The sequence below is a fragment of the Crocodylus siamensis genome, chromosome 4 (genome assembly GCF_052110815.1).
Source record: "Crocodylus siamensis isolate JL-2025a chromosome 4, ASM5211081v1, whole genome shotgun sequence".
Classification (NCBI taxonomy): Eukaryota; Metazoa; Chordata; order Crocodylia; family Crocodylidae; genus Crocodylus; species Crocodylus siamensis.
The window spans coordinates 69,671,872-69,816,050 of NC_143398.1; the positions used below are offsets into that span (position 1 = coordinate 69,671,872).

Sequence of the window (144,179 nt, forward strand, 5' to 3'; positions counted from 1 at the left end):
GCTCTACCTATTTGCTGTTGATCTTTCCTGATGAGTTTGTAGGGCAGCCACCAGGTCTTCCCTCAGCCTCTTGCTGAGGCTGAACAGGTTCAGGTCCTCAGTCTCTCCTCATATGGCCTGTCCTGCTGCCCTGTCACCAAGCAGGTGGCCCTCCTCTGAACCCTCTCCAGGCTGGCCACGTCCCTTTTGAAGTGTGGCGCTCGGTACTGGACTCAGTACTCCAACTGCAGCCTGACCAGTGTCGCATAGAGGGGAAGTATCACTTCTGGACTGGCTTGAGATGCACCTTTGGATGCATGACAAAGTATGGCTGGCCTTGCTGGCTGCGGTCTGGCATTGGTGGCTCATGTTCATCTTGGGGTCAATAATGACTCCAAGATCCCGTTCTGCCTCAGTTCTTTCAAGAGGGAACTCCCCAGCCTGTATGTATGCTGTGGATTCCTTCTCCCAAGGTGCAGCACCCTGCATTTGTCTACGCTGAACCCCATCCTATTCTCATCTGCCCACTTTTGTAGTCTGTCTAAATCTAGTTGCAGCCTCTCTCTCCCTTCAAGTGTGTCCACCTCGCCCCACATCTTAGTGTCATCAGCAAACTTGGACAGCGTGTTTTCCACCCCCTCATCCAAGTCGCTGATGAAGATGTTAAACAGTGCGGGCCCGAGGACCAAGCCCTTGGGTACCCCACTGCTCACATCTCGCCAGTTTGAGTACAACCCGTCTACGACTACACTCTGGGTGCACCCCATCAGCCAATTGTTTACCCAACCAACTGTGCAGGCATCAATGCCACAGTTGGTTAATTTACTGATGAGGATGGGGTGAGAATGTCAAAGGCCTTCTTAAAATCCAGAAAGACCATTGTTGACAATGTCCTTTAGGACTCCATTAGGTGTTTAATATTTGTTTGAGAAGATTAGAATAATGTGTCCACTATAAGTACGTTGGAAGTCTAGAGTTGCATCCAGTTTGAATTCCTTATTTCTATGAAACATGAAGATGCTATTTTATAAACAAATCCGTAATTTTCTTATCCAGTTCAACTCATTGGCCTTTTAGTTCTTATAGTGATATAGTCAGTGATTTTTTTTTCTTTGTTCTTTTTGGGGTGTTGAAGATAGAAAGACCTACCAAATGAATGACAAAATACTGCTTGGCAGCTGGGAATCAGATAGATAAGATATCTTCCTTGCAAGTTCACTCATTAGTAGGTCCGTCTTTCTCTTCTGTAGACAGTTTCATTTTGTGATACAAGTGAGGAGGAAAAAAACCTGGTTTTTTCTTCTTTTTTAAAGGATGCATTGATCTAATGTGAGACTACAAACTCTATAAAAGGCTGTCACTATCCTCACTTATGGCAGTTGAACGCCACTGGTTTAGGAAAAGTTATGGTGTTGGAACATGCTTTTAGTACAAGGCAGCTGAATTCTGAATATCTACATTTTGTAATGCCTTCCTATTTTGGGGATAATCATCTCTTCCCTGCCCCCCTTTAAGATTTTGTTACATGCACCACTCCAAAGGCATTTTAAAACAGATATTGAGAATAAATACATTTTTCTCTAAGATAAAATCTTGTATATCTGATTCTATCCATATTATGCAGTATTTCCATTGCATCTGCCCAGATAAAAATTTATATATATATAAATTTATATATACAACAAAACATTAAGAGAATAGACATCTAGATATAGATAGATAGATGTCTGTTCTTTAAATGTTTTTGTTGTTTGTGTTGTTTTACTTTGCCTTGGACAAGAGGGGAGCTGCAGGGAGTACAAGAAAAAATAGAAGCTTTTTGAAAATTTGGACATAGTCAAGTGTTCTTAAAATACACGTGGTTGACGGCAAAGCAAAGGTCGATTATGAGGAAGGGTACCAAGCCATATTTATCTGTCCACAGTAAAAATTATAAAGTCTGTTAAATGCAACCGGAATGAAGATGATTTGTGCCTGTCATAAACATTTTAAAGAGATTGTATTCAAATCCATAGGGGTGTTGGAGTTGTGGAGTAAATGTATTGGTTTAGCATAGTTTACATCTTGGCATCTGAGCGTATAATGAAATATGTCGCTGCAAAAGCTCATTCCTCTTTGAACCAATTAGGCAGCAATGTGGAAACTACCTTCTGCCCATCTGTTAACAGAATAGCTACATCTTTGTTATTACAAAAATGTTATGGTTGCTTTAAGAACCATAATATGGAATATCTGATTTATCTTCTATTAGCATTTTTTCACTGAACTCTTAGGATGATGAGTATAGGAAGAAGGCTAAACAAAGTGCCTCTTGTTTTTGACTTTGCCTATGGACAGAAAGGTCTTCCTTATCTACAACTGATATTTTTCAGTCAACAAATGTAATCACTAATATTGTATCATTGGTTCTGATCTAATTCTGTTTGTATTGTACTCTTGCATTTCTTTTCATACTTTGTCTTGAACCCCAAGTAAGTAAAGTATTTGAGTATCCCTTTTGTTGAGGCCTAGATGTGTGTTCTTAATTGCTGAGTTAGGGCTCTAGTGCTGGAGTCTCACTCTAAAAGCAGTCACTCTTGTATAATTCTAACAAAGGTTTCATTTCAATTAAGTTTGGGCAAAGATTTCCCCCCCCTACTTTTTCTAACCAGTTTAACTTTAGCAAGGTGTCTTCCCAGCTGCTTTTATTGTAAAGTGTCTTGCCATTCTCAACTAGAGAAACAGCTTTGGCCCAACTAACTGAAAAAGTTCTGCAGATTCAGAGCAACTCATGCTTGTTCCAGCATAGTGCAAGTGAGACTCCAAGTTAGTGACTGAACTTTTCTTTCAAGAGAAAGAAATACTGTTTTACAGGTAAGAGAATTTCTCCCCACCCATCTTCTCCCCTCCTCTTATCTCACACACTGCTCCTTGTCAGCTTCCAGAATTTCACTTTTAAAATGGAAAACAGTATCAATGCAAAAATACATAAGAGCTTGTCTGCAAAAATAAATTGACTGGAAAAACTAATCTGCAGTAGCTCTGTATGGACAGTGGTCCAGATTTAAAATGGCTCTGTTACAATATTATTGCAGCATTTGAGAAATGCACTCCTTTATTCCAAAACAAAATGACTCTTATCCTGGAACAGTATCTAATAGGGTGCCATTCAGGGCTAACTATTCTGCTCCATTTCCCCAAGTAGATGAGACACTGACATTCCCCAGGTGTGGGCTGTGGTACACGGTGTTTAATTCATCTGCTCATTTGCATTACATAATCTTAAAATACATTTAAGTATTTTCCTTATTGTGTCTCATGTAAACCATGGTTGTATCGGTCCCTTAGCTCTATCCATGGATGGCAGAGGTCAGTGCAGTTAAAATGGGAGAGAGGCTGTACCATAATGAATGGGATGAGAGAGAGATGGTCTGGTAGAACCTATGTTTAAAATGGGAAGTCCTGATTGACCATGAAGTCATATTTTGTTAAACAGGAGACTGACTTTATGTATATATAATTATGTAGTTGCTTTTTGATAAATACTATGATTGCACATGCAAACTGAGTGATAGGCTGTACAGATAGCCTAACTGAGTATATAAAGACAGTTGTAGGCACAATCACTTATTCCTTTGGTTAAGACCTGAAGATACGTGAAATACATATTTACCAGGGAGTTTAAAAAAAAAAGGAGTTATTACTCAGAACATGTTTTCTAAGATTGACTTGGTAATAATGTGTTTAATGTTTTCAGGCACACTGTATTATGCTGGTACTGGCCACATTTCAGTGTTAAGATTGAGATGCACCTTGGAATGAAAGCAAGGATTCATCATCTTTGTTTTGAGAAATACAGCACATACCCACCAAAACTATACCTTTTGCTCTTTTGTACAAACTTTTTTTGAGGATTTATGAGCTAATCTGTTAATTGGTTGAGTTAAAGTTAATTGCAAACTGAATCACAAGAAATTTAGTATCTGTATCGCTCTTTTTGTCTCAAATGACCTTTACAATGGAACAAAACAGACTCTTCAAACCTTCCATACAGTGGAAGTTAATTGAAATCTTTTACATGGACTGTTTGAAGGAAGTGGGTGGTAATTAAATTCATTGTTATATGTAATTGCTCTGTTTGCATGGGCTACAGACAGTCTCAAATTAACAGATCAGGTAACTCAGGCTGTGCTTTCATTAGGAAAACAGGTTTGTTTTCAGCTAACTAAAGTCCTATATAAAGCAGCATAGTTTTCACACCAGTGAGCAGGATAAGGGAATGACTGCTTTTTTGCTTGACTTCCTAATGTGTGAAAACTAGGAACTGGCATCTTCACTAGTGAGCTCTCTCAAAGTAATAATTTTTCCTTGTGGAGGGAATGCCTGCAGGGGTCTGCTGAGAAATCCAAAGTAAACATGTTCCATCCTCTGCAGCCAACTTGCATGCAACTGTTCTGTTGTTTGTAATGTTTTGTCTTAAGTGTTCTCCTTGGTGAATGAATTGGCCCGCTTGTTCTTTAATGAACCCACAACTATGTGCCAGCTTGAGAATCAGTCTTGAAAGATCTCACATGGCACATGGAGACGGAGGGTGCAAGGAAATCCTTAAATCACTTAAACTGGGATTTAGACTAGGTTTACCCTGCCTCTACTTTAAGGAGCCACTGGTCTTCTTGACACTCCTCCCTAAGCCTATGTATCAGTTGCAGCTGAAAGGTCATGTTCAGGGTATGCTTCAGTGATCTGAAAGCTGTAAACTCATGTTAAATTTGCTGATGCTTTCTAGCTATGGTGACTTACCAACGAAATCTGTCCTTGCATATTGTTATCAAATATAACAAATCTGAGGTTCATACTGTACCACAGCCAAAACCTTAGAAATGTACAATGATGGTAGGCTATCACATCTGAGTTCTAAGATCAAATATGTTAAGGCATAGTTAAGGTAGTGTTAACAAATTTTTCTTATATGCAAGCTCAGGATAAGAACTTCAGAGCTGAAGAATCTGCGCAACATGAACACTACCTTATGATGTAACAATGGGGGAAATTATATGAAAAAAATAAAATACATTCCTTTTTATTTTAGGACCATTAAAAATAACTTGCCCTTTAATTATACTCGGTGTCAAGATTTTCTTATTCTGAGCACAAGCAACATTTTCCAGAGTGTGAAAAGTATGTCCAAAAGTGGCTAATGCAAAAATACTATTCTAGAATAATTACTCCTGAATACTTTTCCAGTACATTTCCAATTAGTAAACTATCCCTTTTGCATAATTTTAGGTCTGAGTATTTATATTAAGAACATTTACTGGAAGATTTTCATTTGTGCCTATAGTACTATAAACTGAAGGTAAGCAGTTTTGTCTAAGCTTTGAATTACTTCTATAACATAAGTAGTGGTGTTCCTAGAACACTAGGTACAGTGAGAAATGAAATAAGCTTTTCTTATTCCGGTAAATGTTTCTGTCCCTCATCATGTTATGGAAGAGCACAACTGTTAAAATGAAACGCACAGCAGAACTATTTGCTTTAGAGCATGAGGTATTCTCTGTATGATTTTTAGGGATAGAATTATTAAAGCAGTTGAATAGTTTGATAACCTCCTCATTCCTAAATGTTTTATTGGATGTACTCACACAGTACATCTTTATGCACTTCGCTTTCATCAGTTGTGCTAAAAGGGGGTGACAAGCCTGAAGGGAAAATGCTTTCTGGTGCATGCCAATTACTAAGCTGAGCTGTGATACATTAGCAGTGCTATTGCACTGGGATAATAAGGCCATCTTAGACTTGCGTGCTGTCCTGCCTGGAAAACTATAATCCAACGGCAGACATAGCTCTCCCCTGTCATTCCAAGAAAAGAAAAGGCTGTACAGCAGAGGTTGTTTTAGTCACCAGAGTATTTCGGACAGTGTCAGGCAATCTTACTCACATAAATCATGCATCTTCAGGAAATTTATCAATATGTCTCAGATATAGCAGTGTGATATATCAAGGCCTGGAGAAATTGACTCATGTTCTCTCTATGAGCAATAATGAATAATGTCCAAGTGAATATCTTTGAGTAATCCTGAAGTAAAAACATATTTGTAAATGCAGGCAGGCTCCCCTGCCCAGAATGAGAAGGTAGGAGCAATACAATAAAACATAATACCAAAATCTATCTTAATATTGTTTTTTAATCTGAAATGATGCATTTATATGCCAAATTATATTAGGAACCAATTGTGCTAGGCCCTTTATGTATAGCAAGTGATTGTTCCCAGATATTTATCTAAATAAACAAGCAGCTGATGGATAGGAGGAAGGTACTGCCCTACTCTACAGGTCTGGAACTGAGGCACATGAAGGTTAAATTACTTGTTCAAGGTCACAGAAGAAGCCTATGGCAGACTTGAAAATTAAACCCCAGTATCCCAAATCACAGTCCATACCCTTAAATTAATCATTTCTCTTTTGAACCCAGCTGCCAAAGGAGTGTCCTAACCACTAGGTTGTAGGGCATTCAGATGTAGGATTTCCTATTCCCTTTTGTTTAAGCAAAAAATATTAATTTGGAAGAGAGATGTTCATATAGATCTCATTAATTGCACACAAGTATTCCAAGCACTAGGATACAGAATTATTTTTTTTCCCTCTGGCCCAATAATTATTTATTTTTGCTTTGGAGGGAGAACTGGGTCATTCCACACCACAGGTGGAAATATTTTGGTGTCCAATTCTGGAATATATGTACAGAAAAGACCTGTCATATTGTTACAGAAGAATTTGCTCTCACAGAAGCAAATAAGATGGAAAAATGGTTCATAGTTTTTTTTTTGTTTAAGACTGGAAGAGAACATGATTATTTCCTCTGACTTCTTCCTTTTACCAGAAAACCAAAACTTGTACCCAATAATCAAGTACTTATGGTTGAGCTGTAGTGAATATTTTAGGAAGATATCTAATTGTGGTTTAAAGGTCTGAACATTCACTTTACACACTGATAAATTGTTCCACTGATTTTTGAATGCCTTCACTGTTGGGGGATGGAAGGGGGAAACAAAAACACCTCTTCTAGTTTGATTCGCTCTAGTTTAGACTTTTAACCACTGGACCTTGTTGTATTTTTGTCAGGTAGATTAAGGAGTCCAGTACAATTAGGTATTCTTTTTTTCAGTGGGGGTACTTATCGAGTATGATCAACTCCTTTGAAAGAGTAAATTAAGTCTTTCATGGGAGGAAAAATGGTTTTCTGTCCTTTTGGCTCTCCTTCAAACCCTCTTAATTTTTCACACAAGAATAAACTATGTAAACTGCTAGTTGTGCCTACCTCCTCCCCCAACCTGCATCTAGATTCCTAGCATAGAAATGGTCTCTGTAGAAAATAATTTTTATTCACAAAAGCTCCATGTGTAAGAATTTGTCTACATGGATCTTGTCTTAAAAGATGTTTTCCACATGAGGAGCTTGATAGTATGGTTTTGTTTTTCACTGTCTTCGGGAGCATTCTCAGATGGTTTAATAACTCCAGGATTATTCCTTGTGGAATTCAGAAACTACATTGACTTTGCAAGTTAATTTAATTGGAACTATTTAGCTTTCATGGAATTTACTCATTTTTCTGGATATATTTGCACAGTTTGTAGTCATTGAAATGTAGTTTTTGGCATGTAGACTTTGTAAGAATCATCAAGGGTGTTAACTATGTATTTGTAAGGTAGGATTCAAATTGCTTTAGTATGTATCTTAACTTAAGCAGGGAAACCTAACTTTTGAGTAAATGCCTCAGGAGAGAGATTCAGAATGATGCAGTGAGGCAGCATTCCCACAGAATCAATGGTTAAACACCTAAGAGTAGTCATGTTTATTGCCTGTGTCCTATACAGAAAATGGGAGTGACATGCACCTCCAAAGGGCAGTTAAAAAGACCCCATAGATGCTGTGGGAGCCAGTGGAAAATACTACAGTATGGATTTATTTCTGAACTCCTAATCCTCACAAGTTATTCCTTATGCTTCTCCCCTCAATTGTCAATGAGTACTTGCCACATTGAAACACTACGAGTTTCTGAAGACAGGCAATTCAGAAGATGGCAGAGCTTCCTAGAACTGTTTATGCACTTTGCATTTGGTAGTCATTAGTTAAATAAATGTAACAAGGACTAGTAAAAGATCTTCTACTTCAGGCATCTCCTCTTCCTGAAAGTATCTTAACCTAACTTCTGGTGGCTGGTATTCAGCATAAAGTCAGATTCCTTCTTTTGTTTTTTCTTTTTGGCCCCATGACTTCTATGCTTGCCTGTCTAGTGGCCCAGCTCAGTATGAAAACAAATAACTGCCCTCATGTAGATTATTTAATAATCTAGTAGTTAAAGTATTCTTCTGGGAAATGAGAGATCTGAGTTTAAATTTCAGGGTGACAAGGCAGAGCACCCAACTCTTTGGGTGAATGCTGTAACCTTTATGCTATTAGTGGACACAGTTTTGAGATGACTTTTGTGCTGTATGTGTGGGTTAATTGTGATTTTTCTTTACTTACCCTTGTCACTGTCTCCAGGGAGTTTATCAAAACTTAGTCGTCTCCTCTGGCCAACTTGAGCCACTTCAGAGCTTGGGGACAGTTATCTGCTGAAACATATGCTTCACATCAGGTCAGCACAGGTGCACATAAAATCTCCTGCTGTCCCAAATGGAAATGTTTAATGAGTTTTTAAAGTGCTGACACCACTACCACCAATTTGAATTGCTCCTTAGGAGCTAACTCTCAGCAAAGTCCTAGTTAAACAGCTACTGAGGCAATCTGACTCAATAGCTTTCAAGTGCCTTAGGATGATCTCATAAACTTTGAATATATCCAGTATTTATAAAAACCTTTTTACCTCCCTATTCCAGGCCTATGGATCTTGAAGGATCTCTAGTAGTAAACACTGTAGCTGTAGAGAGTAAGACTGACATCATTGTATGGATGGGCTGCATCCAAGGATCTTTTAAGTTCTGCAAGGAACAGCCCAGGGATTTTGAAAATACCTTTATAGATGTTCAGAGGCTGTCAGGATAAGCTTTTGGTGTGGTTGTGTGAAAGCTCCCTAACATTAATTAATTGGAATGAATAGCTGTGCATTGGCTGTAGAATGTACCAGCATTAAACTGTCTGACAAATCACACTCACTCATGCTCTCTTTGTCTCTCTCTAAAGGGTCTGACAGCTTTCCGAGCCCTCACCTTCATGTTTATTATTAGATAAGCTTATAATTCATCTCATTTCCTACTTGATATATAAAAATATAGATATCTCTCCAGATTATAAAGAAATAGAATGAGTTATAAGATAATATATTATCTTGGATGTTAGAACTGGGAAAGTTATGTCAGACCCTCCAGTACCTGTGTCTGTCTGTCTATTGTGAGTAGGAAATAAGATGACTATCCCTTTTGTCTGCAGGTAATGCAGAAATGCCAATGCTGGCATGAACAGAGGGGAAAACAAAATAAATGATGAGCATAGGAAATCCTTTTCCAAATTCAGGTGTGTTGCTGTTTTCTTTAAAAGATCCTCCCTTGCACTCTGAATGCAAGATGAACTATCAGACTGAATAGCTAATAGTCTGGTTTCTTTTCACTTTGGTTCCAAAAAAAGGTGATGTGTTTTGGCATGATAGATACTGGCACAACTCGGAGAATGGGAAAAAGTAGTGTTTTGTGGGTGTGTCTGTGAAGTGCAAAGAACACAAGCAGAAAGAGTATGGGGGGAGTGCTGCCTGTGAGCATCTTGCTTTGCACTATCAACTTTGGAAGGAGTGAAGAGATGCTTGCCTCTACTTGACAGGCAGCCTGTGAGCATCTTGCTCTCAGGCAGCCTGTCAAGTAGAAGCAGTGGTCTCTTTAGAAAGAGCCAAGTTACAAGGCACACAGCTCCTGTCTGGATGTCCCTATATCACATGGGAAACAACACGGCCTGGTAACCCCACCAGCTCTAAAGGTCGAGGCTTTACCATAAAAAGCCAAGCATTTAATCTGCGATATAAAGCCTGGAGTAAGTCTAGGCTCGTTTCTCTCTTAAGGCTGGAGCTTGCACTAGCGCTTTTTTGTCCCTCGGGGGAGATCTCCTCTCTGCCCTCCCCCAAAAGTATTTCCTAACTAAATCTGAAAACCCAGCTCTTTGTCTCAGGCTGCCTCCTTCCGCGGGCAGCGGGCTCAGGGCGAGCTCTCTCCTCTGCTGCAATCCAGGGGCTGACTCTTCCTGTGGTGGCTGATTTGTCTTTCTTTTTTTTTAATTTCTCCCCCCCCATTTTCATTTCCACTGAAACAACTCCCGATAGAGATAACCTGCGCATGCAGGGCTTCAATCTGCCCGTGGCCATGGTGAGGCAGAAACGAGTGTCCCCTAATCAGCCTTTCATCTGTCTCCAGGCACGCGTATAAAATGAGCCCCGAGAGGGGACGAGCCGGCAGGGCTCTGTCTTCAGCACTCGCGCCGTGGACAGCGCCCCGGGCAGGCCGCCCCGCCGCCGGTCCCTGCAGCCGAGGAAGGCCCGACATGCAGCCCGCGATGATGATGTTCTCCAGTAAGTACTGGGCAAGAAGGGGGCTCTCCCTGGACTCGGCCGTGCCTGATGAGCACCTGGTCAGCAATTTAACTGTAAGTACCCAGGACTCTCCTTAAATGTTCATAAACAGAACATTTATGTGCACAGGGACTGAACGACCCGGTCAGGAACGTTGCATTAGCACATCTCCTTTTGCAGGCACAAACATTGCAGCTTCTTTTCATTTGGAGTGTGTATCTGAGCACCCTCTCCTCGGAGAGGAGCTGTGTCAGAGCATAACACCCTGTCAAAGAAGGATTTTTTGATACCACTTCGGCTGCAAGGTCCCAGTCTCTCCTGCAGTTCGTGTGTGCAACTGTTTTGGTGTTTGTGGGTAAAAGTGAATATTTATTTTCCATTTTAAAATGCTTATGTTTCCATACTGACAACACGATGTGTCCATTCTTGAAGCACGCATGTTTTATTAAAAGATGAGATAAAAATGTACAGGAACAATATTGCCTGACTCTTGGAATGTGCACTGTGTGCTGCTGCTAGCATCCTTACAGCCCCATTGAATTTGTTTCTGTGTTTAGGGCTTCTGAGCTCTACTACTTAAATACAAAATGTGGGGTCAAATATTGTTCCTGCTTCTATTATGCCATTTCCAAAGCAAGCAACAGAAGTGAATGACAACTCCATTAAAGCAGAATTGCTGCTTTTTCTTTTTGTTGTTCTTTCAATGTTTCACTTCAGGAATGATAATGGCTAAAATCCTACACAGCAATAGCAGCACAAGTAATAAAGAAAGCAAACGTGGAAAGAAATAGTACCACCCCAGAGAGGACAAGCAGATCATATTCTTCTTTGAATATTATCTAAACAAAATGATTTTGTTTTCATAGGTTTAATGCTATAAATAGTTTACTAACCCATGGAATCCAGTGCAGGCTACTTTCTCCCTCTTTTTTTTCTAATAATTTCAGTATTTATTTATTTTTCAATATTATTTAAAAAAATCCAGATACAAGTAGTTTGCTTTGGTACTAGGTTTGATAACTCCCTTTTAGTTCTAAATGCACTAGCACTTTCTTCTCTTTTTATAACATACAACTACCCTGTTACACTGACATGCAAGGTTCACCATAAATACTTTTATAATTAACATTAAATTAGTTTTTTAAGTGTGCACCTACTTTTGACCTTGTTAATACTTCTGTTAAAGGTAGCTGGACAACTCGCAGGTTCAGTTTTAGTTATTTAAGTATCTGGCTGAATCAGATTGAAAAAAGAAAGTTATTGATATCAGTGGATGATCTTAAAAAAGACTTCGTTTGGCTAAATGGGATGAATTTGCTTTATTATCCATGTGTAACTTTCTTCATTGGTGGTCTACTTTAGCTCTTTCTGATTTTTTGAGTATCTGCCCTTGCTCCAGACAATCAGTCATTATTATCATTAGGAAAGCGGCCATTATTTAATCATAAACTCTGGTAGCCTGCCTGACTAGTAAGTCTAACAACTTCCTCAAACATTTGGTTATTTTCCTAGGTGATCTAGTTTTCATACGCAGTATAGTGGCTTTCAGATATCTCTTACAATATTATCTACTTGAAACGATCAGAGACCTCCACAGGATTTGTTCCTGGAGGATGTGAAGAGTGCCTCTTCATACTGAAGCCAATGGAGGCTGAGCACTTTGTACATATAATTAAAATGCTTCTCTGGACTTGGCTATGAAAACTATGCGTGTTCTGACAAGTGCAGAGGGTATGCTGTAAGATTAAAAATAGCACTGTTGTTCTTGTGTAGATCCTTGATGTGTATGAAAGCTAGAAAGGGCTATCCCAAATAGTATTTCTTAAAAAAATATTCTAAATATTATAAAAAATACACCCTCCCTCCCCCTGAAGTCTTAATTCAGTAAAACATGTTTAGTTAGGCATGCGCTCAAATGCTTTCCAGATTGGTGCCATATTGGATGATTCCTAGTCAATGGGGTGATTTACTGCTTAAGTGCAGACCCTCCTAGACATCGACTATACAAGGATTTTTACCATGATTGAAAAATGAATCTGAACTCAGGATATACTTGGTTCCAGATACCACTGAATTCAAGCATATGAAGATCAGCCAGGATGGGGGCAAACTGGTCTAAGATCATTAGAACATACATACCACTGGCAACTCAAAGACATGTACTTTGAGCTATTTGTCCCGTTCTATGCAGTTTGGGATAAATTGGATTCAAACAAGGTATTACCAGTCTACACCTGCTTTCTTACTAACCAACGCATAGCATTGGTACTCCTGTTCTTACTGGCCCTCAGGCAAGGTCTCACCAATGAAATTAAATGGTTGATCCCTTAGGATGCTGTCCACATATACAAACCCAGCCAGTTGGCTTAGCAAAGGTAGAACAGACTGCAGAGTTGATAGATAGTTTCATAGTTGGTAAGATCGGAAGGGACCTGAGCAGATCATCGAGTCTGACCCCCTGCCATGGCAGGAAAGAGTACTGGGGTCAAATGACCCCAGAAAGGTGATTGTCTAGCTTTGTTTTAAAGATGCCCAGGGTAGGAGCCAGCACCACTTTGCTTGGAAGTTGGTTCCAGATCCTAGCCACCCTGACCATCAAGAAGCGCCTCCTGATATCTAGCCTAAACCTACCCTCTGCCAGCTTGTGACCGTTATTCCTGGTCACTCCTGGCAGTGCTCAGGGGAACAGGGACTTCCCCGATGCCTGCCGGTCCCCTCTGACTGGTTTGTAACAGGCCACTAGATCCTCCCTCAACCTTCTCCTGTGGAGGCTGAATAAGTTCAGGTCCCTTAGCCTCTCCTCATAGGGTCTGCCCTGCTGCCGTCTGATCATGAGAGTGGCCCTCCTCTGGACCCTCTCCATGTTGTCCACATCCCTCCTGAAGTGCAGCACCCAGAACTGGACATAGTACTTCAGCTGCAGCCTGACCAGTGCCACGTAGAGGGGGAGGATCACCTCCCTGGACCTGCTTGAGATGCATCTGTGGATGCATGACAAGGTACAGTTGGCCTTCCTGACTGCCTCCCCACACTGCCGGCCCATGTTCATCTTGGCATCAATGATGACTCCAAGATCCTTTTCTGCATCTGGACTGATGAGAAGGGAGTTCCCCGGCCTGTAGGTATGCTGCTGGTTCTTCCGCCCCAGGTGCATCACCTTGCACTTGTCAGTGTTGAATCCCATCCTATTCTCATCCACCCACCCATGTAACCTGTCTACGTCTGATTGTAGCCTATTCCTTCCTTATAGCATGCCCATGTCCCCCCACATCTTAGTGCCATCAGCAAATTTGAACAGGGTGCTTTTTACCCCCTCGTCCAAGTCGCTGATGAAGATGTTGAACAGTGTGGACCGGAGGACCAAGCCCTGTGGGACCCCACTGCCCACATCCCTCCAGGTCAAAAATGACCCATCCACCACCGCCCTCTGGTCCCATCCACAGTCCCCCAGTTTTTTAATGAGAACAGGGTGAGAGACAGTGTCAAAGGTCTTCTGAAAAAGTTAAAGTTTAACTTTTTTGTCAATTTACTTAGAAAGCTGAAAATGCTTCAACTAGTTGTCTTTTTATTTTCTTACCATGTACTGCAGCCATAAAAACACACCAGAATGAAAAGCTTCCAAGAGTTGACCTGAGGCCTATGAGCTATTTGCACAGGGATAAAACGCAAACCAGTATGACACATTTAGTGTGGATCCATAAAAACGGGATCCACTGAAAGCACTCATAGCCTTCAGCAAAGGGATTTTGTTTAAGAAAAGGTCTATTTAAACTGATCCAATTTAAAGGTATCAGCTTCATTCCTTGCCTTGTCAGCACTGACAACTTCTTATTAAGTCTGGTTAGAAATGGTGTAGATACTTAGCTAGCAGAAATTGTCATAGATCTAGTCACAGGGTCAGCTGGAAATGATGTAATCTGCCCAAAGGTCCCTGCCTATTCTCAAGAAATAACTCCCTAGGACAATTTTAATGTGGGTTTTTGTCTGGCAATAACCAGGCAAACATTTTAAACTTTGTTAAACTTTTTTTTGTTAAACTTTTTAAAACTGTTAATTGGTTGCTTGTCCATTTTCACCGTTTTTGTCAGTGAACAATGAGACCAAGTGGTTTTGACTGTTGAACTGAGACATGCATATATAAGCCTGATTCTTAGAATGTGCAGTTTTCTGAGAATCCTACTGCTTTTTGCATTGGATACTGAAATATGCTAGCCATTTTGGGAAATCTTGACCCGCATTACTAAAACTACTTGTATGTGTGGATAGCTTACTGACAGCTCAAATAGGTTTCCACTGATAATACTGCACTCCTTGAAAAGAGCAAATGGAACTTTAGCACAAATGAAAACTTGCTGGAAAGTTTAGAGAAACTCAGAAGTAGGCAGCTTTCAAGACTCCAAGACTTATTTGGAAAAAAATCAGATTCCTTTCACGCTAGATGGCAACTAAACGTCCTTCTTATTGTCTAATCAACAAATAAACTTTAATTCATTAGAAGCAATGAAATCTATGTGGTTACATTAAATCTCCTGCACTGAAGCTGATGAGTGTTCTGCTCATGATTTTATAGACAATTAAAAAAATACTGGCCAGATTGTTGGCTCGTGTTAATCAGCATAGGTCCATTGCAATTAATGGAACCACAGTGATTTATATCAGATGAGGATGTGTTTTAACCAGGTTATAATAACATTACTTTAATGTGTCAGGAAATTTATGTCCTACTTCTTCGTGATAGCCTTGTGTTCTTCTCTTAATAATCTTTGACACTTAGCTTTTAAACTGTGATTCTGATTTGCAATGTATGTTGCTTACCTTTTAGAGGAAAAATCTGGATCAGTTTCCTTTGGGGATTTTTTGTCATAAGCTATCTGTGAGAAATGAATGTTTTACATTTTTGAAAAATGCACAGTCACATCTGAAATTGTTGTGTCCTATATCCACTTGAAGCTAAACAGATCCACTTCTGGGAAAAATGATGAAAAGAAAGGAAATAAAGGAAATGGCAAAAGTGAATCAATTTCTGAGAGTGGAAAGACAGCTGTAGTGTTTTCCTTGAAAAACGAAGTTGGTGGATTGATAAAAGCTCTCAGACTTTTCCAGGTAAGTATTACAAATCATGACAATAAAGAGTGGGGACCTTTGGATTAGATTCTCAGCTGATGTAAACTGATATGACCATTGAAGGCAAAGGTACTGCCTTTGTGGGGAGCCTCAACAGCTACAACTGCAGTGGAGGCTGCTCGCACCACTGAAACTGGCCCTACAGCAACTAGTGCTGCCTTGGATGTTGCACAGCTTCATAGATTTCATAGACATTAGGGCTAGAAGGGACCTCAGAAGATCATTGAGTCCAGCACCCCGAAGGGCAGGAAGTCAGCTGGGGTCATAGGATCCCAGCAAGATAAGCATCCAATTTACTCTTGAAGGTGTTCAGTGTAGGCGCTTGGACCACCTCCGATGGCAGGCTGTTCCAGACCTTGGGGGCTCAGACAGTAAAGACATTCTTTCTTATGTCCAGCCTGAAATGGTCTTGCAGCAGTTTATGACTGTTCAACCTCATCATCCCTTGTGGCGCTCTGGTGAACAAAAGTTCCCCCAGATCCTGGTGGTCGCCCCTGATAAACTTATAGGTGGCCATCAGATCACCCCTGAGCCTGTACTTTTCCAGGCTAAAAAGCCCTAAGGCTCTCAGCCTGTTGTCATCAGGTCTGTTTTCCTGACCTCTGATCACATGCATGGTTAGCTAGACCTCTGGTGGCTAGGCTTCCCAGATAGGATATAAGGCTAGATAGGTACCTTTGAATGGTCATTAAACCCATACACTGAAGAGGCTCCTGCTTAGAAGCAGCCAATAGAAAATTCTGAGCACAGTGGTATATCTGAAATCCCACCCCTCTCTACAGGTTAGATGCTCAAACCAGGGCTTATATCTGTGTGTCCACTCATTCATGAATGAGCCAGAGCATGGCAGCCTGCTCAAGAACAGGCACCTACTATTGTTGTTACCCAAACAGTTTGCTTAAGGCATAGTCAGGGTTGAGACATACAAGGAGAGGCAAAAGTTCCACACTGTAAAGCATGTTTATTAAGGGAAAACACAACATATTAACAAGATGTTTTAGATAAAATACTGTTTTATATAATACAAGTTGCTTTATATAAGAAACAGTGCTAGGAGTGAGAACCCAGGGATCCCCCATTTTATGTGAGAATCTGAACCAATATACTACAGAACCATGTTTCCTCCTCTCTTTCTGCCCCCTCCTTCCCTCTTCCCCCTGTATCTTGGGTTCCTTTTTTGCACCATGGCAAGCTGCCATAGAAGGGTCTTCCACAGAAGTGCCCACGGCTGGAATAGCCTATATGCAGGTAGTGCAGGAACCTTCTGGGAGCTGGGAGATGTGGGTTTTCATCCTGTTGACTAAGGAAGGAATTAAACCTAGGTCTCCTGCTTGCTGGATGGGTGCTTTAGCCACTAGGCTGTATATAATAATTCCAGTGCTACCATCTATGTCTAAAAGGAAAATAGGTACAATTGAATTTTGTCTCAGGTAGTATTGCATGCAATGTTATAATTGTATCCAGTCCCATGTAGGAAGTATGCTCCGAGCAAATCCAGTACAGTGGACTTCAGATAATATAAGGATGGCTTTGCCTGGTTTCTGCATCTCAAAAACCCCTTCTACATGTTACACTTAAGGTGTGATGAACCAGTTAATCATGCCTTAAGTTGTGATCCAGCTTCACATTCAACTGAGTAATGGCATGCTAGAATAAGCAATCAGCTACAAAGTTATTCCACCAATAATGTGGAAAAACTTTGTAGCTTGTTCTGATCATCATAATTTGAATGCATGGTCAAGTGCTCTTCTGGGCTGGGAGCCTTATCAACTGAGGAGCTCTCAGCTACAGGGTTGCACCATCCACCATCAGGCCCACAGCTGATGAGACTTGCAGTGGCAGTAGCATTCCCAGTGCTGCACCCACTGTGGGCCTTATCATCTTGGGGGGCTTGCAGTGGGGAGAATTCTGCCTCCCACTGCAAACCTTGTAAGGTGGGGAGTTCACAGCAAAGTGCCAGAAGTGCTGTTGCCACTGCAAACCTTGTTGGCTGCGGGGCCAACACTTCTTCAGGGCTTGCACAGGGGTAATGGGGAGAATGCTGCTGCAGCTGCAAGACTCATCATCTATGGGGCTCACAGCAGCAGCAGTGTGCCTGGCAGGTTGCATGATTGTGTGACTCATACATTAGATCCCATTGAGCCTTTACACACTCATGTAGAGAAGCCCTAAGGGACTTAGGCAGAGGGTAGGTGCCCCATTGCTCATGCTGGTCATTTCTGCACAGTCATGGAAGAAAACCTGCAGATGCATAAAGAACTTTCAGATCAAAACAGTAAGTTTAAAATACTAGCAAGTGTAGGCACCTGAAGAGCTAGGTGGCCATAGACCATGGACTTTGTTGGATCTGTTTTGGGCTTAGGTGCCAAAGTTCATCCAAGTTCTGTTCTAGGTGCTGAAGTTCTGTCTTTGACTGCATCCCCCAGTGTCAAGGGTGAATACAAGAGTTGTCATCATTCATGAACTGCAATATCTTACTGAGTTGGTAATTCAGAGAGGATTTGGAACAAACTTATGAGAATGATGAAAGTACTGGAAAACATACATTGTAGTGAAAGATATAAACTGCTCAATATTTGTGTAACTTGAAGAAAAAAGCTAAGAGGCAACTTAACCACGTTCTTTAAGTACATGCCTGGGGAATGGAAATTTGCCAAGAGAGGTGTTTTCAGTGTAGCACACAAGTACAAGAAAATCCAATGGCTGGAAACTGTAACTAGAGAATACATATTAGGTGTGTAAAGCACACATTTTTAACCAGAGGGAAAGTTATTAATCAGAACAATTTAGCAGGAGCTCTGATTGATTCCCCATCATTGGACATTTTAAAATCAAGATAGAATGTTTTTTATAAAACAGAAGTTCTGTTTCATCTTCAATTAATGCAGGGAAGGTCTATGGCCTATATTATATAGGAAGTCCAATGAGATGACCATCATGTTCCCTTCAGGCTTCACAACTGGTGAATGACTGAAAAAACAAATATTTAGAATGGAAATGTGCTAACTCTCTAGTCTAAGTAAAACAAATAGTTCAACTAATGGTGAAAATACTTCTCTGAAATGACAGCTAAGGGCAGGACTATGCTCAATATGGGACTCACCAGGTACAGCATCAGAATCTCATGCTGACTGTCTGCCCTGGGTTGAATTTTGCCAATATGAAAATACATATGAGACTTCATGACCAAACATAGACATGGGCATAGATCACTCCCCATTTGGAAAACCAATGATTTTTTTCCCTTGACCTCTTAATAGATAGAGAAGCAGGGATGATGGGGTAAGGCATTTCTTGATAGGTTGCTCTTAGTACAAAAGTTGAAATCATCATTGATGCTTTACAGCTGCCATCTTGCATGTACTAACTGATTAGAGGCTGCACTGGAAAAGAAGGCAGCACTGGTGTCAGGGCCATTTGCACATCCCTTTTCATTGTAGGATTTAGATGTTTAGATGTTTATTATGGGTGGGGGGGAGGTCAGTGGGTCTGGCCTTTCACTTTGTCAAACTTATCACTGCAGGTCATTTATAATTACTGCAAGAAAGACAGATGAGGAATGGAATATAATTATCTTCACAAATGAATGTTTTCTCTGTCAGCTTGTCAAGAGAGATTGAATAAGTGCAGCTTCTTGTAGTAACTTTGTTATTAGGTGAGAATACTAAAAGGCTCTGCAATTAACACTATTGATATGGGCACTAAATATTTTATATCTACTTTTGCTATGTAGTTAACATGGCATTATCATCATTTCAATTACTAAAATAATATCTTTTCTAAGTTATTGTCTTTCTAAATCACATTTAAATCCCCTGTAAATATTATGATTATCTTTTGTCATATAATAAAAAGGATAAAGTGTGCGTTGTTTGAAGCCTTTCTTTTTAATACACAATATAAATCACTAATTATGTACTTAGCCACAGGCTGAATGTTTCTATGACTTCTAAAATATATTCCACTGGAACAGATGCCAACAATTGTGTTATTTTACATGTTTACATATAGAGACCAATATTTCATTTTCCACAGGAGAAGCATGTGAGTATGGTTCACATTGAATCAAGAAAATCCAAGAGGAGGAACTCGGAGGTAGAGATTTTTGTGGACTGTGACTGCAGTAAGAAAGAATTTAATGAACTCATCCAGTTGCTAAAGTTTCAGACTAACATCGTATCTCTTAATCCACCAGAAAGTATCTGGACTGATGAGGAAGGCAAGATTACATTTTTCATTTGTCACTTTATTTAGCTATTGGCCAGCTGCTCATTTAGAAAACACAACATGCTTAAACTCCAGTCTTTTCAACTCATGCCATTCTCCCCCACAGAACTTGACAGCGTTCCTTGGTTCCCTAGGAAGATCTCTGAATTAGACAAATGCTCACAGAGAGTTCTGATGTACGGCTCTGAGCTAGATGCAGATCACCCTGTAAGTATGAAATACAGCAACTATTGATCGTGCTTGTATTTTAATTCTGAATTGCAGGGCTGCAACACAACTTAAAATAACTCTGTAAATAGTCATTTGTATGATTTAGCCACACAAATAATGAGTTCTATGGCAAAGATTTTAAATCAATTTTTGGCACTCTTAAGGAGCATAATTTTTAGAAAATGTGTGTCCAGCACTTTTATGAAATTCTCATCTCTCTAATAGTCTTATTGACTAGAATTGCCTGTTTCTCTAGTTCAACCACTAAAAATTGAAGCATTCCATACTTGCTAGTCATTGCTGGTCATCTTAGTCCTCTTAATGAAGCCAGGGTGGCCCAGGATTAGGGGAGCACACCCAAAACCCTTATTTCTGCTGTGCGCTTTTTGACCATAGCTTGTAGTTTCATAAAATCCAAAATTTATTGAATCAACTTCAGCTACAAACAATAACTTCAGTTCAAATAGAGGAATTTCACTTTTGATGAGGCAGTTTTAAACTGAAGCTGATGATTGTGATGGGCACTTAATATTATTTTATGTTTTGAGCTGGGTGCTTTCATTAAATACTTGAATGATCTGGAGAAAACCTGCCTTTAGTTTTATAGACAATGAAAAAAGACATTTGCATTACATGAATATATATTTTACACTTGGGGGAGCCCTTTTAAGCATAATTTGTACCACATTTGTGATCGTTCAAAGCTCAGAATAAGAGATGGAAAAAACTGACTGCTGATTCTGATCTCTGCTCCATCCCCTGTATGTATGTGGGGGTGCTATCAGAGTTATGAAGGGCCTGTGCTGAGACAGCGTAGGGGTACTGTGAGCTCTAAGATCATTCCAGTATAAAGCCCACTGCATAATGGTCAATACTTTCATCCCAAAGTTTGCTACGTGACAAACTGTTTAGTTATGACAAACAGTTATTCTATCTTCTTTGCTGCCTTGGTGTGCAAAAATCATTTGTCTCTGTCATAAGAAGAGTAAGACTACTCCAGTCCACTTACTCACCCATTAATACAATGTTGGCAACTTTTTAATTCAATGTCTGTGCCACAAAGGTATTTAAACAATCAAGATAGCTGCACCAAGGATCAATAGCTTTGTAAGAAACCTTTTCCAGTTAAGCACCGCATATTATCTGACATTGTCATCCTAAACTATTATTTTTCATGAGTGATTCAATCAAAGCCTTATAAAGCCATATAAACAGAAGAACAAAAGGGAGGTGTGGGGGCTACCATTTGGAGAATCTGTGACCTGTAAGGACCTAAAGAGATTCCAGCACTAGCTTTCCTGCAGGAGAAGTAGCTGGAGTCATGCTAACAAAACAAAGTGAGGATGTGTTCTCCAAGTATCTGAACAGTGTTATAAGGCCCCTGCTGCCCTGAACACTGCTTGAGAGTGGGAAGTTTGAAGGTTTTCTAAAGTACTTTGTATTCTCCTCTACTCTACCCTCAACAGTTCAACACATACTTCTACATTTTTGCTGCTGCATGCCACTGAGGCTTTTGTGGACACCCACGCAAGTCTCATGGGCTAATAGTAATTTTCCACCATTTTTTTATTCTGCCTTTCAGTTGTGTTTGTTCCTGTGCATGCACAGTGAAAACTATTTTTTCTATCTATTCTACTGTGTAGTGGAGTGATAGGAGCTGCAACACCCTTTCTGGGATGCTGTGAAATTAAATTAAGCTCACCTCAATGATTTCCTATTCTCTGTCTCCCAAGTGATGGCAATCTTGCCTTGATATTGAGATAGCCTTCTTAATCTGAAAAGTAAAGTATATCAAAATGTTTTCTGCATAAAAAGATGTTACAGTGTTTTGAATAACTGAAAGTAGAGTAACTCCCTGGGGAGTATGTGTTAGAGGGCTCCTGTGTGCTTGACCTAGAAAGGGCAAGATTCTTTCACATCCTCAGTATAGCCTTCCCTCTTTAACTCATGTTGCAGCCATTCATGGGTTTAGCTCTGGAGGTGCTGGTGTAGCTCCCTAGTGTGTTGGGCAAGATGCTAGTTGTCATAGTATCATCTTTGTAACAGGCTTTTTATGGATTGTGAGGCACTTTGATCTTCAAACCACAAAGCAGGTATTGACCATGAGTCAAGGATTCTAATTTCTTACCTGCATGTGCCATTCCAGGCAAGTCAGGAAGGTGGTGGCAGGGTTGAAGTGGCAAGGACACAGTTTCCCCTCATTAAGGTTTTAATTGCACAGTAGTGTTTTTGCCTTTTTCCTTAGACTACTGGTAGGGAACCACCCCCTTACTGGCTCTACATGCATGTGCCAAACCTGGAAATAGGTTGTGGAGATGCTGCAGGGTCATCCTGGGGGCCACACTCAATCTTGGCAGACACTAAGTTTTTGAGAACTGCTGCTGGTGATGACCTTTGGAGCATCTTTGCTGGTTTGGCTTTTCTGCACCTGCTATATAAGAAGGGACAGAGAGATCGGGCATACTTGTAGCCATCCAGTTGGGGCACACTGCTGCTGTGATGCCCTTGGTGAGAAACTGGCACTAGATTATTTTTCCCACTGTGAAAAACATGAAGGTAATGACAGTATGATACAATTAAGCCCTAAATAAAAACTTTATTGATTTTTTTAAAAAATGTCTTAAACTAATTTTCTTTCCCCTTGTTCTAAATGAATGTCTCCTTCCTTTCTTAAGGGATTTAAGGACAATGTCTATCGACAGAGAAGAAAGTATTTTGTGGATGTTGCCATGAGTTATAAATAGTAAGTACTGGTATAATTCTTTCCTGTGCCGCTGACTAGTTAGAATTCATGTTCCACTTAATTCTGTTAGGATGAAGTTTTGTAGTAGACAAAAGTGAGCCATTAAACTTTGACCATTTTAGTGTAGGCTATAAATGACAAACCTGAAGCAGAAGCTTGAAATCATATCATAATTGCAGTGTAATAGCAGGCAAGTGTGGATTTTTGCGGCTAAGTGCTACACTTTCACTGCGATGTTCATACCTTACACAAAGTAAGAAGCTATTTTTCAAAGTATTTACATACTGTATAATGTATTTCTGTGTTGCAGACATCCTTGGGTTAGAAACCTGGCCTTTTAATACCAAAACTTGTCTTTACTGCTTGAGCCAAAGAAGATTGTCTTTTAAACAGAATGTTTATACATGTTCTGGAACATGCTGCATCATTAATGGTGAATGCATTATATGTTTTCTCTGCCCATTTTTGACAAATCTCATCCCTATTACAAGAGTTCAAATTCTCTAATTCATTCAGCTTATTGGCTGCAAAAAACATGTAAATTATTGAGTGACTTGTACACTGTTTATAGTTCTAGGGAGACTCATTGCCCAAAATGCTTCTTACTATGAGCAAGAGCCAACAGAGGTATCCTTAGCTGGTGGTAGAAGTAGCTGATGCTGTAGTGCTGGCACACAGTTGTTGGAGGAAAAAGTAAGAACTGAAGGAAAACCTGACGTTGCACCTGTAACCAGTTAATGAGTCCTATATAGTCTGCTATAATTGGAGGAATTGGGGCCTCAGGGGTGAACTGAGGAAATGAGGACATAAAGGTTGGGTGGGTGGGTGCAGGGGGTGTATGGGTATGAAACAGTATCCACAAATTCCTTTAAAAAACAGTAAGGTATGATTCCAGAGAGGTGAAACCCAATTGATCTGGTAATGAACTTAGAGAAAACTAATATGCAGACCAGTGAGGGCCGACTTTTCTGACACATGTGCCACAACTAAGCCCCACACATTTCTGGAGTGCTGCACGGTTCCACTTCCCCTGTTTAATCTGCTGCTCTGCTTTCTGCTCCCTGACCTTTTTGCTGCTGTTCTCCCTGCTCCCTCCCAGATCTGCTGCATGCCATACACACAGGCTGCCCATGCCATTTGTGGCACATGTACTGTGGGGTTGCCACTCCTGATGCAAAAGTTATACTACATTTTTACAGGTTAAAGTCCAAATAATCTGGGTAAAGGAAAAGTATGTGGCTGCTCACAGTATCATAAGGTACATCAGAAGTATTTACAGTGCACATGAAAACTCTATACAACTGTGCATCTGAGACAGTCAAGCCCTTTATGACTTTTCCCTAGTAGGTGATAAGTAACAGGAGCATCTGTCACTTCTTCAAAAAAAATATTGTAGAGCCACAGAATTTTGGTTCATGAAGAAATGTTTTTGTTGGCTTAATCCTGCTCCTAATGAAGGTGATGAGTGTTTGTCATGAACCTCAATGGAAAGAAGAAGAATTGGGCTTAGCTGTATACATGTACCTTTCATTCTGTGTTGTAATAGATCATTTTAAAATGTTGCATTTTCCTTTTCACTTGCTGTTTTTTCCTTTGTACATTTTGGTGGTGTTTCTACTCCTCATTCTCTAGTACTGAAGCTAATGAGACAATACTAGCCATAACCATAGATGTTTTTAGCTTCTCAAACACTCAACATGTATCTTTTCTGTTCTGGATGTTGCTCAATTAGCTTTTTGCAAATACTTTATTGCTGTGTCAACTTTGGGAAGGTGATGTATTCGATAAGCAATTCCTCACCAACATGACATTTCTGAACAGATAAAATGCTTTGGATCTGTTAGAATTAAGTGTCTGTGATTAATATTTAGGTCACTAGCTAAGTTCCTGCAGGGATTCCCAAACTGTGGTTCGGGATGGCTAGTCACATGATGCTGATGCTCTTTCTTATTTGTAGTGGCCACATCCAATCTAAAGAAGTCAATAATCCATGAGCTGCTCTCATAATGTTTCTTTTCCATGGGGATATTGCCATAAGGGGAGAGTAGGCTGATCTATGCAGTCCTGAATTGACTGGGTCGACAGAGCCAGTCTTTCAGTTATTAGGATGTTTTGTGCACTATACAGGACTTTGAGCCCATGATCACCTGTGTAACACAGCTATTTTTATAATTGTCCTTGGCTCTGAATTGGAGCACATTTGTGAATTAAGGATAAGATATCCAAAGAGGCCAAACAGTGGTTAGTACCCAAATCTCTTTGATTTTTTTTTTTTTTTTTACTGGTCATTAATTTCTAAGAGCATGTCCACACATGTAGGGATGTGACTGTACATGTGCAGCAGCAAGTCTGTGCTGGTACTTTTTACTGCTGTGCAAACCCCTATTCATATGCTTTGGTGAGGGGCAGAATGTCCCATTTTGGGGAAACTGCTGTTTCCGCATTCCTTCAGGTTCCCGGTATGCTGAAGGAGCCAGGGAAGAACTAGAGGAGCGGAGACACTTGCGCTGGCAGCCAGAATGTCTCCTGGGAGGACCAAGCCTCTGTGTCTGCTGGTGCATGCTCCTGTGCCATGTGTCGCACCGTTTTTTTTGCTGGGCTTTTTTTTTGTGGTGTTTTTATTTTGTCAGGGTTTCCTGATAGCAAATTTTGCCCCCATGCTGCAAATTTACAGCACAGGGCACATTTTAATGTGCCAGGTGTGCAGTTTGTGGTGCCACAAAGAGGTTTGCAATGCCACAAACTGCATATGCCTGCAGGTCTGGATCCAGCCTAAAGTGTTAATAGTTTTCCAGATTTACCACTCAGTTTGCTAAAGGCTGAAGGTCTAAATTTTTTTCTTTGGGAATAGGAAAGTTGGCTAGCAAGGTTCACATTTACTATCAATATTCCTTTCTTGGATGTTGTGGAGCTTTTTCCTTCTTTTTCTACCCTGAAGATTGCAAAGTGCCTTTATCAGTCTTACTAACACACCTCTAAGCTTGTGGCTTTCTCAGGAGTTAATGGGATCTGTTCCTTCACATACAAATACTCTTTCTTAATTTTGTCTTTCCAGATCCAGGCAGTGTCTTGAATTCATTATCATCCCCAGGAGTTAGTAAATTTTCTGCACTATCTACAAATACCTGCTGGGTTGTAATTTTCTTGTCTCTCAGGTTTCTAAGTCAAACTAATTTCAATTGCATTCAAATTTTATTAGTAATAGGCCTAAGTCCTGGCACTTATGGGAAGGCATATACTAATTTCATATTCTTTATAATTTTATGCATCCTTTTATGGATTTCCATTTTTCTTGTTTGTGGTTTATATTTTTTGTTTAAAAAAAATTAGCAGACCAACATGTTTCTTTTCTTTTTTAATTTTCTGCATAGAAAGACCAACATGGCAGAAAAAGAAACACTTTAAAACGATCAATATTTTTTTGTAGAAAATAATAACTGGACAGTAAGATGGTGAGAGAAATTATATATTATGATTATAGAATTGATTTCTCTCCTTCTTTCTCTCTTTCATTATTGCTTATTCACATTTTTACATGACCTACTGAATGATCTAAAATTGTGGTCTGAACTAATTGTCTGAAAGGCTGCCTCCTTTCTGTGCCCAGTTCTTGCAGTTGTTATTGGCTGGACTGTATTTGAAGTCAATGTTTGTGGAAAACATTATAATATTTCTCACCTATCTAGGCAGATGTCTAGGCCTCTGCAAGAGTGTGTTGCTGGGGTAGTTCACTGGCTTTGGAATGAACTCCTACTCCCAATTCTGTTCTTGGACATTTTCAGGATGCAGTGTACAGCATACCCTTTTCATTTATCTTTCTACTGATTGTGGTTGCAGGTTACTTGATACTGAATTAGTTTATCTTTATTAGTGTCTGTTTTAATTCTATAATGTTATCCAGGGACTAAATGGATGAGGACAGGATAAATGTTGTAGTAATTCTCCCTTAATATTTCAGCAAGCCTATGGCCAAGTCCATTTGGCCATGACCTCATAATATCCTTGGCGCACACTCCAGCCCCATATTTGCCAGCTGCTAAATTGTTGCAAACTTGTTTGTTTTTGGTTTTTTCCAGCTGTCGAATTTCTGGAGAAAACTAAGCAGTTTGTTTTTCTGGTTCTTTGGTCTTTTATCACTACAATTTGAATACCAACAAAAACTCATCTTCAAGGAAGCACTCAGTGTGATCCTATGGGTTCAGGTGGCAAAGAGAATAAAGGAGGGCAGATTTTTGCCTAATGAGATTTTTGAAGGCTGAATAACCAAAATTCCTCAGGCACACTCACTCCAATCAATATAAGGTGTCTTTGGAGCTCTGCCCAGTATCAGATTTTGCATCTCATTGCATTTTGCTTCAAAAGCAAGCCAAAATCTTTCCAAACTTTTCACATGGAGGGACGCATAAAATAACTAATAGCCCAGTGGTTACTTACCTGGGATGTTGGAGAGCCACACTGAATTCTCTACATAACCTGAATCAGAATAATGACTTGAGTCTGATCTCCCACGTTCCTGGTGAGTGCCATAGGCACCAGTCTCTCGTGATCTTTCACTAAATTAATATTTAATCATTTATACCTGGTAGAACAACTTCAGAAGGAGAGATTCAGGGAACACTTTGAAGGCCACACCATAACTTGGTGTTTAGGACATTCACCTGGAAGTGAGTCAAGCAATACAAAAATCAGGTAATGCAGGTACTTGTAACCAAGTACCTATATCTCAGGTGAATGCCCTAATCATTGGGTCAGTGGCTTTTCTCTCTTGAGTCTCTCCCTGTTTTTGACCAGATAGTCCATACTTTTTTTCATTGAAAATGATGCTAAGAGCTTTTGGCTTCTAGTAACTGGCATTTTTCTGACAAGAAATATTATGTTGAAAAAAATTCCACCTTGTTCTACATCTAGGAAATCCTGTTCTCTTGCACATGTAGTCTTTGAGCAGCTCTCAACAAGAATGAGATCAAGGTACTGAAAAATGATTTCAGGACAGTTCAGAGTTAGCTTCTCAAATCAAGATAGATAAATCTAAAAAAAATTTAAAAAGCTTAGCAATCAGTCAGAGAAGAAATCCTACCCTGAGAAGGGAAGTGAAAGTTCAGCAGTATGGCATTCAGGTTAGGTCTATGCTGTTTACAGAACAGCTTGCTGATTCATACTACATCTCCATACATGGGCGACTGGTGTCACCTTAGTCGGGGGGGGGGCAGATGCCCCACCCCAGCTACCAGTCAGCGACTGGGGGCGGGGGGGGGCATCCCCACAAGGCCAATCTCACCAACCAGGGTGGTGTCCCCTCACGGCCGATCACATTGACCAAAAAGCAATCACAGTGTTCCCAGAAGTGGCCATGGTGCTACATCCGGTGCTCCCACTCCCTGCCTGGTGCTCACAGGGAGGGTACCGCTGCTCCCACCTGTCCCCTGCCCATCACCTAAGCGGGGAGCATGGCCTGTCGGGGTGCACCAGTGCTCTCAAGGGGTGCATGTGCACCCCTGTGCACCCTCTATCTCCACCCACCGCTGTCTCCACATGGAGCAGGGTCAGAGTAGCCCTAGCTGGCATGGGGCCCTGGGGAGCAGCCAGCCCAGGGCTGCTCCCCAACCCTAGCTCAATGTGCTATGGAGGGGCTGGCTTCAGTGTGGGCAGCCCATACACCGAAGCACCCTCATTCCCCAGCCAGCTAGGGCAACATCGACTTGTGCTTCGCTGCTGGGTAAAAAAACTCCACAGCAGGATGGTACTTATATTTAAATGGCTAATTAATCTATTACACAGTAAATATCTTGTGTAGGCATGCCCAGTGAGACTTAATTCAGAACCAACTCAATTGTTCAGAACAGTAATTCTGTTATAAAATACCCAGATGAACATATCTCTTATTTTTGGCCCTCTATGCACCTTTTCAGAGATACAAATAAGTTCACTCTTGAAAAATCCTGGATGTCAAGGACATAATAAAAGACAGTAAGAAGCCCTTATATGATCTGGTTTGGTAGCATCTGGTCTTCTCTGTAATATGGAGGTACGGGTGATGTGGATCAAAAATAAATAGACTGTCTGAGTTGTGATGCTTTGGGAATGAGCTTAATCCCTTCTACAGGATATTTCTGATAGCATGCTTATGAACCTGAGGACTTAAAATATGTCTGCATGTTAAAGTGGGAATAATGAGCACCAAACTAGAGAGATTTTTAGCTAGGGGGTGGGGGATCTGTATTTCTAGATATCACATCTGTTTTGTAAAATGAATGATTCAACAATGTTATATAAATAAATAATATTCTATATGTACAAGAATATATAGATAGCCTGGTTACTTTATTAATAATGCAGACATGTTATTATTCACACAACCAAGTGGAAAGTGATAAATGCTGTCAAATTCTGAAATACACAGTTTATATAGTTTTGATACCATAAAATAATTATCATTACTACTCTTGAAGAAAAAATAGTTCTGGAAGCATACCAGTAAAATTTGTATTGCACTTTGATAAAAGGTTTATTATCGGTTTTTATTCTAGATTTAAATAGGAATATAAATGCACATAGTGATTTGTAAATAAATCCAATGACAAATGGAAATGTCTGCTCTGAAGAATTTACTAGATGAAATTTATCCAGAAACTGTCTTTAAGAATATTTCTTGTTGTTGTTGTTTTTTGTAGTGGTCAGCCCATTCCCAGGGTGGAGTACACAACTGAAGAAATTAAAACTTGGGGAGTTGTGTTCAGGGAACTCACTAAACTCTATCCCACTCATGCTTGCCGTGAATATTTAAAAAATTTCCCTTTACTCACCAAGTACTGTGGTTATAGAGAAGATAATGTGCCTCAGCTGGAAGATGTTTCTATTTTTCTTAAAGGTAAGGTTCCTCTTTGGTTCTTTTACAGCCATGGTATTACAAGAACATTGTTTCCTCTTAACACCTGAATGAAAGCATATTGAATGGAACAATACCCATGAATGTCAATAGCATTTAGATCAGGCAAATCAAATTAACCACTCTTGGAAATGTTTTCCCTGGGAGAAAAATTGCTGGAGTTAATTAGTTGTTTGAATCCTCATGTATAAAGTTAAGAGGGATGATTTGGTACCACCCCTGAATGAGTCTGCCTTCCACACACTGAAGGAAACGTATCCTGGAATGGAGCGAGGTCTTGTAGTATGATAGCGAGTGGAGAGCACGGCCAGCCACACCACTGTAATGATCTCAGTATGGGAACTCCATGGTTTTCCTGTAACTCCTCTAAGAGCGGGGGAAGAATAAAATGTTGAGACAATATTGTTTAAAGACAGCTTCAGGCTTAGTAATCTCTGATCTTTACGTTCAGTTCTTGCCTCTGTTAAGCATGAGGCCTTCTTAAAGACCTTATGAAGAATCCAACATGTAGTTACAAAGGCTAAACACAAGAGGGATGTAAGCGCACTTTGTCAAAGTGAAATAGTAACCAGAGAGAGAAATATGCAAACCAACCACCTGCCTCGGTTTTATTTGGAGCATGACCCCAGCTTGTCGTTCATCATGTTGCTTCTATCCACGCAAAAGCTTACCAATAGTTGAAATGCACATATCCAGGTTTGTTTGCATATTCTCAAATGATCTTTTGCAGTATTTCCATACAATCTTGACCTTCCTGTTTTGGAGTTTCAGACCCATCTTATGTACACTTCCCAAGACCCCAGTCATCCAGTGAGCTCCAGGTGGATGGGACAATAGGACTCCACAGGTGTAAAGGGGATCTCCCTGATGTTCAGCAAAGGATCAGTGCCTATATGATTATCTGATTTTGAAATAGTCCATCACAAATACTTTGCATGCCCTTGTCTGTTGGCTTACGAGCAGCCAGTCACTGCATTTTCTCTTAATGTTCGTTCTTCTCAAAAGTCCCTTGAGATTTTCAGGTACATTAGCTTCTTGTGCTCTCTTGTCAAATCCTAGGAGCCCAAATTAGAATGTCACGAGAACATTAGGAAAAGGAATTTGTTTTGGTGCTTCAATTCCCAACAGGGGAAAACATTAAGAAAGTTGTCCTCGGTGTATAAGGGAGAGTTTTAACTACAAGAAATGTGTTTGTTATGAAAGATTAACTTACCCTATTCCCTTTTGCTCTGCTTCATCCTCACTTCTTGTTTATGATCACCTGCATTCAGCAATCATTAGCTTATCATTCTGAATTGGTCATACCTTTCTAAGTTGCTCATATATTGTAGTCTTGGTCTCTGAGGAATGATGTGAAGGTATTGGGGTTCTTTTCTAACTAGAAGTTTAAAAAGGATGATAACAACAAAAAAGTCTGGATGGCTTCATAAATATATCTTCAGACCAAAGAATGGAAGCTAAACGTGGAACATTTTTCTATAAACACCTTGGAAACAGCAACTAATAAGGAAAGAGAAAATGTAGTAAAGAACTGTCCTTTTCAAAGTTACTGCATGTTTGAAATGATTCCCCACTGGGACTGATCTGACAAGGGGATGCTTTGTTAAATGCATAAACAAACCTCTGTATTTTAATCCTACCGCATGTATGTTAAAAAATTCATAACTTTTTTATATGTGAAAATAATCCCACATTTATTTTAGGTCCAGTAAAGGTGATGTGCATCATCTTACATAGAACTCAGCTTCTGTGTTGGACTCTTTTATCTTGTCCTTGTTTGGTATTGTAGATAAAAACAGATACTTCGTGATGGTTTCACACACTGTAACCTTGACTACTTTTCTAGTAGATTTTTAATTGAACTGCAAATTATTTCAAGCTGCTTTTATTAAGAGTATCTAAGCAGGGCAAAATAATTATCTTTGCCCAGTGGACACAAATAGCATACAGCGATCCTCAGTCCATCTTTTTAGTACTTGTTTTTGGTAGAATCAACAACTATAAAGCCGTACATGCCCTAAAGGACTGACATAGTGAAATACAATGTGGCCTTTTCATTATCTTCTCTACTACAGAAAGGTCTGGCTTTACAGTGAGACCAGTTGCTGGATACCTGTCTCCCCGAGATTTTTTAGCAGGATTAGCTTACAGAGTTTTTCACTGTACTCAGTATATACGACATGGCTCAGATCCTCTCTACACACCAGAACCGTAAGTTCCCCACTTGTTCTTCTTCAATATTCACAACAATTGCAACTTTAAAAATGAAGGCAATTATGATGTTTGGGTCCTTTTAAGATTCAGTAATCCATTGGAGTATCCTTGCACAAAGGGTGAAATCCTGACTTCACTACTGTTAATTGGTAAAACTGTTATTGATTTAAGTGGGGCTAGAATTTCACTCAGAAGCCTTTATTATAGATTTGTGTAGAATCCAAAGGTTTGACATGTGTCATTTTGTAACACTGCTAAGAAAAAACTTTTTGTCAATGGAAGATCCAGTTTTCAACTGTACAGTTCTTTTCATAATAAGTGTCTTTGGGGGCAAAATATTTTCTTTGGTCAGTATTTGGAATTTTTAGGGGGTAAACACTGATATATGAAATATTTTAATAGGGTATGTCACTATGGCACCTCTCAGGAGTCATATCCCCATTATTTTCATCATTTGAGCCCAGTTTTTTCTCCTGCTCTGGCAGGAGGTTGGACTTGAAGATCTATATGGTCCCTTCCGACCCTACTTTTATGATTCTATGACTTTTGTTGAGTTAGGCTCCACAACCACATTTATTTTTTACCATACAATACAGCCATGAGAAGCCCAGGAGGAACTGTCCCCTCAATGAGAGAGGAGATTGCATTATGGGATACATAGTCTGACTAGAGGCTTGGACTGTGGAGGAGAGTGGGAACATGACGAGCTGAAAATGTGGTGGACATGAGGCAGCATGGCAGCATTTCCAAACTGAAATATTTTGGGATGAAATGTTTCTGGGTTTGATTTCTTGATGAGAAGCCAACAGTTTTGGGGGAAGGAGTGGGGTGGGAACCAACACTCCAGCTGGTTCTACCTATTCTGTGTTGTGCTCTGTGCAGTTTGCAATAGAACAGGGCCTGCCAGGCATTTTTCACACTGGATAGTCTATCAAGGGTGCTACTGATTTCATAAACCACAAAAGCTTCAATAACAGACTAGTCAAGAGATGACTAGAATGAACTGCTAGATTTGGTCTTATTTTTGCTATTTTGGTATACTTTTTAAACAAAACTTGCAGAAATGGTTTTATATATCTGTCTGTGATCTTTGAAACCATGCAGGACAGAACCACCGATGGCATAAGAAAACCTTTTAGGATGTTAATCTAATAACTGACCAACATCATTTTCATCTTGGTTAGGTGCTTTATCTAAAATATACAGTTATGGCAGATTTCTAGAAGAACTTTTTCTTCATATGCAAGCAGTGTGAACTGTTGGAAGAAATGGTTCAGTATTAGTTTGGCAATATATTTTCTTTTTGACAAAGCTGTGGCAAACATCAAAGTCACTTGTTCTCTGCTTTCAGCTCAGTAGTTGGAGCCAGTTCTTGAGCCAGCATTGCTGCAAATGCTTTGTTTGAGGCTCTTGAAAAATGATTTTGCCTGACTATGGTTTGACCACTTCTCTTCCAAAACAAGTGTATGTGGTATAAATATGAGTGATATAAGAAAAAATCCAGACTGATTTCCTCTTGTGAGAAGCCAGGCTGCTGGGTTCCAGCATCCACTAACAGTCAGCAGAGAAGTAATCATGGCTATGAAGTTAATAATCGTAAAAAAATATAGGAGCATTATGTTATATAAAACAAAAAAAATGTATGTTGTGTACAATCCCAGTAAGTGCAAAGGTCCTGATCTATCATGCCCCTCAGTCAGCTACATAGCTAAGGAGGTGGGGGGTGGGGGAGCGGAGAGGGAGTGAGCAGGGCACCAGCTTATAGAGGAGTGCAAAATTGCACAGCTATGCCTCTGCCTTCTGCATGTACGTACCTTGCATCATCAGTTGTCCCTTTGGTTTCTATGTTTCTAGTCTCTTTGTCTTTAGTTTGATACTGTTGATACTCAGAACTGCGCACTAGATCACCAGAATTATGTCATAGTATGCAATAACTGAAATTCTGCTGATAAACTACCCATTCATGGTGTCATGAGAGTCACTGTGATAACTCTAGGGAAATTAGAATTACAACTTTTGTTTCTATACTGGGCTGAACTTAATTGGCAATCCTAGTTATTGTCTTTACAGCTCCCAGAGTTAGAGTTATATGAATTATATAGATAGCCATGTGGAAAAAAAACCCTGCTGGGTTAATTTTTAAAAAGAACCTTATTCTTTTTGTGCAGACCTAGCTATTCTCAAATCATGCATAAGAAACAATGTGGGGGCTAATTACAGAGAATACGTAGCAAACATTTTGATTTTCATAAAATTTTGCATGTAGTGGATATTATCAGCAACATCATTAAAATCAGTGGTGGAACTCCTTTTGACTTCAGTGGGGGCAGGACTTTCCCCTTAATATTTGCCTCATTGCAGTGCTCTCGTAGCTACTGTAATCTGGTATCTCCTATATGATATATGAAAGCATAATAAGGTTTGCTGCAGCTGCCTTGTGCTGTGAATGTTGCATTTCAGTGCTATAAACCTGATGAAAAGGCTTCCATTGACTTCAGTGGGCTTTGGATCAGACTTTACAACCATACTATTGAGCTAGATACAAATTAGGGAATTCACTTGACTTGATGTCTATCACCACTATATGCATTTTAAAGTATGCTCATTCTGTTTCATTCTGTTGCTACTACATTCAGAGAATTACATAGATTTCCTCTCCTGACTAATTTACTCCTAGAAAAATCCTTTACTGTGAAAATTGTATTACTAAAATCTTATTTTCTCTGAGTGGTGCCTGTGAATAAATTAAAGCCACTTAATTATTTTCTGAATGCAAGAAAACAAAAGAATCAAGCTGGTCATTAGGGAGAGTTATACTATTTCAGCTATCTATAAAGGACCAGACTTCTGGGAGGGCTATGAGACTAATATGACAATTCCAAACACTGGGACATGATTCTGATGGCGAGGTATTTTTCTTTCAAGTGATCTTCCTATTCCCGCATGTACAAACGTTGGTATTTGTAGGTGGGAGATCATGGAACAATATGAAAAACAGACAGATAAAAGCTACCTTTTTCCCTACCTCTCACTGCTAATTTAGTAATATTAATATAATTAGATTGTGTCTGCCCTTGGAGAGGGGTGGAAGATCTGTAAACTGCCTCTGCCTTGACTCTACTAGGGCTGGTAACCGTCTCTGAGGCTGCCTGTCCTCTGCCATGAGGGTGTGTGACTGCAGCACGAATAGAAGGCAGGGTAGTGATGCACCTTATAGACTAACTAAATTAGAGATGCATAAGCTTCTATGAGCCTGAAGTCCTTTCATCAGATGTTGTGAAAGGACAAGCACAGAGCAGTCTATCAATAGAAAGAGTGATCTGAATTCAAAAGAGAGAGGTAGTTAGCCATGTCAGGAAGGAGACAGCTTTGTTTTCTACCTTATAGACCAGGGACGGGCAATTATTTAGGCTGGAAAGTCACTTAAGGAGTTTTGGTGAGCTGTTTAGGGTTGGGGGGTGGGAGGCGTGAAAAGGGTGCTGACACAGCTTTGGCACCCTGCCACAGTTGTTTACACAGGGAAGGGAGGGGGCAGCAGGGAGATGCCAAGTGAACCTATGCAGCCCCAGGGCCATCTGCCCCACACCCCCTGAAACTGCTGCACACAGAACCAATGCCCATCACTGGGACAGGCAGGGAGCAAATCGCAGTTCTGCCTTGGGCCCTGGTACTATCGTGTGGTCTTTCTTTTTGTCATACTATACAACTTAATCATGCACAGGTATATGGAGACCTTGATGCTTTTTTCCACTGTGTAAAAGAAAGGAAATATATGAAAGAAAAAGAGCCTTTTAATTATTAACCTACCACAGACCAGGCCCATACACAGCACAAGAAGAATACCTTTTGGACTCCACCTGAGGACTGCAGCCCCACTTTGGACATGCATATAAACTATTTTTGCCTTTGTCCCCACTCTGTGATTACTCAAGAAAACTAACAAGGCTTACATCACAACCTCAGTCCTGAGAAATGGAGAATCATTCTCAGCCTTAATAACAACTCCGATATTATCATATGACAGTGCTACTGTTCTCATGGACAGTACAACGTACTTGCAGGAAGACAAGGAACAACTCCTGTCAGAATCCCATGAAACAATACCAGGAGGAATTAAACAATGTCTTAATGACACTGCTTCTGGAAATACAGGAGAAAATTAATGCTTCCACCTCCCAGGAACCAAGACCAAGCAACCCAGCATGCCCATCTGGCATTGACACCACCATGGGGGAAGTGTGACTAGAGTGACTCCGTCCTGTTCCCATATGCCTCTGAAGCTGGGGGCTGTTTGAAAGACACAACAGATTTCTTAAAGAAATGGCTTCATTGACAAGCTTCCAGCAAACACCATATTAGCTACCATGAATTTCCCATCTCCATACACCACACATCCCCCATGAGGGTGTACTGCAAGCCATCCAAATATTATCCCCAATAAAGACACTACTTCTTTTTTCATCACATTTTCCTTCTGTGTCCTCACACACAAGTATTTTGGATGTGGGGACTCCCAAATAGCATTGCTATGGACAGATTTGCAGTCCATTTCCTCTGCAGCTGCTCGCTCATCCTCTGATCTACCTAAGCTACATCAAGGACATCTTCATCATAGGGACACCTAGGAAGGAATCTCTAAAGAAATTTCACCAGGGCTTTAACAACTTCCACTCCTCAGTCAAACTAACTTTGGAATACTCCACCCAGCAAATTCATTTCCTAAACACCACAGTCCTGATTTACAGACAGCTCCCCAGGCTCAAACAGTATCTCTCAAGCAACAGGCTACCTAACTCCTTTTCCCACTGTGAAACCAAGCCTTAAAATTAGACCCAGGTGCTAGCTGTGCCCCTTCATCAATACAGGTCACATCATCACTGGATCAAATAACATGGATTATAACATCCAAGGTTCATCCACCTGGTCCTCTACCAACATCATATATGGCAACATTTGCTTACAGTGCCCCTCTGATGTCTGCATTGGACAGACGGGGCACGTTCAACATATAAGAATGAACTGATCTGATATCAGTTTCAGAAAGATGCATGTCTGTGGTAGAATGCTTTAACCTCATTATACATCCCATTGATGACCACGGGGTAGCTTTTTCTTGACATCAAATCTTTAAAAAACAACTTTAATTGGAAACTGAAGAATAAGAATTCATTCCCAGACTGAATTGTGTTAAGTGTGCTTTAAACAGGGACAATGGTTTCTTATCCCATTACCTGGATTTGCTTTTGTGACCCACTTGTGAGTTTCTCCTGCAGCATCACCCCCTCCTCTCTCCGCTCTTTCTCTCCCTTCCTTCCTTGTCTTTTGTATTCAAATCACATTTTCTCTTTGATAAACTACCCTGTGTATGTCCTTTCATGGCATCTGGTGACCCAAGGAAGGTGTCAGGTTGGCTCATCTGCACTTCAGTCATCAGTATTGGCTTTTGGTCATCGGTGTGCACCTTGGCTGTTTGGTGAAGCCCTCAAGCTCTCAGCATTGGTTTTGGTGTGGCCCTTGATGCATTGCAGTCTCAAAGCAGGCACTATTTGGTTCTAATGTATCAATTTTTCAGTGCCTCAGAGCCTTCTTGTTCTACTGGAGCAGCCTTGCTACATTAGCATTACTCTTAGTAATTTCTTGTTACTTTAGTGTCTTAAGGTAGTGTATTAGGCAGGCCCTTAATCTAGTTAGGCAGGCCCAATAGCACTAATGAGGTTGAATGTTTAGTATCTTAGAGATGACTGAGATGAGCCAACCCTCATTTGGGTCTTAAAATGTTGGGTTGTTTGAATCTTTAAAATTGGTGCCATAGGCCCCCAACACACGGAGCCTCCACACATGGCTATCTTGGAGCAAGGAAGTCATTAAAGGGCTCTAGATGACAGTAGTTTGCTGAGTCTCATTACATTGTGGATTTAACACTGCTTTTGACATCTTAGTATCTCTGAGAGGCCTTCAGTTCATTCAGACCTTGAGGCATTACACACTCGGCATGTCATTACCATGGATTGGTGCTCTGTGTACAGTATGGCACTGCACACCCTTTGAATCTTGGCACTTCAGGGGCAGGCCAGGACAGAATAGCCCTAGCATCTCATTAAGCCTCATTGTGTTCACACTGGGGGTTATTACAGATGCTTACACTGCCCTGCTGCAGCTCAATTCATCTATTGTACTTTAGCAAAACGTCAGCTTGGCCCCAGGACACCAGTGACAGGCCGGTGTATCACATCTTCAGCATGACTTGGAAGTTCCTTGGACCCGCAGTGGGGTGGCACCTCAGGAAGATTATAGAGACTTGATGCTTTCATGAAGGCATGGTTCTTTGGCATCTTGTGATGGACTTAGCTCAGCCTAGACTCTGGGACATGAGGCTTCAGCAGATGGCTGTATCAAGTGTATGGATTTGAATCTGTGCATCTTTAAAAATCAGGTTTCCCAGCTGCTGCGGGGTGGCTAGGAGATTAGCCTATAAATCCTTTTCTTAGAGAAAGGTTGTGGTGGGATATTGTCTGCCTCAGAGAATTTGATTCCTCAGTGCTGTCTTTTGGACATTGTGTTTTGGAGATTCTTGTTGGGCATTAGCCCCTCTGGTCGCTTATCACCCCCATCAGGTTTTCTTCGGGGTCTAAATGAGGTGAGGGCATATATTACATACCCATCCCCCCCACCCCATTAGCTTGTACATACTGCAGCTATTATCTGGAAAATGCATTGGTCAAACTTTGTTGCTTTTGCTATGCTGGTCTGAAGTACTCAAATGCTATGTATGCTGGACAGACTTACTATTTCAGGCAGTAATGCCCTCAAACATTCTGTGCTGCTGTGTACGAGCTGTCTCATAAACCAGAAAATTCATAGAATCAGGGGATTGGAAGGGACCTCAAAGGCCGTTTTGCCCCCACTTTGCACAGATGCACAATCTGCTGTTGCTTAACCATGGAAGATAGATGCCTATTGAAAACTTCCCTAAGCAGCTTGTTAGTATGCTCTAGTTGTAACAATTAGGAAAGTTTTCCTGAGACTTGATCTATATATGCTTTGCTGTAAATTAAACCTATTGCTCCTCATTTTGCCTTTTGTGCCAAGGGAGAACAATTTTTCTCTTCCTTTGTATTTGAAAACCACATTTCTAGTCTCTTTTTTTCAAGTCAGCCTCCTAAGTATTTATAATAGATGACAGGAGACTTTCTTGCACCTGATACTGGGTTAATAAAGAAGGATTGTTCAATTTGGATGGTTGTTCATTCAAACAAAGCAATTATCTCTTAGGTTTGAACTTGGGGGAAGGAAGGGGTGGAAATGAAGCTATGGCTTACTTTTGCAAGGCTGGTCAGAATATTGACTGACAAAGGAGGTTGGAGGTCATACTCATAACTGAGGCAGGAATATGTATGCAGGTATTCTTTGTCTTGTTTAGTCTTCAGCTTTGTGTTTAATGTACTCACTGATGTGAACAACAGTTGTCTTTCAGTATTGTTCAGTGCACACAGGGCACACAGTCCTAGGGGACAAGGTCTGCTTAGATTACTGAGTTGTTTTAAGGTCTTTGGTCCTCCCAGGAGAGAGGCCTGGGCCAGCTGGGCTGCAAAGATATCACTTCCATAAAAGCGTAACTGTCATTGAATCCTAGAGTCATAGAAAATTAGGGTTAGAAGGGACATCAGGAGGTCATCCAACTCTGCCCCCTCTCAAAGCAGACCATCCTCAACTATATCATCCCAGCCAAGATTTTTTTTACCCGGGTCTTAAAAACCTCCAAGGATGGAGATTCCGCAGCTCCTTTGGGTAACCTTTTTCAGTGCTTTACTATCTTCCTCATGAGAAAGTTTGATCTAATATCAAACTTCCTTTGCTGTAACTTGAGACCATTGCTGCTTGTTCTATCATCTCCCACCACTGAGAACAGTCTAGCTCCATCCTCTTTGGTGCCCTCATTCAGGTAGCTGAAAATTGCTATTAAATCCATTTCCTTTTCTCCAGACTAAACCAGCCCAGTTCCCTCAACCTTTCCTCATAAATCATGTTCTCCAGCCGCCGAACTATTTTTGTTGCTCTCTACTGGACTCTCTCCAACATGTCCACATTCTTTCTGTAGTGTGTGTGTGTGGGGGAGGGGGGCGGGGGGTGTCCAAAATGGGACACACTACTCCATACGTGGCCTCACCAGTGCCAAATAAAGGGGAAGAATCATTTCCCTCAATCTGCTGGCAGGCACCATTTCTAGTAATGCAGCTCAGTATGTTATTAGCCTTCTTTACAACAAGGGCACCTCTTGGTACATATTCAGCTTATTGTCCACTATAACCCTCAGGGCCTTTTCTGCAGAGTAGCTGCTTAGTCAGTCCCCAGCCTGTATGGGTGCACTGGATTGTTCTGTTCCTAATCCATGCCCACAAACCATGACAGAGAAGCCAAAGAAAAAGGATATTTCTGTAGAAGGGAACTTACGGATGTAGCTTAGTGGGACTAAAACTCCTCATCTTACTGAATGGGCAGTTTGATCAGGGCCTTGACAACCTCATTTTAAATTAGGATACTGATCTAATGTTTCACTGGTTTTGGCCAGCTGTAGCTATCAGGTACTATCTGGTTGTTGAGTATAGACCAAGTTCTCTACACAGATGACCTCCAGACATGCTAAAGCATGGAAATCAGCTTGCGTCACAATCAGGGTGCTGGGAACACTGAGTTCATACTCATTTCCCCAGTGTCTAGTTTGTTCTATAGAAATCACTGCATTGCTAAGAGGAAAGGAATATTTCAAATCAACACCCCTTACACAACTTTCCTGCAGGAGAAGAATCAGGATATCATTGCCTTGGCAGGGAGATCTCGCTGGTCTGTGGACAGGTTTTAGAAGAAGCAATAAGTGATGGCTCAGGCTATGGATATTGTTTGATATTAAGGGTACAAAAAGATTCATAATACCCATGGTATTATAGCATATGTTATTGCAAAACATATGCAAATAAAATGTGAGAAAAATCAATATATTCTTTTGTATAAATATTTTGCCATATATATCTGTAGTACTAGATACAACAGTTGGCGATGATTGATTGTCATAGTATGAAAGAACAGTGAGCGAGCCAATGTCAATGTAACTTCACCAACTAAGATTATGGTGTTGTATCTGAGGATGTCTGGGATAATAATAGGGATATGTTTCTAACCCCTGGAAAATGCAGCTGGGTTTCATGAGTTTTTGAGGGGAAAGTGACAAAAATTTCAACAATTTTCATGAAAACGAAGTATGATTTACTGACGGGCGGTTGACACATGTTTCTTTGTGAAGAGTAGTGAGAATAGGAGACTTTAAATTATATGAAGGGTTTTTTGTGATTTATCTGGGTTCTGTCATTTGGAACAAAAATATTTTATAAAAGACAAATGGGATGATTTCTGATGGAAATAAAAAAAAACTTGATGTTTTCTCACTTCCTTTAAAACATTTCTTTACAGCTCAAATAAAAAAGAAATGTCTTTGAGGGAGACAAAAGCAAAGGAAATGTCAGATTAGATTTTAAGGTGAATTTTACTATCAAGTCCATTATTTTTTGGAAGAAAATATACTAAACGTTTTCAGAATTGTTTAAGAGCTTTTTTAGATGTTGTATGTGCACTCTCTGTAACTTATATTTGCACTTTGTGATAACTAATAATGCATTTCCAGTTGTGGACTGAAAAGAAGTCATGATCAGTAAGATACCAGGCCCTTTTGAAACAGGTCAGAATCTCCCCTTGGCTAAACTCTGCCTGATGCATAATCAGACTGGGGTACAAAAGTAACTGTCGACTCCTAATCCTGCACTGTATCGCTGTACTTCATAAAGTAGACCAGCCTGGAGCCATTTCAGCAGCTGGAACAAAATACCTTCCCTCTCTTTGGAAGGTGGAGTAGGAAGAACTGATATGGACTTTCTAGACTTTGCTGTCGATTCTCTAGGACGGAGGAGTCCTCAAGAACCAGTAAACATAGGGTTGTCTGCTTTGTATCACTTTGGTCCCATAGCACCCTGGGGTGCCACAAGATCCTCTTAAGGGTGTTGTGGTGTCCAGCCTCTATGTAAGGACATATGTTCTCCCTCACTGTCTGGCACCTCATACCCATCCTAGCTACTCCAGCAGTGCCTGTGGCTGCTTTGCTGGGGACTGCCACCACTGCTGCCATCCTCTGCCATACAGCCTCTGTGCTCTGAGCAACACATTGCATTCTGCTGCAGAAGGACAGGTGGAGGTCACCAGGGTTGGCAGAGGGGGTGGTGAGGGCAGATGGCTCTGATTCCTGGCATATGAGACCCTAGAGGAGCTGCTTTGACAGTGGGGACTGCCCTTTCCCTCTTGGTTATTAGCTGGAGGCAGGGAGAGGGTAACTGGTGTGGAGAGATCATGTGGGGTGAGGTCCTGTCTCCCCTGTCTTCACCTGACAGTAGTTAGTTCAGTGGGTCTCAAAAGTTTTAGCCTCAAAACACTCCTCCATAACTTTTCTGTATTTAGACTCAAATGCTAAGATTCTCAACCGGGGTAATACTAAATTCAGAAAAGTTATGGAGGGGTACCTCAAAGCTAAAAAAGTTGAGAACCACTGCTCTTGTGGCATAAAGCAGACACTGAATTTGGCTCCTGATGAGTGATATCCTGCATTTTAGCATAGCTTCTTTATTCTTGTACATGTAACCATTTGGGCCCACCAAGATGATTCATACGGAAAGTGGGCAACTTTACTGCTGTGTACTTCAACCCTAAACAACAGCATGCAAGGCTGTAGTGCTGAATCCAAGGGAGTTGAGGGGTTTTATTTTTGTAGAACCTGATTCACCTGGTGAGGTGTGTACAAAAGAGTTTGATTTCTTTTCCTTGGGATGTTCCTTTGTACTCTTTCAAAAGGACACCAAGACTCTCACCTACAGAGCCAACTGGGTAGCAGTGATCAAATTAAGGGGTAGATAGGGATATTTAAGACAATCTGTTTAAAGGGCATGCATTTAGTCTTGGTCAAATATATATATTTATATGGGTTAATACATTTGAATGTATGTATATTGTTAATTAGTAAGAATATTAATTCAGTAGCATTGTGTAAAATGACTTTTATCAGAGTTTTTAATTGATGTAATAGCAGTGCTACTTCTAGGTATGTAACTTTCACTTCTCATTTCTATTCCTGTCAGAGATACGTGCCATGAACTCCTGGGGCATGTGCCTTTACTTGCTGATCCCAAGTTTGCCCAGTTTTCACAAGAGATAGGACTAGCCTCACTTGGAGCATCTGATGAAGATGTTCAGAAACTAGCAACTGTGAGTCAATAATCTTTTCAATGCACATTTTCTCTGACTCTAGAGTTCCTCCTTTGTTAAAACCTTGAAGGATATTGTATAAACACTTCTAAAATGCATTCTTCAGTTTGCAGATGACTGTGCTGTAACAGTTGCATGACCTTATTCTGGTCTTACTGAAGCATTTTTGGATGCTTTTCTACTGTGTTTAAAGGGAACAGAATCAAGCATTACACACTCAATCCCTGGATGCTCTGTAAGACGCTCACAACTCTGTGTTGTGCCATCCTATCTCAAAGTTTAGTTATGGTTAATTATTCAGTTTAAGGATGCAGGAAGCAAAACAATTGAGCATTACTTCCTTTGTGTGTGTTTTCAGATCCAAGTTCTTTTAAACATGAGCCGTGTATATGTGTAGAGGCTGGCATGGCTCCTAGCATCACCGCTGTCTATCTCTGTTCTGTTTTGAAGGTGCTCAGTGTGGTATACTATATGATAGACTAATGCATTTTTTATATCATAGCTGACGCTCCCAGGTGGGTGGGAACAGATATAACATCTGAAGTAGTTCAGATTACAGTTCCACTTTAAAAAATGCAGCGTTTCAGATGTGGACTTAGTATAGCCTCTGCAATGCAGCCTCCAGCTGGGGTACTTCAAAATCACCTCCGATGTATGCAGTGGTGAACTCTATGGCTTGGAGGTGGGAGAAAGCAGAGCAAACTTAGTGCAGCTCTATAACCTCTGATCTCCCAGGGGCTCCTCCCTCACTTCTAAGCTGGGGGGGGGGGAACTAATGCCCGTGGGTGCTCTCCTGCCTGCCTCCACTGTCTCAAAGTGCCCCCAGCTCTCCCTGATGGAACCAGAAGACCACATGCCTTTTGTCCCCTTGCTGGACAGCAGAGTCAGAGAGAATAGGAGACTGCTCATAGACACAAAGCCACTGCCAAGTGTAGAGCAGGGGAAGAGAGGAACACTGGGATACTGGAGGTCCCAGAGCTCCCCTATTACACTCCACAGAGCAAACATGTAAGAGGAAGTGCTGCACTCTCAAACATTTCTAAATAGTTAGTACCTGCTTCCTTCAGGGTTAGTGTATGGAGCACTTCAAAAGGTGTGTACATCTATTCAGCTCGCCCTTTGAAGCGCTTCAAAGGCATTTGAAATGCTTCAGATATTATGTCTGTCTCCAACTTTAGAATGTCTAATATCTAGGTGATTTGATACGTTAAAAAAACCTCAATGTTGAAGACAATATCGTAGAAAATTAGGCCTGGAAAAAGCCTCAGGAGGCTGTCTAGTCCAACTGCTTGCTATACACAAGCCCTGAACCTGCCAGACAAATGTTTGTCTAATCTACACTTAAAAACTTCTGAGAGTGGAGAGTCCACAACCTTGTTTCAATGCTTAACCACTCTCGGAGTTTATAATTTAAAAATCCTGGCATGATTGAACTACAGTTTTCATACATCCGGGCTTTCCTGGATGTGCCCTCTCTTTTGGACACTTGTGCTGTGTCCAGGGTAGTTTTTAAAATAACAGCAAATGTCCAGACTTTCTGCTCTCCCCAGCTGGCTGCTTCAAGCTGGGAGCAGTGGGCAAGGTGATTGGCTGTCGGGGGTCACATGGTCCCCACACGGGCTCCAACAAGCCAAGTACAGAGAGAAAGAGGGCAGGGGGCTGCAGGTCGGGAGTGAGGGGTGCAGGGGACAGGAGGTGTGACTGTGATGGTCTGCAGGGCGCTGGCAGTGCTAGGGGTCTGCGGGTCAGGAGTGAGGGGCACTGGCAGGGCTGGGGGAGCAGAGGCTGTGGGTCCAGCGTGAGGGACACTAGCAGCATTGGGGGGCAGGGGCTGCAGGTTGGGAGTGAGGGGCACCACCAGGGCTGGGAGAGGGGCAGGGGGCTGCGGATCAGGGGTGAAGGGCAGAGAGGACGGGACAGGTGATTGTGGGTTGGGTGTGCACTGCACTGGCAGTGCCAGGGGGCTGCGGGTTGGGAGTGAGGGGCACCAGCAATGGGTGGGAGGCAGGGTACTGCTGTTTGGGAGTGAGGGGCAGCAGCAGGGCTGTGGGGTGTGTAGCTCGTCTGTGAGGGGCAACAGAATGGGCAGGGGCAAGGCACTGGCATGTCACTGCTCCCCTGTCGCCATCATATTCCCCCTGCCCTCTCCCCCACCCTAGTGATAGTTATCTTCTTTGTTGGACCTGGAAATATGGTAACCCTATTGGACCTGAAGGAGGAGTTAAGCAAAATATGCCCACATTAGAATTTAGTCAGGACATTGGGATTAGCGCACACACTCATCATTTTAAGGGTCACAGATGATCAATATTATTGGCTTTCATTCTTTTCCAAAATGTGACTCGCTGAACAGCAAAGTATGTCTTGACAATTGAGTCAATACTGGCGCTACTGAATAACCAGTTCCACATTCTCATTACCTTAATTTTTTTCCTGGTGGCCTCCTATCAAAGGAAACGCCTCTCTTGTACCCTTTCCCCCCCGCATTCTCTACAAACACACTCCAAATGAAGGTAGACTCAGCAGGGTGACAGAAAGCGTGGGCAAATTTTATTCCGGGACAGAAAAGTCCTGATGCATGTTACCTTCTCCACCTGATGAGATTGTTTCTGTTTTGAGCAGCCTATTGTCCTGTTCTGTACATATACAGCCCTTGCAATGCCCATGCCCCAGTAGGAAGTGCTTTAAAATTACCATACTTTATAGCAATTAAAAAAAAATAACACAGAGTGCAGACAGAAGTGCAGCTCCCTGCTGTAATGGAGAATGCTTTGCAGGCAGTGTTCTTAGTTACAAGGACCCCCCGACCAAATAGAGGTTCACTGTTGCTTTCAGGGGAGAGGGGAACCTAGCTGCTGGATGCCAGCCTGCAGCTGGTTTCCCCTGGCAATGGCCCCTTCTCCCTCCCAGCCTGTCCCTGTTTTCAGAATGAGAGTGGGGGAAGGGAGCAGCAGGAGCTTATTCTAGGGGTTCCCAAGCCAGGGCTGGAGGGTGGGGTTGGTGAAATGGAGCCCTCACCCCCCCAACCTAGGTGGGGCTCCATTACACCCTCCCTACTCTCCAGCTGGGGCTGAAAAAACCCCCAGACTGAACTCCTTCCATTTCCTTTCTCCCCTCCCATTCTGAAACCAGCTCGGAGGCTGGCAGATTGCAGAAGGTACTCTGCTTGAAACATCTTCATTTGAACCTGATCAGCCATCTCTGAAGCAGTCTTGTGCCATGCACTTGTGCTGGGTCACAATTATAGGCCACTTTCTGTGACCAGATCAGGTGAAAATTGTCACTTCTGTTTGTCTCCTCGTTGTTTTAGTTTTTAAACACACTTATGGCAATAAGTTGGCTGCACTTATACCAACTTACCTTACTGCTGGCATTTATCAGACACAATCTATCATCTGGAAGCAGGGCATGAATATTTGGCATGCAAGAGGATCTAAAATGCTAAAAACCGAGCTGATTTTCATGCATGCTGAACATTCCTACTGACCCCTTGTTAGACACTAACTTCCATACCAATAGTACTTATACTATAGGAAGTACCAAACCCACCTGGGCTTTGCCAGTGATATCCTGGAACTCTTCCCCTGATCTTGCAGGAACTGGAGGACAGAGCATCAGCCCAGATGGAAAGAGATTGAGTAGCAATTCCTGACAACTGAGTATATCAATCTTTTCTCCTGGCATCAGCAGTGAAGGGGAGAAAATATCTTAGATCTAGCACAATTTGTTCTGAAGTTAATCACATCATCATATTTTTTGTAACAGGTCTCTGAAAAGGGAGTGAATATTCTTGTTTGAACTGAGGCTATTGACCGATAAAACTGCAAACCGCTTTAAATGGGTAGAAGCTGGCACTGAAGAGCATGGGTCAGCTGTAACTATTAGGTCCCTGTAGTCTTACAGCAATACAAATGAGCTAAACTGCTGTAATTTTAACCCTGAATGCAACAGGGCTAAGGCTGCACTGGTTTTGTTAGACGTGTATGTGGCTAAGGCATCAAATCTATCACAGAAATTGCAACACCGTATATCAATACCATTTGGTCCTGATACTTTGTTAAGTCTGTTTATGCCAGGGGTGGACAATTATTTGGGTCTGTGGGCCACATAGGGAGCTTTGAGTTGTTGTGGGTTGGGTCACCACCCCACCCCACGACACCTCACCAAAACACCCTGTGTGGTCCCTCTGCATGGCCAGGTGGCTGGGATGGGGCTGTAGGGATGGTGTTTGGGAGCAGGATGGCTGTATCCCACTTGCCATGATCGTAGATGCCAGTGAGCTCAGAGCTATTTGATGTCACAAGCTGCTTCTCATGGGATCTGTCCTGCTTTGACATGGCTCTGGAGCCCACGTGGTGAGCACCGCTGCCATTCCTCCTTCTACTCCCCCACCCCTTCCAGCAGCTGAATTCAGCAGCAAGGGAAAGGAGGCATGAGGAAAGAGGGGACAAGCAGTGGCAGCACTCAGTTCCTGCTTTGACACAGGTCCAGGGCTCAGGGGCTAAGTGGCACAATTGCTCATCCCCTCTTCTTCCCTGCTTATGAATTCAGGGAGAGGGAGGGATGAGGAAGAAAGGCAAACAGCAGGAGCACTTTTCCCCCCACCCCCCTCCCTTCTACCCCCGGGCTCTGGAGCTGTGTGAAAGCAGGGGCTCTGCCAGAGTGCATGCTGACCAGTTGGTGAGCTAAGAGAGCTCACAGCACATGTAGAGCTGGCACACTGGTGAGCTCTGAGCTTGCTGCATGTGCAAAAGGGTGGGGGCTGGAGGGATGACCATACTGCTACACATGCTGGATGCAGATGAAAGAAACGGGTACTATCTACAACATTATCTACATTTTACTGCTGCAATTAGGAACCCCAGTTTTGGACCAGCACCTTATTGCTCTGAGGGTTTTATAACACTGGACAAAGAGGGTCCCTATCCTAAAGGGTTTATAAACTATAGAGAGCCAACAGGAGAGCATGTGAAAAGAACAGGGCCTTCAGCCATTTCTCAGCAATCAGCCTGGGGAGCCATAGGCGAGTGAATTTTATCCATGAAATGCCATCCAAGTTGCTCGTAATTGACTTTTACAACAATGTTCTGTCCCATTTTCACCCTTGATTAGCATGATGGAAACAAAATGAGCTGAAAAATGTCAGCCAAAAAGTCCAAGATAGAAAACAAACTGGGATTCCAACTAGGTGACTTCAAAGTAAATATTGAAACAAACGAACTGCCGAAGAGCATGTATTTTAATGAGCCCAGAACAAAATACCCAAGCAAGTGACCCAGTAATGGAACCTGTTTAAAAAATGATAGTGAGATTAACTCTGAGCCACCACTGGAAGGGTTTAAGAAAAGAGGGAAAATCCCTTAGGAATTTCAAGTACAAGTGGAGGAGTGGTTATTTCCCATTCTTTTTAAATGAACTTAAATTGTAACTGTGTTCTGAGAAGCAGTTGTAAATCATGCAGAAGATCTGCTCTTTCTGTGTATTCAAATCTCTGGTGGCAAAAATACATTAGCTGATGTTTTATTCCTACTAGGCCTGCAGAGCTCTCACAGCTGAACAAGAGCACACCTGAGCCTATTCTCTGTCTCAGGAGAATTGTTTATTAGTTATACCTGTGAAAACCCAGTACCGGCTCGTGTGTGACTGGGGGAATATTTTAGAGATGATGGTATTGTATCGGTGTACATGAGAAAGTGCTTTTGTGTTGAGCCTTTATTATGGATGGTGGTGATATAAGAAGGGAAGGACCCCTTTTACCACTCAGATATCCATTTGAATTTGAAGCTATGATGCTAGGGGGAAAAAAGCATCTTTCTAATATATAAGCTGAGCATATTAGTATTAGGAATTCTTGAGAGAAAATAAATATTGAAAGAGTCCCAAAGGCCATTTTTACAGTCATTTTTTTAAGAATAGAGGTGCTCTTTAGGTGGTTCTAGGGAGGAGAGAGACCCATACTTTTCCAAAAATAGAGCAAAAAATATCGGAAACAAGTGGCTAAGATGTAAACCACTGTAAAAAGGCAAAACAATAAAATAGCCAATTTGACTGTTTTGATGTTAGAGTAAGGATCATAGTGTGTGTGTGCGCGCGCGCGCGTGTGCGTGTGTGTGAGAGAGAGAACTGCTAGTGCTTTGGGAAGGAGAAGGTAGGAAGATGCACACAGGTATTCTGTAGCTTCCCTCCTCTTTTTGCCAGGCTCAGTTTGCAACAAAGCTATCCAGTCAAGACTGTGGTCATTACTGACTGAGACTAATTATAGATATTATGGGTGCCTATACACGTGCAGCAAGGCTGCTCCGCCATTCTTTAATTACAAAGCATCAGAGCAGACTCGATTAACCACAGCTGCTGGAGTGTGGTAATTACTGTGCTCCAGCAGACTCCAGTGTTGCATGTATCAGTGTGCCTGCTCTGAAAAATGGCAACAGGGGTACTTTAAGTAAAGCTCATTCGATGAGCTTTAGAAAAAGCTCCTCTGCTGCCATTTTTCAGCACAGAGACACTGATGCATGTGATGCTCTGGATGCTTTAATTAGATTTAACACGAATGCTCGAAGTATGGGGAAGAAGCAGGAGGAACTCGCCCTCCTCCTAGCTGTCACCAGCCCTGACATAGTAGGGATCACAGAAACGTGGTGGGACTCATCGCATGACTGGGCGGTGAGTGTCAAGGGCTATAGGCTATATAGGAAGGACAGGATAGGAAGGAAAGGTGGAGGAGTAGCACTCTACATCAAGGAGGAATATACTTCCTCGTTAATTAGCAAGGGGGTAGAGGGGGGGCACTCTGAGGTGCTCTGGGTTAGAGTAAAAGGCAGTCCAGGGGAGAGAGACTTAACGGTGGGAGTCTACTATAGACCTCCCAACCAGGGAGAAGAGCTCGACCAGGAATTCTTAGGTCAGCTTACAGAGGCAGTGAGGGCTAAGGATGTGGTCATCATGGGGGACCTGAACTTCCCAGACATCTGCTGGAAGGAGCAGTCAGCCAAGTCTGATCGCTCACGTCGGTTCTTAGCCAGACTGCAGGACCTCCATCTAACCCAGGAGGTGCACAGTCCCACCAGGGGAGACGCCTTGTTGGACCTGGTGCTGGCCACGGGTGATGACCTGGTGAGGGGGCTGCGGGTGATGGGCTACCTGGGAGACAGTGATCATCGCTTGCTGGAATTCACCATCCAGCGTAAGGTGGCAAAGGGCTGCAGCAAGGCAACAGCCCTAGACTTTAGGAGGGCTGACTTCAACAAGCTAAGGAGGATCATTGGGGAAGCGCTGAGGACCCAGAGGGGAAGGGAATCAGATGTCGAAGGTGAGTGGTTGCTCCTTAAGGAGACGATCCTCCATGCCCAAAGGGAGGTAATCCCAACAAGGGTCAAAGGGAGCAGGAGGGCACATAAACCCCCATGGCTCACTAAGAGCATCCGGGAATGTCTCCTTGCTAAAAGGGAGGCATATACCCAATGGAGAGATGGGGTCATCGCCAAGAAGGACTATGTTATAGTCGCCCGAGGATGTAGGGGGGCAGTCAGGAGGGCCAAGGCAGAGTTGGAGATAGGACTAGCTTCCCGGATTAAGGACAATAAGAAGTCCTTCTTCAAATACATAGGGGGTAAAAAGAGGGTCCCGGGTAATGTGGGGCCCCTGCAGGACACGATGGGCAACTTAGTCATCACGCCAGATGACCAAGCTAACATATTTAACGATTTCTTTGCCTCTGTCTTCCTAAGTAGGGACCAGTTCAGCCACCTCCCTGCTGGGCCCCCCTCGGGCCCCGAGAGAGACACGCCTGGGCCAAGGGTTAGCGAGGAGTTAGTTAGGGTACTTCTGGAGAGGCTGGACGTGTTCAAGTCCGCTGGTCCGGACGATCTTCACCCTAGGGTTCTACAGGAACTGGCTGAGGTCATTGCGGGACCCCTGGCACGGCTCTATGAGCACTCGTGGTGCTCTGGCGAGGTGCCGGAGGACTGGAAGAGGGCCAATGTGGTCCCTATCTTCAAAAAGGGAAAAAAAGAGGACCCGGGAAATTACAGGCCAGTTAGTCTGACCTCAATCCCGGGTAAGCTCTTTGAAAAAATTATCCTGGCACACATCCAGGAGGGCCTTGCGGGGGAATGCATGCTCAGGGGCAACCAACATGGGTTCATCAGTGGCAGGTCTTGTCAGACCAACCTGGTGGCCTTTTACGATCAGGTCACCAAATCATTAGACGCAGGGGTTGCTGTGGATGTAGTCTTTTTGGACTTCCGGAAGGCTTTCGACACTGTCTCTCACCCTGTCCTCATCAAAAAGCTGGGAGACTGTGGTGTCGATGCCCACACGGTCAAATGGGTCGCCAACTGGTTGGAGGGCCGCACCCAGAGGGTGGTAGTGGATGGGTTCTTCTCGACCTGGAAGGATGTGGGCAGTGGGGTTCCGCAGGGCTCGGTCCTCGGGCCTGCACTGTTCAACATCTTCATCAGTGACTTGGATGAGGGGGTAGAAAGCACCCTGTTCAAGTTTGCTGATGACACTAAGATGTGGGGGGATGTGGGTGCACTAGAAGGGTGCAATAGGCTACAAACTGACCTTGACAGGTTGCAACGGTGGGCGGATGAGAATAGGATGGGGTTTAACACTGATAAGTGCAAGGTGTTGCACATGGGGAGGAAGAACCGGCACCACACTTACAGGTTGGGGAACTCCCCTCTTGCCAGCACAGAGACGGAAAAGGATCTTGGAGTCGTCATTGACTCCACGATGAACATGGGCCGGCAGTGTGGGGAGGCAGTCAAGAAGGCCAATCGTACCCTGTCATGCATCCACAGATGCATCTCGAGCAGGTCCAGGGAGGTGATCCTCCCCCTCTATGCGGCACTGGTCAGGCCGCAGCTGGAGTACTGCGTCCAGTTCTGGGCGCCACACTTCAAGAGGGATGTGGACAATATGGAAAGAGTTCAGAGGAGGGCCACTCGTATGATCAGGGGTCAGCAGGGCAGGCCTTATGAGGATAGGCTACGGGACCTGAACCTGTTTAGCCTCCACAAGAGAAGGTTAAGGGGGGACCTTGTGGCCTGCTACAAACTGGTCAGGGGGGATCAGCAGGTATTGGGGGAGTCCCTGTTCCCCCGTGCGCTGCCAGGAGTGACCAGGAATAACGGTCACAAACTGGCGGAGGGTAAGTTTAGATTAGATATTAGGAGGCGCTACTTCACAGTCAGGGCGGCTAGGGCCTGGAACCAGCTTCCAGGGGAAGTGGTGCAGGCTCCTAGCCTGGGGATTTTTAAAAGGAAGTTAGATGAGCACCTTGCCGGGGTCATCTGACCCCGGTGCTCTTTCCTGCTAAGGCAGGGGGTCGGACTAGATGATCTACCTAGGTCCCTTCCGACTCTAGCTACTATGAAACTATGAAACTAAGAGTGCTTCCCCCCCCCCCCCCCGCTTGTGGAGCACCTGTATAAATGCCCTAAAAAAGTCCCCAGCAGAAGTACTCTAAGTATTGCACTTCAACTAAAGTGCTGTATATTAGAGCTGGAATTAACTGAATTAACTGAACAGACACTTGCTGTTTGGGTGGGGGGGTGCTCAGTGCCTGTCTGCCTGCACTGGCCAAGGCCAGCAGGCAGGGGTCACTCCCACATGCCTCCCAGTAGGCTGCCAAAGCAGCTTCTCTCCCCAGCCCCCACCTCCGCCCCACCAGCTGGTGATTGTCAGCAGTGGCTGGGCACCTTCCCTGGGCCGAGTTCCCAGTGCAGCAAAAGCTTCTGGCTGTAGTTGTCAAGAGGTTGGGGCCAGGGGGAAGGGAGCCCCCCTACCACACAGGGGGGCTTCCTTCCCCTACCTCAACCCCTGCCCAAGTCTCCTGACAATGGCAGCCACAAGCTGCAGCATGGGGCTGTCTGGGCCCAGCTTTCTGTTCTCTCAGGAACTGGGCTGGGTAGAGGGGTGTGTGGAATAGAGCCTCTCTGCCATGTGGACCCCAGCTGGCCCCCACCAAGACCTGAGCCCACAAGTTTGGAGGATATCTGTGCAGCAGACGGACTCTGTTTCCTCCCCTCCCCTTCCCAACGCTGGCAGTGCAGGGAGGAGACTGATCCTTTCCTGTCTTCTCTGTGACAGCCCGGGGCAGGGCTGGGCTGGTACTCACTTGGAGCAGACAAGCACTTGGCGAAGCTAGCAGCCACCCAGTGAGGGGCCCCCGGGATAGCAGCAGAATGCAACCTGCATTGAAGCACAACGGATATGGTACAGACATTCAAAAAAGCACTCTAATCTGAAGTGTTTTAGTCTATACTACAACCATCAAGGGTTAACTTAGAGCAGGATCCACCATCTTTAAAATGCTTTAATTGTACTGAACATCTGTTCTGTTATGGCTTTAAAGTGCTTTCTGCATGCTTAAGGCATCTTAACTGTAATGTCTGTTCCTAGCCTGATTGGCCCTATTAAATGCTTTCCAACTGTTTCTTACATGAAGTGGCTTTTAAACCTTTTTAAGGTCTCTAGAGATGGAAAACTGCATCCCTCTTTCCCTCTTTCTTTGTAATATTTATTTTGACATTTTAATAGGGTAGGGTAGGGGAAACCAAACAATCTATCCTGTTTTTGCTGGTACAGAAAACTGCTCCAGTAAATTATTCTGGAAATTGGAGGAATTGAATATAATGAGGTTTTGTAAATTAATTTCAAGCTTTGTTGCAATAAATGTAAATAATTATGGTGCAGTGGGAAATAAATGAACCCACGAAGCATTTTTGAAGCTGACCATTATTTGTCTATATATGTGTTATATATGCTAAATTTTGTACCTATGCACGTTGAGAGATAACTAAATGGTTCTTTGCATTAGTCTTCACTGGAGGTATGTGTTATCTGAATCTGTTGGCATTATCTTAATTCTCCTCTTTACTTCAAAGAACTAGAACAATTTGGGACAATTATCTGCTGAAGGGGTAGAAAACAGGAGAAACTGGAGTATCACAGGCAAGGACTGAGTGGAATTGTCTGCACTCTGGTAGCAGGTTTGCAAAGTATCTGCCTCAAGTAGATGTAGGCAAAGCTCGCACTGTACCTCAAGTGTGTGTGCAGCTGATTAAAATTGTCAGAGGCTCCCCAGTGGTTCTGATGTATAAACAGGAGTCAGAAGCTGGACAGGTCCTTTTTTATTTTGTAAGTCAATGAACAAGGCTGAGTGAAAAAAGTTTTTCCTATCACATGAAACTTTGACATTTAAAAAAAAAATCCATTTGGTACTTAGATTAAACTAAGACTTTTTGGAAGATTAAAAAAAAACACCACAACCCACCCCCGGCCTGAGTTAAGAGCAGAATTTGCTCTAGAATCGCCATTAACTCAGTGATTAGGGCACTGCCTGCTTAAGTTCATGAATTTTGACCTTCTCTCATTTACAATCCATGTGAGTGAATTTACCAGCCATTCCCTCACTACAGTGGTCTTACTTGCAAAGCCGGTAATCAGTGCTACAGTCCAGTGGTTATAGCCTTCACCAGGGAAAGAGAAGACAATGTTTCAAGTCCCTGTTCTTCCATTTCCCAGGTTCCATGGTAGTACCTTAACCACTAGAGTATTGCCAAGGAAGAGCACAGTGAGTACGTAGGACTAAATGACTAAATAAAGAGGCTTTTTACAGATGACTGCCTTCCAACTGCACTTATAATTAGTGAGTCAAGGAGCTGCAGCCAGAAGTCTGAATTGAATTTGACTCAAACAACATAGGTGGTATATATCTAGTGTGAGACAGAGTGCTCTCCTGCTAGAAAATGGGAGCATGCAGGCATTTGCACAGTTTCTCCCTCAAGAAGCATCCTGGAGTGAGGAGAAAAATTTTCCTTTTTCAACAAGGGAGATCTCTCTTGTGTATGAGTTTCTTGCACAGGAAACAACACCTATATGCTTCCTATGACTCCTGTCAGGGGCCAGGGAAAGTGGCGCTCCCTGTGTCTCCTCCAGACTGGGGTCATCCTGGCCTGGGGGAGGCAGGGGAGAGGGGGCAGCTGCAAGCTGGAACATGGGTATATACCCCCTCTTGGGAAGTTTGGTAGAGCTGCAAATTTCCTAGATACTTACAATGCTCAAAATGAACACCTGTCCATACTTTAGGTCTTACCACACCAGATGAGGAAAGAAGTGTCAACCATGATCCCATCTGGCTATTGAAAAGTGCAAGACTACAGCATTCATTGCCTAATGTATTCCAAGCAGGCAGTCCTCTATCTGGATTTAGTTAAAAGAGTAACATCTAACATTCAATGCAGGAAACCATGAAAAAGATTGAGTGAAAGCACATAAGAGTGCTGGTAACAACAAGGCTGGCACAGATCTATTGGATTTAAAAGAGATGGATTATCCCTTATTAGTTGATTACTACTATTTTTTTAAGTGAGTTGCTGCGCTGCATGCTGAACAGCATTCTAATAACACATTGTAACTTGCAGTTTGCTCACCATGGTATTCCAAATGAGTTAATAACAGATAAGCATCCTCAACTGGCAAATAGCTAATTTCAGCAATTCTTGGATAAATCAGTTGAAGTGCATCGAGGCAAGTCCTTCTTACAGCATGCCCAATCAAACAGATTCAGAAAAGACTTCACTTATCGAAAAAATGCCGATAGATTCAAAGGATCGCCAGCAGTCTTAGAATACAGCGTGCCTTGCAATGCTCTATCAGGATCATCAGTTCAGAGACTCGCATGCAGAAGAACAAAATCTTAGTGGAGATGCCTAACCAACTTGGTGAGTCAAAAATAATTAGGTCTGAATTAAGTACAAAACTAAAACATGCAGGGACAGCAGAAGAAATATTTTACTAAGTATTTGAAAAATACTCTCAGTTCAAGTTGGGAAGAATGTTATTCTTCACATAGAAAACTGCCTAGAGCGTTTCCAGAGTTTGGATATTTCTGTATAATTATGGGCTCAGATAAAGGGGTGTTGTAGGTCTGGAACTTAATAATAAAGGGGGAGCAAGAGAGAATTTAAGCCAACAAGGCAAGGGAATAGGTTATTTTGACCAAGCCGGTCCCAGATCTAAATACAACTTCAGAAAGGATCAAAATGTTGTTCAGGTGTCGGTTTTCATTGCATTCTGACTGATATTTAGTTTAGACCTGGTGTATCTTCATAATCTCTGGGCCAAATTCTGTTCTATCCTCTATGGCCATAGAGAGTCTCAAATGCAGTGGAGCAGGTGTGGTGTCACTACATGGGGAGGTGAGAAAAGTATTTCACACCCTATGCACAATTGGGAAGCAGACATTAGGTCTTGTGAATCCATCGCTAAGTGGCTCTACTCATCGCTGCTCCTAATGGAGTGCGTTCCTGCAACTTTAGGGCAGTTGTAGAGCCACAGGGAGACACGGCTGCCCTGTACCTTGTTGCAGGAAGGGAGAAATGATTCCCCTCTAGGAGAAATCACACATGCCAAGCTTGGCACCTGAGGTAGGAAACAGGGCTGTTGCTGTTGCTGATGTTATTTTTAGAGCTGAGTGGTTGTTTTGCAAAACACTTAAGACAAGGTTTCTGCTTTAACTAGTTTATAAGCTAAGTAGGTCAGTTCTATTAGGACATGCTCTGCATCTGGAAATAAAACATTCATGCTTTTTAATGTATCATTCAAACTCTACTCATGCTCTTACCTTTTATCTATTTATTATGAAGATGCACTGTCAAGATATGGCTCAGCACTCCTGCAGTTGTTCAGTCTAATAGCCTGATTGTTGAAGGGACCTCAGGTTGCCCTCCAGGTTTCAGGCACAATTCTGCACCCACGAGACTTAGAGATGAGATAAAGCGAGGTACCATTTGTACCTTCAGCATCTTGAGCTCCAACCATGCAATCAGTTCTATGGAGGTGTTGCAAAGGCAAAATTGTAAAATGAAAACATCCATAAGAAATCAGTCAGGTAATTAGATGCAGAAGAAGATGTATTTAAATTAAGTTGTGGGTCACAACTAAAGATTTCATTGCTTATGATTGTTAAGTGGCTGCTGCAAAATGGGCTATTATCTATGAAAATCAAGGCCGTAAGTGAAAAACACAGAAGAAAAAAAATAAACCCTCTAAAAGCACTGAAGATATACACAACTATGCAGTAGCTCCTCAGTGCTTAATAATCATACATCACCCTTGTTTTATACCGGTGTTATAGTGCTACATTTCCAAAAGCGGTCAAATAACAAACATTGTCCACCCACTTACTGAACACCAGATGCACATTTGCGTACACTAAATTAATATTTTTTGACACACAATGTAATAAGACAATGGTACAAATCTGACAAAGCATTTGCATGCTCATTATATCTACTTATTTTCTGGAGAAACATCATTATCATTAAGAAATTGCAGATTCTGCAATCACAGTTTTTGCTGGCAGTTCAATAGCTCACTGTGTTACTGTGTGCTCAACTGGAGTGGTAATAAAAATAATACTTTCAAAAAACAGCTTAGTATGGAATTTAGGCACATACACAAATAGTGAATGTCTACCACTTCAGCATTGGTTTTAGCTGACATAGGTTGAGGTTCAGATTATGTAGAATAGGGTAATGAATTTTGATCGGTATTCTTTGTTTGTTTTTCAGCTATAAAGAATAGAAGGCATGCTAGCAAAGTAGAATAAACAGTGTCTTTTGTAGACCCCATATAATTGTGCTGAAAAAGGACATAGTAAGAGCCTATGGTGAAGAATAGTATCTATAGACATTTCAGACATTAGCCAAAAAATCATAGAAGTTAAAGGGATAATGATTTAAATTAAGAGGAAAAAGTGTAGAACCCTTTTTTCTAGTTGAAAGGTTCTGAATCTGTTGCTCTTTCCAAAGCTGCCCTTGAAATTTGCTTTTTATAAATCTGAATCTGTTGTTCTGTATAAATTTATTGACTGCAGGGTTGGAATGAAAAGCCCAAGCAAAGAGAGATTTAGAAAACTAAACTGTTTTTGTGCATATCATAATTAAATCCTCTCCTTGTAGCTGCATAAGCAGCAGTGCTCATTGGACTGAAGTTAGCGGGAGCTACAAGAGTATGTAACACTGTAGAATTGATCCTTAATGTGAAGAACAGTATTTGACCAAGATCTTTTCTACTCGCATTGTCATCAAAATCATAGTAATTGTCATCAATCACAGAAGCACTTTGAGGCCCCAGCTTAAACTGAGACCCCATGCTGATAGGGTCTCCTAAATATAACACCCCTGGCAGGTGTTATATTTAAGACACAAGTAGTCTGTTAACTGCATCTTAAATAGTAACCTGGCCACACTTTGAGGGAATTAATGTCCCCACAAAAAGGGAAACGAGCCACAAAAATATTACACAAAAGGGATCATGATCCTTGGCTTCCCCTGCACGAGCATGTACCATGCAACTCGGTTCTAATCCCCCATCCCCAAATCCTTCGTCCTTCCATGAACATGTGACATGGTAGGAGGTGTGATTGTTGGGTTTGGGGATCAGATCCCATCGTGCCTTTTAAATCAACATCTATCAGGAGGATCAAACATAAGGCTGGGCTACTGGTGGGGCATGGTATTTGGGGATGAGGCTGGTGGCAGGCAGGGAATGCCACAGAATTTAGGGCCCTGCCAAGGACATGGCTTAGCAGCAGGGGCTTGCCCCACTGGTATTGCCACCACCCCACTGACTCAGCCCTCTAAGAAGCACCATAGTTCTGATCTGGACTACAGCATGGTGTGAGTTTGACAGCTCTGGTCTAAAGAATCAGAAACAGCAACCTGGGGGAAGGGAGAGCAGCACAGAGAAGAGGGACTTGCTCAAGGTCATACAAGTTAGTGGCAGAGCTGAAGTTAGAATTCATGGAAGACCAGGATGCTTCTTCCTGCCTATGGTACTACTTCTGCGCAGCTTTTACAATATTGCTATGTGCATCACCACTGTACAATGTATGAATTAGATCAGCAGTGTAGGAGTCACAAAAGCTGGGAGAACATACTCCACATCTGCAAAAATCAGTCCAGTTAATTATGATGAGGGAACTAAAAGCCAGAACTGTTTCTGGCTAAAACAGTTTTTGGAAGCTGGAGCCCCTGGCTTACACTGGGCTTGACAATTTCTGATAAATTTGTGTACCGTGCCCTGGTGTACTAGGCTTTTGAGAAGACCATGACCATTACAGTGCTTTATACACTGCAGTGAATTTCTTGAGGGTGACCTTTATGGAAACTTGGAGCCAGGGAAGCATATGACTTCTCCAATTCAAGTTAGGTAGCTGGATGCATTTCCTTTGCTGAAGCTTCCCTCCTTTGCTAGAGCTAACCTGGAGCTCGCAAAGACATTGCTTATACCTAAAAGGAGAGTCTGTAGAAAATTGACTCTCTTGTATTACTGATCTTTAAGTGAAGGTAAGCAATGTGTATTTTGATATGCTTTTTTAAAATTGTGTTTACTTCTTAATTCTACAAGATGGAGTAATTCGCATTGATCGTTAGCCTGAGTTATTCGGATGTACAAGATGCTGCAGTCAGTTGATGACCATGAATAAAGTGTGGAAGGTGAAGTAGGAGAGTTAAGGAGATGGCAGCTTGCAACTCTGTTATCAAGTCAGTAGATGTTGTAGTCATTCTTAACCCACCTTCTCTATTTTTTTAAAAAAAACCACAAAGATTATCTAACTGCAAATGTACCTTTGGATGCTTCACTCCAGCCAATCCATAGAAAATTGAGCCCTGATTTAGGAGATGATTTTGTTTAGGACTCACTCCTGTTTCCTGGGCCTCATCTGTTCATCTGTAGAATGATGTCAGGAATTTCTGTTGAAATTTCTGTTCAAACCAGTACAGTACTGTGCAAAGGAAAGGTCTGGCAACTATTCATTGCTGTCTTTAATACCTGGAATCTTTCTGTAAATAATTGCTTCCAAAAGAATCATCATTGTTGTGCCTACTAAGCTAAGAGCAAACATATATTTAGTGGGAAAAGTTTAAACACCCATATTCTTACACAGCCAAATGGAAAATGTGCTCATTTCATTATTCATTATCATCGCACATTTAACTGGATTATTTTAATTACTGTGTAGTGGGACTGGGCAAGTCAAAATGTGCTCAGCTTCTGACCAAGCTTATTGCTTTGTTTGTGTAGATAAAAGAAAATCAGTTAGTCAAAATATGGCTGATATCCTTAAAGAGCTAACTATGCCTAGGGCTTAATTACTTAGTGCGTTAGCTTTTGAAGTGGTTCTAATGTCTGTTGTCCTTAGTATCAAATGGCACCAAAGTGCTGGATGGAATGTGCTCTTATAAATTTTTAATTGAGATGTTTTTGGTTGATCTGCCATAACGGTTTTGTAAGAAGAGCTTAATTAAACATTTATGGGCTGCATACTGCCATCATGGTAATGAACTATGGTTTTCAACTGGCTTCAGTAGATGTGGACCTCCGCTTACCTATAAGTCAGTGTTACATGCACATAAACAAGGATGGAATTTGGCATTGTAAAAATAATGTTAATTCATTATCTACCAAAGACTGTTGCACAGGAGTATGGGTTCCTTCAGTGAATGAATGAACTGTACAGAAAGGGCAATGATATGCATTCATTTCTCTTTTTTAGCCCATACATGAGCCATCCTCCTTCACTTCTTACCTGTTTTCTGTTGCATTTGCCTTTCCCTCAACCAGTATTATTCTTGTTGATTTCACTTTACTAGCCAATTAGCTAGTATTGAATCAGTAGAGACTGAAAGAGGAAAACCAAATCTACCCAGTTATTGGATGTGACTATGAAAAATCCACTATCCATTGATTAAATCAATATGACTAACAAGCCCTTAGAAATGGATAATAGCTTTATTTTTTGTTCATTAATAATTGGGAAAATGTAGTTGAAGTTTGGACTGAAAACAAACATTTCCTGTATTCCTTCTGCATTTGTAAATTGAAGGAGATTTTGGTTTGGGATAAATAAACCGTTACAATTTAACAAAATACTTTTTCAACCATTTAAAAAAAAATTAAAGGGAACTTCAAAATAAAAAGTTACTTTTAACTGAAAAAACAATGTGTTTGGCCTCAAAAACATAAAATAAAAAGGTTTGCCGAGTTTTATTTTTGTAGGGAGTTTTTGGTAAATAAACTTATTCAAACAAACTCATTTTGGTAAACAAGCTCATTTAAAAAAAAGTTGGAAGTCTCAGAGTTGGACAGCAGATGTGCTTATGTAGCCCCTGGAAAAAGTTCCATGCAAAAAAAAAAATTGCCTCACCTGGCTTTATTTCTCTGAAGGCATTACAACGGCCTGTAGTGCATCATTGTGGCATTCAAATAGTGGTCTTTATTAATTAATAACTATAACTAAAACCAACAATTTTATAAAAAGGCAGTTTAAATTTTTAGCACTTTAGTACTGTCCAACAACTGTATTTTAAATTTTGCATCAATATTTGCAATCTAGAAATAGATTCATGATCTATTGATCGATTTATAGATAGATCATGAATTTATTAAGATATATATTCAGTTATTTTGAACAAATTACAAGAAATCATTTTCATCTACCCGTTTGTCTCCATGTTAAATAATAACTTCAGCATGGCTTTCATAAGGATAACTCTGTACACCACTGTTATCAGATCCCTTTTGTTCTAAATGTTTTGGCTGCATAGTGAATAGCTATGGCCTAAATGTTCAGAGGTACTCTCTCTTAATAAAACTTTTTTTACACCTTGCTGAATATATTCAGATAATCTGTGAGATGTTTACAAACTTCTGGCAGGTAAGCCACTGGTGACTCACCCAACTATTCATTATTTATGACAGATTCTTCTTCCATGCCCTCTTTGCTTAAAAACATACTGAGAAATGCCCAATTTTACTTGAAAAGGATTTTTTTTTAGGGGCCATGAAAAACTTTTGTTTGGAGATTATATATATCTCCCTAAACAACTGTAAGATTGTGTGTGTGTGTGTGTGTGTGTGTGTACCTATTATATATAGACATATTGATTATATATCGTGTGTGTATATACACACACATAAAATCTATCTATAGTAGATAGATAATAAAATCTATTAGATTTTATGTGTGTGTATGTACATACATTTATATATGTATGTGTATAATATACATAATTTTAGTAGCATAATTAATACTCAAAATTCCCCAAGGTACTTTTCTGTCTTGATCAGTCCTTCAGCTTGTAATGATTAAAATATGTACCTTCACACTGATGCTTTCCATTTCCTTTTCAGAAAAGCAGGTTAGATGCATGCATCAAGAGCAACAAAAGATCTTTGGAGTCCATTTACATTTGCACAAAAATAGTAAAAAAAAGCCCCCACCAAAATACCAAAAAAGCCCCATTGAGTTTCCAGGTTTAACTACAGCAGCAAAGCCTCTTGGAACATGTGATTTTTTTGAAAAGAGAGATGTGTCTGCCTTTCTGTCTGCTTTTCAGCAGAGCCTGGTTTTTAGTAAATAGACACAGTTGGTTAATATTAATTTTTAATAAGATGTAGATTATTGCAGATGGTATTTTTTGTTATTTTATTAACTTAATTTTATTAGGAAATTAATAGTCTCTTTCGGAACTTGTATTTGATTTTAGATGAGGGAAGATTACGGCCCAGAAATATTAAAAGCTTTTCCCTGAGCCGAACATAAGACCTAGAGAGCTGAAATGTATTGTTATTAATTACATGGGACTGTCTTTAGCCTGATTTTTTTTTTTTTGGCTTCTACAATCTTCAAAGTGTGCAAAATTCCACAATCCTCTGGTTCCCTAGAGGCTGCTCGCAATTATGAGGAGGTTGTTTCTCCTCATTATCAGACAATTTAGGCCTTTTAGTCTTGACCATGTGCTCAAGAACATGATCACCACCCACTAAAATGTCAGGGGAAGTACTTGGGGAGCTGGGTTACTCTCCTGACATCATGCCCTGGGGTGCAGTTGCCGTATGTGGTGATTGGCCTAGCACTTAGGTGGGACACAGTCTGCTCTAGGGAATGACATCAGGAGATCCAGCAGACATGTTGCGTGCATCCCCTGAAATAGCAGTGGGGCACGTGGAAGGTTTTGGTTCTGGCTGTCAGTTAGCCAAAGCTTGTTTTTAAAGGGGCCAGGCAGCCAGAAGCAATTCTCTCACTGAGGATTGATGCAGGTCAGTGGTCCAGGAAGGTATTTGTGTAATAAACAAGGTTATCCTGCATTTTGGTTTGTTCCCTGTGGCTTTGCCCTTTGTGAATTTGCAGAATGGCCTTACTATAGATTAGACTATGGACTATTTTGTGTGGGAAATAGTGGAAACTATCCTTCAGTGATTTCCTGCTGTGGTTTCTTTTCTGATGGTCCTAATGGGGCCGATATAGAACTTTCTTAGTAATGTAAGAAGGAAGGGCCTGCTCTGCGCTACCTCTTTTAGTCCCGTCTTAAAGGGCCAGGAGAGGGAGTGTCCAGAGTACACTTTGTTCTAGCTATACTGACTAGGGGGACCATGGGAAGCAGCTCCTGGGGCTCCTATAAATTGCACTGAACGGTTAGGCTCACAATCCAGGAGCAATCAAAATGACTTAAAGTCACTTTGGCCTCTTCTCTATTTACGCCTCTGTAGGCGTATCTCTACACATACTGAGATATGCAACTAAGAATTGGGGCAGTTAAGTCCTGAGACACTGGGTAGGTAAATAGTTGAGCTAGATAAACCACTAGCAGGCAAAGGTCTGCCAAGTGACTCCCAATCTTTTTTTGTCCTTTTCTGATGTTATTTCAGCCAGTGCAATCCCATTGACATGTGACCCAACAATTTTTTTTCACTGTCTATGCTGCCTATGGATCAGAACTATAAAAGGGTACTCCCTGTGTCTCAGTCTCAGCCTATACCATGTTAAATTAGGAAAGCTTTTGCTATGAAAGTTTTTTGTTGTCATGTCAAATCACCATTAGAAACAGTGGCAGCTTAGAGCCCTTGAAGACAGGGATGGCAGAGCTGTTAAGACATTCACTGATTCTTGCTTCTGCACTGTATAGGATCATGCTAGATCAAGTCTGTCATCCAAAGCACCATAGAATGAAGTGTGTGGGAGGACAGTGATGACATGTTTACCCTGCTTACTTTTTTTTTTAGCTTGGCATCCAGAGGATGCTGCCTCTTGGAGTCCCAGAAAGCATGTCAAAAGGCCTGACTGCCTCTTGAGCTATCTGTGAACTGTTCTAGACAGCTGAAGTTTGAAGCAACAGCTGGAAAAAGCAAAGGAGAAATTGTTCATTCCAGCTGCTGTAGGGTGCACTGAATATGAATTCATGTGATGCATTGTATAGTATATTGGAAGAGGAACCGTTCATCACTGCATATTGTTCTTTCTTAATAACTCCATACAAAATTAATAAACCTTAAATCCCGGGTCCTGGAACTGTTACAGATGACTCAAATGACAGAAGTGAAGCCATGAAGTGCAAAGCATTTTGGCTTCAAAGCTTCACTTTTAACAAGTGATCTAAGCAGCAGCTCACAGGATGCTTTCAATACTCTCATAATAATTGGCCTAGTTTATGCTGCAACCAGTCAGTTAATTATGATAAAAAAGTGTTCTTTTTCTTACTATAGTATGACACTACAACTACAGCTTGAGGTGCCTCAGCCTCTTCATATCATTGTGGCATTGCGAATAATATAAAGTCCCAGCCTGAATTAGCTTATTGAATGGCACTTCCTGTTTGTGGGGTAATATTCATAATCTAAACTAGATGAATGTCAAAAGCCTTTATTATCCATGGCAATCAGGACTCATAGTAGAGATGATATCTTTTATTAGACCAACAAGATTTTTGCAAAAAAAATTCTTTAATTGCAAGCTTTCAGGCACAAACACCCTTCATCAGGCATAGGAGAGAAGATGGTAAAAGTTCCCCTGGGTAGAAATGAAAGTTCATATTTTATAGGATTTCACAGAGGTATCAATAGGATTTCACAGGATAGTGAAACATAGGATTTATTACCCATGGACATTTTTTAGTTGTGGGTGTAGTAACTGTTGGGTTAGTAGAAAATACCTAACATTTAAGTGTGGAGGGGCTCGATTCTTCATGTTTATACATTCTGCACGGGGATATTCAAAGCTTTTGAGCTCCAGTGAGGTCAGAGTAATGGTGAGACCAACCCTATCCTGGTCAGTAGAGAGAGCTAAGCCATCTTGAGCCCCAGGCACACCACAGTGTATTATTACATGTTACAAATACTCTTATGACTTTTCTCTGGTTTGCAGTTTCCTGCTTTGAGTGGTGGTGGTGGCAGGGAAAGGGGAGGAACTCTCTCACAGAGACCAGAACAGAAATTTGAGACTCCCCACTCACCCAGAGACCTCAGACCCCCTTCCCGGTCAGCATGGGGAAAACAAGGATTCTCACTCGGATGACAAAGGTGGCAATAGTAGTCTTCCAACAGCATGACTGTCATATGCACAGATCTTATGCTGGTGGGGCTCCCAAGGGGTATGGATGGTTAACACCCTGTTGAGATACATGGTTCAGTTTATGCCACTCAACTACCACTTTTTGCTGTCTGCAGACTTCGGCAGATACCGCTGTATCACTTTTGATCTGTTCATCTTTGCACAGTGTGTATTCACAGCTAGTAGAGGTTAGAAACCTTTTTTTAAATGAAAGTTGAGATTCTTATGTTGTCACGTGATCAGGAGCTGGGGCCCTAAGCATGGGGCTATAGCTTCTAGGCTTTCATCTATCCATGGTGATGAGCAGACCTCCTCCTGTCAGCACATTCCTCCAAATGTTTGTTTCGTCTCATTCAGACTTCTGCATCAGGGGAATTTTCTTGAAGTGATGAGTTTTATCACAGTGCAGATGGCTGTAAAAAGAAATGTGAAACCTATAGTAAATTGCGAGTTTTGCAGCTCACTAATGTGCAGCACCATACTTGTTCAAAATTCTGTTTATAAAAAGGACTCTTCCAAATACTCCTCTTCAGCAATGATGAAGAGACAAGAATGCAAAAGAGTGGGATATTTTAGAATGATATTACGCAGATATATCTTGGAATCCATGAATTGGAGAATCCATGAATCCTAGAAAATTAGGGTTGGGAGGGACCTCAGGAGGTCATCTAGTCCAACCCTCCGCTCAAAGTGGTAGAAGGGTACACTGTTGGCTCATATTCAGCTATTGTCCCCTGTAACTCCCGGGTCTTTTTCTGCAGAACTTCTGCCCAGCCACTCAGCCCCTAGCTTGGGGGGTGGAGGGGCACAAAATGCAGCCTGGGGACCAGATGTGGCCTGCCAGGCCATTCTATCTGCCCCATGGGGCCCTTAAAAAATTTAGAAAATTAATATTTATCTGTCCTGGGCTGCCTGTCATGCGACCCTTGGTGGCTTGCTGAAACTCAGTAAGTGGCCTTCTGCCAAAATAATTGCTTGCCCCTGCCCTATCCTGTACCAATGCATGGGATTGCTCTGTCCTAAGTGCAGGACTTTGCACTTGCCTTTATTGAACCTCATGAGATTTCTTTTGTCCCAATCCTTCAATTTGTCTAGGTCACTCTGCATCCTAGCCCTACCCTCTAGCATATCTACTGCCCCGCCCCCAGCTTGGTGTCATCTGCAAACTTGCTGAGGGTGCACTCTATGCCATCTTCCAGGTTATTGGTGAAGGCAGTGAACAAAACCCACCCCAGAACTGACCCCCAGGGCACGCCACTTGATATTGGCTGCCAGCTAGACATTGAGCCATTGCTTACTGCTCTCTGAGCTTGAAGCTCCAGCCAGTTTTCTATTCACCTTACAGTCCATTCATCCAGCCTGTATTTCCTTAGCTTGCCTGGGAGAATGCTGTGGGAGACCATATCAAAAGGCTTGCTAAAATCAAGGTACACCACATGGACCAGTCTTCCTGCATCCACAGAGCCACATTGTCATAGAAAGCAATCAGGTTGGTCAGGCATGACTTGCCCCTGGTGAATCCATGCGGACTGTTCCTAATCACCTTTTTCTCCTCCAAGTGCTTAGAAATAGATTACTTGAGGATGTTCATGGTTTTTCTGAGGTGAGACTGACTGGTCTGTAGTTCCCTGGATCTTCCTTTTTCTCTTTCTTAAATATGGGCACTATGCTTGCCTTTTTCCAACCCCCCTGGGACCTCTCCTGATCACCATGAGTTTTCAGTGATGATGGCCAGTGGCTCTGCAATCACATTAGGCCATTACATTAGCTCCCTTAGCACACCTGGGTGCAGCCCATCCAGCCCCATGGATTTGTATATGTCCAGCTTTTTTAAATAGTCTCTGACCTGTTCTTTTGCCACTGTTGGCTGCTCACCTCCTCCCCAAACTGTGGTACCCAGTGCTGTTGTCTGGGAGCTGATCTTGCCTGTGAAGACTGAGGCGAAATAGGCATGGAGCTCTTCAGCCTTTTCTGCATCCTCTGTTACAAGGTTGCCTCCCCCATTCAATAAGGGACCCACACTTTCCTTGATCCTCCTCTTGCTACCGACATACTTATAGAAAACTTTCCTATTACCCTTCATATCCCTTGCTAGCTGCAACTCCAGTTGCACTTTGGCCTTCCTGATTTCATCCCTGAATGCCTGTATAATGCTCTTATATTCTTCCCTAGTTATTTGTCCAAGTTTCCCCTTCTAGTAAGCTTCCTTTTTGTGAAGAGTTCCCTGCTAAGCCAAGCTGGTCTTCTGCCATATTTCCTAGTCTTCCTGCACATTGGGATGGTTTGCTGCTGCACCCTCAATAAGACTTCTTTAATGTACAGCTAGCTCTTCTGGACTCCTTTCTTACGCTGAGTTCCCAGGGGATACTGCCCATGAGTTCCCTGAGTGAGTCAAAGTCTGCTTTTTGAAGTCCAGGGTCCTTGCTTTGCTGCTCTCCATCCTTTCTTCCTCATGGTCACTGTTGTCCAAGTTGCCATCCACTACTACAATCCTCATCAATTCTTCCCTGTTTGTGAGCAGCAGGGCAAGAACAGCATGGCCCCTAGTTGGCTGCTCCAGCACTTGCACCAGGACATTGCCCTCAAAACTCTCCAAAAACTTCCTGGATTGCCTGCACACTGCTGTATTGCCCTCCCAGCAGATGTCACAGTGATTGAAGCCCCCTATGAGAACCAGGGCCTGTGATCATTAAACTTTCCCTAGTTGTTTGAAGAAAGCCACATCCACCACTTCCTCTGGTCTGGTGGGCTTTAGCAGACTCATACCATGACAACATCCTTGTTGTTCTCTCCTCTGACCCTAACCCAGAGACATGCAACAGGGTTATCTCCTGGAAGGAAACTTCAACCAAATGAGCCTAAATGCACTTCAAAGTAGTCAGCTATACAAGACACTTCAGTGAAGGTAATCCTAAAAAATTGCAGTAAACTTAGTTTTCTTATTTAGAAATGCTGTAGGCTGTAAATAGGGTCACACTTTTAGTGGAGCTAAGGAAATAAACCATAATGAATAATTTATTCATTGAATTTTGCCTTTTTCTGTCTGTGGAACAATTTTTATAGCTCATTGTGAACTACTCTGATTTATTTGTTGTTCAATATTATTCATGAATTTCTAAGCAAAGATTTCCCCCCCTCCATATAAGTAGCCATCAAGAAGATGTGATTGTTCAATATTAAAATTCCATCTTTTATTAGTTAGGTAAGTCACATGATATTATATCTATTTCCTATATACAGTAACTTCTGGTATAACATAATATTAATTTAATATGAATTTCAGATATTAACTGTATCAATCAAATATGCAAATCAAATGTCACTTTTGGTGAATTGTGGCAATCAGTAGAAGTCAATGGGACTTGGGCTCCCAACTTCCCCTTTCTGTCTTTTGGGAAATGTCCATTTAAAACATCATGGAATTATATTTTTATTCATCTGTTGACAATCTATTTATGCGACAAAATGTTGCCTGAGCAGAGAGAAATTGCCCTTTTAGGAGAAAGAGGGATGTGCAGAACAAGCTTGCAGATGGATGAGTTTGAAGTTCTGATAGAGTTTGTGCCACTGCTTTACCTGCCCAACTGAAAAGTTGAGGGCAGGGATATCAATCTGAGTCCTTTCATGGGTGCTACTATACATTTTTTTTAATTTGCTTAAACTAGTAAGCCTAAAACCAACTAAAAATATACTTCATGCTGATCACTAAATCTGCTAAAACTATTGCTGCAGCCTTGAGCACAACCTCTGTCTTTGTGTTTACTGCTTTCTATTAAACCCTCTGCTTCCTTTTTCTGTTTTGCTCATTTTGGTCAAGACTGTAATTGAAAGCAACGTAGGAAAATACACTTTCGGCTCTTTTGCTGTTTGCTTCTCTACCGGAAGCCCCACTCTTGATTGAATAAGCTCCCTGAATGCTTATTTTGTACTCTAGACTTTATTCCATCTCCCACAACAGTGAAAGGGCAGTGCTTCTGCAGATGTCAATGGAAGTTAGATTAGTTTCATTAGCTAGCTAGCTACCAGTCATTGGCTAGGTTATCTAGCTAGCAAGTCCTCTCAATAACAGAGCCCTTTCACTGCACTAGCTAAATGCTGCTGTGTACCATAGTTTAATATTAATACTGCTTTTTGATATAGTACATACATAGTGAGGCTCTTGAATGAAGACATTTGGCTGCTACTTCTGTTATATTGTATTAATCTTTTTTTTAGAAAAGAAGGAGAAAGACCAGTTGCAAAAGGTGGGAGAAGGAGTATTCATTCTTGATAGAGGACCTAATGAGCTTTATTTTGCTTAGTGTTATCTTCTGTTTTAATATTTTAATACCCAACGTCTGTTTTGTTTTTTTTTTACATTTCTTTGCATTATAAATTGGGAACAGAGGGTGTGGAGGTTTGTTGGTTGAAGGAAGAGTGCACTCACTGGGCATGTGAAAAGGGGGAAAGGTGGTGATTGTTGTGGAGGGGAATCCTGTGGTCTTCAAGATTCAGGCTGAAGTAGACTAGGATAGCATCTCAAAGATGAGGTAGAGCTTTGGTGGAGAGGCAGCCGGTGAAGGGCAGGGAAGTGAATTGGCTGGGTATCAGAGCAAGAGGGTGACTGTAGCTTCAGTGTTTTGGACAGACTGGACAATGTAGGCCACTTTTTAAAAACCAGAGCATCCAAGCCCGCATGCTCATGTTTGTAGCTTCAGTTACCATGCCTGCATGTGCTAATCAGGTGGGTGTGCACTGAAAAAGAATTGATCTAATTGATCTCATTCAGTCACTCAGACTGCATTTGCAATTATTCCATCTGTGTAAGAAGTACCAGAAGCTAAGCATGAAAATATAAACATGCAATTGTGCCTCGGGTTTCTAAAATTACTAATGTTTAATTTCCTTATCAATGTGTTCCATAACTACAGAGTGATACAATAGTTCTCCAAAGGCAGCATGAAAACAAATTCTAATACATTGTATCTTCAGTGGTTATAAACGATGTACTACTGACTAATGATCTGAAGATGGCAGCATTGGGTGAGCCATCTCTTTTTCTTACTTAACAAAGTAGAGGCCTGTTAAAACATAGATATTGTAACTGTTGCATATGGCAAATGTATCCAAACATCAGCTTTTCATTTAAAGGGTTTTTCTTAATGTGTAACATTGCTATAAATTAGGTGTAGGCAGACGCATTATATTTTACCATCTGGTCATTTTTTGTATATTTTATTTAAATGAGTTGCACTGAAAATACAAGCCTTCTAAAGAATGAAGATGGGTTCTTTCAGCATGTGCCGGCTCATAAAAGTTTCTCATTTTATAGCAATAATAATTCTTGCAGTTCTGTAGCAACTTTGGTTCAAGGATCGTTTTGTATGCAATGACTGCCTAACAAATGTCCCTAGAGCAGGGGTTGGAAGCCAAGTGCTCTCCTCTCCTAGGCTAATGCCTTAATAATTTGGCTAAGGAAACTTGCTCACATACGCTTGTTCTTTCTGTCTCCCTCTGGTGCAAGGAATTTTAAGAGTTGTTTCTGTACAGTAGCACAGTTGCAACAGAGAGAGAAGGAAAAGTATGTCCCAAATCCAGAACATCCTACAGCTTAGTCGTTAGGCCCCTTTTTTAGGAAGCAAATAAAGCAGTTTTGAGCTCTCTCTAACTGAAGGGGCTAGAACCCCATTTCCTCCACATCCAGGAGGCACTAGCCATAGGCACTGAGCTTTTCAATTAGGAGGAGGCACAAGTCTCTCTCCTGCTCTGGCCATGTTTTTGAAGGCAAAAGGTCTGCTGTGTTTTATGGGGAGCTTGAGTTTGCTGGTTTTTTTAGCATGTTCGGCACACACCTGCTGGGTTGGTCTTCTAAAGCACTACAGTTAGGTGAGGTAGTTCTTGATAAGTCTTACACGTGAGCTAGAGACCAAGCTGTTCAGACCTGGCAAGATGGCAGCCATTGTGAGCATGTGCAGGAACAGAACTTCACATGACTGTGGAAATTTCTTAGAAAAAGTGAGTCACTTGAGGGATTTAATGAGGGTTTTAAAATCATGCTCATGAATGACACGTGCCCCCAGAGGCTGGGGGGCATGGTGACTGCTCACAAGTGGTGGCGTTGAGCAGGGAGCTCCCATAGGTGGCTGCAGTAGTGTCACTGGTGGGGGGTGGTGAGTGCCAGCCAAGGGTCTGCGACTACCCACAGACGTCACTGGCAGTGTCAGTGGCAACCAGTGGTGATCTGTGACTGCCCACAGGTGTTGCCGTCAGTGTTGCTGGTGGCCAATTACAGGGGGTGAACCGCCAGTCTCAGGGGGTGCACATACACCTGCATGCACCCCCTACACATCGCCAGTGATAATGCTCTTAGAGCCTCTTTGCCATGCCAGAAGTGCTGCTTGGAAATATACCCCCACACTTGTTCTCTACCTGTTCCTGGAAATATGCCCAACAGTACTCTTAGATTCTGTGGGTCCATCTACATGAGATATTTACTGAGAGTTGCCTAATTAGCTCCACAGTAAAGCAGCTCTGTCGACACATGCAGAGCTATTAGGCCACAGTAAAACTGATTAACTCTGCCATAGTTTAGTGCTTCTTAATACAAATACTATCCTATGGCCGAGTTATTTACTCCACTGCAATACACATGTAGATGCTGGCTGGGTCATGAGGCTGCTACAGTGTGGGGCTGCCTTCTGGCTAGCCCTGGACTGAAGCACACTCATGCCCCAGCCAGCTCCTTTGCAGCATGCTGAGCCAGTTCAGAGCAGCCCTGGACTGGCAGGCTGACCCCCCAGGGTCCCCTGACAGTCCAGGCTGTGTCATCCCAACTCTGCCCTGAAGTCCCACGTGTACCCAGGAGCAATAAATTCCAGCATGAACTGTGCTGGAGTTTATTCAGCTGGACTAATTTCATGTGTAGATGTGCTCTGTGTCTTGGGAGTACATTTTGGTGCATGCTCTAAACCTTACCTCATTTTGGAACTTGGTGCATCTGAAGCAGGAGTGAGTGGGCAAGGCATGGTTCATGCTAGTGTTCCCAGGTATGGCACAGATGTGGTATAGGTATGCCCTTGGAAGTCAGCAGCTACATTTTGCCTCCATCCCAATTGCGGTGCCTGGGTCCTTTTGTAGTTCTGGCCCTGATGGACTAGCATTCAGAATTTCTGTAGACATCTCTTTGGTTAGGGATAGACATTCAAAAAAGCCTGAGCCTGAATTGATTCAATCTTTGCAAGTCAGTCTAACCAGGCTAGGTTGGACTGGTTTGAAACCAGGCAGGCATTGTGTCTGGACTGAGGAAATTCAATCACTTGCCTGCAGTGGCTCAGGCTAGAAGCCAGAGGGCACTACAGCAGCCCTCCCTTTCCTTCTACAGGAGCTGAGCTGAAGGGGGTGTGGCCAAGCCCTGGCAGGACTCTCTCATTAGGGATGTTAGCCTGCATGGTATCAGGTTTTTCCCCGCTCGCTGCTCAAATGGAGGGAGTGTTGCTGGCCCCGAGGCTAGTACTCTCAGGCAAGGGGGGAGTGGGGTGCAGTGCATGCATCTGTTGATAATACGGAGCTTTTCAATCTCCCTCCCTGCTTCATCATGCAGGAAACCAACAGGTGAGCAAGCCAGCTGGGGAGCTGATAACAGTCCTTATCACCCGATTAGTAAAAAAAAATAGCCTCTCTCTACATTACATCAGAGTTCTTAAACAGCTTACAGACTGACCTGTTGATTAGCTCCACAAGCCCTAAGCTGTCCCTGTTCTGTCTGCCTATCCCAGTGAAATTGGAGAGAGAGACACATGCAGACACCTCTCAACATTAGTTAGCATACCACATGCTGGCTACAGTCCCTGATGTGGCAGAGAGGAGGAAGGGATCTCTGCTTAAGTAGCAAGTAGTGAGTGGGGAGGAGAGGGAGACACAGGGAAGCCAGCAGATCCTGCTGTGTCTGCAAGGCTCTCCTGGAGCTGCAGCCAGGGAGCAGAGGGGAGAGGCCAGCCTGCTATGGAGCAGAGAGCCCTGCCCAGCCCAAAGAGCATGCTGGGATGCTGAAGGACTGATTTAACTTAAGCCAGCAAGGGGTCTGGGACAGACATTTCATAAACAGGTTTGAGCCAAATCAGTCAAGTGTAATACAACCAGGTTTGTCTCAAACCGGTTTCAGCCATTTTCAAACTGGTTTATGTGCCCCGAACATCTGTTCTGTTACAGATTTAAATCAGTTTCTGATCATTTAAATCAGTTTATGTGTAATGTTTGTCCCTAGCCTTTGTGAACCAGCTGACTCAGTATTCATCTTCTCGTGCATGACAGCAGTTTGTATTCATTTTGAATATTTCTCTCATACTGACTTGCATAAGCTGATGGCAAAGCCAGAAACAGAACCTCATTTTCATGACTTGGGTGCTGTACTTTAACCATGCCTTATCCCTGTGAATTTTGGTGCCTTTTGGTTCATATAGTTGGACCTAAATCAGAGCCTTCTGCACTCAGTAACATCCTACCCCCTCCCCCCCACTTACTTTTTATATTCTTTGGAACAGGACCAGATGCTAATTTTATTCTAATTTACTTGGATATTTTCTGCCTAATACTATATTGAATAAATTAGTATATTTTCATGAACTTTTATATGAGAAGGAAGAAGGATTTTATATTAAAGAGCAGTTAGGTAAGCATTAATGAGGGAGGAATGGTTTTGGGGAAAACCGCCCCCAAGATGAAAGCTTCTTGATTCTTTGCCTGTTTCTGAGGCAGGGCTCCGGAGGAAATGATCCATTTCTGAAATGTCTTGTGATCTCATCATTTTCTTTTTTATTTCTGCACTTCTGAGTTTTCTGGTAACAGAACTGGAAGAGCAGAAGTTCCTTGAGAAAAAGAAAGTGCTTGCCTTAGTGATCCAAACTAGACGATTTAGATGAGCTTCATATACATATCTTCATACAGAGCTTAAGCTTATCCACTGGGGACTTTGGCATTCAGGTACCTCCAAGCCTCATCAATTGCTAGCTGCTATTGGTCTCAGATATTGTACAAACGGTTCACTTTCGTTAACTTCCAGAGTTCCTGTCATGTATGCTGAGTTGGGTAATTTAAGAAAGAACAATTACAAATGTGTATGAGCTATATTTGTGGGTGATGGAAACTAGATTCCTGAAAACTTTGTGAACAACTAGTGAGTCTCATCTGTTTTGGACATTTAGGACCACATTCTAATTCACTTTCAGGTTTTTTAACAGAATGTAGCCATCTAAAAGTAGGCACGAAGTAGGCAGATTTTAGATATTACCCCCACCTGTGTGACTAGACCTGTCCCTTCCAGCATGCCTAAAATGCATTGATTTATGATGTGTTACAAATCTCCTATTCCTATGCAAAACACTCACTCCTCCTGGTTTTCTCCAGTTAAAGTTTTAGTGACTTATGAAGATTCCTGAGCATGCTCAGAAGGACAAATCTATTTGTACACCTGGGACTAGGACCTAAAATCCACTTAAGTGGCAGTAATTCATTAACCTAGCTGTGTTGTGCTGATAGATCTATAATGTTCATTCAGAGCTAACTTAGTTGTCTTTGCATTATAGCAATTTGTTGTGTAGACATACCCTTTTTAAAACCCTGATAGATGATCAAGCAAATTCTGATGGATAATATCAAAATCAAAATAAATAACTTAGGATCTGTAGTGCTTTTCTTCCCTTTCCATTGCAGGGCTGCTGCAATACCTTTGCTTCACACACTTTCCAATATAATGGAGCGTATAATACAAATTAGACACAGTACTGGTTTTATCCTAATATTTTTTTTCAATATCTTACTAGTATGGGTCAGATGGTACTTACTACCTTTCTAGTTATATGGGTAAAACCTCAATGAACACTTACAATGGACTGGTCCATTGAGCTTACTAGACTGTCTGTAATTGCCTAATTTAGGACGCAAGTGACATTTGTGTTCAGTTATGGCAGATGACTTTAAAATCTTATGAGAGCTAAGGTCCCAAAGCAGGAAAGCCCTTAAGCATGTCTTTAAGTCTATATCTGATACAATATATGAGTTCATACTCAACTTTAAGTCCTACTGCTGCCTTAAGGGAACACCATAAACATGGACCTAATGTTCAGGCCTAAATTGAGGACTTAAGACCCAGATTATTGAAATTCACTTACAGATGCATTTACTTACTGGTGCCTAACCTGAAACTGTGCTGATACTGTGCCCAAGTATCCAGATAAAGCTGATACTTAGCACCATTGAGTGCAGTACAAAGTGCTGCAGCCACAGTCATTTCTACTCAAAAGTTGGAGGTGGGGGTGATATAATATATATGTTAGGATAGGTACCTACATTTTTAAATATCCCAACGCCTGTTGGAGGTGCCAATCTGGATTTTGCCTTGGGTCCCTTTCACTATCTTTAGGCACACTACCTTTGGAAAATTTGTCCCAGGTGACTCTTCTTGTGGTCTGTTTGGAAAACCAGATAAAAGCAGAATTCTTCATGCCAATTTTTGGACAGAGCTACTTTACTAATAAGCATGACATTTAAAATACTTAGAAGTAAGAGTCCTTGATCTGAACTTATTTAAAAAACATGAAATTCTGAAGGAATGGGGCAATCAAGTGAATATGGTGCCAATTGGTGCTGTGGAAGTGCTTATTTACAACACCAGTATATATCTACATATAATACATATGTATCTATATATTTTTGCAGTGCTATTTTTTTACCATTGAATTTGGCCTCTGCAAGCAAGAAGGACAACTGCGTGCTTATGGAGCTGGACTTCTGTCTTCTATTGGAGAATTAAAGGTATGTGAGTGGCTACACACTTTTGTCTGAAACAAGTTACTTGAAACAGGAAAAATGATGAAGTGTGAATTTTTTTACTTTCAAATAACTTTAAATAAAGAAGAATAAATATTCACATCCCAGAATGATGACACTGACCCAAAAACTGTTTGAAAAGTTAGCTAGCATGTGGAATGTGAAGTAAGTTGACAAGAACCGATGTGCAAAGACTAATAAAAATTGCAGTGTTTATTGTCTCCTTGATCTCCCTTGCTAGTCAATAAGACATTTAAATTTGTTGCAAGGTGAAGCCTATACTTTCTAGTTCTGTTTACTGAATAGGAGAAGTTTGAAGTAAAAAAAGCTCCTGAAATCCTTATGTAATAAAAGATGCACCTATTTTGAATATGTGGGAAAATCTCTTCATAACATGGAAATAAGGATAGATTTTGCATTATTTGAGGACTCCGGTGGGCTGTAATGGAATTACACCTCTGAGTAAGATGAATTCAGCACACAATCTGGAAATAAAGCCCTGATTCAAAGTATTTCCCTCCATTGCACATGTTTAACTTTTTAAGTATCTGTTTTCAAGGGCCCCAGCCCTTCAGTGACAGAGGTGCTTAACTTGACTCAGTGAGAACAGTTACATTGGACAAACTCTTTGGCTACAGATAGATGTTGTATTTGTCCTGGGATAAACCATTATAAATGGTTTATTTTGGGGCAAAGTGCATTCATTCATATGTCAGTGTCTCATTGTTCTGGCATAAATCCTAAAAAAGATTCATGGGATAAGAAGAACCAACAGTTTAGACCAGGGTATCACAAAGTGCATGTGAATGGTAATCCTGGGATTGCATCATTGAATGAATGGTGGACAAATGGCAGCATGTTTAGCCATTCACTAAATTCTGATTAGAAGGGCAAAGTGTGTATATGCCAGTTCCAGGGCATTTCTATTCCAGGACAAAGGCAGGTACAACTTGTAACATCTGTTCATAGCCTCAGTGCATAAACTGAAGGATGTAGGTTCAGTATGATTGGACAGGTATACAGCTACAGCTTGTTAAATTTTTTCATATGAGAAAGATTTGGTTGAAATTTTTAAAGAATTATGAAATTAAAATAAAAAAGAATTTACAAAAAGATTTTCAGTGTTTCAGGCCCAGTCCTGCTTTGGTCTGATCTGCATCTCAAAACATTTTGGTTGGAATGAGGTAGTCTCTTTACTAACCTTATATGAATATACTTTTTGAAAGCAGTAAAGCTAGTACGACTAGAGAAAACAACCTCTTGATTTTGTTTCTGTTTCCTTATGTTGTAGTATCAGTGTTCTGAATACGATGCAGGCTTTCAGTACAATGGCCATTTTACTCTTCACTGAATCAGAATTTAAGTAGCGGATTAAGGCATCACATCAGCCAGGTGCTAACCATCTCTGGCCCCTAAATCTCTGGCCCAATGTCTTTTGGGCATGAGCCTCCAGATCTGCACCAGTGATACTCAGCAAGGGTGCCATGAAATCCTTTGAAGGGTGCAGTGGGGTGTGAGGAGATAAACCAAGTGTGAAGCGATAAGCAGATAAACACAGGCTCAAACTCAATCCCTGCCTGGCCGTTCCCTTGGCCCCTCTGCAAAGAGGTAAGCGCTGAAATAAAGGAGTTAGGTTTTGGAATGAGGTGCCATTCAGTTCACAAGTTATGGAGAGGAACTTTGAGTCTAAAAAAGGTTGAAAACGGTCCTCTTGCAGAATCAGACTCCTAGTTTCAACTAACAGTTAAGTGTTGTCAAGTGACAGCAGTGAAAGTGCCTACCCCATTATTTACAAAGTCCGAAGACATAAAGGCATGGAAAAGAAGAGGCAAGAACTTTGTATGTTTTATAGCATTCATGTAATAAACCCATGCATTTTTCGTACTGTATTTCGTCACAATACAGCAATCCTGAACAAATATTATTTAATCAGCAGTTGTCTCAAAATAGAAGCACAACACACAACCCTTTTGAAAAGAACATAAAAATTATATAATGTGCACATTAATGGCATATATTGATCGTTTCAAAAGTAAGTTCACATATCATCATCATTTTGCCATAAATCAATATTATACACTTTTCCTATTATGTTACATATATATTTCATAGAATTCAAGGCCACAAGGGGCCATTAGATCATGTAGTCTGCCTCCTGTATATCACAGACTATTACATTTCACTCTGATATCCCATATTCTGAGGCCAATGGCTTATATTAGACTAAAACATTTCAGAGTCTCAAGAGACTCTAGACAGTTGTGTGCTGTAGGCAGAGGCCAAGAGACACTGAGGACCCATAGTCCTCATACTGGCAAGGAATTGACTGGGGGAAAGATGCTCAGAGGATGTTAGCAGACCATCTATGGTCATTGCCAATCTGATGTGGGGTACAATTCCTTCCTGACACCAATTCTGGAGGTCAGTTAGACCATGAACACATGAACAAAACATGCTAGCTGGACATCTCTTTAGCATCTCCATTTTGGGCGATCTCTGAAGCTTTAGAGCAAAGCGACCCATAGCCTCACTCTCCTTTTCACCCCTGAATACATTTGACTAGCTGTGAACTGGAAGGGGAAATCCCTTACTGATCCCTGCAGGTGACTGGTTGAGGGCTATTTGATAACAGGCAAATGCAGAGCTGCAAGTGTTACGAAAACATTGAGGTTAATTCAGACAATTATCCTATGAACTGTGAAAGAAAGGGAGGGACGTCCAAAAAAGACCACGATGGATAACTTTTGAGTATACAGTCCACAGATGTTCTCTTGGAAACTGGACTGAAGGACATCTTTTTGAAAAATGTTAAAATTCATTTTAAAGAATGAAAATTATTGATGAATCCAGTCTCTCCTCTAGTTAGCAGTAAACAAAAATCCAAACTACTATGAAATATATATCTTATTTCCGGGTTTAATTTGTTTAACTTCACCTTGCAGTGGCTGAATATTGTTGTGCCTTTGTCGGCAAGACCAACACGGCTTTACACTGTCAGATAGCTTTCATTGCAACAATATTCACATTAAAAAAATTGTTAGTTACATGACTGGCAATAGCAGAGTAGGAATACTTGCGGCATGAATATGACCAGCAGAACTCAGTCCTTTTAAGTGACTTGGTGACACTTGTTCAGTTGTCATTGTCTGTCTGTTTTTTCCTGAATTATGTTGCTTCATTACATAAAATCAGCCAACAGCTTCAGCACTGATAAACTGAAAATCAAAGGAATGTAAGTACAAAATAACCTTTGAACAGATTACTTTTGTGAACTTTTTAAATATTTAGAGTTTGAATTTAAGGCATTAAAAATGCAATACCTAATGTTTGTGCTACATATGTTAAAAATCATTATGTGGAAAATGCAGAAAGCGCCAACATGAGGAGAAACTAAAAAATATAAGGTGGGGAAAGGAACATTAAGAAATAAAGTAATTTAAAAATATTCTTCTTCAGTACAGTCAGATTAATTCTAGACAAAGAATGTATTTGGTGATGAGAAATAAGAGAAAAAGTGTACATTTCATTTCAATTAATAAAATGGGGTTATGAAACAGTTATGACTAAAAGACATACTAAACTTTAAAAAAATCCATCTGTTCACTTTCTCTGTTGTTCTCATAAGCCCTTTTATTAAAAAGGTCCTTCCACTGACTTTGCTGAGCTGTGGATCAGGTCCTGGGGCTTCAGGACCAGTTTGTTGTTAAATGCAGAGGCAGATTTCCAGTTGTGTTGCACATCTCTTTTAGTCAAAGTTACTCACAATAACTCCAATTGTTAAAAAGTGGTAAAATTAACATGTCCCTCTTCATAAGATATATAAAAAAAAAGCAGTGTATTCTAGTACAGGTTGTTGTGTTGTTTTCTGAAGAAGGTGAAGGGGATGGTTAAAAACTGTATGCCTGGTGCACATTTTTTACTAGCGTTCTTAACTAGAGAGTCTTTTTCTATTTGTCTAAAAATATATATAAAATTCTATTGATATCATAAAAAAGTCGGCACACAATGTGGAAATGGCCCCTGTTGTAGATCAGCAGAAAAACATTTAAGAGCATATTTTTCACAAGACTTTTTGTATTCTCCTGCAGAATAGCAAGACAATAAAATCGCTATAGAGACACCGGCTACCTCTTCTCACACATATTCTTATTCTGGCCCATGGATAGAACAGCATTTATAACTCATCTCACATTTTCCGTCATATTTACTTGAAGGTTGTTAGGCATAGGGTTGGAAAGCCTTAATAAGTGTTTTAAATTATTCCATTCCAGTCTTTATACTCTGAGGAACAAGCACACAGCAGAGCCGTTTTTAATATATCACTGAATGAGTATTTCTCATGCCCTAAGTAAGCAGAGCTGGAAGTACTCTAGGGGTACCCCACCAGGAGAGAACAAATCATATTACTCTTCAGTGGCCTCATTGTCAAATACAGTTACTCGTCATGGATATCAGCAAGAATTGAACTCAAACTCACTCCAAACTCTCACTGCTTGAGCTAAAGGTGAATTATAATGTCTGCACCAGTATAACAGCTTATTTAAATGAGCCACTAAAGTCTACTGTTATCACAAGACCTTGAGATGGTGGGATTTCCAGTTAACTGAAGGATGTAGTACACATACCCCATCGGTTTTACATTCCATGGAGATGTAAGTGAAGAAGATAAAGTTGAAGAAATATACAGTAAATCTTTACATGTCTCAGTTGACTTAAGACATCTGGCCAAATAATATCTGCAAGACAAATGGGTGGCGAACATAACTGGATATTGTTGTATAAAATATTACATAAATTATTAATGTTATTAAAATACATTAAATATAACCAAATCTTGAGGACCTTCCCAATTCCATACTTTTCTCTACCGAGATTCTGTGCCTTGTAATGTTTATGTCATAGCGCACTGAATTTGTTTCACAGCACTGGGGACCATTTGATAATTGCGACAGATATGTACCATGACTGCTCAGATGGTCTCTTTATCCTTATTTGCTTTAAGACAGCATTAGGAAGGGCCCAGCAGGTCTGGCTGAAGTTTCTTTTGGGCCTTGGTGCTGCCAGCTTCAGAAAGTACAGTTTACATACTGCATTTTATATGTCCATGGTTGCAGAATTTCAACAGGTCTGGATTTTTAAAGATATTGATATGTTGTTTCCTTCTGCCTGAGGCTATCCAATCCCACATTCCTCACTTCTCTGTGCACTAAACACAAGGCTACAGGGTTTGGGGTGGGGGGGAGGCGGCGAAACTGTATCCAGTCCCCGCTTCAAGGACTCTTTCCTGTAAAATGCATCAACAGTCCTCAGAGCAGGTGACCTAGCTGTCTAAATCTGCTTTAAAAAAAAAATATGAAAAAAATATGGCCCTTAGCTGAAGTTGATTTGATGCCAAATACGGGACTTTGCTTCTAACCCAGTGAGGGATTCCAACAATTAAAATCGTGAGCATAATATCTCTGTAGCACCAAGATCTAACTGAAAAGTATGATAGATCTTCTAATGCCACTATGAAGGTAAAGATATTCAAGGGAATTGGAAATGCTTACCATAGTGTGGGAAAGGTCCAGAGTATTCAAGGGTTGTCCCATGTTTTTGGAATGTGGTAATTCATTTTGAAATGCAAACGGGATGTGGGTTAAGGCAGATCAGTTGAGTCCACAGGTGGGATTTGTATTATTCTTTACTAGTTTACATGACATTTTAATTTGTGCTTATGCATGAAAGAGCATGCATGCGCAGTGCCTGAATAAATTACTTAGTAGGCATGGGCAGTGTTGCACTGCTCTGAAGAAGATCCATGTTGCAAATGAAAAAAGAAAAGGAAAAAGCAGCACTTTCAGACTCACAAGATCTATTCCTGGCATGTAATTTACCCATGTAGTATGTTCAAGTTTTTATACAGCACCTTTCACTATAGATAGATGGAAAAAGGATTTGAGGTACTGGAGATAAATCTGCTTGCTTTCAATACTTGTACCTCGGTACAAAGCACTGAGAGTGAATACACTTATCCTCAGTGCTCTAAGGTCTATGGCAGGTACAGAAGCAAGAACAGCTGCTATAAATAAAAATGAAGGAGAGGAGAGGGAGCTGCAATTGCTAGTTCTCTACACTGAATCCTAGGGTGTCTGCTCTTAGTGTCCTTCTGCCAATCATACAAAGGGAAAAAAGATCTAAAGGCTACTCTCCACCTAATCACAGTTGCCTCCTCGTCTTCCTAATGTTGGCTTTGTACATAAATATGCCTATTTATATAGTTCTTGTTTCCCTGCAGTATTTATTTGGAGCATTATTGCTCAAGTGTACTTGGTAGAAGGGTAATGCATTTCATCAGTACACAATAAATGAACATTATGTGCCAGTTTTCAAATATATAGTTTCAGTCCTAAACTCATTGTCAGGAAAATGGCAGGAGCGTTTGGCTTAAGAATGGATGACACAGATTATGGGGATGGTTTGGTCAGACTGTATTTGCCTACACAGGTGATTACCAATGCTGTCATTCAGGTGATATTTTTGGGGCATTACTTTTTGTAGTTGTACAGATACATTTCCTGGAATATTTATTTTATGACTTTCTCCTTTCCAGCTGGAAATGTAGGTTTATATTCCTACATGGACACCCAAATACATTTGTGAACTGCTCTTAATTATTTAAGTAATAACTTTTTTGGGGGGTGGGGAGGAGAGAATGATAGTAGCTAATAGATTTTTAAGTAAAATTTTATTTATCCTATTTATTGTGGAAGATCCACTGTGAGTAAAATATGTGAGACTAGCAAGTGACTGTAATCATAGACTAACAGTGATATAAAAGCTGGGTGCATAAAAAAACTACAGCCTAGACACTCAGGAGTCTCATAATACATTTTAACAGATTCTGTGGTGTATTTTGCAGCATGCTCTGTCTGACAAGGCCAGTGTGAAAGCATTTGATCCAAAAACAACTTGCTTGCAAGAATGCCTTATCACCACTTTTCAGGAAGCTTACTTTGTCTCAGAAAGTTTTGAAGAAGCCAAAGAAAAGATGAGGTAAACTGTTTCCCTTGACTTGTATAAAACACAGTCTAAATTTCTTTTCCTTAGATGCGGCTGAAATAGGTGTTAATTTTCTTTTTCTTCCAGGGACTTTGCCAAATCAATCAATCGTCCCTTTTCTGTGTATTTTAATCCCTACACACAAAGCATTGAGATCCTGAAAGACACCAGGAGTATAGAAAATGTTGTCCAAGACCTTCGGAGTGATCTGAACACAGTATGTGATGCTTTAAGCAAAATGAACAGATATTTAGGGATTTGATATCTGTGGCACCATGGTGTTACTGTCAGCTGTTTCTTCTGTGGCTATTTTAGCAACATCGTGTGATAACTGTTAACTTTTTAGAGCCATCAATTTTCCCTCTACAGCTTGGCCAGTGACTTTGCATCAGTGTGTAGCTCTAATTGTAACTTGCAGACAAAACAAGACAATGCTAATTTGTGAACTCGGCAAGAAATGTGATGGCCTATAACCAGCAATTCTGTGACATGCCATAAAGAAATACACCATTAAAAACTTGCCTGGCAATGCTTTTGTTTCCTTAAAGAAGTATTTCATTTTAAAAGTGTTTAATTTAAAATATGTAGATTCAAAATGTCTCCTCTGATTTCATTAGAAGTCTGGACTGTCTGTTTTCCCTCTAAGATGCTGTGGAAAAATATTTGCAAAATTTTCCTTGCGAGTGAATGCATATTTCTTTCTGTACTAGTGAAGACCATTTTTTTGTCCTTCGTCTCTTACTGTATTTGAGCGTCTCCAGTGACCGAACAATAGAATTTATGTAAGACTGTGAAGGTCAGAAAAGATATATATCATTGTTAAAGGGTTTGTGAGGGTTGCAAATTATAAGGCAAAGAATGGACAAATATTTCAGAATAGCTGAGTAACTGCAAAACAATATAAAATGTTTGGTAATTCATACAAGAAGAAATCTTTAGTTGGTACCTGCAACTATTAAAGAATGCCACAAGAATATCCACCACCCTTTGACAATTTAGAAAGCACTTCCTCTTAGAAGTGGCACATTCAGGGATATTTATGGGAATCCTTATGTTGTTACACATGAATGTAAGACCCTCTATGGCCATTATTTGTTATCTTCATTCTATTATTCAGAGAGATGCTTGCAGGGATTTTCCTAATGAGTCTCAGGCATAATTGGGCATTGTTTATTGGGTTAAAATAAACCTTGCCTGGTGCAGGGAAGCGAACACAAAGTATCAATGCTGCTTGTTTAAATAATATAAAGTTCTGATGAGAAACTGACTTCAAAGACTAGTGGGTCCATGTACACCAGGAATCAATTTGGATTACTGTGAAAGTCATAATTTATTATTTCAGCAAGCTCTTTATTCATCAGAACCAGGTGAACTATGAAGATCATGTCAAATATGGACTGTGAAGCCATGACACATCTACATGCATTGCAAATAGCCCCTGTTGAGACTTTTCTAAGTCTTGTTGAGAAAGCAACTGGTCTATGCAGCTGGTCTAAAGGTTGCATACAGTGCCAGCTACTTGATAACATCAGTACAGCCTTAAATAAGAGGCAGTTTGCAGGGATAATGATTTTCATAGAGAAGTTTGCCACCTCCTTCAAGATAACTGTAAGATAACAAAGAGAATGCTATTTCCTTTGGACTGTCCCTGCTGCATTCTCATACTGCTGTATTAATAGGGTGTGGAACAATCCAGTGTTAGATTTGACTGTGACTACCATTGGTACCAAGGAAGAGTTGTTGAATTATCCCAAAGGGATCAGAAGGCTGAAGGGAGTTCTTTACTCCCTGACATTAGAAGTGACTGTTAGGTGTCACTTACATCTAGCAATCCCAACACGGAAGTTTTCTGACTTGCTTCTTTCTTTTTCAAATGGAGCCCGATAACCCTCTCCAAGTTCTTTGGGAAAATGCACTGTGCCTGGATTCCCTTCAATGGCTCTGAATGTCACTGCAGCAGGAATCACAGACTTGTCGAGGAGTCAGGGTTGGAGTGCTGTTATAGCTGTGATGGTCCAGGAGTCAGAGAATCTAACGTGAAGGTACTACCAAAGCTTATTTACATAATATTTAACTCCGATGGGAAACCTAGATGCAACACTTACCAGGAAATCTCAAAAACTTTCTATTAGAATCATGTAGGTATTTTACAACATTAACATTGTCTGGATTTATTCTCTGGTATTTTGAACAGCTTGTACCAAGGCCTCTACAGCAGTAAAACAATAGAGGCATATCTTTGTTTTGTTTTGTACAGTTAACAAGTAAATCTTATTATGGATTAGGGAGAAACCCTTGAAATCCAATAGTCATCTGAGGACTAATGATGGTGAGGAAACTGTCTATAATGAAGATATAATATCATTGAAACAGAACATTGTCAAAGGATAATGGGTTCCTGCTGCTAGATATATGCTTAATCCAGTGATTTTATTTTTATTGTACAATATGATTAAAAATAAATTAAATATAATAGACTGGGAGATAATAGTGGTTTAGAGTGACAATTGCTCACTGTTCTTGTGTTATAAAGCCCTGTTCTGATAGGTTTAGAGAAAAAAACTTTTGTTGTACTTCCACCAGTAAGATTGCAGGGTTCAGAAAGGATGCTTTAAAAGGTAATGGCACTGTGCTTTTAATGAATCAAATAGCTTAGCTTGAAATTTCTCTTTGCAGTTTTTATTAGCAAATTAAGATCAGTCATCCAGCAAACTCCCTGGCTGACAAACTCATTTGGCATAATGAGGAAATTATTGACAGTTATCAAATTATACTAACTTTTCATTTAAAATAGGCCATATTTATCTAAGGTGTTTGTTTAGCTTTAGTGATCTGGACCCTGGAAATTGGACTTCTGGCTTAGACTCATTTAATTACTGTGTGATTCTGAACTGATGCTTTATGGATCTGAGATGTATGCATTTGCTTTGCCTGTGCAAAGTAAATGGGCCTTAGCTTAATGAATGTAAAGCATTTCTATGTTTACCATCATGCAAAGTCTAAAATGAAAAACAGCATCCTGAGACATTGCAGCAAATACAAATACAAAGTTTCATTTGTAAATAGAGACATGATTCACACATTTCATTTCCTCCATTCAGGAGGAAGGGAAGCACACAAAGTATTAGCAACATACATTGTTTTCTCTCTTTCGTTTGGGTTCTGATATAAGGTCCATTGAAGATTAGATCTTTGATCTGCTTTGAAATAACCAAGTGTCTTATTTGCCTGCTGTTAAGAAACTTCTTTTCTGAACTACAGAGTGAGCCACTGTCCAGAGATTCCAGTTGGAATGGGTCCTGTTTGGGATCCTTCTCTATAATGGATTTTAAAAAGTTTCCTATCCAAGTGCACTGTCACTGTCAAAGAACTAAGAATAAAGACAGACCCTAACTTTTGGCATCTGGTTCAATTTCAGCCCAGATCGGTGGTCACTTAAAGTTGTCACTATCCGAGGGCAGCTGGGCTTCTATGTAAGGTGGGTTCAGCGCATCTCAGAACACATATCTTCTCAGTTACATATGCCACATAAATTCAGTTGTACCTCTATCCTTTCCTTTGCTTCCTGGGGCATGCAGGTGAGTGGTTCTTTGCCCTTCCACCTTCTCAAGCTGGTGGTAGGAAAGCACCTTTATACATAGACTAGAGGGCATTTCTTAATTTTCCCAGACCATTTAGATATGGCAGAAACCCATGTGTAGGATACTGTGCTGGTTACTTATTCTGAGAGGCAGAAGATGGCACAAATGAGAACAAACTGTTCTAGTTCTATGAATATGGTTTATATTCAAGGTGGAAAGACATAGAAAAGGCATTACTAACACTCTTGAAAGGCATAGTTTATCCTATCAAAGTCTGTTCTTCACTACCCTTCAGGTATGCTGTGTTTTCCCAAGTGTCATGCAGGAACTAGATCAACTTTTAGGCTCTTAAAACAGGGTTCCTCCTCTATCCTGGCCACAGCTGACAGCTTTTCCTTCTACATCCTTAACTTGTTTCTGAACGGGAGTCCATGTTTTTTTTAAACATCTAGCAGATTCCCTGCTGTCTTAGTAGGAATCTATTACCATAGTTATTAATATATATATTTTTTAATTTCAGAAATATCTCTGGGGGGAAATACTTCCACTCTCCATTTCAACCAATTTTTTTAGCTCATGCTTAACAGATTAGATCTGGACCATCAAGAGGAATTGTTCTAGTATTGTTTCATTGTAGTTATTCTCCAGGGTGCTAGTTGCTCCTTTCTTACAGGTTTAAAAGCTTTATTAAGAAAATGTTAAAATAAAAAAATGTACATTAGAGGAGCAGGACTCTATCCATGGTAACCACATTGGTACATAGTAGTGAGATAATAGAATGAGCTTAGGCATTTCGTTAAGTGTGCTGTTGATGTTTGTCTGGGTAGAGTACTGTTAATATTGACATTTTTTCATGACAGTGGTAGGTATGAGAGAGACAGGACCCCATACACAATGACCACATGAATATGAAACTGTAGGATGGTAAAGCATTCTTAGTTATTGTCTTAGCGTACAGTCTAGATTTGCCCAGTGTGAGTATTGTCCATCAGTCCTTATCAGAGTTTATAGTAGAAGGGGAAGGGGCAGGGGATCCAACAGAGTATGGTGGTCCAGTCACACCCCGCTTTGACTGATGAGATCAAAGAGCTTTCTGGGCATGTGTAGCACAACTGATTAGCATGGAGGTCCATATGCAGTGAGCTCTGAGCTCACCAGCTGATCAGTGCAGGTTCTCTGCATGCACAGTGAGCTCTTAAGGTGCTCATACCCCAGTCAAAATCCCTGGAAGTATGTCTGTGAGCTCACCGTGCTTGCAGAGTTCTGTCAGCAGGCACACCGACAGCCCATGAGCTCAAGGAACTCATTGCACATGTGCTGCACAGCCAGGGGTGACGCATAGGGGGTGTACATGCACCCCCTGAGTGTGGCAGTGCACCCCCTACAAACAGGTACCACTAACACTGCCAGCAGCACCTGCGGGTGGTTGCCTCTCACCACCCCACCCTCCCTACTGCCAATACGCGGTGTCTGCAGGTGGTCAGTGATCTCCGCTGGCCGCCACTGGTCTGCAGGTGTTCGCTGGCTCCTGGTCGGCACTTGCCACCCCCTCCCCGAACACGGGCAGCGGTGTCTATGGGAGCTCTCCGCTTACCGCTGCCGCCCGCCTGCCACCGCCATGCCCCCCCCACCTGCTGGGGGCACGCATCGTTCATGTGCACAGTTAAAGGATGGGGGGCATGGAAGTAGATTATCCATGATAGTTTTAAAATACATTTGGGTTCTGGAACATAGAAACAGTATTTTGGATACACTTTCATAGTATCATAGAGAAGTAGGGCTGGAAGGGCCCTGCAGATGTCATTTAGTTCAACCCCCTACCTGAGGCAGGTTCGTCTGGATCCAAGCCATCCTGTACAAATCCATTGTCTAACCTATTAACAAAACTACACAATCAATCCTGCTACAATCAAAAGGCACAGCACCCTAACTTGCCACAGGTGAAGAAGGGGGACCATGGTGGCCAACATCCTGCTGCTGTAAAGGTTCTTAAAATACGCTTGAGAGATCTAAGAAAAAGGGCTACAGCCCCTCGTATAGAGGAAGTTAGAAACCCCACAGCCCATACCAGTCTGCCCATATGGTAACATTCTTTTCTGATCCCAAATACAGCAATCAGTTTCACACTGGGTGGAGGGGCAACACCCTCTATTCAGGAATCTCTAAGGTTAAATCCTAGCAGGAGCACTGGTACACCCTAGATAAAATCTCTAGCTTTGGCTGTGGCCAACACCCAATGCTTCTGAGGAAGGCAAACAAAAAACCCCCCTGATTAGCTGTAGCAGCAGGAGGGGGAAAAAATCCTTCCCAGCCCCATTGTGGCAACCTGCAAAGCCAAGAAGTATGGGAAATACCCATAAAAAACCATAGGAATAGCTGTGCCTAGATCACCCCTGACCAATGCTTATCCAAACTCTTCTTGAACGATGGAGATTGCACAAATTCCTGGGTATCCTATTCTATTGCCTCCCTGTTCTAACAGTAAAGTTTTTCCTGATATCCAATCTCAACCCACTTTGCTGCAACTTCAAGCCATTGGTTCATGTCCAATGCTGCAGCAAGAGAGCAAAGGATCCCTCTTCTTTATGTGACAGCCCTTAAGATATTCAAACCATATGGCCTCTCTTAAGGATCTTTTCTGCAAGCTGTCTATTTCCTTCAACCTCTCCTCATACGGCTTGCCTTCCAAGTCCTTTATCATTTTTGTCACCTGCCTCTGGACCTTCTCTAACTTCTTCATGTCCTTTTTAAAACGTGGTTCCCAAATCTGCACACAGTACTCTAGATGAGGTCTACCCAATAATGAGTAAAGAGGCACTATTACCTTCTATGTCTTGCACTTAATGCTTCTGTTGATGCATCCCAAAAGCACATTAGCCTTTCATACAGTTGCATCAAACTGCAAACTCATAGTGAATCTGTAATCTGCCAAGATTCTCAGGTCCTTCCTCCTCCATGTCACTCATTTTGTATTTTTGATTATCTTTCTCAAAGTATAGCACCTTGTATTTGTCAGCACTGAACTTCATCCTGTTAGGTCCAGCTTTCTAATCTCAAGATTCTTCTGAATTGTTCTCTGAGTTCACAGTCTTTCTCAAAGTCATGCCATCTGCAAATTTGCTCAAAAAGCTCTTAATTCCAGCATCTGAATCATTAAAAAACACATTGAACAGTAGCAGGCCCAGGACAGGCCCCAGTGGGACACCCTACTTAAAACCTCCTGCTATTCTGACATGGATCCATCTTTTTCGTGGCTAGTGAGCCAGTTGTCTATCCATCTTCCAGTATTTTTGTCTAGCCTACATTTCTCCAATTTGTTTATGAGAAGGGCCATGTGGGACTTTGTCAAAAGCCTTGCTGAAGTCCAGGTAGACTATATCCACATCATTCTCTTCATCCACCCAAGTACAGGCAGTCCTCAGACTTACGACACAATTGGTTTCTGAAAACGGTGACTTAAGTCAAAACGTTGTATCTTGGAACCAATTTTCTCATAAGAAACAATGTTATAAGGGGGGATTGGTTGAACCAAGGCCTGATACCCTATTTTCACTAAAAATACCTCAGAATTTTGTACTCGATCAATTATATAGCTATATAGTAAATATAGTATAGTATTAGTAGTAATTATATAGTTATACAGTAATGTAGCTACTTTAATGTATTTATATTGTAAATAGCAATCATATTGATTTGGAAAGACTTCTTTGAGGTGACTTTGTTGGACTTTTTGAAGGGTTCTTGACTGGAGTCTTCTCAGGAGTCTTGGCTGCAGGTTTTCTGGAGTCTAGTCTGCTTTCTTAAAGAAAGTGTCCAAGGAAGTTTGGACAAATGCTCTCCAGGGAGATGAGTGACTCAGTGAACTTGTTCGCTGGCGTGGCATCACATCAGATCAAGCATTGTAAAGTTGACACTGATGTCATAAAGTTGAAACAGGGTGTTAATTTATAAAGGATGTAAGTGCAAAAAGTTGTAACTCAAAATGTCTTAAGTTGAGGACTGCATGTAGTTACTTTGTTGAAGGAGGAAATCAAGCTTGTTTGTCACATTTTATTCTTAGTAAATCCATGCTGGCTGCTTGTGATCAGCCTTTCCTTCCCCAGTTGCTTGCAAATGGATTTCCTTATGATATACTTCAGGACTTCCCAGGTACTGAGGTGTGGCTAACCAGTTTGTAGTTCCCAGGGTCCTCCTTTTTGCCTTTCTAAAAAAGGATGCTATGTTAGCCTTTTCAGACATTGCTAAATAAGCCCTCTTCCCTCTGCTTGTTGCAAACAGAGAGAGGTTTCCTAGATTCAGTAAGATAAAAAATGGCTTCCTTGTTGTCAGTCTTCTGTACGCTAGTGTGAACCCTAAGTAAAGACCATCCAGGCTGAAATACAGTGGGATGTTTGCCCTGGCTGACTCCATATCTAATGTGTGGAGGAACAAACATGAAATAGGAAACAATCCCAAATTATGTGCTGCCAACCCGTAACTTTCACATCAACTAAATTTGGTTTTAAAAAGCCAACAACAGTTTAGCTTTTCTGATGAAACTGAACACAGGAAGTGACAGCTTCTTGGGCAGGGGTGGGCAAAATACGGCTCACGGGCTGCATCCAGCCTGCGAGGCCTGTAAAAAAAGTTGGAAATTAATATTTAGGATTAATATAATTTTATATTAATATATAAAATTAATAGTAGGACCCAGGGGAAGCCCAGCAGGCTCCAACAACAGTTGGGGTTTCTGGGCTGGGAGCACATGGCTGCCCTGGTGCAGGAAGCTCAGGTAAGGGGGATGGGACCCCAGGCAGGGAAGGAGTGCGTGGGGTGGGGGGGGAAGCCTGGTGCCCCACACTGCAGCTGCTTGCAGCCCACGTGGGGCTGCCTGTGCCCGTTCCAGACAGCCCTGTGAGCGCCTGCAGTGTGGGGCACTGGGCATGAGGCAGCTGAGGGGCCACTTCCCTCCATGCTCAGCTTTTTCCTGGGCTCCTTCCCTGTGTGGAGAAAAGCGGCCCCTCACTCGCCTCATGCCCAGTGCCCCACGCACCACGCTGCAGGCGCTCGCAGCCTGTGCGGGGCTGTCCAGAGCAGGCACAGGCAGCCCCAGGCTGGCTGTGAGTAGCTGCAGTGTGGGGCACTGGCCATATGGTGAGTGAGGGGCCACTTTTCCCTGCCCCCATGTTCAGCACCATCTTGTAACCTGGCCCCACTAGCAGGCCGGCAGTGGGGTGGGTTACAAGCTGGTGCTGAGTGCAGAGAAAAGTGGCCCCTCACCCACCCCATGGCCAGCACCCCACACTGCAGCTGCTCACAGCCTGCCTGGGGTAACTTATGCCTGCTTTGGACAGCCCTGTGTGGGATGCCAGCCATGGGGCAGGCGAGGGGCCACTTTTCCCCACGCTCAGCACCAGCTTCTTCCCTGCTGGCAAGTGCCTGTACCATGGGGCTGGGGGGCACTGGGTGTGAGTGGGTGGGGAGCCAGTGGGAGCACGGGGCCTACACCGGTGTCCCGGGGCCAGTGCTGTTTGGGCCCAGAGCAGGGGGGCAGGAGCATGTGATCTCAGCTGGCAGGGGCTCTATGGAGCCAGGCCAACTCCTCCCTCCCCTCTGGTGCAGCCCAGCCCAGCTCCACAGACCCCTGCCCCCAGCCTGTGCCCCACTTTGGGCCCCACTAGTGCTGGCCCTGGGACACTGGTCCCAAGATGGTGACCAGGGGGTGTGGCACCTGTCAGGGGGCGGGGCTACCCATGTAGCCCTCAACAGCCTGCCAAAACTGGGTAAGCAGCCATTTGCTCAAAATAATTGCCTGCCCCTGTTCTTGAGATTTGGCCTCAAGTGGGTGGTTCAAGTAAAAGAAAAGCACATGTAGTAACACATACTTCACAATGTGAGCAGACAATGGAGAGTCAGATATTTATTTTATATCTGATACATTTCAAATTGCAGAAAAGTCATAGGGGAAGAGCTGCTGTTACCACTCACTGTCTTCAGAGGAAAATGGTTTCATTTGCATAGCAGCAGGAGATAAATTTTAGGTCTTATTAAACTAGCTAATGGCTGAAAATGCAAACCAAACACGTCTACATTCGTTGCTTCTGTCTACAGAACTATTAGATCCAGTGTGAATAACGTTCTGATAACAGAACAACAACAAAGCACTGCAAGACCAGAGAGCCCTACCTACCACCAGAGGCAAAGTAGGTGATTTGATTTGAGTCATACTACTCTCAAATCACTTTCATTTTCTATTAAAACAATACTTTAAAAAGAAAAAAGAACGTAAATTTTATTTTTAGGTAAGGGTTAAGAAAAGGAAATATTAATTATAGAAAGATAGATGTTTTTAGCAATTCTCTGCCTCAAGCCATTCATGTTGCCATCAAACACTACTCACTCCTGCTAATTTACATTGAACTAAAGAAATGCTGAATCAGTGGCATTATCATTCCCCAGGGCTTGTGAGTACATCTAATATGCACTTCCCCCCCATTTCAGTGAATAGCTAACCTCGTGGATATTAATGAGGCCAATTATTGGTGAGAGAGTTTAAGGTTAAGAACACATTAAATTTGCCACTCCAGCTGAATCTGTTCACAAGGATCAATTTGGATGAATTCCTATCTGATTATACCTGATTGATCATTATCTATGGCACTCTGAAAGAGCAAGGTTCTCAAATCAGACATGTGCTTAGGACTAAAAATCTCACCCATGCAAAAAAATCAGCACATATTGTAGAAGGCATTTTATTGCCAGTGTTCTTCAATTAAATTAGAATTCATTTGAAATAGTATCATTAGAATTCCATAGCTGCAGCTAAGTCTGGATTCAGAAGGTCATTTTTTTTTAAATGGTCTGCAAAGTAGCCTCTCTTTTGTGGTATAGATTTGTGCCAGCAAGGCCAGAGGCTGGTTCTGAAAATCTGACCCACAACATATAATGTTTTTCTTTGAAAACTTCAAAAAAGCACTATTACAATTTTATCTTGTATCACCCAAACTCAGTGCAAACATCATCCCGAATAAGAAGTGGCTGCTGAAAAATGTGACATGATTCAAAGAGCCAGGTGTTCTCTCCCGGTGTTGATCAGGAGAGTTAATACAGCAAAGGGAAGACGCTCCCAAGCACATGTGACCTAATGATCTTTTGCCATTCTGACTCACTGGCTAGGGACAGAAATTACACACAGACCTGTATAAGTGACTGGAAACTGTACAAATCTGTAACAAAACAGATGTTCAGTGCACATAAACCACTTTCAAAATAACCAAAAATGGTTTATGATAAACCTGCATGGATGTAGTATTAGACTTAACTGATTTAAGTTAAATCAGTTTATTGAACTTCTGTCCCAGATCCTCTCCAGAGTCAAGTTAACTTACAGTCCCCCAGGATCCTAGGATGCTTTGCATCTCCTGCCTTGCAGGGTGGGCCTTCTAGCCTTGGCCCAAGAGGTCTGCTCCAGCTGAGCAGGGAGGCATGCTTAAGCATCCCCCAGCTTCTAGCCTAGCTCACTGCAGGCATGTGGCTGCATTTTCTGAATCAAAAGTGAATGTCTGTTCACTTGCTAATTGGTTCAATCTACACAGCTTACACCTAACCTGTGAAGATTGACTCGATTCAGCCTTGGGCTTTTTGACTGGCTGTACTTAGCCATTGTACTGCACAGTAAGGCAGAAATTAAGAACTCGCATCACAGAAGAAGATACCCACTCTCATCTGCTTTGTGGCTTCTGCAGCCTCAGATAACTGCTATTTGGCTTATTCTGTGTCTGGTTTTCACAGCAGCAGTCTTCCTATCATCATGATTGTTTGGGGTGTAAGCTTGGGTGGCTCTGGGGTATACAAATGTATGTAAGGGAGGTAGTAAAGTCAGCTTGAAAGGATCCAAGGCACTTAACTCTCAGTTCCCTAACAAGTATCATAGTATCATAGTAGCTAGAGTTGGAAGGGACCTAGGTAGATCATCTAGTCCGACCCCCTGCCTTAGCAGGAAAGAGCACCGGGGTCAGATGACCCCGGCAAGGTGCTTATCTAACTTCCTTTTAAAAATCCCCAGGCTAGGAGCCTGCACCACTTCCCCTGGAAGCCGGTTCCAGGCCCTAGCCGCCCTGACTGTGAAGTAGCGCCTCCTAATATCTAATCTAAACTTACCCTCCGCCAGCTTGTGACCGTTATTCCTGGTCACTCCTGGCAGCGCACGGGGGAACAGGGACTCCCCCAATACCCGCTGATCCCCCCTGACCAGTTTGTAGCAGGCCACAAGGTCCCCCCTTAACCTTCTCTTGTGGAGGCTAAACAGGTTCAGGTCCCGTAGCCTCTCCTCATAAGGCCTGCCCTGCTGACCCCTGATCATACGAGTGGCCCTCCTCTGAACTCTTTCCATATCGTCCACATCCCTCTTGAAGTGTGGTGCCCAGAACTGGACGCAGTACTCCAGCTGCGGCCTGACCAGTGTCACACAGAGGGGGAGGATCACCTCCCTGGACCTGCTCGAGATGCAGGTCAAATTGTTCTAGCTGAAATGCTTCCTGCTTACCAAGAATGGCTTCTGTTCGAAGTAGCACAGCATTGGGTCTCCTTCAGCATCTCCTGATGTATCAGGCTGGAGGACAGACAGACCTTCCAGTAAGGACTGGAATTCTGTTCTCTGCGCATCTGTTGACATCATCCACTACTGCCACAATTTCATACGTTCTCTATCATCCAGTAAGTAGCATCAGAGCAGCTCTGTCCCTGGAGCAACATCGGTGCATGGGGCTGCCAGGGCTATTGCTAATGGTAATAACATGGTCAGCTCTAGTGGCAGCTATTTTTGTGTCCCTCTGTCCCTCTTGCAAAAGGCAGTGACCAGACCTGATGCCTCAGTTGCACTTCTTCTCTGCCTTATGCTTCTAAGTGATATATCAGTCGTTTTTGTTCAGGACAACTGCCATCACTTTCCCAGTGCTCTGCCAGTTCCAGATAGCAGCAGATCTAAACTGACATTTGGATTCTGACTTACCTTATGGCAGTTCTTTGCACCATACCTGAATATAGATGCCTCACAGTGCATTGCTGTATAGAGACGCCTGAACTAGCACTAAACAAGCTAGCTTGGCTAGACAAGCCATTTTAGCATGGGACTCTGACTTAGCTAATCTACCTTGCTTGTCAGCAGGGTGAATTAGTTCAGGGATCTATGGGAATATGCACAGTGCAGTGAAGATGTACCTTAGGGCTATCTACTGTACCACAAAGATATTTTTAGCTCATATGGCAAAGACTAAATGTTTTAAATAACTCACTTTAGGAAAAACTAGTGTTAAAAGCTATTGAAAAGGTCAGTCATTCCCACTGGTATCTTTTAAATATGAGGGAAAAGTGTGGTATTTTCAGGTATAGTAATTATTGGCAAATATTGCCCCTTTTCATCATGACCACTAGTACATGAGCACTTCCATGGGACCATTAATGAGAGGTGGTTACCGTGTTTACAGTCGTGGTATGTCATCCACTGTTAAACTCAAGGAAATCAGGATAGGCAATATTTTCAGTTGAATAGGCACATAAGGTACTGTACATTATTGTGTGCTTTCCCTGGCACTTACAGAAGGAGAGAGAGCCCTGTTATCACAAACATTATGTAGAAGCTGTTACACTCTTAGTGCTCCATTTTCACAGAGCAATAGCTCAGGTTTGTCTGAGCTGAAATGAAAACCCAGTTAGAAGGAGTGAATTAAGTCTAGAATTTAAATGCCCCTGATTTGCAGAAGGGAAAGGGGAAGTGCTAAGTGAATATAGGAAATTGGAATATTATGTGTTGGGGGAGCAATTCTTTCCATCCTTCCATAGCTAATGGACTGAACAAAAAGTGAACAATTTGTTTCATATGATGATTCACTAACATTCTAACTGACAAGGTTTCCATTTCTGAGTCCTGTTTCGTATTCAGCTCCTTGTTTTGTAGTGCAATAGTACAATTATCTGTCTACCTCTTACATTTCATAAACAGGCATGGCTGAGGTGTATGAGAAGAATAAAAATAGCTGTATAAATCCTAGCTGTTAAAGGCAGGAGGGAGGGGAAATGAGGGGAATTTTCATCTCTCAAGTGTTTTATTATAGCATCTCTGTAAATTAAACCAGATTGCCAGAGGAAGTGCAGGGAACAGAGAACTGGCCTGCCCTGGCAAAATAGATCCAAAAGGAAACCGAGTGGGAGGTGGGGCTCAGTGGGCTAAAGGAAATCACAAATTTCTTCCTGTCCAAGTTCCCTCGCTGAACTGAAAATAGTGAGGTATCTGGGCCCAGTACAGATGAGTTGGCACCACAGAGCTCAAAGGGAAACTGGATGCTTCTCTGAAAGGCATCTGGTATACAGTGTTCAGGCTGTCTTGAAAAGCAGAATGGCCTTCTGATTCTGCATTAATGCCAGTCTTACTGCATCCTGAAAACATTCAGTTCTAATGCAGCAGTGTTTGTGAGCCTGTTCCAATGACTAACATATCCGGCTAATGGGAGCAATGTGACCCATTGCTTAAATGAGCAGAAAAATAAGACTTTACCCCCCCAGAGAACACAATTAATCAGTTATGAATATTTAATATTTATATTACAGTAGTGCCTATGGAGCCACGTTTAACTAGGTCCCGTACAGATAAAAGGATGGTAAAAGGATAGTCCCTGTCTCAAAGACATTGGAGTTAAATATGAGACACAACAGTGGATGTAAAAACCTGTAGGAAGGATAAGGAAAGGAGAAGGAGGAAATGTCAATAAGAACAAGCAGTTAGTGTTAGCTTTGTGTGCAGTTAGTGGTTTTAGAGTCTTATGTTAAATATATACCTGCATGTGTATGTACCATATGTCAGACACATAAAGGATAAATATAAATATAGGAAGTCACTACTCTCCATTATTGATCAAGTCTTTTCTTTTGTTTGCAAAATGGCTGCTCTTGGCAGACCTGAACCTACCCATTAGGCTCTTTATTAACAATGGGTAAAAATATGATGCTAAAATTGCTTTTAGTTTGAGATCAATTTAAAATGACATCAGCAGGAAAGCAACCTGAGCTGTTGAAATACAAGGCCTTGCTCAGAGCATAACTTTGAGGAGTGAAGGGGCTCTGCTGATGTGGACACCGAATAGTTTCATAGCTGGTAGGGTCAGAAGGGACCTGAGCAGATCATTAAGTCCGACCCCCTGCCGTGGGCAGGAATGAATGCTGGGGTCATGTGACCCCAACTAGGTGTCTATTTAGCCTCCTTTTGAAGACCCCCAGGGTAGGAGCAAGCACCACTTCCCTTGGAAGCTGGTTCCAGATCCTAGTTGCCCTGACCGTGGAGTAGCTCTTCCTGATATCTAGCCTGAATCTACTTTCTATCAACTTTTGGCCGTCATTCCTAGTTACACCGGGTAGTGCTTGGGGGAACAGGGCTTCTCTCATTCCCCACTGGTCCTCCCTGGTAAGTTTATAGATGGCCACCAGATCCCCTCTCAGCCTTCTCTTGTGGAAGCTGAACAGGTTCAGGTCCGTTAGCCTCTCCTCATAGGGCCTGCCCTGCTGCCCCCTGATCACGCGAGTGGCCCTCCTCTGGACCCTCTCAGTTCTGGCCACATCCCTCCTGAAGTGCGGAGCCCAGAACTGGATGCAGTACTCCAACTGCGGCCTGACCAGTGCCGCACAGAGGGGGAGGATCACTTCCCTGGACCTGCTTGAGATGCATTTGTGGATGCATGACAAGGTGCGGTTGGCCTTCCTGACTGCATCCCCACACTGCCGGCCCATGTTCATCTTGGCATCAATGATGATTCCAAGATCCTTTTCTGCCTCTGCACTGATGAGAAGGGAGTTCCCCAGCCGGTAGGTATGCTGCTGGTTCTTCCTCCCCAGGTGCATCACCTTGCACTTGTCAGTGTTGAAACCCATCCTGTTCCCATTCACCCACCTCTGTAACCTGTCCAGATCTAGTTGTAGCCTGTCTCTCCCTTCTAGCATGCCTACCTCTCCCCACTTAATGTCATCCGCAAATTTGAACAAGATGCTTTTCACCCCTTTGTCCAAGTTGCTGATAAAGATGTTGAACAGTACGGGCCCAAGGTCCGAGCCTTGGGGTACTCCACTGCCCACATCTCTCCAGGTCAAAAATGGCCCATCCACCGCCACTCTCTGGGTGCAGCCCTCTAGCCAATTTGTGACCCATCTGACTATGTAGGCATCAGTGCCACAGTCACTTAATTCTTTAATGAGAATGGGGTGAGAGACAGAGTTGAAGGTCTTCCTAAAGTCCAGAAAGACTATGTCCACCACAACACCTGCGTCCAAGGATTTTGTGACCTAATTGTAAAAGGCCAAGAGGTTGGTCTGACATGACCTGCCCCTAATGAACCCTGAGCATAATCTCCCCTGCTGGTCCCTCACAGATATGCAGATGTGCTCCTGGATAATTGTCTCAAAGAACCTCCCCAGAACCGAGGTAAGACTAACGGGGCCCTATAGTTACCTGAGTCCTCCCTTTTTTGAAAATGGGGATCACATTGGCCTTTTTCCAGTCCTCTGGCACATGGCCAGAGCATCATGAGTGCACATAGGTAGCAACCTTAGAAGTAGGAAAAGTTATGGGTCTGTACAATAAGCAACAAAAGAATTTCACAGAGCTTTTACAGAAGCCCAGATTCTGTCCTTTGATGCACATATGTAGCTTCCATGGGCCTGAGTGAGAGGTGACCATGCACATCCCAGGGGAGAATTTATTAAGTGCTTTATTTCAACAGAACATAGAAAAAAGAAGAACCTCTAAATACTTTCTGCCTTTAGAACCATTGGAAACTAACAGAAATGATGGAGAAACCCAAAGTAGCATTTAAAACCGCCAACCTATTTTTGCTGTTTGTCAAAAATCAGGAAAAGCATCTTTTCACACAGCATAGGGGAACTCTCAGCTGGAGAGGAATAAAAATAGCCATCTCCACTGTCCCACTCAAAGGCTGGAAACAGATGGCAGCTTTGTGCTGCCATAGACATTTTTATGGCAGCGCAAAGTGAAAGCAAACAGACATCCATACCTTCTGCCACACCACAAAGGCTCAAATCTGTGGCCACGGCATAGGGTAGTAATAAATTATTGTGGCCCAAGTCTGCTTTTTTATGGTGGGGGAACATGGGCAATGCAAAGCTGCCTGTGGGCTCCAGCTGCCCCAAGGCTGTAGCTCCACAGACTTGAGGGGCCTGGTCCTGCACACCCCAGGAATTGGCCCATGAAGCCTTAGGAGCACTTGCCTTTCTTTCCCCACTTACTCAGATGTATCCCACTAGAGACCCAGAATGCATTTCTGGCAGCAGTGTGGGGCATGGGCTGTAAAAGCAGAGGAGGATTCCCCACTCCTTGCCTGTGGAGAAATCCCTCTGCAGAAGGGTTTCTCCACCTGTCCTTGCAAACTTGGAGGGGGACCCCCTCTGGGAGTTTATCCCCCTGTGCTTTCAGGGATGTGCAGGTAAATCCCCTGCAGAGGGATTTCCCCATGTCTACCTGGAAGCACAGAGTGGGGACCCCTGCGAGAGAGTCACACTCCCCAACATGGGGGCTGCATCTGTAAGAGGAAATTTTCCCTGCTTGCAGACATGCCCTAAGGTGGGGACACAGCAACTGGGGACATTTGTAGACATCCTTGAAGTGTGATCAACTGTGTCGCAACATATCAGCAAACTTTCACTTCGTGCAACATATTGTGGCACAGCTCATCAGCTCCACTTAAGACCAGCAGAGGCAGCACGGACCAGGGAATAACTGTTTTGTATAGCTCCCAGTTTTTAGATGGCCATATGAGATTCCTAGCCAGCTAGTGTACATTATAGTGACCCCAAGGTTGCTCTAAAATATGTTTAGGCAAGGGTTTTCATTAGATTGCCACTAGAGCCATGATTGACTCCTTTCTGGCTTACTTGCTTCTGTTGTGCCTTGCTGAGTTCAGCAGAGAATTTGGCCCTGGCAATCTTCAGTGTAAGGGAAATTAAAAGGGGAAAAATACTTTTATTGTTTCCCCTAGTGCCTCTTCTGCACTTTGCTAGTACAGGAGGATGTTTCCTTCACTTCCCTCTTTAGCAGGAATAAGTTCAAGAGGGCGAACACTCCTGTTTCAGTTTCCTTGGGCACAATAGTTCACCCCCACAAGTTGTTGTCTTGGACAGCACTTATGCTGCTATTCCCTATTGCATCTTTATTTCTGTTGCCTAGGGCACTACAGAGCTGATTGAATGATAACTCATGTTTTTCTTTTAGAAGTTGGCTTCATCTTTGCTACTGCAAGGAGGACCTTTGTTTCTCTTGCATGGTTGAAAAATGTTTTGTGATAGGACGACAGACAACACATCTACTTTTATATGCTTCTCTCACTACATACAGTTCCCACACCTTGCTCACAGCCTGACAGTAACACATCTCAGCTCTAGGAACCATAATGCTTGAAACAGGGCCTGGCTTCTCTGCTTTTTAGCAGAGCTGCTCCCATCCTGTAACAGGCAGCCAAAGGCTTCTGTTACTAAAAAGGGGAAAACATAGCCTGCTGTGTAGGCAAACCAGCAACTAAGGCAAGGGCTGCCTAAGCTGCAAAGGGGAAGAGCTGTCCATTAGACCTCTGTGTGGGTTAGTGAGTCAGCTGGCTCAGATAGGGCAGTGCTCCAGGGTAGATAAGCCAGTGGAGGAGTGGTGCCTGGGAGGGAGAAAGCTCTCTGGAGACAGTGGCCGCATAAGAGCCCCTTGGCAAGTGCAGAAGCAGTCCAAAGGCAGAGGCCCGAGGGATGAAGGCTGCTCAGATGTTTGTTTACCCAGAGTTGGGGAGGTTTTTGTTAAAGTGGTGTCTTGCCTTTTTTTTCAGTTTGTACCAGAGGACCGGCTGTGGCTTTAAGGGGTGAAGAGGAAGCCACGGTGGGGTACCCCGGGGGCACACCAAGGTTTAGAGCCAGGTGTGAGACGTCAGCCACCAAGAGGGGCAATGGCAGCAGACTGAAGCCAGGAGGGCTGGAATTGGAGTCCACAAGGAACAAAGAGATCTGAAGGGGACCAGAGCCTGAGAAAAAGAAGACTAGGGCCAGAGGGGGCCCAGAGCTTGGGAGGGGCAAGAAAAGACCAGGGACCCAGAAACAGGTGAGACAGATGCTGAAGCCCAGAAGCCAATGTCTGGTTGCAGTGGGCCTAGGCTAAGAGGGGCCCAGGTAGAGAAAAAGAGCCAAAGCTGGGGAGGCCAAAGCCGCTACAAAGTTTTTGAGGTCTGGGCCAACTATTGTGATGGAACTGGACAACCTCTCTGAAGAAGTCTTGTGTACCATCAGAGAAACATGGGCATGGGTATAGGGATGGACAGAGGCCACAAACACAGACCTTAAGGCGCCTGGTGTCCTAGGGGCACCAATATAGCTGAAAGGGCCAGGATGGATCAAATAAAGGCAGATTAGCAAAGTATTGAACTCCCTCTGGGCCTCCGGGGTCACCTTCCAACCTTTTTTTTGTTTTTTGTTTAACTACAGCAAGTCATGGCAGATGAGTAGTAGAGAAGGGCACCGCAAGGGATCAGAGGAGGCAGAAGTCTTGCACCTACCAGAGAGCACCACAATGCCACTGGATGCAGGTCCTGTGACACTTCCCCCACAATGTCCCCCCAAGATACTTCTCATAATCTTTATTCTTCTTTTTGTTTGAATTACCTGTTTACCCTAGTTATGCTTTCCTTGGCTCCCAGGTATAGTAAGGCTGCTGAGCTTTTATTTATAGATGTTGATATATACATTTAAATGAGAAAAAGAGGCCAGCTTGTTTTCCAGGCCGAGTTTTCCATGGTCTCCTAACTCTAATTGCTGCTCAAGGTTCTATAAAGTTTCATGTGCGGTTTTCAAACAGAAAGCAGAGTTAACATTACAGAACAGACCCATATTGACTACCATATGCCCCGAAGTGTGTAAGCCATGTAGTAAATTACTAAATAAAGTGTTTTCTTAGCTCCTTATACCATCTCTGGCTTTTTGATGTTTTCCCTTTGCTACACCATGACCTTGCTGCCAGCACAATACATTCCACTCAGCACTTACATGGACAGATGGACAGTGGCTTTAGCAAGGGATCCTTATATTCAGTCCATTAGATTCTTTCACTCATCATTCCTCAGAAGAATGATAACTGATCAGCCAGAGCTAATGGCCTCAGACAAATGCTAACTGGACTTAAAAAAATATGGTCTCTGTGTAACAACAGCCTTTTTACAGATATTTAAAACTTAGTTTCCTTGCCAGATGCACAGATTAATAATAGTATTTCACTGGCTGCTCACATCTCATAATTACAGTTACTTGTTCTAGTGCAAGGAGAAGCTCAGTTCATTTGTCCAAGTATTGATTAACTGGTATAGTCAAGATTACTATACTTAACATTAATAACACTATAATTACAGCACAGAAACTATGGTGATGAAGGTTAGCTAGCCACTTAGGTAGGCTGATAGGTAGACAGACACTATTATTTATATCATTTAGAAAAAATTACATCTTTTGCATTAAAGGTGAAGTTATTAACCCAAGAAAACCTTTGACAGTAATGAGCAATAGTAACCCCCTTGATGCACACACAGAACTTAAGGACGAGCCCAAGGCTACAGTTCACACTCCCAGTGCAAAGATACTGGGACACTAACATATTTGTCTGTTGTACAATGTTGTGCTAGGACTGAAAACACTTTGCGTGTAAGTCAGTGAATCTGTGGCACTCATACCACAGGTTGATTGCAGAGTTTTCCTTTGTTAGACAGTTCTCCAATGCTAGGTACAGATGTTATACTTATAGTGTGTTAAGCATGCAGAAAGCACGCCATAGTGGTAATTAAACAGATGTTCACAGCACATAGAGCACAATTTAAACATGGTGGATCCTGCTCCAAGTTAACTCTGGATGGATGTGATATCAGACTAAAGCACTTTAGGTTACAGCACTTCATAAAAAATTTGTATCACATCCCATCACAAGTCAAGGTAGGTCGCATTCTGCTCCCATCCCAGGAGCACTTGACAAGGAGGTGTGCTAGCCATGGCCAGTGCTCACTGGCTGTGGGAGAACACCAGTCTAGCCCCACCCAGGGGCTATCACAGAGAGGAGACAGCAAAGACTCCATGCATGGCCAGGTGGAGGAGTGGGGGAACAGGGCCCCTGCTGCACAGCTTCCCCGCCCCCCCCAGTTTGCTGGCTCAGATCTTAGGGGGGGGCTGGGCCAGGTCGACTGGCAGAGGGGCCCTGTTCCCCTAGCTGCAGCTATGAGCTGTGGGTCAAGGCTGTGCCACTTCTTGCTGCTCTGGTAACTGGGGGGGGGGAAGAACCCCCCTGCTGTGTGGACTCAACTTGCCCCCTGCCAAGGATGAACACCAGTTCTGTTCGCTACCTCACTAATCTAGAGTGCTTTGAGTAAAGCACAATACTTAGAGCACTTCTGGCTTGGGCTTCTTGAACATCTGTACTTAGCCCCAGAGATGTTATATGTAGTAATGACAGCAACAGTGTTGCCATGTCCTTTTAAAATGGACATGGGTGACGTTGCAGCCGTGGGATTTGTGTGGATAGGACTGGCAACAGTTTCTGGTTGATATTCTCTTTTACGAGCCACCTTTCTTTTTGCTTAATTAGTATACAAGTCCTAAATCACTGAGGCCAGACTCAAAGTAACATTCCTCTTAGCCCTTTAAGGGGACTCAATCTAGAACACGTGTGGTACAAGTATGGTACAAATAATCTAGAATAAGCATGGTACAAGTATGGTACATGTTGGTTCAATCCTCCATGGACAAAACAGCATCTCTCTGTTCTCTGAGGGCGATCAGACCTTGGAGGCACATTCCATGGCTAACCTGAAACATGGATGCTCTGCATCTTTAAGTTAGTAGCTAAGGGCCAGTGAATTAGAGGGAAAGAAAGAGGTGGTTAGTGGTGCTAGTTTGAAGTCAGGCAGAAGGCAGGGTAGATATGCACCGGATGTCGTCACAGATGAAGACAGAAAAGACAAAATATCAAGAGGACTTATTAGCTAAGTGTCCAAATTTGTGGAATTTGGGTGTATGTGGGGTAAACGCTGTCTTTGCATTGATGGAGTAGATAAAGATTAAGAAATACATCTAGGATTCCTGAATAGCCTGAGTGCTCTGAAGGGCTTTCATTTGGTGTTGGGAAAGTCCTAGGTAGCAGGAAGTGATATATGTAAGGATGACTTTACACTGCCTGTGATCTAAGAGCAGCTTTGGAAAGGGGGCATGTCCTGAATACTGGGAGTTCTTTACCAGTTTGAAGACTCATCTAGTCTAATCTGTTTTTTGTAACCTCTGGTGGCAGATAAAATGACTCTTTGCAGTTTTGTGGTTCACTGGCATACAGTCACTTTTGCATTCATCTCCCAAACTTGGCTGAACTCAAGGATTTGGCCTAGATTCTGTCTTAAAAAGGTGGAAAAAAAAGTTTGGTTAAATTCATCTAATCACAAATTCAATTACAGAGAAATTGTCACTCCTGTTTAATAAAATTTGCTTTTGATGTTTTTTTTGTGTGTGTATAAATGTATTTTTTAAAACATGAGGGTACATACCTATACCAGAGCACAATACCCTCATGTTTTGTCCTATTTATGCATGTAGCTCACACATGTTTATCTCAATCCTTGTACTCTTGGGTATATTTTGCCTATCTTTCCACGTTAAATATAATAGCAGACAGCTATGACTCATTCTCTCTCACTGTATGCATATGCTGTTTATAAGTCTAAGTAACAATAATGCAGGAAAGAAGAAAGGTTTCTACCATGAAATGTACTTCAAACATTCAACCCAGCAGGACTGAGATGATAGGTCCTCGCCATGGGTCTTATATTAAAAAAAAGATAAGGGTTAATTTGATACCAAAATAAAAGCTTTTAATTTTTCTTCTAGAGGAATTAAGCTACCAGAATTCATTTGCTGTACTCAGCCCTTGGACTCTGCAAGGAAATGGCTGTGACAAACTCTGATGGCAGATGTGCTGGGATATGAATTTAGATCAGGTAAAGTGTTCTTAGCCAAAAGGGATCAGAGACTAAAATGTTAGTGTGCTATCTACAGAAAAATGAACCAAATTGAAACTGTTGCTTATATGGCTTTGGTAATTTGGGTGTTTGCACTGAACGCTGCGGGCAGGTTGTTTTGGAAGTAGCAGGTCATTAGTTATTCCATTAATAACATTCTGTAAGGCCCATATGTTCTACTGAGGAAAACAGACCAGCTTGCCAGTAAGGGTATTTGCATTACCTTTATTTGTTTCTCTTGATGACACTGGTATCCCTTTCCTCTCTGCACTCTTACACAACATGACTATTCAATCTTTTTGCTGACAGTGGTACATTTTCAACACTACAGTGATGAAACGGCACAACTAACAGTGTCCTCTTTCCCTAAATGCAAAAAATGCTTATTAAATTGGAACAAAAATGAAGGCAGACATTAATCAACCCTGTCTACTAGCCCTGAGAGCTGGTCACTCCTTAAAAGTCTGGAAGAAGCTTTGTACAATGGTCAAAGAGGCTATTTTGGCCTTTCTTTTAAAATCGCTGAGAAACTGTTGAACCTAAGAGCACCTCACAATGAACATATTATGAGCAACTTCCTTTCTTGGATTGGCAAGGTATAGCTGTTGCAGTACGATCACCCAGGGAGGCAGGGAATCTCTCAGACAGGCAGGTCCCTAACCATTTAGGTAATTATAGGTGAAAACTAATACCTTGCCACTGCAGATCCCCGAGAGCTGGAGGCATATGCTCACAGCAGGAGACACCACAGAACAAATGACTGCTGCATTTTGAATTAGCTTCTCAGGTGAATTGAAGGTGAAGCTCTATGTAGAATGCAAGGTAAGTAGAATAATCTTAAAGTAACAAAGATAGCGCAAACTCCTGGCCAGATATAGATGGAAAAAGTCATTCTGGTTAATGAATCTACATGATTATCAAACACTGACTAGGAATAATATCAGATATCAGTGGCCACACGCTGATGTTCCTGGGATCCAATCTCCAAACGTGCCACTTACTTTAAGCCACATGACTGTAGGTCATGTACCAAGTGTGCAGATGTTCACTGGTGCTGGGAGTTTGACCTGAGAGAGTCAGGGTGAGGGAAGGGGCAGAATCGGGGGAGCTAGTGGGTCCCTAGGGGGGATAGGGGTTAATGGGTTGCGGGAGGTAGGCAGGATCAGGAGGGCTATAAAGTCCATGGTGAAGGTGGGAATGGAAGGCTAAAGATAGCTCAATCAAAGTTGGAGGAGTAGGTTAGGATGATCTAAGAGTAAGGTCTGTATGTGGGTGAATTAAGTTAGATTGGGCAAACATTTTGTGCCAGAGCTAACCCTTCCCCCCCCCCCCCCCCAAGTCATATGTACAGTTTTGGCTTCTTATCCCTAACTGAGCTAGATGTTAATAGAACCTCAACATGTTAAACCTTACTCATTTCTCAGTCTCCCACAAACCACGGGCAAGTTTTTAACCTCCGTTTTGGAGGGTTGCTTCTCTTTTAATTATCAGTCTTGTACATGAACTCAAGAGATGGACATTAGTATCCTAATGTGCCATCTTCATGAAAGCTAATTAGAGAAGGCAAACAGGAACGAGACTGAACATGCCGTGCAACAGGTCTCGCTCTGGCCGCTACCACATGAAACAAGCAACAGATCCAGAAAGAACTTAGATGCCTAAAATGGGACTTAACAGAATGTGGGAACCTAGGTCCAAAACTGACACTGAAAAACCCTTCTTAGCTACCAGCTGCTTCAGGAAGCAGCTAGGCTTTATTGGCATGTCAGCTCTGTGACCTTTAAAATTCACCTTGTCCCTAGAATTCTGTTTCTGTACGTACTGGACGCAGCTTCCCAAGACGCTAACTGCACAGCAGCCAAATAATATTGCATGGTAGTGTGACACAGCATGGACAGTGCTAGTACGCTACTGTGAAGTATTATTAGGCTACTGTGTGGTAGCATCACTTTAGAGGTGTTCGCTGGTAATTCTAGGGACAAGGTTCCCACATTTATTTAGTACTTGTATAATCAAGTAACCGCTGCACAGTAGTGCCTCATGTAGACACTCCCACTGAGAAGCACCTCAGCCTTGACAGGAATTAAAGTTTGGTTCAAGGCTTGTGCACCAGCTGGGCCTCGATTACTCGGTCCCTTGCCGCCCTGCCCAGGGGCCTGGTGGTAACCTTCTGCTCCTTGGTCTTCCGCTTCAGGCGTACTCCCCCTCCGTATCCCGCCTGCCACGACTTCGATGATATTTCAGTGGTGGAGGGGATGGCCACCTGACGCTGGCTACCTCCCCAAGGTCGAAGCACGATGTTCTTTGCAAGGCTCCACCTCCCCTGCACCTCACCCTAGACCTTGCCTCAGCAGTGTGCTCTTGGTGTTGCCGCTGGCTGGCCCTCCGCTTGATGAAGGACCCTACCGGGTGCCAACTAGACTCACGCAGGGGCCCCAGAAGTCCTGGTTCCTTCTCAGCCAGCCTAACCTGTAGGATCCTAGGTTCCCTCTAACTCAATAGCCCTGAACAATAATACAGAGACCCAGGCCAACACAAACAAACCACACTAGTAGTGAAAGAAAAAAAAATGCTAATTTAACCGCAAGGCTCAAGGGATCACCTCCCACAAAATAAGCTACTCTCCCTATCAAGGGGGTATTCGGCTCACGAATTTTGGTCGAGGTCCTATATCCCCACCGTCGTGTCTCAGTCCTTCTTTCCTTTGAGGATTCCCTCTTAATTCCTATGTCCGTCGTCCTCTGTGTTAATGAAGCTTTCAACTTTGACTGTCCTCGCGCTCCAGGGTTATATGCACTCGAGACACCTGAGTCTTGTCAAGCCCGACGGCAGAGTCTTCCCCTGGGCAGAATTCAGATTCTTCCTGTGAGGCTGCAGCACCGTTCTCGGCTCCTCCACCTTCCTGGTGGGCTCTGGAGCTCTTCTCCCCATGCTTTCTTGCCGCCTCTCCTACCCTTCTGCCCACTCGCTCTCCCTTCTTATTCTCCCGCGCTGGTTTTCCTCCCCTGCTTCCCCAGCTGTTTCCCCTTTAAATAAACCATGGCTAATGAGCCGCGCAGGACCCGCCGCCGCTTTTCACTCCGCTGCAATCCCCGCCGCACTTCCTGCCGCCGGTAAGTTGTTTTCGTTTAGTTTCTCTTCTCCTTTCTTTTCCCCATGGTGTGCTGCCCCCCAGGGCCCCCCTTGGACCCTTCGGGGTTCGTACCTTCGCCGCGACCCAGGACAGCTTGTACTTGAGCTTCTGGTGCAGAATCCAGGACTTTCTTCACCTAAATCCTTTTAAGGGCTTGATGGAATAGGTGTTTCTCCTAGCGTGTCTCACAAACATTCATGACTGGGCTCTGCACAATATGCAGTGGGAATCAACACTTGGTAAGAAGAGGAACCCACTGTAACATACAGTATCCAGAATGTGGGGTACACTTCCACCGCCTGGTACAGTGTCCTTTGGGATACTCCATGTTGTTATATGCTGGTTCCATGTCTTGAATTCATCTTTCCTTCTGAATGTATTTAATAGCTTTCCATGCTATGAGGTCAGACTTTTTTCCCTTCATCTTTTCTCCCTCTTAAATATGTGAACAGTGTTGATAACTATGATAATACAAACCTCTTGCACACAGATGTCTGTTAGGGTTTGATACATAATTAAAATGTTGAGACAAAGTGGTTATACTCAGCCCTATTCATAGGTGGATGCTGCTGCAGCTCTATCTTTCTATCTAGAATTAATGTCACCCCATTTGATCAGAAGTCACCTCACCATTATTGCTCACTCAGGCTGTATTTTCCTAGTGCTGCTTTATTTTTTTTACATTTTCTTGAACGCTTTGGAGAACAAATATATTTAATAGAATTACAGACCACTGAAGTATAAATGTCATAAATAACATTCATCATCTACTTTATCCCTCTACAAAGCTACACTGGGAGTCCAAGTCCTGTTCTGTATCCTCAGGTCCATGATTAAATTTTACAGGGTTGGCATCTTGCTCTTAGCTTGATTTGCTGCTGTCTTCAGCCACTTACTGCTCTGTCTCCCTCACAGCTGCTCCTCTCCCAAGCAGGTGCTTTTGCAGATGACTTCATCTGCTCTTCTCTCCCTGCTCTTTCCCTCATCTTTTTCCATCGGGCCTTCCAGATGCTGTGTTCAGCTGCTCTCCACCACATTGGCTGTATGGCCTCTCCCCTCTGATAACAGCTTCCATGAGGCGCTCTCATCATGTGTCCAGGAATGAGCATGGGGATCTTTTAGTATTTCTAGCTATTGCTCTTTAAATGTCCTTTTCACTGCAAATACTTTAGCTTTTTTACCTTCCCTTAGCTAAACTTTCCACAACCCAGAAGGAACCAGTCTCTCATAGCAGGCATTTCTTCTTTGCTTTGTGCAAGACAGTGAAAAACTTCAGGCACAACTGCAAACTTTTCTAACAAAACTTGCCAAATATGTGACTTCCCACCTCCCTCCCAGTGGTGTAGTTTTTTTTTTCCCCTTCACACTTCTCCACTTAAGGCCCACTTAATATTAAATAAACATTGTCAACAGCCTTTGGAAAAGAAGCAATTAAATAGCATAGATATTTCTAAAAGAATTCCAGGGTATGTCTGACAGCTTCGAATAACTGTTTAAGCTGGTTCTGAGCCCAAGATAAAAGAGGGCATCAAGTTAGGGTAAGAGTCTGAAGGAATTGAGGTAGAGTTTCTTTGCAGAGTGTAGCTATATTGCAGAATAAACAACAGAGCATAGCATCACGCTAAGTCCAATAAATAATTTTATGAGGTGTTAGGGAAGTATTTAGAGAGAGAAATTGTGGGTGGGGAGGGGTAACTGTAAATTGAACTAGAGAGAAACCTTGATGGGTTCTCTTGCTGCCTTCTGTCCCCCATTTAGCTGAAGCTTGTTTGTGAAAGAAGCAATCAACAGTATTTTATGATACTAAGACATTTCTATGACTTGCACTCAATGAAAATCATTGATGTTTCTACCTTAACTAGATTTTTTTCTACTTGTATTTAAAAGCATTGCCGTGTCTGGAATCCTATTTTATTAAACCTGGCAGTGAGTAAAATCATAGGTCCCTTATAGAAAAAAAATCTATCCCAGAGTTAAAGGGAGACTATTTATTATAGCTGCAATTAGCAGTAAAGCTCTACCTTAAAGAAACAGTATTCCCCCCCCGATTCTGCATGACACAGCTAGTCTTTGTACCTAATCCCAAGGTACTATTCAGAATGCACCATGTAGACGGTGAGCATTTAATGCACATTGTGGGAAACTGTGATTGTGTCACTGCAAAACACTCTGAGAGCTGAGCCATAAATATTTTAGTCGGCTTGTCTCTCAGTCCCCAGGATTCCACTTCCTAAAACACAGCTAATCCCTCAAAACACAGTTTGGGTTTTATTTTGGTGGAGCTGGCCCTTATGCAAAGAAAATGTTACCTTGGGAACAGAGATAAATGATAGGCGCTTGGACTATAAAGATTCCCTTTTTAAAAAAAATGTATGATGAAAATATAATATGTTGTGAATGGTTCATCATAACATATGCCAACAGAAGCATGCCAAAAATAACAATCTGAAGCAACACACGGCATGTAACGCTTGCATACTTCTCGGAGAGTTAAAGAGATCATTGAAACAACACATGTCAGATGCTATTACTGTCATATTGTTGAGGCCATCTGTTATAACCTAAGATCAAGACCTGCTGCTTTTTGTGGAAAAGCAACTCCACAAAGGACAGTGGGAAATAAAAAAATAAGTAGACTTTGATACAGAGAGTTTATCTGAACGGTTTTCATTGGTTAGTTTTTTCAATTTCACTATGGGGATAAAAACTAACAGTATATGGGATTGTACCTTTGTATTTTATACATATATCTTTGGAGAAAGTCCAACAGGTATAAACTCAGGGCTAGTTTCTCAAGGTGAAGAATATACAATTAGTTGACTGTCTGGGGGATACACTAATGAATGAGGATCATGGAAATGTAGGCATACAACCACATGCATCCAGCTTTGACAATTTGATCCCAAATTGCTGTTGTGTAGAACAATTCATTAATGCAGTTATAGCTACATACGTACAATATAAGATTGTGATCCCCACTTGGCATGCTGCCTGTTTTGGGGCATCTTCTCAGACACCTTTTCAGCCTAGGGAAGAGTTGAAGCCCTTCAGTCAAGGTTCTTGATTTTGCTCCATGGGCCAGGTGCCCCAGTGTGTAACTTCTAGAAATCTGAGCTCTTCTAAAATTTGGCTCTAAATGAACCATACAGGAAGCATTTGCCAGAGCAGGGAACTGAACAGTGGATCCTGCCAAGTCCCACTGTAGACCTCTACCCACTGGGGCATTTTTTGTCCCTGCTTCTATGTTACATAAGACACAGTTGGTTTCTGCTGTTCTTCTACTTTGCCTGCAGTTCTGCAGGTGTGATTGGAAGGTATATGCCCTTGTGTAATGCCAGATACGCGTAACAGCAGAAGTAGTGATGGCTTCCTTTCTCCTCTTCCCTGGGGGCCTAGAGGCCAGATAAGACAAGCACAGCCACATCTTATGCTCCAAGAGGGAGGCACTTCATTTCATCTTTTGGTGCTTTGAATAAGGCTTTGATCTTTTAGTAATTGTGGAATTTGGCCCATGAGGAGCATTGAGGCCAAAGTCAGAGCTAACTGGTACTGCAGTTTGAGCCCAATTAAGAACAGTAAGAGTAAGAAGAGTTAAGGGCTTTCTTTTCCCCTAGCCTTAAGATTCCCTCTCCTAAGAAGGCCAATAAAAGCTATATCCAAAGACAGCAGTTAGTTCCCTGTGGGCAACTTCCTTTAAATAATTATCTCCTGCCCCACATGTAGCATTTTATACAGCCTCAGGTGCAGCAAATACATGCTGGATTGCAAGGGCAGGCTAATATTTTGTTTTGCATTACTTGATGGAAGGACGGGGACGTGCCAGTGGCACTGCAACATAATATAGTGGGTACATCTAGCTCTGAGTTCACGGTGATTTTGAAATCTATTAATGTTGATCTCTCTGGACATGTCTATGTCACTTACCTGGTACTCCAAGAAACACAGCGTCCCACTCATTCCTACTCTGTATGTGCCATGCCCCAAAATGGGGCCTGCTTCTTAACGAAGCTCTCAGGATTAGTGGGAAGTGACACAGACATATTCTCTGTCTCGTCTGTTTTCTGGTAGATGCTGCTCCAGCAGGCTGCTGGAAGGTGACACAGACAATTCACCACTGAATCTATACAATTGTGTAAGGCTGTGACAGAGTTTACTGTTTAGAGACATGGACTTGTCTAACAGCCCTTTCTTTCCTTTCCCTCCTATCTCACAGGGCATATAGGCCAATTGGCTTTCTATCACCCTCCCGTTCCCCAGCCATTTATACTTGTTGCAGTGTTTGATGAGAATGTTTAAAATGCATTATTAAAGCCTCGTTTAGTTGAAATGCATTATGTCCAAACTAATCCAAAAGATCCAAGAGTGACTAAATGATGTATCAGGTGCTCTCCAGTCTGCAGAGAGGTATTTGGCTGTGTTTGTCCAGAGTCAAGCAGAAGATAGGATAGATTTGTACCCTGTAGGCCAAGTAAATAAGATACATATAGAGCACAAGATTCTTTGAACTCAGATGCTGTTGTTTGGCTGAGCATAGTGCCATCCAGGAGTAGAGCGAGGTGTCAGTCTGATGTCAGACAGAAGGCAAGGTAGAGATGCCCTTGAATGAACTCAAGGTGCACATCTCCCCTGCCTTCTACTCCTTAGTTTGCCAGACCCTGGGAGAAAAATATTCACACTGAGTGAAGAGATACTGGTCTGGAAGTTGCTGGTGTCAAGGAGAGGGAAGGACATGGATCTACCAGGTGCTAATGTAGTGTGGCTGGCCAGAACCCAGGTTTTCTAGTATGCAGGAAATTTGTTTTTCTTTTTTCTTTTATATTTGGTTTCAAAATTTCTGGTGAACTGGAAGCTCCCAAGACCTTGCTGTTCATCAGTGAAACTTACCTGCTTGTTAGTTTTGCTGCTAAAGTTAACAGAAATTGACAAGACCATTTATTTCACCGAGCAGCAGCAGAAGGCTCCCAGCATCCCAGCTTTGGGACAGACTGTGGATTGTCTCAGGGTAAGTACCCCACAAGTTTCCAGCATCCTTGAACCTATTAGGCTTGCCAGACTGGGACCCTACTGCTTACAGAGTCCCTGGCCCTAGGAACCCAAGCAGAATTTCCTCAGAAACCTGCCTTCTTTTCAGTGAAAGTTCATGGAACTGAGATGTTTCAAGTTAAATATTTCAAGCTTGACAAAATGGAATTTTTCAGTGAAACTTTACTGGAAAATTTCCTACCAGCTCTGCTTTGAATTTGCTTTGCAAAATTCTCATGCTGTAGATGTACAAATTCAGTGCATGATCACACCTCAGATCTACTCAACCAGATTCATTTAATAACCTGTCTGCATGTGCCACTCAGGCTTTTGAAAACAGACATCCTCTTGGAGGCATAAAAAAGAACAATTGATTCTTAATGATCTGGTAGATCTACAGTTTTCTTAGCAAGTGGTTGTAGAAAGCTTTCATACCTGGCAGCACGGTTTGGGGAGGGGATGAGCAGCCAACTGTGGCAAAGAACAGGTTAGGGACTATTTAGAAACGCTAGACATATACAAGTCCATGTGACTGGATGGGATGCACCCAAGGTGCTGAGGGAGTTGGCTGAAGTGATTGCAGAGCTGCTGGCCGTTATCTTTGAAAACTCATGGTGACTGGGAGAGGCCTTGGCCAATTGGAAAAGGGAAAACATAGTGCCCATCTTTAAGAAAGGGAAGAATGAGGATTCAGGGAACTACAGACCATTCAGCCTCATCTCAGTCCCTGGAAAAATCATGGAGCAGGTCCCCAAGGAATCCATTTCTTAGCACATGCAGGAGAAGAACATGATTGGGAACAGTCAGCATAGATTCGCCAAGGGCAAGTCATGTCTGACCAACCTGATTATTGCCTTCTATGATGAGATGACTGGCTCTATGGATGCTGGGAGAGCAGTGGACATGATATACCTTGACTTCAGCAAGGCTTTTGATGGAGTCTCCCTCAACAATCTATCAGGCAAGCTAAGGAAGTATTGTTGGGTGAATGGACTTTAAGGTGGATAGAAAACTCACTGGATCATAGGACTCAGAGGGTAATAGTCAATAGCTTGATGTCTGGTTGGCAGCTGGTATCAAGTGGAGTGCTCCAGGGGTTGGTCTTGGGGCTAGTTTTGTTCAGTGACCTGGGAGATGGCATAAAGTGCACCCTCAGCAAGTTTGCAGATGACACTAAGGAGGTTTTTAAGACCTGGCTACACAAAGCTTTGGCTGGGGTGATCTAGTTGCGGATGGTCCTACTTTGGACCAGATGACTTCCTAAAGTTCCTTCCAACCCTAATTATCTATGATTCTATGATTCAAGCCCTGAGCCAGCTCCAACTTTACAAGTTTCATGTGTTAAATCAAAGACAAAAACTCCTTACCTGCAGTTTACAAGGGTTCAAATGTAAAGCATCATAAGTACCTCATCTGATCTCAGCTGTAATGATGAAGCACAGAGAGAATTTTACCTGTCTTGCTTTCTACCAGACTCATAGCATTAGTGTGGTAGACCTGCAGGGGTAGGGGAATTTGCATTAAGTGATTCTTTGCTGGAAGAGGGCTGTGCTGTCCCAACAGGAAGATACACTGCCCCACCACAGGAACTGTCTAATTATTTTCAGAAAATGATGGAAAATGTAGTTTTTCACTTTATGACTTTCCGTAGTTATGCACAGGCTTCTTTCTGCATTGCTTCCTCATGGTGTTTAATGATTTGCCTGATTTTTTAAAATTTGCATTAAGGAACAAAAATCCAGTTTAAAAGATGATAGAGGCCTTTTTGTTCGTTGGATCGTTTAGTTTTCTCTTATGTTGAATCCACCCTCAGATGGGGGATTAACTCAATCCTTCTGAAAGACAAAAACCAAACGGTGATTCTTAGTGTAGAGGACATATGTGTTTGTTCCTTGTTTAAATGTTTACTATTTTTACCAGAGACTAATTCTTAAGGTAGTATGTCTGGGCCACTGGAATTAGAGGTGCTTTTCTCCAAAGGAAATGTACTGAAGAGTATTTGTCTTATTTTCCATAAACCTTAGCAGGAGAAATATTCCTGCTACAGAATTCTCTGGGATTGTTCAGATACATTATAGAAAGTTTATTTTTCTCTCTTATACTGTCCAAGGATTTAAAAGCTGTGGTGAGAGTACATAAGCCGAACAGGCTGTCATTTTGATTAAGCATTTTGATTAAGGCAAGTTTTTTCTATCATAATGGATCTCAGAGACAACTTTCAAAGAGACTTTCTCTAGCTGCTTTTCTGGTGCTGCACAGTCTGTGCTGGGCAGTAGTGCAACTAGGCTGGGCTGAGCATGGCACCAAATTAGAGGGGGCACTAGAAGCATCCTGCAACTTCCCAAACCCCTGCTCTCCAGTGCTTGTCATTCCCCTTACTTCCTCTCTCCTCTCCTCCAATCTCTTCTCAGTGTACTGAAACTGCCAGTTATGCCTCTGGTCCCAGGGTTTTGAGGTACACTGGGAGAGTGCTTGTGTTACAGCCCTTTAGGAGCTAGAACGTATTCTCTTCAGTGGTTGGTTAGCTCTGCTAGCTAGGCTATGCATGACTTTGAGCCTGTCCTTTCCCCCATTACCTTCCTGCCCTTTTTGGCATAACTGGTGAAGCTGGCAATTGCATTCAGAAGACTGAAAATGTAATCGGGCCCTGACAGGGAAGGAGGTAGCTGCAGCCTGCATATAACAAACTTATTTTAATACAGGAAAAGTATTTGCCTTCTACTCCATCAAAAGCCTGGTCTAGCCATAGAGAAATGGAGTTACTCAACTACCCAGAGTACATGTGCATCTCCTCCATGGCAATCCTGTGACAGCTACCAAGAAATAAGCCCTGCTCACTTGCTCCCACTCTAAATGCACCACAAGTTGAAACGGATTGATTGATGCAAGGCTTAGCAGTTTCAATGCAGCTTTCAGGAACATATTTGGGGCAATGATCCCACAAATGTCCCTAGGCACACCCCAACAAACAGCTGCACAACATTTTTCTGCAAACAGTGCATGTAACCCAGGAGCTAAAAGAGGGCTTGCTTTGGCAAGTGGTCTCAGGATCACTACAGAGGAGGTGTAGATGCCACCTTCAAGATGTACCTCCTTAAGTTTAAGTTTCATGTGCTTCCTGTCTGCTGCAGCTAGTCCAAAACAGGAGACATGATTTCAGAAAAAAAACCTTAGAAATTTTAAGACAGTTTGTTTTGCCGATTTCCCAGTTGACCTGCTTTCTGTACATTTTTTCCATTGTGTTTTTCTAAAAAGTTTTTATCAAAACAATAACTGACCTTTTGGGGTGGGATTGGGGGGGGGGGCACAAATAGCTTGCTGTAAGAAGCATCTGTTTTAAGGAATACCATCAATACATATATTTTTAAATGATTGTGGAAAAATTTTGATAGACTGTGCAGTGGAAAATTTAATTACATTTTAGTAAAAAAAAAAAAAAAAAAAATCCAATTTTGAACAGTTCACAGTTTTGGCAAACAAGGCATTTTTACATAAAAACACTGTGTAAAAACACCTTGATGGGGTGGAATGGCATCATACATGCCTGGTTTTATGCCAGCAAGTAAGTCGGCTTTTCATGTTACCCATCCAGGTTAGTGGATGCTCTGAACTTAGGGTAGATTCTAATACTAGCAGAAAATGTGACCTCACCCAATAAATAATTAAATAATGCTTTCCATTAAATAAGCAAGCAATTCTTTTGATCTGTGGAGTATTTTTGTTTCTTGGGAACAGTTTTCTATTTATATGCAGTATAGAATGTTTCGGGCCTTTAAATTCTTGACTGAACTCTGGACCTATTCCTTTAGAGGCATCTGTTTCCAGAATTAAGGGTTACTTTAAATCTGCAAGGCTTATTTACATTCTGTAGCTCACTTGGTTCTTTTTTACTGCTCTTTAGTGAGGTCTACTCATAGATCAACAATTATAAAACAGAGAATCATAGAAGTAGGGTCAGATCTTCAAGTCTGACCCCCTGCCTGGGCAAGAGAAAAACTGAGCTCAAATGACTCCAGCCAGGTAGGCATCAAGCCTCTTCTTAAAGAACCCCAGGGTAGGAGCCAGCACCACTTCCCTTGGAGTTGGTTCCAGGTCCTAGCCACCCTAACTGTGAAGTAGCTCTTATGGATGTCTAATCTAAACCTACTCTCCAACAACTTGTGGCCATTATTCCTTGTTATGCCAGGGGGCGCTAGGGGAAACAAGGTCTCTCCCAAATCCTTCTGGTCCCCCCCCTAGCAAGTTTATAGACAGTCACCAGGTCCCCCCTCAGCCTTCTCTTGTGAAGGCTGAACAGGTTCAGGTCCCGCAGTCTCTCATTGTAGGGTCTGACCTGTAGTCCCCAGATCATGCGGGTGGCTCTCCTCTGGACCCTCTCAATGTTGTCCACATCCCTCCTGAAGTGGGGCGCCCAGAACTGGATGCAGTACTCCAGCTGTGGCCAGTGTTGTGTAGAGAGGGAGGATCACCTCCTTGGCCCTGCTTGAGATGCACCTGTGGATGCATGACAAGGTCCGGTTAGCCCTGCCAACTCTGACCTCGCATTGTCGGCCCATGTTCATCTTGGAGTCAATAATGACTCCAAGATCCCTTTCTGCCTCTGTGCTCTCAAGAAGGGAGTTTCTCATCTTATAAGTGTGCTGCTGGTTACTACTGCCCAACTATGAGCATCTACTATAAACATCTTGCTATAGTGAGCCCATTTCTCTTTTGGTGGTAGAACCCTGTCTAGTAATATGGTGGCTTAATACTCTACACATTTCACACATTATACATGTCAGTTTCCTCTAATGAATTCAAAATATTTTGTTTCTCTATCACCTAAAAGAATATTTCTTTAGAATAAAAGTGAACATGTGGTCCACAGCTTTCTAACTTCTGGTTGTAGGTATTTGAGATATCTCTTCCAAGTGTATCTAACCTTCCTATATGGCAGGTGTGGGTAATATATGGCCTGCAGGCTGGATGCAGACAACCAGGCGATTGGATGAGGCCTACAGGCAGGCACCCACCAATTAATTGTATCTGGCTCACTGGTGGCTGCGACCCACAATGCTCTGCATGGGGCTGAGTCCTGCCTGCTCCTGCCTGGGGCAGCGCATGCTGTGCTTTCAGCCTTCCCCACCAGAGGTTGCCAGCCCTGGCCAGCAGTAGGCACAACTTCTGGGCAGGGCTGCTGCTGCCATCTAGGGAACTGCTGGGCTCCCCCAGGCTCCAGCAAATCCTCCTCCTGTCCCTGCTACAGCGCTCCCAGCAGCAGGTAGGGAAGGGAAGCTGCAGCATTGAAGGGAGTGAGGTGGGGGCTGTTTGCAGCTCACTTTGGTCCTGCTTATGCATGGCTGGGAGGGGGAGTGTGTGGATGGAGGGGGGGCATGAAGGAACTTGGTTGCTCAAAAAGCCTCACCGTGCAGGCATGGGACAGGCAGGTGAGGTGGGAGGAGCAGCAGGAGCCAGTGTGCACTTGGTGCAGCCCTGCTGGGCAGGCACGTGGGGTAAAAGAAGCAGCATCAGGAGCCAGCTTAGGCTTGGCTGCAGCCCCTCTGGGCGGGTGTGGGACAGAAACCAAGGGTGCCAGGCTTGGCTTCCTGTTCCCTCCTTCCCTTTCTCAGGGGCTTCTCTTGCTGCCCGCCAATGACAGCTGCTTTCCCGCCCTTTACAGTGTGCTGCGAGCCAGGCAGGCAGCGCTGATACCTCTTCTCCCCCACCCTCGACCTGTAGAGGGGCTGGGCTCAGCCACATCACAAAGAACAAGCAGGGGGAAAGCTTCTGGGGGAAAGAGCCCCCAACATGCGCACACCCAGCCCACCCACACTCCACACACACACACACCCACAGCCCCTCACAGACCCCAGACCCACACAGACACCCAAAACAGTCCCACACACCCCAACATACCATACCCACCATACCCACACACTCTACCTTCACCCCCACACAAATCTCACACATCCACACACACCCCCAACATCTCAACCACACATACACCCCCACCAAAACCACACACACGCCCCATACCCTTCACACACATCCCACACCCCACATACACAGCTACACCTTCTTACCGCCCCACCCCATCATACCCACATACATCCAACAGCCCCACACATCCCACATGCCCCACACATTCACACATACACCCCCTTCACCCTCAACATACCCACACATATACCCAAGTAACATGCACCCCACACCCCAACACAGGTCCCACAGCCACGACCATACCCACACCCAACACCCCCACACACCCGCACAACATACTCCCCTACCCACATCCCCTTCCCCTTCACACACCAAACAAGCAACCCTGTCCCCCAAGGAGTGCTTTTGGCAAGGTGAGAGTCTTCTGGTGGCAAAGGTCAGGGGTGAGGGGATGGGATGTGAGGTCATAAAATGGTGACCAGGGGGTGGGGCACCTGTAAAGGGACCAGGCTACCCTTATGTCCCTCCATGCCTCACCAAAACTTTTAATCAGCCCTCCAGCCAGAATAATTGCCCATTCCTGCTATATCGTCTTTTAGTAGAGAGTCTACAAGCACGGAAGAGTGTCATATATAATCAATGGGGTTCTGTTCCTGAGTAAATCATGGTTCCCAGTTTTCCCTAATAATTTCCAAAGATCTATAAAAAAAATTGTCAGGTTGCTCACATTATTTCTTGACTTCTTATAGCAAGGTATGGAATAAGTTAATTCCAGTGTTTTGCATCCTCCTGAGCAAACTTTTGAACATGCTTCTCAGCTTCTAATACCTATAAGTAGTCAGTTATTTCTAAGCAAATCACTTCTAAGCTGTCATCTCTACTACCTCATGTAGCTTCTTTAATAATGCTGAGACAATGTTGGTTCCATAATTGGTTTTCACTTTTTTTGGAGTATACCCTCTGTGAAATCTTGCTTGAGCTCTTCATAGACTTTCTGAATTGCTATTCAGAAGGATAGCTAGTACCATAAGCATTGATCAACAATACCAACTGGAAGCTATGCTGTATATTTCTCAGAGGCCAGTGATTTTCACTGGGACATATTCAAATGTCATTTCCACCAATGGCAATCAAATCATAGGTGGCTTAACATACACAAAGGCTGTTGTTTGACAGGAAGAACAATTTAGAATATCTAGTCTTTTCTGTGCAAATACTTGGCCAACAGGACCTTGTCATTCATTGGGACAGTGTTTTCTTATTATCTGTATACTCTGAATTTCCCCAGTACTTTATCACTAACACTGTAATAATAGCCTATCTAATGAAAGCAGTAACTATTTTGTCTCCCTATTCATTTGGTCATGTACTCTCAGGATACTTAAAGAATATAGTAAACAATTCTTTACCACAAAATACAGTTGATCAGGATTTATGCTGTCTTCACCCTTGGTTTTGTAAAATTCAAAATATTACAAATATGAGGGTTTGAAATATACACCTTTGCTGTTCCACAAAGATATTGCTGAATCCCCCTAAAGCCTTGCATATCAAAATGTCAGCAGTAGCTCCTGTTTGCTTTCAGTAAGCATTCTGCCTCTGCTTCCTTGGCAGGCTTAGCTTCTTACTGGATAGATGGATCTGTTTCTCCTCCTAAGGGAAAGGATTCTTCTTTCAATTTTATTCTGCCTCATCTCTCTGGGCTGCAGCTGCTCAAAATTTTGTTTGAAAAAGTCCATTTTTTCTTTGGAAATGTAATATTTTGTGAAAAGCTGATGACTTTCATTTTTTCACAATTTTTGTGACAATTTTAATAACATTAATTTCGTTCAAATGTCATTCCTTTTTTATTGCACACATTATCAGAGCCTTTATTGAAATGTTTATTGACATGCCCCATTTATCTTCTTCAGCAAACCCTTCTGATAACTGTTTCATCCAATTTGGTGATGACCGGCTGCTACAGCTCTAGTGTCCATTCAGCAGGTGGCTGCAATATGCTTTATCCTCCTTCCTTTGCTGTTGTCCCCCTCTCCTTTCTCATATGCAATAAAGGAAAATACAGCCTAGATGTAAGATGGATGTATAACTGGCTGGTAAGTATTGTGTGTAGTAGCCACCAATAGCTTGATTTGTAACTAGGAAGAACTATCAAGTGGGATTTCCCAGCGGATGGTTGTGGATCCATTACTGAACAATGGAATTGAGTGCACATTTAATAAATTTTCAGATGGGTGAGGTACTGGACACTTCGGAGAATAGTTTTAGGACTCAATAGATTTGAAGTGCTCTGAAATAAATTAGATGAAATTCAACAACAAGTGCAAGGTAGTCTACTTTGGCCAGAACAATCAAATGCACAAACACAAACTGAGGAGTAACTAGCTAGCCTGCAGTACTCCAGAAAAGGACCTTAATTTACAGGCTGCAAGCTATGAGTCAGCAGTGTCACACTCATGCAAAAAAAAAAAAGGATCAACGGCATGCTTTGAGGTACTGAGAGGAGTGTCACATGTAGGTCATAGGAAATGATTCTTCCACTCTATTCAGCATTCAAGCTTTACCTGAAGAACTATATCCAGTCTTGCACAAAGCACTTTATAAAAGATATGGATAAGTTGGAAAGAGTCTAGGGGGAAGCAACAGAAATGATTTGGAGTTTAGAAACCATGACATAAGAAAGAAGTTTGGAGGAACTGGGAGTATTTAATCTGTGAAAAAGAAGACAAAGACTGAGAGGACATTTTTATAACAGTGTTCAAATACCAAAAGGGTTTCTATAAAGAGGATGGTAATCAATTGTTTTCTGTGTCCACAGATGACAGAATGAGAATTAATTGGAACAAGGGAGATTTAGTTCCAATGTTAAGACTCATTTTCTAACTACAAGGGTAATTAAACATTAGAACAGCTTTCCGAGAGAGGTTGTGAAATAACCATTCTTGAAAGTTTTTAAGTATGGGGAAGATGGTTGCGATGGCTTAGAGAGAAATATTCCTGCTTGCGGGGGGGGGAGGGGGGACTGGACCGGATAATCTCAGGTCCCTATTTTTCTAGGGACCTGAGATTTTTATTATAGATTAGGATTAATCTATAATAATGTCCATGTTCTCCTGCAGTAACTGTCAGTTTTTTTATTGGACTGATCAGTGCTTCTGCCAATGAATCTAAGCATATGTTAATCTTTGAGAAATCATTATCATGTCTTACAGGTAAAAACATTTCTTGAAGCCATTAGTCTAAACTGGTAGCATGCCCATCTATGTCAGTGAAACTGTGCTTTTAGGGACAGCTGATATATCTTTTTTCATAGTTACTTCTTTTGCCAGCACATATAATGAGCTTGATCCAGAATCCCTTCCTCATGTGAGTTGTCCAGTTAACATCACTTGCCCCCACTTCAGTAAGAAGGGAATACAGGTAAGAAAAATGCCATGTTCCATACAAATGGCCCCAGGTATCTTTAAATCAGAATATAGAAATATTGTGTAAAGGAAAAAACATGAACACTAAAAGAAGAGCAGGACATGCTCATAATTGATTTGTGCATAAGGAAATTGATGGAAGATAATTTAGTGCTGGGAGCTCATGGTTTCATGTTTTTCTCTTTTGTTAAACAAAACAACGTAATAAAAGCAGAAACAAGAAAGAACTGAAATGGGCATGTGAATTACAGTACATGCTCAATCACACTACTGCTAGTACAAATTCAGCTCTTAAATAAGAGACTGGGGGGAATATATGCTAGTTTCTTGGGTTACGGCCAGTAAATATACAGACCCTCTGTGACAAATCTTGTTTCTCATATATTATTCCCAAGATCACAACTGAAAGTAAGGATAAAAAGATAAGAAATGCAGAAGAGAAGCAGTATGTGTACCCCTGAGACCAGTGTGCAATCCAAACCAAATGTGACTCTAAGGAAGTTCAGAAATTATTTTTGCATTGATGGGAGTGAGGTAGCTTTATATCAGAGGACGGTAACAGATATATTATTTCTTCTGGGTTTACTTCCTGTGGCATAGAGTTTAGATTTGACTGTGTGAGGTACTAAGTCAATGCAAGTTTATGGTTTCAGTGGGATGCTTACTGGAGCAGGGACATCATAACTACATCACAAGTCACCTTGTCAGCTATGATGTAATGGGAACAGAAAGAAAAAAGAATTAGCTGAGATAAGGTAGCTCAAAGATTGTCCCACAGTAACACAAACACTCAAATCCAAATGAATACTAAGTTAAAGCAATGTCCCTGTTCAAGATAGTAACAAGCATCAGACCCATTGTTGTTGTACTGCTCAGCCAAACTAATACATTGATGCTAGTTCTAACATAGGCAGACAAGGTTCTTTTGGTAAAGCTGCTATTGTTTATTAGACCAACTCAAATAGTTGGAAAAATTGTTCTTTGTAAGCTTTTGGGTACAAACACCCTTTTGTCAGGCTGAGGAAACATCTGTAGTTGGCGTGTGCTCTTCCTGGATCGAATTAATAGTAAAGAAGCCAGAGGCTGGGCTGCATGCAAGAAAGCCAGTTGGTGAAGATGTAAATTGAGGAGTCAGTGGGTGAGAGACAGGTAGGGGGGTGGGGGGAGAGAAAGGGGGATGAATGTAGCTGGTAAATAGTGGAGAGTTACCTAGGGAGTCAGATGTCAGGCAGGTTATAATGTGTCATAAATCCAATGCCTATATTTAGTCCATGATTTTTTGTATCCAGTAGGTTGATTAAGTGAAGTTTGTAGGCTTATCTGTGTAAGTGTTTTGTAAATTCCCTGCGAGACTGGAGAGAGAGTGGTTTTCTTGTGACAAATGTGCCCCCACAGGTAACTGGGTATTCTTGTCTTTGATAAATTTTGGTGTGCTTTCATTCTGGTGCGCAGTTGTTGTTTGGTCTCTCCTACGTATTTTCCAGCTGGGCATTTGGTGCATTGGATGAGAGATACTACATTTCTGGAGGTGTGCTGTAAGATCCAGGAATGCTGATGGCTCTATTATTCTAACATATATACTTTCAGTTCAACAATAGTCTCTTACTCAGTGTACCCACTCCTGAATGGTAAAACACATTGCAGTGCCGAATTTTAAAGCTTGTGGTATTTAATTACAAACTGACACAGAATTTTAAAATTGCTAGTTTACCATAGCATGGCACAGACAGAAAAGAACAGAAGTAATCACATAAATAAAGTAAGAAATTCTGAGAAGTAAGAACTTCTGCTCTATTCTTACTTTATGACTTTTGAAACTGGATGAAAAATAAGAAGGTAAACAAAACCATGCACAATATTGCATTAATTAATGTAATCAAACTCATATTAATTAATGTAATCAAACACTGTTTATTATGTATTGTCACAATCTATATAGGAACTTACAGGCTCTCGTCACAAGTATATTTATCTTCAAAATGTCCCTGTAAAGTAGGGAAGCTGTTTTACATTTTTACAGATGAGAAACTGAAGCAAGGCAGATTGCGAGTCTGCAAGTTCCCTAAGGTTAAACATGATGTCCAAGATAGAAACTGGAGTTGAATTTAAGTCTTTTGCCGCCAGTTTCTTAGCCACCAGACTTTTCTTTCACCTTTTTAATATAACAAATAGTAATGGACAGGCAATTTGATTTTCATGTTCTGGTGTTTGCATCCATTTGATAGCTATTTTATTCAATGGCAAAACTATTTCCTGATGGAAATTATCCATAAATGGTCATCATAGCAACAAAGAGACCCTAGATGCGATCTAAGGTCCAATGATCTTGTATCCTCTCTCCTATGATAGCCAGCATTAGATTTTTCAAAGGAATTTATAAGAATCTTTCAGGAGACAGATGAGGGACTAACTCCACACATTAAATTTCATCCTTATCTATATTAGAGATATTTAATTTTGCTTCCATGTCTATGTTGTCATTAATTATACAGTCCCAAATATTCTTGGCCTCAAAGTCATTCTGTGGCAACGAATCACAGGCTAGTTACATTTTGTAGGACAAAGTTTTTTGTCAGTGTAGCAGTGGGACCCAGAGGGACAAGCGCACCTCACTGGGAGGAGTTATAATAATTAAGAAGGGTAGCTACCACACAACTGGCTGTAGCCCAGCAAAGGTAGGAGAGAGGACTGACTTACTTACAGGTGCAGAGGAGCCAGAGCTGGAGTGGCATGTGGTGCTGATGCAACGTTTTGTTAGTGTGTGTTCCCTGTGGCTCAGGAGATGCATCAGTGATGCAGCCAAGTTGCTGCAGTATAAAACTGGAAGTAGAGCTGGCAGAAAAGGAGGAGACACCAGGCAGTGTAGTACAGAGGGCAGAGGACTCCATGGAGTGCAAGGTTACCTCTGCAGCATGGGGATGCAGAGGGGCTTCTATCTTCCTCCCAGTGCAGGACTCCATGGGTAGCAGAGACCTGTGCAGAGGGAGATACCTTCCCAGGAGGGAGAGTATTTGAAGGTCTAATTATGAGAACCCAAGAGAGTCTGGGTCCTGTTTCAGGACTGTAGTAGGCATTTTCCTTTTTTTTTTTGTTTCACTTTCTATTGATACATTTTTTCCGCTTGAATTGTTCATCCTACCGGGCCACTTCATAGAAAAAGGGGGCCACCCTGGTCAAGGGGAAGAATATGGACCCAGAGGAACCATATGCTAACTTACCTGCGTTATTCAGGAGGAAGAGGAAAACCTGCACTCATAAGTATGTATTTCTCATTAGCCCCTGAAATGGAGATTTCCTTTTCTTTTGTTGTTTCTTGAAATGGGGAACTCTTGGTGGCAGTTGAAGTTCTTTCAACAACATGACAGGGTATGGGTGGCTGGATGTGATCAATTTATTTCCAGTCCAGGACCTTCGAATAGCCCATTGGCATCAGCTGGGTAACAGATTCCACATTGGCAGAGTCTATGGTTGGCATGCATATGGGGTGTAGGGGAGGTAGAGCCCCAAGTCAACCACTTGTCACTTCGTGAGTACACATATGAGACCCTTGGTATTACCATTAAACCCCTCACCCTTTTTTCATAAGACCAAAGGTGTGGCAAGTGAATTGAGGGTGGTCCCCAGTGGAATTTGTTCTGGTCTATAATAACTGCAGTTTTGCGCAGTTTCAAAGGGCCTGCCAACAGCGAAAAAGCCCCAGTTAGGCTTCAGAGCTGTAAGAGACATGCGGGTGAAAGCCCACTGCACCCCCTCTCCCCTGAAGCCCCCCAGAGACCTGCCAGAAGCTGTGGAGCCCCCCGCCTACCCCCAGCACAGCCGGAAGCAAGCGGGGCCCATGGTGGGAGGGGGTGAACCCCCTTAGTGAGTGGGAGGAGGTGGCTGAGTGGCTAGCACTACAGAAGAAAGAGACTTCGGGGTCATCATTGACCACAAGATGAACATGAGCCTGCAATGCGATGCTGCGGCTAGTAAAGCGACCAAAACGCTGGCTTGCATCCATAGATGCTTCTCGAGCAAATCCCGGGATGTCATTCTCCCCTTGTACTAGGCCTTGGTGAAGCTGCAGCTGGAGTACTGCATCCAGTTTTGGGCTCCACAATTCAAAAAGGATGTGGAGAAGCTTGAGAGAGTCCAGAGGAGAGCCACGTGCATGATCAGAGGTCAGGAAAACAGACCTTAAAACAACAGGCTGAGAGCCATGGGGCTGTTTAGCTTGGAAAAGCACAGGCTCAGGGGTGATCTGATGGTCACCTATAAGTTTATCAGGTGTGACCACCAGTACCTGGGGGAATGTCTGTTCACCAGAGCTCCCCAAGGGATGACGAGGTCGAACGGTCACAAACTCCTGCAAGACCATTTCAGGCTGGACATAAGGAAGAATTTCTTTACTGTGCGAGCCCCCAAGGTCTGGAACAGCCTGCCATCGGAGGTGGTCCAAGCACCTACATTGAACACCTTCAAGAGTAAATTGGATGCTTATCGTGCTGGGATTCTATGACCCCAGCTGACTTCTTCCCTTTGGACGAAGGGCTGGACTCGATGATCTTCCGAGGTCCCTTCCAGCCCTAATGTCTATGAAATCTATGAAACCCTGAGAGGAGGGGACATGATAGTCAGTTTAGAATTTGCTATGTTCCTTCATTCTTATGATACAGAAATGGGCACAACTGGGAATGATAATAAATCAAACATTAATATAGTAACAATGAAAAACTACCCCATGCATTTGATTTAGACACAAATTAGATGCGACTCTATTTTTAAAATTAAAATATCTGGAATCAATTCACTAGTCTGCACTGGAACTCAGGTTTAAACACCACAAGAGCACTTTTAAGGGTCACTCCCCTCCCCATCATATAAACTAATTTAACAGTTGGCCATTTAAAAAAATAATTCAAAAAAGCAATCTGTGTACTGTGTGAGTATGTTAGGGAAGGATGCATTGTTAATAAAAAACACGGAGGCTTAGTCCCGTCTTTTAGTGTAAATTTCAATGTAACCTTAATTATGGAGCTGCTGTGGTACATGAAAAATTCAGTGTTATTTACTGCTTTGTCTAAGGACCAATTCATAGTCCTTATGCATTCTAGCAGTTTAACTAATGATCTTTTCCCCCTATTGATGCCTTAAATGGCTTCCAGACTGTGCGGAATGGGAATATACTTGTTTCATTTAATTAAATGATAGTCTTTCTCATCTCTTCATAGATTGATCATTGTGTTGGGGAAGAATATGTCAGCAACTTACATGTTACCAAGTTTTTAAAATCTGTAAAGCACACACAAAAGAAAATGTGTTGTGTAGTCCAGGAGTAAAAAACAACTGTTTGATGAAACATTATATTCTGTTCCGTAATTAGGTTATTCATTTGTTTTCAAAAGCAAGTTTTTATAGTCCCCAGTCAATGTTTTCTCTTCCTTTTTTGGTTTTTTTTTGCTTTGATTTTTGCCCTACCTTCTGTCTAATATCAGATTAACTAATGACCTCAGTGCTTTATTAGTTTTTGTGAGTGATGCTAGAATATTGGCATGATGAGTTCCGATCTTTAGTGTCACCACAAAAAATTTATGTTACAGGTGATTGCAATAAAATTGAACTGAAACAAACAAGTCCTGTCAGTCTGAATCCCTTCCTGGTTGCATATGAGAGTGAGTTACCGGTAGAGGCAAAGAAGTCATTTGTTTGTGTCCGTTAAATTTTCGGCTTCTATAAAGAAATTTTTAGTTGATGTCTGATGTCTACACAAAGCTGAATTGCGATCAGCCCCATGGCTAGGTAGATTCAAAGAAGATCTAGTAGTAATTTGGATAAGGTTCCAATTAGTTATCTAAAAATGAAGTGTTCTGTGGTCTTTTACCAATATTTTTTGCCTTTTTCACAGACTGAATATGAACCTTTGTTTCAGGTATTAATTTGTTCTCTAAAACCCCTTTCCACTTACTGGGTGTGTCTACACATTCATTAATGCACTTTTGCTACTGCATATTAAATTTAGTACCTCTAATGTAAGGTACTAAATAAATGCACATTAGTCTGCCCTAATGCACAGTAGTGAAAGTGCACACTTTTTAACAATGCTTAATGTGCAGTAGCTTATTTCTGCTGCATATTAGCATAATATCACCATCTTGATGTGACACTTTAATGTGCAGTAAAATAGGCTACTGCACATTAAAGCACACATGTAGATGCACCCACTATACTGCATTGGTAGTTCTTATTGGATTCGCTTCTCTTTCTGTTGCATCACTTTTATGCAGGACCCAAAGTTCAGAGAGATATTATATATTACATATCTAATCTTGTAAAACTGTTAGTACAGCAGTAAGACTACATAATCACTGAAAAAAATCAAGGCAGGAAACTCTATTGTGTACTTTGGTGTGCATGCATCATTGTAATCTTCAACAGCCTGAACGCTTAAATAACACAATATAATTTTTCCGTAAACTTAGTGCACATTTGTGGTAGCTAGTTAAAAAAAAATTATGTACTTATACCATGGCTAATAATGAATAACAATCCAGGATACTTTCATAGACTTATGCTGGGATTTTCAAAAGCCCCTTAGTGAATTAGAAGAGCACAGTCCCTGGAAAGACACAACTTTCAGTGGGACTTCCAGTATCTTTCAAAGTGCCTAATTCCCACAGACATCTTGACATGTGTCACATAAACACATCTGCCCATCGGCTCAGATCTTCAGCATAAATCAGCATAACTCAAGTGAAAACAGTGGAGTTCCTGATTTACACCACTTGGGGTTTTGGCTATCAGATTCATTTATGCTGGAGAGGAGTGAGTTTGAAGGGAGCTTAGATATTGAAAGCCACTGAGGCTCTGAAGAAAGGGAGGGGCGGGGAGAAATCATGATTAAAGTTCTATTTGTTGATGCTCCTCACCAATTTATGTCCAAGTGCTGGCCTGCTAATTAATGACTGCTCATGAAATGCCATGTGTCAGCAATGAATCACTTACTTTTGTTGCACTTCAATAGTACATGGCTAATGGGCAAGGACAACTCGTATAATTAAAACCTAAAATAGCCCTGGCTGTAGGACACAATCAAATGTTTATACCTTGTTGCTGTGGGTGGACCATGTTAAAACACGTTTCTCTGTGAATTTAGCACACAAAAAAGGAAGATCATACTAAAGAGTTTGTTCAGCTTTTCTGTGGCAAAATTAAGTGTATTTAAACAAAATTACCACAGATTTCTGAGACGGACTTAAATAGTGCCTGTATGAATTGTTGCTTCATGGATCTAAAAATAACTAAACAGGGAAAGAAGTCTGGGAAGGGTAGTGAAAAGGCATTGTTAAACCAGCTGCTTTGTATTCCTCGCTCAGCCACAACATGGTAAGTTTAGTGGCATGTTAAAAAGAGAAGCAGGCGTATTGTGATTCTATGTTGGCAGATGTACATATTTTGATTTATCAGCAATTTGGAGGATTCGCAATGTAAACAGCAAATGAGCTATTTATGACAGTAGTTTTCCTCACTGACCTGCTCAAAGCTTGCATGAAAATATGGACACACATGAGATCTTTTATTATCATTTTTAATAATCCATTTGATTTTTAAACCTGGTAATGAAGTGTAGTATTAGGTGTAAGATGATCAAGTCTCTTGAAAATATTAGATCTACTCCTTGCACCCTGTGTCAGCTTTCTCTTTGCATCATCAAACATCACAGATTGAACTACTGCCAGATGCCACTTATTTTTCTCTTGGAGACAAAAAAATAAATAAATTTGTGTATTCCTAAGAGTCTGTAGCAGATATTAGCCAATTCACTCCTAGGCTGATTGTGACATCCATTAGTGTCATGATTCATGAGATAAAACTTTGTGCTTCCCAAATTCAGTCATAAAAGAATTAAATTAGATCTGCTCTTATTGGGTGTGCCCTTGTATCTAAAGAGAATTATGATTATGGATTTTTGTGGGGGTGGGGAATCCAGATACTTTGCAGTAAAAAGACACCAGGGAATAGAGCTGATTTTAGAAAACAAAATACTTCCATTTTTAGGCATTTGTTTTTAAATGGAAAAATCAACATTTTCCATGGCAAGTAGCAACTTTTTACAAAAAATGTCATTTACCTGAAAATCTAATTTTCTGTTGAGAAAACATTTTGACAGAAGATTCAAGCGGCCCTAATGGAGAAGTCGGGATGCTTTATTGGCAAGCAAAATGCATTAATTCACTTTTATTGGGACAGTCACTTTTTTCTTCCCTTCCATACAAGTTTAAATGAGGCTACTGCAATCTGGCCCAGCATCATTACCACAACAGATTAATTTTCAGTCTTTCATATGCTCTTTGTATTTGCCTGAACCTGAACTAGATATTCAGAAAATTCCTTGTAATACACATCTTCCTTGAAGTGACTTCTCTGAACTTTTCTAAAAGATTCAGCTATCATAATAATGCAATAGCAGTCCAGACTGGAATGAGATTGTTGAAAATATATTTTTATAGCCATGTTTATGGAAATTACTCAACTCTGTGGGAGGGTTTCTCTTCTTAAAAAAACCCTGCAGTGTTCCCCACCTACTCTCATCATGATGCTAGGCTGCAAAGACAGATGTGCTGCCTGTAACTTAACCCTTTTACAGTCCTTTTGTGATCTCTAATGGCACTGTAACATTGGACAGTTCAATAATGACAAACCAGGGGAATAATTCCTCTTGTAGACATCTGCTCCTCTGCATTTGGCTGTTGTGTGTTGTTTAGCTGTGAGCATGCTATTAGTTTGCTTTGACAGGACTACAGATCCCCATCTCTCATCTGAGCTTTGAGACCACGACAGACAACCCTGGACTCAATTAACTTAGATTTTTCAGTCTCTCTCAGTCCCTTTTGGATAAGAGAAGTCAAGGTTCAGAACTACAGTAGGATAGTGATAGGAATAAGACTATGAGACTGCAAGAGCATCTGCAAAATGGGCACTTTATACATTTAAAAAAACATGCACTTTAGTGGAACAGAAGTATAATATATGCCATTAACATCAGTGTCACTGAACAGCCTCTAAATTGCAGATTGGTGGGAAAATATTGATATAAAAATGTAAACAAGAGAAAACGAAAACCATAATAAAGTTCTATCATTAGAAGGTTAATCTACAATTAAATAGAAAGGCTAAATGGAAACAATGCTAAAGATGAGGCACGTGTTTCCTAATTCAACACTCTGTCTTTTACCCCACAGCTGTGACAAGAAGCATAATGGTGTGAAGTAAAGACACCATATCAGACTTCACTCTGCATTTCAGGCTTAGGGCACTTTGTCACTCACATCCTTCCTTGAGAATTAATTAGAGAGGCTTATTTAGTTATTTAGTAAGTCAGGTTAGTTGTGTAGCATCCCCATTGAACTTAATTAAAACTAGAAACAAAGGAGAAGTTGCAAACTATGCTTTGATATTTATTCTTTTGATTCATAAATTCACTCAACAGAAGGCAGCCTCTGTTCTCTTCTGTATACAGTTATGCCAGCTGACTACTGGTGCCTCAACAAATAATGAATACCTATATTAACTCAGCTACTAACAAATATATGACCTATATGATATTCCAAGTGCCCTCCATGTTTCTCTCTGTCAGAGGCCTTGCAGTCTACCCTGGAAATAGAAAAATTAGGACAATTTCAGAATGAAGGGTAAGAAAGAAAATTCCAAAGCTGAGGGGACCTCATGGAGGATACCTGCATGAAAAAAATGCTCAGTGATCAAATGTTTTCTAGAACTGGACCTGACAGTCTATCTCTATCTCTAACTATGACTATGTGCCATGGGAACATCAATGCTGTCAACCAAAACTGCAAAGTTTGTAAGTGTGGAGATGGGGAAGAGTTCTATTACCTTTGTGGTCTAAATGCTAGTTTTCCAGCCATGTAAGCGGCCTTTTGACACGCACAGGCTGTGATTCTGTTACACATACAGTGTTGAAATATAAACTGCACACTGGCCAGGCGTCATGTTATGTATGCATACAAGCAATACCATGGCAAGGAAGTTTGGCACCCAGGGCAAAGCCCAGTGGCAGCCCATCTTCACCCTGCACACAGATCCAGGGGGCACATGTCATGCCCTCTTTCCCAGCTTTTAAATTAACCAGGCAGTGATTTTTGCTGACATCATCAGCGAGCACCATTCCCAGCTGGCAATAAAAGTGGTTGATGAACCACACGGGCCGTTCATCTTGGTGCGGCTCATCTGGCTCCATATTTCCTAAAAAAGGTACCTCTACCCTGCCTTCAGGGCTTTTCTCTTTCTTTTCTGTGCAGGTCAGCCCTGCCTTGGGTCCTGCCACAGGAGGGTGCTCCAGGGCCTCTGCTCATCCTTCCCTGGGATAGGCCTTCCTGGAGTTTATGGCCGTTAGACCTTGTTATCCCTATGTAAGATATGTATGACTGAAGCTGGTGGAGAGCCAGGATTTGTAACAGCAACCCAGTTTAGATGGGACAAGTGAGGGGGAAGAAAGAGAAACTCCAGTGCAGTTTGTGCTAGGGTTTATTGTTCCTGGGCACTGTGTTTACAGTATCCTCATTCTCTCTCACAGGTTAATTCATATATATCTAATGTCCATCTCACCAGGCTCGTTGTAACAGGGGGCCTTCTCGGGACCGATTTGTCCTTGGCCCACCCACCTGTTTCTGGGCCACCCACCCACCTTGTCTCCTGCCACACTTTGTTTTTAATTAATTAATGATCTTAATTGGGCAGGAGGCTGCTCATTTCTTGCCCCAGTCCCAGGGGGCACTGTCTGCTCACCCCCAAATACTGTGCCCTCTCTTGCGCTGGGGTCCCCACACTGCAGTGGGGCCCCCCAGTGAGGCCTCCTCCTTCCCGAAGTAGCCTCAGCCCAATCCTCCAGTTATTAACATCCAACAGAAAATGGAAAAAATGATAATAAAGAAATAAGAGAGGGCAAGAGAACGGGCCTTATGACAAGAGGCTGAGTGACATGGGACTCTTCAGCCTGGAAAAGCACAGGCTCAGGGATGACCTAGTAGCTGCCTATAAATATACATCAAGATCTGGGGGGAACACCTGCTCATTAGAGCATCCCAAGGCATGACAAGGTCAAACAGTCACAAACTCCTCCAAGACCATTTTAGTCTGGACATAAGGAAAAACTTCTTTACTGTCTGAACTCCCAAGTCTTGAAATACACTCCCTCCAAAGATGGTGCAAGCATCTACTTTGGACTATTTTAAGAAACATTTGGACATCTATCTTGCTGGAATCCTTTGACCCCAGCTGACTTCCTGCCCCTGGGGCAGGGGGATGGATTCAATGATCTTCTGAGGTCCCTTCCAGCCCTAATGTCTATGAATCTATGAATCTGGTCTAAGAAAATCTGAAACAATATCTCTCACTTTCTAGGTAACTGCTCTACCAGGCTATAGGGAGTATTAGAGTAAATGAAAGCGTGTTTTCCATCTGTTCACTTGGACCTGAAAGAAGCAGGAAGAAGTATGACTCTGTAGTACAGTGATTATTTTGCCTACAGACATTGTAGAGACATTCAGTCGCTGTTCTCTAAGAAGAAACCATGAGTATACAGATGTTCAGGCTTTTTCTCCCATTGTAAAAATGGCCACTCAATGAGAAAAATAATCTAGGAACAACCAGGGTTAAATTCTCCTGGGAGGGTGAATGTATGTACATGCTGTGGCTTGTCTCAGAAGAGAACATAGTCCTCCAGCATCTGTCCTCCCTCCCAGGGAGACAGTGTGGTCCTCACTGAATTCTGCTGCTATGGCAGAGAGCAGAACATATCCCTTTTACTAGGAAATGTCCCTGATTAGACATAAGTAATTTTTTTTTTTAGTACCTGATTGTTATTCTGGTGTTTTTAAATCAAGGTAACTCAGCCACTATGTTAACTGCAGCGAAAGGGAGGATAACTCAAAATACTGGAGAATATGTGAAAGGTCCACTCAGCAGTGGGAAATTGATGTGAAAAACCATCTGACATGTTTATAGCAGCATTTAATTATTTAATCAATCTAATAACAGAATATTTAAACCAGCACCAAAAAATCACTGGGCATAACCAATTCAGTCTATAAATCAGACATTTTGCTTTTCTGTTTTCATTCTTCAATTACATTCTGTGAACTAATTGGCAACACTTGATGAGAATTTAAGATGTAGACAGACTATAACAGGAGGAGCAATAAGATCTTCACAAGTAAATTAATTTATACACTTTCTGTCTCTCTTTCAAACACATACATTTAAACTCAAATACAACCAAGCAAGCAGCCCTAACCGTATGGCTAATTATGATTAAGGCCAAGTATCATAAAACATATGTGGTGCTCTACAAAACTCCAGGGGAAAGTATATATTCACTCTTTTATCATATTTTGATTTCTTTTGACTTAACCTGGTAAGATCCCAGAAAGATATTCATGTTATTTTTGTGTTTGCTTTTGATTTGTAAACAAAATAATTGTCTCGCATCCAGGTATTCATAATTAGGGGGTTTTTTGAACTTCATAAAAACTGCTGTGTTAATCTTTGAAATTGCATATAAAGTGTGTCAGGGGATTTATGGTGACTCTCCTGAGGCACACTGAGATGATTCAGTGCAAAGAAAATAATGATAAAAGGCTTAAAGAATATCCTGTCAGGGTCAAATTTATTTTATCACACACCTTTACTTGATCAGGCTTAAACTTTTACTTTTTAAAAAAGGTGAGTACTTATCAGTCTGGGTCTATTGGCAGGTGTAGCAAACATTACAGTCCCCATTTAAAAAAAGACAAACAAACCCCAAACCCCCAAACCTCCAGATGCTTCTTTAATCTCATTGTGCATCCTCCTTCTGGCTTATTCTGGCACTCACTGGACTTGATTATTCTTGTGCATGGATTGAAATTCCTGGAGCAGAAATTAACGTCTGGCAGATATTGGTCTGTAACTGGGGTTGAGAGAGTTCAGGCAGCTAAGAAGAAGCCTTTTTCAAATAAGGAAACATTAAGTTTTCTTCCAGACAGCAGCTGGAATCAGTATATGAAAGCCCATGTTACATATAAGAAGACCCCTACAGCATATTAGCACTCACGGGGACCCACATTACTTAATTAGTTGAGTGGGGAGTGGAATGAAAAGCTGTGTTTGGTTTACTTACACTTGAAGGAAAATTTCAGTAACAAGAGTGATTAGTTAAAGTACCTTGAGTGAGGATCTGTAGCTGCTTTGTACCTGGGTCTCCCAGGCTTTCAACATGTACTCCCACAGCAGAGTTCCCCTATTGCTAGGCAGAGATACTTAAATCTGTGTGAAGAGCTACAGGCCCCCTTGTAGTGCACTGGTACATAGAAGCAGATGGGGTAGAGATATCAGTAGGGCAAATTGTCTCACAGGTTCTCAAGCCAATTCAAGGAGGTAGCGTCTGGACTGCCGTGATCGTCTGCCCCCTGAGTCCTAGAGTCTGTGATCCGCAGGTGGGGGCTGAGTCCTGCTCTCCAGTCAGCTTGATTGTTAGAAAGTGCCATTTGCATTCAGAAGCCAGGCGTGCTGTGCTTCTGATCGAAAGGGAAGCAAACTGAACCTGGAAGCATGTGGTGCCAGACTGCTCTGTTCTCTGCAGTTGCAGGCTGAGTGGCATTGCTTTGCAACGTGTTTCCTTGCCCTCACAAGAAGGCAGGATTTTCCCTTCAGCATACATTTCACATAGCTGATATGCATAATGAGAAGGCTCAAGGCAATGCAAAGGAGTGCCAAGGGGCGATGCAGCGAAGCATGGTGCACCCATTCAGCATATGTCAGAACCTGGGAGGATGTCATATAGCTGCTCTTAGCGCGGCATTGGACATGGGCAAACAGCTCTCTGACTTCAGCACATTTATCTGTGATTTTCCAGAATGGTTTCAAAGGTGGTTGTTTTACAATCTTTCTGGATTGCGATGTACATGGAGCTGGTGACCTGTGTTTAACTGCCATTCTCGCTGGCACTTGTTTTTGACAGTGTAGACAGGTCATCTGTTTCTTATATTGGATTCTGTGCAAGCCCTCAGTGCAACACCTAGCCAGCTGGCGGATGGGGAGCGGGGAGGGGCTCCATAAGACTTTTGGCTCAGGAAAGGGACATGGAGGGCCTGAGGTTGGTGGTTTCTTGCCTCAGGAGGGAGAGGAAGCTGCTACATGCATGGGCCCAGATGAGAATACAGCTGCTGCGCCAAGAGATCTGCCGGGGCTTGGTGGCCTCCAAGAGCAGGCTGACATGAAGTGAATACTAGCCCTGGAAACGGCATCTTTTAAGTTTGAGGAGTCTGCTGGAGGGAGCTGCCAAATTGGATTCGGTTGAGAGGCAGCGTGTTGAGACATGCACTGTGTTTCTTCTTGGAAACTGCTCTTTCTTTCTTTTTTGTTCTTCCTCTTATTTTCCATGCATTTAAAATAAAATAAATAATTTATCAAATTAATAATAAAATAAATAATTTATAATAAAATATCTGCAAAGATTTCTGTACGTGGCTGCTCTTCGTGTTTGACAAGAAAAGCAATTTCTAAGTACAAATTTACCTTGCAACAAATGTTAAGTCTCCCATTTTCACTTACACAAATAGAATCTGCATTCCAGGAGTCCTAATGTGTATCAACAAACTATCAAGATGTCTGCTTGCTATTTGCCTTTTACTTATTCTTATTTATTGTATATTGCCAAACCTTTTTTATGCTTAAGAGATTGTAAAGGCTAGACTCTCTTCTCCTGTACTAGCAAACTACGACAGCTAAATTGCATCATTTTATAGGTGCAAAAATGCATATATTACAACTAGTCGTTAATTGTTAATCGTTGTACTCATAGAATCGCCTTAGTGCATTTCAGTTTCCCTTCAGACAAGTTTTGAGATGAATGAGCACAGTCACCATAATATGAATATGTTATAGTGGGGCAAGTTAAAATCCTTTTACCTTTATAACAACAAAGAGATTAATTAAGTACTTAGGATTCAATATTGAGAAAAGAAACGTTGGGACTTGAGTCACTGGGGCAAGAGTAACAAATATTCCAACTGAGCAAATGATAAAGAAGATAAAATTGTCATTGTGATTTTGAGGCCATGGCTTCTATAGATTTATTTGGAAGACTAAGCTAAATGATGCCTTGTACAAAAGCAGAGAGTGTATAAAATGAGCAGGATAAACACTGAAAAATAAAAATATTTTTCAATGATAAAGAAACGAAAGACGACCAATAGATCTTGGTGACAAGTGCCTAGTGAACGATAAAATATACTCTTCAAATGGGCATTTCCACAATTCAAGTGACTGGCTTTACTCCAAGTCTTTATTTCTCAATCTTAAAAGTGATGTGTATCTATGCATCACCAATAGTTTTGTGTTTCTTTGTGTGTGCATGTGTGTGTTCATGTGGAAATTGCCATAACTACGAACAGAAATGATTGGAATCTGGAAGGGAACATCTGTCTTTGCTTAAACAAGTTTGCTTGTATTTACAGTTCTTCAAAAAATATCAAACATGGAAGGTTTCAACCGGTAACAAATCTGCTGCAATGTTGTTAGTTCAGAATATATGACTGAGAGGCTCCTAGGAGAAGCTTGCTCTTTCTGCCTTACAAATACATTTTGGCAATTTTATGTAGCGTATGGAAAGCCAGACACTAGTGTCAAAATATCTCTGTTCATTCAGTATTATTTGATCCTGGTACTGTGCTTTGGAGTGCATCATATTAAATGCAAAATTGAGAAACATGAAAAACCTAAACCCCATGTCAGTGAGCCACATAGTAGAAGAGCAATGATAAAAGTATAATAAATATTTATGCACTTAATGTTAATACATATTGTAAACTGTGCACAATACCTTGAGACTTAGTATGGAAGCATTATACTTTGCACTTGGACTACTTTAGGCTACTGGTTTGCTTGCTTTGAAAGGAAGATTTTTTTTCTTTGAAGTGGACATTTTATGAAGTCTGTATGCACCAGGAAGCTGGGGTTATGATGTCTGACAAGACTACTGTATGTTATATAATGTATTGTCTTCAGAATCAGCATGTTCTTACCAGTCCATAACTGTCACTGCTTTGTAAGTGATGAATAAATTAAACAAAAACTAGGTTCTTTGTCCTGTTTACTGGACTGACCCTGGCTCTTATTCTGTCAAAATAAGCTTCAAGATACAAACTCTATCACACAGCAGAAAAATAAAAGCTTTACAACCTCCCTTTATGAATGGAAAATATAGAAGGTTTGGGGAGATAACTCTGAGGGCCATAATTATAGAAATATATAAATGAAACTGTTGAATAGTTCCTTTGAAGATAGTTTTTAACATATATTTCTAAAAAGGAGCAATTCACACAATGCTGAGCACCATTAATTGAAATTTCTGTGCCTTTGCTTTGATAAATTTGCTTCAGTTACTTGATCCTTTAACTTCTTTATTAAATGGTCTGTACTTGTTAAGGAAGTGGCACAGGGTATGTGACCTATAAGCGGAATGCTGACTGTAGTATATCTTCAGTGATGAAAAGAAAAGTATCCATTCATTTCATGGCATAGATGAAGTGCTGTCTCACTGTCTTTTGTGGGGTGTGGGGATGAAGGTAGGGAGGGAAAGCTGTCAAGATGGATTTAGACATACATTTTTAGTGAGAGAGAGCTCAATCCTGCAAACCTCTGAGCAATCTGCCCCCAATTTACCAAAAGACTGAAGCACTTGAGTGTCTCCCACATGAAACTTTGCAAGGTCAGGAATAGAGTTTAGGGCATCTTGTAGGACTGAGCTCATGGTTCTAAAGGAATTATTTGATGGGGGCCAGGACACTGCCCGACAATGCAGTGAGTTCCCCTTTGATGTACAGTGACACAGTTTCACAGAATATTGCTTTCATAAGCACAGGCACAGATTGATGTTAATATTGCAGTTCTGTTCTATTTTATCTTAATGTCTTAGGCTCTTGGACAAGATTATAATGCCCATGAAGTAAAAATAAATAATATTGATCTTTTCACCTTTCTTTCATCACTGTAATACTCATGCATCATTTTTGCTATAGACCTAATTATACTAAGTTCAAGAGTCAGTGTCTTACACCATTACAGAGCTGGATCCAATAAAAGACTTATGAAAAATTAAAATATTTAAATGTTTAAGTTTAAATTTGTGATCCCCAAACTCAGCTCAGCTTCCCTCTAAACTCAGTAGCCACCTTGACTGCTACGTTCTCTGGTGTTCTGCTTCTGCACAAGTGCAGACTTGCCCCAAGTTTGCTACCAATCCCAGCATGGGATCCAGAAACAATGGCACTGAGCTTTTGTACTCTAGTATTCAGACAACTCGTCAAGGAAATAGGCTTGTGTTGAATACCTGTCTAACCTTGAGGAGAATTTAAACCCACTTCTGCCACTCATGAGTGTGCACTAGCCACAAGACTATAGCATAGTCTGGTAGAATCTGGGCATTTTCACCCTTTTGCTAGAAACTTTGCCACTGTGTTTAACACTTCTAAACATGCAGTATTAATTGAGAGAGGGGAGAGCACAAGAAAAGACAGTAGCCTAAGTGCTTACAATCATAGGTGCTGACTTTTATTTTTGCCAGGGGGGCGGGGCACTAAGATGATAGACATGTTGAAAGTTTTACACATTTCAGGTGACAACCCTCTTCAGGCGGTGGGAGGTGGTGGTGGTCAGGGCCCTCATGTGTGTGGCACCTCTGCTTGCAACACTTACCTGGGAAGAAGATGGGGAGGCCTTGTGGGTTTGGTTCCTTGTCCCAGTGCTACTTCCATATTTTACACTAAACAGTCAGCCACCACCATGAGGTTGTAAAGGATTTAAGATTGAGATCTGCTCTCAAGATATGTGGAGAGAATTCCTAGAATTGGAGAAAGGTAACTTCCTGCTCCCTGTGCGGTGAATGGGGGAGACTTAGGAGTCTCACTTGTGGTTTTTTATTGACAAGAGCCTAAAAATTATGGTTTGGTGTTTAAGTCCCTTTTTTGATCTAGGTCTTAGGTCCACTTTTATTCACTAACATGCCATTTACATCCTACTGCATTTGATTATGATCCAATGACTCTATTTGACTATGAGAAAGCTTAAGCATATCTGATTATTTTTCTGAAGATGCATACAGATGTTTAAGCAGCCTGCTGGGGAGGTGCTTTAATTATGGTGCTTTCTACAAAAGTGCCATGAGTTAGAGTGCCATTGAAGTCAACAGGCATTTGGCTATTGGGTGGGGACCCTGAAGCCCTGGACAGTAGGCAGGGGCAACCTCCCAGACCACCCCTCTCCCCAGCCCCACCCCCACCATCTGGGAACTGTCAGCAGCGGCTGCGGAAGGAGGACAGACTCTGCTCCCTCCCCCCCCCCCGCAATGCAACTATCCCCTCCTCCTTCAGCACCAGCCATGGCAAAACTGAGCCGGCAGTTGTTTGCCACAGCTCTCAAGAGCCTGGGGTGGGGGGCAGGGAAATGGATCCCCCCCCCGCACTGCACAGGCCCAACATGTTTCCCCCACAATACTCCAGCCTAGTTGGGGTATCTGGAGGCGGGTCTGCAAGGTAGGGGGATCCCTCCCTTTACCCCCCTGCCCGAGCCTCTTGACAGCATGCAGCTACCAGCTCAGTTTTGTTATGGCTAGAGTTGGGGTGGGGAGGGAACAGAGCCCCCAGCTGTGTGGGCCCAGCCCAGCTCCACACAGTATCCCAGTGGGGGTAGCTGGGAAGAGCCATGCACTGAAGGGGGCTCCCTTTCTCCCTCTTCCCCACCCCCACACCTGGCTACACAGGGAGGAGACAGAGTTTTTTCTGTGTCCTCTCTGTGACAGCCTGGGGGCAGGATTGAGCCAGTGATCGACTGTGAGTACCAGCCTAGCCCTGCAAAGGCCCCTGGGATGCGGATGGAATTGCCCAAAATTAACCTTCAGTGTGAACCTGTAGAAAAGTTTGCTAAGGCGCTCTGCTCTAGAGTGCCTTCATCTGATACTACATCATAGAATTATAGAATCAATGAGTCGGAAGGGACCTAGACAGATCATCGAGTCCGATCCCCTGCCATGGGCAGGAAGGAGCACTGGGGGTGGGAGGGGTCATAAGACCCCAGCCAGGTGCCTATTCAGTCTCCTCTTGAAGATTTCCAGGGAAGGTGAGAGCACCACCTCTCTGGGAAGCCTATTCCAGGCTCTGGCCACCCTTACAGTGAAGTAGTTCTTCCTAATAGCTAACCTAAACCTATCCTCCCTCAACTTGTGGCCATTGTTTCTGGTGACTCCAAGGGGGGCCCTGGTGAACAGACTTCCCCTAGGCCCTGCTGCTGGCCCCTGATAAGGTTGTAGGCAGCCACAAGATCCCCCCTCAGTCTCCTCTTGTGGTGACTGAAGAGATTCAGGTCCCTCAGCCTCTTCTCAGAGGGCTGGCCATGGAGGCCCCCAACCATACAAATGGCCCTCCTCTGGACCCTCTCCAGGTTCTCCACATCCCTCTTGAAGTGTGGCGCCCAGAACTGGACACAGTATTCCAGCTGTGGCCTGACCAGCGCCGCATAGAGGGGGAGCAAGACCTCTCTGGACCTGTTAGTGATGCCCCTGTTGATGCAGGACAGGGTGCGGTTGGCTCTGCCTACTTCTTTGTCGCATTGGTGACTCATATTCATCCTGGAGTCAATCATGACTCCAAGATCCCTCTCTGCCTCTGTGCTGCTGAGAGGGTCAGCCCTATAACCATAATGCTGGTTCCCTCTCCCCAGGTGCAGCACCCTGCACTTGTCCTTGTTGAACTGCATCTTGTTCAGATCCGCCCACTTCTCTAACCTATGCAGGTCTGCCTGGATGTGGTCCCTGCCTGCTGGTGTATCCACTTTACCCCACTTTACATGAGAGGAGGGTTAATTTTTCATGAGATCTGCCATTTTAAAGTGCTCTGGAACCTTGGATGTTTGTTATGTTATAGCTATAGAGCACTTCTGGCAGCCTCATCATGTGAAAAGTGTAACTTCTGCTCACACCCAGAGGCATTGGGAAAGAGCAGTGTAGAAAAGAGAACATCAAACTGAGGGGAGTTTAACTATATATAAAGATTTCATAGATTTCATAGACGTTAGGGCTGGAAGGGACCTCGGAAGATCATCGAGTCCAGCCCCCTGCCTGAAGGACAAGGAAGTCAGCTGGGGTCACAGGATCCCAGCAAGATAAGCATCCAATTTAGTCTTGAAGGTGTTCAATGTAGGTGCTTGAACCACCTCTGATTGCAGGCTATTCAAGACCTTGGGGGCTCAGACAGTAAAGAAATTCTTCCTTATGTCCAGCCTGAAACAGTCTTGTAGTAGTTTATGACCGTTCAACCTCGTCATCCCTCGGGTCACTCTGGTGAACAAATGTTCCCCCAGGGACTCGTGGTCACCCCTGATAAACTTAGAGATGGCCATCAGATCACCCCTGAGCCTGCGCTTTTCCAGGCTGAAGAGCCCCATGGCTCTCAGCCTGTTGTCATAAGGTCTGTTTTCCTGACCTCTGATCATGCGCGTGGCTCTCCTCTGGACTCTCTCAAGCTTCTCCACATCCTTTTTGAATTGTGGAGCCCAAAA

At 42.2% G+C, this 144,179-nt stretch overlaps 1 protein-coding gene across 1 annotated transcript; it reads left to right on the plus strand.

Moving 5' to 3' along the window:
- Positions 1-10,482: 10,482 nt before the first annotated feature.
- Positions 10,483-83,726, plus strand: TPH2 (tryptophan hydroxylase 2). The gene is made up of 11 exons (XM_090041013.1): positions 10,483-10,584; positions 15,461-15,613; positions 19,670-19,853; positions 19,968-20,068; positions 22,747-22,814; positions 29,486-29,682; positions 31,776-31,911; positions 43,089-43,215; positions 76,313-76,408; positions 83,325-83,458; positions 83,552-83,726. Exons 1-11 carry the CDS (start codon positions 10,483-10,485, stop codon positions 83,724-83,726), a joined length of 1,473 nt encoding a protein of 490 aa, XP_089897139.1.
- Positions 83,727-144,179: the final 60,453 nt, after the last annotated feature.

Excerpts from the sequence above, each read along its gene's own strand:
- TPH2 (XM_090041013.1), top strand. The coding sequence starts at position 10,483 with ATGCAGCCCGCGATGATGATGTTCTCCAGTAAGTACTGGGCAAGAAGG. Across the intron at positions 19,854-19,967 it reads TATCTGGACTGATGAGGAAG|AACTTGACAGCGTTCCTTGG; the intron begins GCAAGATTACAT and ends TCTCCCCCACAG. Across the intron at positions 22,815-29,485 it reads GTTGCCATGAGTTATAAATA|TGGTCAGCCCATTCCCAGGG; the intron begins GTAAGTACTGGT and ends TGTTTTTTGTAG.